At 44.7% G+C, this 144,179-nt stretch overlaps 2 protein-coding genes across 3 annotated transcripts in view; one reads left to right on the top strand and one right to left on the bottom strand.

Annotated features, from left to right (window-relative positions):
* Dscam (DS cell adhesion molecule) overlaps nt 1–1,593 on the top strand; it is a 625,088-nt gene extending 623,495 nt beyond the window's left edge. For both annotated transcript variants that reach the window (XM_036203115.1, XM_036203114.1), the window contains one exon: nt 610–1,593. In XM_036203115.1, the coding sequence (XP_036059008.1) occupies nt 610–965 (356 nt within the window). In that variant the 3' untranslated portion in view covers nt 966–1,593. The remainder of the gene's footprint in view (nt 1–609) is intronic.
* Nucleotides 1,594–79,800: 78,207 nt separating this feature from the next.
* On the bottom strand, nt 79,801–140,625 carry Pcp4 (Purkinje cell protein 4). The gene is made up of 3 exons (XM_036203832.1): nt 140,446–140,625; nt 111,577–111,628; nt 79,801–80,200 (listed from the first exon to the last, which is right to left on the bottom strand). Exons 1-3 carry the CDS (start codon nt 140,452–140,454, stop codon nt 80,073–80,075), a joined length of 189 nt encoding a protein of 62 aa, XP_036059725.1. The 5' UTR covers nt 140,455–140,625; the 3' UTR covers nt 79,801–80,072.
* Between the last annotated feature and the right edge of the window lie 3,554 nt (nt 140,626–144,179).

Genomic DNA, 144,179 nt, shown 5'->3' with positions numbered 1-144,179 from the left:
TTGAAGGAGAGGGGAAGGTTTGCTGTCATGGCATCACAGAAGCCAAAGGAAGTAGAGTCATACTATGGTCTAAGCTGTTGTGATCTCCACCCCAGCATGGCCAAGACAGAGTAAGAAGGTGGCCAGGATGGTGAGAAGGCTGGGCCCATGCTGTCTTCACCTCACTCCATCATGAACAGCTGTCCAAGGTCACGTAGTTCCATAGATTGTCAAGTGTAGAGAGAGTTGTCCCTTTCCTCAGTATCCCTGGCTCTGTCCTCCAGCCCCAGGCACCCCACACTTCCAATCATGTGGGGCTTGCTCTCACAGTTCATATCCAGCAGACATGTTGCCTCCCATATACATTGATCTTCTGATAAGGGTGTCTGGACTTGTTAGCTCCATGTCTCAGCCTCAGAACCAGAGTTAATGTTCTGTGGCCCATGGGAGAGAAGTGTGAAAACCATTCCACTTGCCTCTATGGAGTCCACTCCAATGAGCTATCTTAAGAAATGTCGCCTGATATAGTGAGAACTCTTTCTCTAGAGCAAAGTTCCCACTGTGGGTTGCCAAGGTGTTCTGCCCAGTTAAGAAAATGAGGAAACCAACTAACTCTGTGTTTGTCCCCAGGTGACCTCATACACCTGCCTCCATACCTTCGAATGGACTTCTTGTTAAACAGAGGGGCACCAGGCACCAGCAGGGACCTGAGTTTAGGACAAGCGTGCTTGGAACCCCAGAAAAGTCGGACCCTGAAGCGCCCCACGGTCCTTGAGCCCACCCCTATGGAGGCTTCCTCCTCCACCTCTTCCACGAGAGAAGGACAGCAGTCGTGGCAACAAGGGGCCGTGGCCACTTTACCTCAGCGAGAGGGTGCAGAGCTGGGACAGGCAGCTAAAATGAGCAGCTCCCAGGAGTCACTGCTGGACTCTCGGGGCCATTTAAAAGGAAACAATCCCTACGCAAAATCTTACACTCTGGTATAACACATGGCGTGGCTGGACAGCGGTTGTAAATACAATTTAAACGATCCAATCAAAGCTACCTTTTTTTTACGGAATTCCAATATTTATAATTAAAGAAAATTGCCAAAATATATAAAAAAAAAGAGAGAGAGAGAAAGAAAGAAAGAAAGGAAATACTGAAACCACAGACAGTGCAAAGACTTCTCTGCTTTTCTTCCGTCTGAGTGTGGGCTCCATCTGCCTGGGCATCTGATTTTTGGGGAAAGAAGTCCAATTTTATGATTTTCACAGGCTATAGCGTTTTTACTGATTTTCTACAAAGTGCATGGGGACTCATCAAACCTTCTGAACAGAAGTTCTAGCACACAAGAGTCAAGAAAGGAAATGGGGGGAAATTAGGCTATTTGTGAGTTGAAGAGGGACGTTGCTGTGGGGCAGGGGGCAGCCTCCCTCACCTTCACACACCTTTCCTTCCTACTAGGAACCAGGTCCTCAGTTTGATTTTCTGTTGTTAATTAGGATGAGTACTGTCAGTGAGGGGGTGGGGGGAACCCATTCAGTTTTCTTTTTTTGTTTACTTTTTAATTTGATAAGACACTCTTTGCATTTTGTCTAAGCGAAATAAAAGAGAAAAGGTGGTCTGCCTTTATTTGCATGTCTACTGATACCTCCTATCCATTGCTCGGGCCTCCTTCCTGCTCATATTGGCGTTTGTAAACAAAATGACTGGACCCAGTGCCCAATCTAGGAAAACAGATGCTAAGCTCTGAACAGAAGACACAGCGTCAACTCTGCGGCTGGAAAAAACAAACAAAAGGCAGCCTGGTCTCCATCCAGTATTCTAAGCCCCTCACAGGACTCAGGTCCTTGTCCACAGCAGGACCTGTTGTCAAACTCATCAGGGTCAGCAGACCTTTTCTAAATCCAGCGCACTGCTCTTTGTCAATAAAGTTTTATTGGAAGAAGTCCAAAGGCCCTATGCTCCATTTGCATTATCTGTGGTTGCTTTCGCGCTGTGATGTCAAGTTGAGTAATAGTACGGCACACAAAGCCCAGAGTATTCTCTGGCTCTTCACAAGAGATGCTTGCTCACCCCTTAAGTTCTTTGTTTTAGCCATGACTTATGTGAGAAAGGAAGTGATGATGTGTCCCACTTCCCTTTCCTGCCCTGTCTCCACTGTGACTGACAGATTTGCAGCAGACCATCTTCAGAAGTGTCATCTCTAGTCCTCTCCCTGGTACCCAAAGGAAAACCAGTCCATATACAGTGTTCCTCTGTTTTTCTTTACCTTTCTCTCTGTCTAAATGCCTATCATAGGGCTTACCCAAACAGAGAGCCTACTCACAAATGGGAGGTACCATATCCCACATCCCTTGACTCTTACCCAGTGTGCCTTAGAAAGAACCTGCCATTCTCTGAGGCAGCAAAACCCCATTCCAGATGCTTCCCCAACAGGCAAGGAGAACCAGGTCTTCACATTAGAGTTTTGGCATCGACTAGAAAAACTGACCCCATGTCCACAGCTCCCATCTTCCCAGTAATGCCATATGCCAGTACCTCTTTAGACCTCCTTTATGCACCCCCATGGAATCCATCAGCAAAAACTGGTGTGGTAATTTACTATCTGGAACTTGATTACAACACTCCCTTTCCACCTTCCTCCATTTCTTTTTCATCCTTCTGTCCTTCCATCTATCTCTAGGCAGACTTTGTGTCTCCTGAGTTTCAGACACACAGAGCACAGTCAGAGCAGGTACAAGACTCCATCACAGCTATGCCACAGCTGACAGGAGGGGCTCTGTGAATGTGAGGTATATGCTACTTGCCATGGTTTCAGAGCACAATTTATTCGTGATATCCTCATGGATGCGAAAGGATCAAGATGCTACTTTCTAGAGAAAGAAAGACAGACCCTAGCATCCATAAGTCTGAAAGTTGTAGAGTTCCCACCCTTGGAAGTGTATTAAGTTTTTTTTCTCCCAAGATGTACAAAAATAAAAGATTCGACATGTCTGCCTCTGCAATGGATTGCTTGCAAGATTCCTGCCTTGGAAACACTTGTTAAAATGAATTCCACATGCAAGCACTGTATTAAAAACTCCCCTCTGCCTCAAATAGGGGCCCAATACTGTCTCCAAAGGGGTGTAGAGCTGTGAATTAAAAGACCATTATGACAGCAATAACAGTGAGTTTTCCTCTGTATCCTCCTGTCTCTTTCTGGTTTGTTTGGGGGAGGTCATTGGATTATCCATGTCTTCACATGGGTCTATAGGAACTTAACTGGAGTTCCATAGTGGAAAGTTTTGTTTTCAGTTGCTAAGGAATATGACTCAAGGATTATTCCCAGCTCTCAGACTGACAGAATCCTTTCTTAAAATGGTCAACTCAGATAAATTCTTTAGCCTCTGCCTGACAGCTGTTGGGTGAATAGGGAAGAGCTATTGGTTCAATGGACTAGGTTTCCTTTAATCCATCCAAATGATGGAAAAATAGCCCCTCCATAAAGTAAGCAAGTGGAGGTATTTGTGAGCCACACAGCATTCTCCACTTAGACCATATCCACAGACCCTGGTGCTTCTGTTTAGTTTACACGTCTATGTGATGTTTTTTTGTTTTGTTTTCTTTTTTTTACACTGACATCCATGAGGCTAAGAGGCTAGAAAATCTGAACAGTGAGACAGCAGGAAGCTGCTCATGAGCTAGGCCAATTAAGTCCTGAGCCCATCCTCTTGGCATCCCTGTGGCAAGACCCCTGTACTATCCTAAGACAGAGGAAACAGATCACTGCTTAGACAGCTCTTAAAATAAGCAAATAATTTCTCTTTTTTTTTTTCCCAGAGCTGAGGACTGAACCCAGGGCCTTGAGCTTGCTAGGCAAGTGCTCTACCACTGAGCTAAATCCCCAATCCCACAATTTCTCAATGACCTGGTGCCATGATATATGAACGACCTGATTCCTTTCTTAAAACTACCAGGACATTCCAGAAAGATGCTATAAATCCATTTCCAGCAATGATGCATATCATCCTGGGATTAGGAAGCCAAGGACTAGTTTGTGATAGTCCAGCTTTAGATGTAGAAAAGTCTAAAGGAACTTAACAGTGTGTCCATGTTGTAAAGTCTTAGTTTAACCTTCTAAAGAATATGACCCAGAGATTACCTCAGCTCTTAGATAAACACATGAATACTCAGGACTCTGAAGACCCACATAGCTTCTCTTTTCAATCATTGGTCAAAAACAGGTGAGATGAGACAAAAGGAAAGGCTTTCCTTGTTTTTCTCATGCATCAAGTAATTGCAACCTTCAACAAGGGCTTTAAATCAAAAAGGAATACAAAAGACTACATTCATCTAAATTCTGAAGGAGAAGCCATGAGATCACCCAGCCCTAGTAAGGCAGGACCATTTCAGGATCAGATGGTAGCTATAGAGAGGATCCCACTGACTGAAGATAGGGTGGGCCTCAGCTAATGGGATCATCCCAGAGTCATCAAGCAATATCGAGGGAATATGTGCTGGGATACAATTCTCAGTGTCCCACCTGACAGGCAACCTACAATCAGGAATGTCTTCTCTGTCGGGGTGTTGATAAAACTTTTTGTTCAAGGAAGTTGGCATAAAAAATGACAGTCAGTATATTCCTGATGAATGAAGGTAGGCTTTTTTGTAAATAATGAAAACAACTTTTCCTTCTGAGGCAAATGCCTGGCAGGCTAGCCAGATGCTTTCTTCAGACTTTGGAACTACCCAGACAATAAACAGAGGAAATCTAAGTTCACACCATCACTGGTCCCTATGATCCAGGAGGTCAGGGAACATCCCCTCCCTTCCAAAGTCAGTCCCATCTTACCTCCTCCATGAAACCCATATGGATCCCTGTATCACACCACAGCCACCTCTCCCAGTACATCTACACTGGCTCTTTGTCCACATGCTTATTATCTTCTGACTCACTATATAACTTACTCCTTATGTTATTATCAGTTCTCTGTCCACTCCATCAGGAAAGAAGTCTGTCTTACTTGCATGTGTCCCCAGTTCCCAGAATAGAGCATAGTAAGCACCCTACATTCAGAAAGTCTCAGGTATGGCATGAGCTCTCTACACATACACCATCCCATGGACTGCTTGGCTTACCAACTGGCAGTGAACAGTCCCAGCTCCCTTCCTGCACTCTGTAGAGGCAAGATGCAGCTTAGACCTGCAAGGGATCCGTCCTTAGGTGTTTTGACTTTGGTGGGAATGTTGGTCAGGTTATTTTTTTTTACTGTTGCTCTTGTTCCCTTTTTCTTTTCGACCTCTCACTTTCAGACAAAGCAAATTATAATACTTGGAAAAGGTGACTTTGAGCACCTGGCAGGGTGCTTGCCTCATCTCCCCAAATAAAGCCTGTGAGCCTTTGTGTCCTGGAGACTTCAAACAAACTGTAAGAAGAAAGACCTGTTTATCAGCCCTAGCTGTCTTCCTAAAGAAGATAGAATTCTGTCTCAAGGAGATGGTCCTTCCATAGAGAAAAAGATGTATTGGGGAATACAATCATGTGTGTATCAGTGGCTGGGAAGTGCTTAGACGGGTCACTGGGCACAGCAGGGCCTGAATTCATCTGGCACCACAGCATCAAGACAAGCAGAGTCTCTAAGCACACTGTGAAGATACAGGGTTGTACTTCCAGAGTTAGTTCATGCTTAGGGTACCCTACAGCTGAACTCTGTAAGGGACCCATTCCTTAATACCACATTGAATACATCTTATGAAGTTCTGCTTCTCAGGTGGAATAGTGATAGAGCTACGCTGTGACCCGTGATTTAACACCGGACACATGGAAGTCAGGACCTTGCCTTGAGAGAGCATTGTTCATATAGCCACCAACAAGCCCAACCCAACAAAGCAGGCATGCCTTCCACTAATGCAGCTCTCCATCATCTTCCAGGGCAAGTTGTCAGTGTGTCTGAAGTCAGCACTGTGGCCATTCTGATAGGACAGCATCCCTTTCACTCTGGATCTAACTTCTCCAGTTGGTTCTCTGTGAAGCCCTGCCACGTGTCTCAGATCAGAGGGTGGCACTTCACCCATGTAGCAAGAGCTGATGATACTCAGCATCAAGATGCTGATATTCCCAGTGAGAAGAGCCAGAGCTTGGCACTGAACAGAGAATCAGGACAATGCTTCCACAGAGGCTTTCTCAGAGTCTATGAGGGAACATCCCCCACTGCTACATCACCAGCTGTCCCTCTATCAAAGACCTTCGAGGATTTTATCTGCCTTCCTGTCTCATTGTGTCCACTCTTCAGAACACAAATGTTGCTTGGAGACTAAGATTTTGCAAGCTACACAGTGTGACAGCAAAAACAAACAAACAAAAAAAAAATGCTCAGTGTACTTCTATACACCCAAGCTTGACACCAGTACCAACTGCTGCAATGACCCACCATGGGATTTCAAGCAAAGTTAACTGCTATAGAGTACTGGGTGAGACAGCGGGCTGGCCAGAAGACCTTTGAATTCCGATGACTCCCCAGGGAAATGGATCTTCTCAGACTCTTTCTCTCTGGTCAAATATGTGAAAGTCATCGTGCAGCAAAGGCTAGTTTTCGTTCGTTTTTGTTTTGTTTTTGGTTTTTGTTTTGTACTCCTAGCACTCTGCACAAGCAGGTAAATGTTTTCAAGTTCATTGTGAAGTGAGCACAGGGGCACAGGTGTATTGTGGGATATAAGACGATTTTAATCTTTTTCATAATAAACTGGTAAACTCAGCTTGTTGTTGTGTTCATTTTTGTTTGGACAGTGTAGACCAGGCTGGCCTCAAACTTGCAATAATCCTCCTGCCTCAGCCTCTGAATTATAGATGCGAGCCACCAAACTTGACTTCTGTGTTTCCTCTTTATTGGGGAAAGGACCAGAAGAAAAGGAAACAACAGCTTGATTGCTTGCTAGTTAAAGGCACTAGAGCCTTTACTGTGTGTTGCATAAAATCTCACAGGCTGGTGCTGGAGAGACCAGCCTTCCCCTCTTTAGGCAGGGATCTACTCAAATATCACCCTTAGCAGTTCTTGCTGGATCCTATATATAATCATCCCTAGAAGTGATTCAAGTTGTTGCTGACCTTGTAAAATGGCACGTGGCCTGTCCAGAATGATGGGGTCTCAGTCACTCCCTCAGACCACTGCCCCTGTTGATAGGACATCTCCCTTCTCCCTATTGGAAATGGGAACTAGAGGAACAGAGCTGAGCCAGTTCCTGTGAAACCAGCACATCCAAAGCCAAACTGGTTCTAAACAGATGAGGCACAGCTTTCAAGATAATTCCTAAATTCTCATTCCATTTCCTTTCTGCATCTGTTCCCTCTCTCCTTACACCCTTGCTGACCCTAACCCACTTGGGTTAAGAGAGTGTCCTCTAGTGTCTGCCAGAGTCTGAATGGTAACAGCTCCCAATTCCCTGGATCCTTACGGCTTCCTTGGCTTCCCAGAACTGCTCTGTCTCGTATCCTTCCTCACACAGATTCTTGCAGAACTTCCTGTCTAGGTCAAGGCAGCTTCAGGACAGTATCTTCTTCTCCATTCCAAGGCTAAACTGAATTCTTGAGGACTGTTGAGGTACTGCTTAATATTTTTCAATGATTGATTGTTCTCTAGTTTGTTTAGTCTACTGACACCTGCTCACACTTAATATTCCCCACAGTGGCCAACACTAGTATTTGCTTTCTTATTTGAAGGCTTTTCATACATTCACACATATTTTTGCAAGGGGATTTATTAGAGTGGCTTACAGGATGTGCTCTGGGTAGTTCAACAATGGCTGTCTCCTGACAGAAAGGCCACAAATCTAGTAGTTGTTGAGATCATGAGGCTGGATATCGAGGCAGGCCCAGTGCAGTGCTGGAGGATTCCTAGAGAGCTTCTGATGGTGCCTAGTCTATGGGGGAATCCTAAAGAAGTCCATTCTAATGCCAGTGAAGGAATGCCTCAGCAATAGGACAGGTGAACATGCCAGCAAGAGTGAGGGTAAACAGGCAAAGAGCTTCCTTCTTCGAGTCTTTATGTGGGCTACCACCAGAAGTTGTAAGCCAAATTTGTATTGGCATTTTTCATTTATTTTATATTCTGACCACAGTTCTCCTCCCTCCTCTCCTCCTGTCCCCTCCCCTCACCTCCCATCTACCCCCTCTCCATCCACTCCTCCTCTGTCTCCATTCAGAATGGGGCAGGCCTCCCATATGACCCAAATTTAAGGTGAGTTTTCCAACCCCAAATGATCCAATCACAAAAATTCTGTTGGGTTTTAGTGGATTCCACATGTAGTCAAGTTGACAACCAAGACTGGCCATCACTGTCCTTCATGTTCACTACCCAAATCCCTTAAGCCCATCTTACTCTTTCCAGCTTACCTGTATTTTTCCTGTGATAATAACACCTACAGTTTCCTCCAGGGGTTTGTGTGAGAGCTGTGGGGATCACGTGTCCTTGTATACACATTTCCAAAATGTCTAGGAGCTGACATATCCCCAGAAAGATCTCAGCCAACGACTAACAGGTGCAGGAACATAGAAGCCCATCCCCCTTGCCTCAAGATGGAACAAAATCCAGGGCTTCTTTTAGGAGTCACCTGAACTCATACATTTGTCATTTTTGTCAGACATTATGTCTTTCCTGAGAGCCTTTCCAACCTTCTTCACCGTCCAGCTTTCTGGTTTCTCCTTCAGTAATGTACATCTCAAGTTGTATATCTGGAGAATTCTGTATGAAGAAAATTCTTCATTTCGTTCTACTTTTTCAACCAACCTGGCACCTGGAATGTACCAGTCGTTCAATAAATATTGACAAGAAGTAAATAAGTAATGGGATGGATGAGTAAGAAAGAGCAGGTAGCCTTGAAAAGGTCAATATCACTTTTCTTCATCTCCCTGGTTGGGATTTATTCAGAGAGATATTTGTCTGTGCTTCTCAATGCATGGTTCAAATAAATCTTAGTTTAATGTAAAGAAGGGTCATTTCCTCTTGAAAAAATTCTCAGCTGTGTTTTTAAAAGGATTTGGAAGACTGCCCCACAACTGCCCACAATGCCGGGGGAATCAAACACTAGAGAGGCCCCTTGACTCTACAACCCAACAGTAAGATGAAGTATTGTCCTGTGTTCAGATCTCCCCTCATACAGAAAGAACTATCCTGTGCTGTCAGAGCAAGCACTCAGCAAAGGGTCTTTCATCTATATCGATGGGTTTGAGGGAAAGTGAGCCAGAAACAGCTTTGAAACCAACAAAGGGTGATCATTTGATTTCTTCAGCAAGACTGGAACCAGCCAGGAAGCATCTGTTTTTAGCACTGTCTTTGATGACAAAAATCCATTCAGGGCTTACAACCTAATGAGGATTCACACTTGGACTAGCAGAACGGGCTTTGAAAGACAGCTCGAGGTATTTATAGGCTGGAGCACACCTGCAGAACCTTTAATGCATCTCCAGAAACTCAAGTCTGACTTCTGTTTAAGGCTCCTTCTTGGTGTCTTTGTTGCTAGTCTGTGCTCCCAGCTTCCCGCTAAGCAGAGTCCACTTCTCTAACACCTTGGGCAAGAGCTTGTTGGTGAAAGCCAAGCAGCTGAGCACAGCATTTCCAAAGAGAGAGAAATGGGAGAAAAAGACATCTCACAAAAGCAAAGTGAGCTAGGCTTTGGCCCAAAGTAATAACCCTAAGAACACAGGCTTCTCTTCGTTCCTTCTTCTTTGTTATTCTTGGATGATTTTTGTTTTGTTAGCATTTATTAGTCACACATATTATCCATGATAATGAGTTTCACAGAAACATTCTCATGTATGTGTATAATGTACTTTGACCCTATTCACCCCATCACCCTCTCCTGTCCCCCACTGATCCTCTTCTTCCCAACCCTCTCCTCTTCCACTCTCCTGTCTTTTGTATAACCTAATGAGCTTGGGGACTAGGGCTGCTTGCAGGTGCAGTGGTGAAGTTATCTGCAGGAGCATGGGCAACTCACCCACCAGAGGTTATACCACTGAAGAAAATGCCTCTGCCTCCCCCAGCTCCTCAGAGAGGGATGGGTCTTTGGGAACCCTCCCTGCTCCAATTGTTAAGTGAGAATGGGTTTCCTTAGAACTCCCCACTCTTTAAGTAGAGAGCACTCTCATACGCCACAGCAGAGTCTTTCTACCTATGTAGCATGAACTGTTAGAAGGTCTTATTAATAAAAACAAACCTGGAGCCAGATATTGGGTTGAACACTAAAAGATCAGAGAAACAGAACAGACCACAGCTAACCTCACCTTGCCAACTTCTCAGCTGATCTTGTTTCCTCCAACTAGAAGCCTCTGAGTCCTCATCCAAATAGATCTCAGTTGAACTGCTGCTAAAAGCCTAAAAGCTTAACCAGCTCTAGTTTCTGGTCCTCATGCCTTATATATCTTTCTGCTTCCTGCCATCACTTCCTGGGATTAAAGGCATGAGTCACCAGGCCTGGCTGTTTCCAGTGTGGCTTTGAACTCACAGAGATCCAGATGGATCTCTGCCTCTGGAAGGCTAGGATCAAAGGTGTGTGTGCCACCATTTTCTGGCCTCTGTATCTAGTGGCTGTTCTTTTCTCTGACCCCAGAAATGTTTATTAGAGTGCACAATATCTTGGGGAACACAATATCACCACATACCTGTAGACTTAATAAAGCAGCCCAAACAGGGATTCTTGGCTTCTCTCTGATCACCCCAGACTCTCTTGCATTGACTTCCTGGTGTGCTGCAGCCCTTTGAGAAATTAAACACGCTGCCCTGTTGAGAACATAGGATCTATGGGCTAGGTTTAGATCTATAGACCAGGTCCAGACATAGTCTGTAGGAAAAGCACATGCTCTTGCATGAGTTGTCTCTCACGTTTCAATTTCCTCATCTATAAAGCCGAGGAAATGATTGTGTCCTAGTTCATTTTCCTGTTGTTTTATTAAATTGTCCTGATGAAAGAGACTTAAATGATAAAGGGTTTATTTTGGCTCACAGTTTGAGATTCCAGTCAGTCCATCATGGAGGGGAATGCATGACTATACAAGTTTGAAGCAGCTGGTCACATTGTATCCACAGTCAAGAAACAGAGAGATGAACGTGTATACTCAGCCCCCTTTGCCCTTTTACTAGAGTCCAGAATGCCAGCCTGAAGAACTAAAAACAGTGCCACCCACAGTGGGTGGGCATTCCCATCTCAATGAGACTAATCAAGATAATCCCTTACAGGCATACCCACACCCATCTCCAGTGTGATTTCAGATCTATATTGATAATTGAGATTAACATCACAAGTTGTGATTCCTTTGAGATTCTTTGTAATTATAGAATGAAATAATATACACCTAAAGGGCTTAGAATGATGCCTGGCACTAAACAAATATTTTTAAAATGTGAGCAGTTGCTATTTTAACCCACACATATTCAGTAGCACCTGCTGATGGAGAATGTCCCAACAAATATCCCACTCAGACACCCCAGCATTGTTTCAACATTTGGGCTGAAGAGGGTTATTTTTGTTATATTTGGGCATAGAAGCATAAGGCAAACACTCCCACAGGACTTCGGATTGGGCAAATGCCCATGGGAATCAAATTTAATTCCTAATGCAATGACTCATGTGTATGTTGAACCATGTGCTTCTGTGGTTTATCATACACTTCCATTCCCATCTGTGACATCATGTCTCTTGTTCTTTGGGGTAGTTCAAATCATAAAGTGAATGATATTGACATACCCTGAGGGAGAGAAGGAAGATGGTGGAGACAGAGGAGGAACCAAATTACAAAGAACTGGTACTGCAAGTGTATAAATGACAGTATTTGTAACTTAAACTTTCCAAAAAAAACTACTGCTTTCACCTAGAAAGCAACATGTTTAATGTTAAGTCATCATTAATGCTATGTGGCTGCATGTCTCATTTATTTCTTATTAGACTTAATAAGAGTATTTAAAACAAGTTCTTATTTATAAAATATTGTATCTGTTTTGAAATAAGCAAATTGCATTGCAAAACACTTTGTTAAATAAAGAAAGCATCCCATCTTGCCCCAGAGGGTCCCATATGACCACCATGCTCAGTTATAGCTTTCAGGATACCTGGTCTACCTTGATTCAGGACCCTGAGACTGCATTTGGATATCTCCAGCTTTACATTCCCCTCATCATGGGTGATCTGCACTCATCCCATCAGAGGAGACAGGCTGTCTCTACCCTATTTTGTGGGGTCCCCAAACCTCTCTGCTTAATTCTTGCCTCTATAGGGTGTGCACTCTGGAAGGGAACAGAATAAGGGTGGCTTATACTCTTCAGTGGCTAAGATCTGCCTCCTTAGTTCCCTCATGAGCACCTTGCTTCTTGAATTCTTATTTTCTTTTGTGAGCTCTTGGAAATCCACCCTTGAGTCACAGTCTGTGTCCTCTCTATCCTCCTCTCCTTATTTTATACTCTGCTCTGCTTTCTGCAGTAGCTCACAAATCCCTTTGTCTCTCAACAAACTCCAGTTCTTATCAGCCAAAAATCCTCTGGCTCTTAGCCTATCTTTACAAGTGGATTTCAAGAGCCTGTTTTGAAACTCAAAAGTTAAAGATCTGGCCTCTGTTCTAGACATTACATCTCTTCCTCTGAGAGCTCAGACATATATAGCTGCTGAAGCCAGTAGAAAGGCAGGAGATAGAGAAAAGGAAACAGCAAAATGATCCTTGTCATGGATGGTCATACATAACAGCTATGAGGCCCCACAAAAGACACACTGAAGTCCTAACTGCAGTGCCTAGGAATGTGACTTTAGGTGGATATAGGCTCTCTGAAGACTGTACTTAAGATGAGGTCATACTTCATCAGCAAGGGAGCTAACTCAATAAACTTAGTGTCTTTCTAAAAAAGGGGGAATGCTGCCATAGTCACATGGGGGAGGGTGACAATGTGGTGAAGGAGATGGAGGCAAGAGTGGTACATCTACAAGTTGAAGAAACCCAAGGACTGGTGGCCACACATAAGCTGGGAAAAGGCCAGTCCTTGCCCCATGGCCCTGCCCAGGCCTCTCTTTCAGACTTCTAGAACCAGTTGTGTTAAGCCACATAGATGGTATAATTTAGAGAGCTAAAATGAAGTTCCAGAGAGCACTTGGTGCTACCATGTGGTAGTGGTTACTCCCACCAGACTCCTAGATAATTAGTGATTTGTCTTTCAGAAGCAAATCTATGAACAACCAACTACTTGGGTTTAAGCAAGAGAAAAAAAAATCTGTGGTCTTAACCAAAAGTGTGAGAATAGATCCTCCTGGTCTCAGCAATACCTATAAGCATGGACTCCCAATCACTGCCACCCCAGGCCTTCCTTTTCCCTTATCTTGAACTTCATCTTTTGCAGGTAAATACTTACACATGTTCTACTGAGAATGTGTTTCTTGGGTTTCTGTTGCTATGATAAACACCATGACCTAAGGTAACTTGAAGAGAAAATGATTTATTTCAGCTTACAGGTTACAGGCATCATGCAGAGAAATCAGGGCAAGAACTCAATGCAGGAAGCTGGGGGCAGGAGTTGAAACAGAGGCCATGGAGGATGCTGTTTACTGCTTGTCCCTCCTGGCTTGCTCAACCTGCCTTTTTTCTGTGTGTGCCATCAAAGACTACTGCCAGTCATGGCACTGCCAACCATGGGCTGGGCACTCCCACAGCTATCATTAAACAAGAAAATAACCCCCACAGAGTTGCCTACAGGCCAATTTGGTGGAGGCATTTCTCAATTAATTTTCCATCTCCCCAGGTGATTGTAGCTTGTAGCATGCTGACAATAAATAAATAATCAGCACAGACTTCATACCTTCTCTGTGACAACTTCCGATCAATTTTCCTTCTCTTTCCTTGTTCAGTCAATCTTTATATCAACTGTTCAGTGTTTATCCTGAAAGCCCATTCTGCATGAAGCTGTGTTGCATGCACATTGATTAAAATACTGTCAAGCTGATCTCTCTGACAATTGCTATTCTGTGTTCTTGAAGAGTTGCTTAATCTCTCTCTGATTTGGTTGCCTCATTTATCAAGTAGGTATAATAAATAATGACCCCATAGTCTTTTGAGAATTACATGACTAGATAGTAAGTGCATACAATTCAATGAGTTAATAGGCATTGCATTAAGGTAATGATGCCTGGCACATTGTAAGCATCATATCCTTTCTCCCCATGTGTAGGTACAGTTAAACAAAGGATAACATTCCAGATGGGCCTTTTACAGAAATTCTGTCCCCCAAAAGTTACACAATTAAGCAAAGCAAAGCTCAGAGGATTTAGTATCTTCCCCCAAGGCCACTATTCTAGCAAGAAGGGTAACCAAGATTCTAAGAGGGACTTCCCTTCTCCAAACATTGAGCTTCTTTGCACATTGGGTTTCTCTATGACTTCCGCTCTTTCTCTTCTGCCAACCAAAATGCCAGGTCTTAGAAACATCCTTAGACTTGAGTACCCCTCCACATCCTAAAGTTTCCATCATGTCTCCTCTTTACTACCAGACACTGCCATGTGTCCATTGCTGACAGCTTTCTCCTATGCCCTGCCTTTGCCTTAACACCCAATGCAGCCTTGTATGCTTTCTGGCACTCTTTCCCAAATATCACAATGAATAATTACCAATAACAGTCACCACTAAACTTTCAAGGGTCACACCAAATGCCTTTTCCCAAGACCATAGACCATAACCTCTATGTCACTGTCCCTGTTGCACTGACTCAGTCTATGGGACCTTCTCACCTTGGGACCCTGCTCTTCTCTCCTTCAGCTGGAATACAGGTGGCTATGGGACACTTGTGCCCTCCCTTGCACTTCCCATGAGCCCCAGGGCGTCTCCAGGTGAAAGGCCAGTCTACCACTGCTTCCAGAGCAGTCACCAGGCCAACTGGACAGAGACAAGAAAGAGCTGCTACATCATGTTCTTGGGTGCTTTCTTCTTTTAAGATAAAGCCTGAAGGAAAGATGAAAACATCTTTACAGTCCTTACTTTTCCTTAGAAAAAATAAACTCAGCCGGGCGGTGGTGGCACACGCCTTTAATCCCAGCACTTGGGAGGCAGAGGCAGGTGGATCTCTGTGAGTTCAAGGCCAGCCTGGTCTACAGAGCAAGATCCAGGAAAGGTGCAAAGCTACACAGAGAAACCCTATCTCCAAAAAAAAAAAAAGGAAGAAATAGTAAACTCTAGGCCAAAGGAGGAAGTGAGTAGAGAGAACACATGTAAGGACACTCCTAGGGAACTAAAGAACTTTGAGCGCATTCTATGGTTGGCAAAGCATGGTGCGGGGGATGGGACACAAGAAAACCCATGGTAAAGTCATTCTCCATAACTTATGAGAGCTACAGTTTCTTACCTCCAGGAGCCCTAACACCAAATTGACTAGAAATAGACATCAGCTCTGGAGGCCAAAGGTACAAGTTCTGCTCACACTTGTGAGCAGTCCTTGACAGAGCATGGAGAATTCAGTGTCGGAGTTGGAGGGACCACGCCATTCAGGCAAAGTGGACGGCCCAGCTGGGAGCGCCAAGAGAACTGTGCTTGTTGCAGGGGGCCCATTGTCCACAGATGCAGGGGAAACTCAGTCTCTGCCTCGCTCAGATGCCACCTTGTTGGTCTCTTCCTGGCTCAGATGTTGCCATGCTGATTCCCAGAATGGAGGGTAGAGGAAAGGACACTGGTTTTGTTTGCGTTAGTGTGTTGACCATCACTGAGGAAACCATTATTGCTTCCCCTTGCAGGGGAGAGATCTTCAGATACAAAGTATCTCATGGGGTTGAGACACACTCCCATAGGTTTCCTCTTCACCTCCTGTCACCTGTTTACAGACCTTGTTAGTCTTTCAGCTTGTTTTTCAGAGTTGGAGTCTTTACAATTCAGGATTAGTTCTAATAAACAGAGCCAAAGGAATCATATATATCTAGCATCTGTGGTGAACATTTGCAAGACCTGACTGCATTGTGGGAGCTGGTAAACATGTCCTCAAGGCTGTGGTTTTTGTACCTGATCCTGGAGACAAAGATCTACAAGGGAGGTGGGGAGAGGAAGGATAGATTTGGTATTAGCAGAGGGCATCTGGAAGCCACAAGCAGGACGGGGGTCTATTTGGAGCACTTGTCCTCATGTCCTGGGTGAAAGAAGAAATCTCACCATATCAGTCACTTTTCTCATTGCTCCTGATTCTTCTCAGGTATGTGGCACTTGGGCAGGAAGGTTTATCCTGGCTTATACTTTGAGGGGACACATTCCATCCATCATAGAGGGGAGACTAAGGGATGGGGCAGGTCTGAGTACTCAGTTCTCCTAAGGCACCTCCTCCCTTGCCCTGAGAGCCTCCTCTCTATACACTGTTTAGCAAATGCCTAGGGCTTAGAGACTACAGAGCCAGTGATACAGGAGAAACTTGATGGCACCTGCCCTAACCTTTCTGAGCTTCAGTTCCCACATAAAAGAAATAAGGCTTGTAGAGTACTGAGCCCAGTGCCTAGCATCCAGGAAGCCCTAATCAATGTTGGAGTTGTTACTATTGCCCTTTCGTAATGCTATTCACTGGTGATAACAAAGCATAGCTACTGTGGAGGCTTCATGGGCCTCCTTTGTGGGTCAGCTTTGGGCTCCAAACCACTTCCCTATCTCGAACCCAGACACCACCATACCCCTACCACTCACAGTCCCATGGTGAACACAGCAGCATGTATCGTGCCTGCTGCAGACTCCACCCCATGAAGACATTGCTAGGAACTTGCTTTTACAAAATCCAGGAGCTCTGTTTTAGTTTTAGGGACCAGGAGGCCACCTTCAGAAATCAACACCTTCCAGTCTTACCTATTGGATATTCATTTCAGCATTGGGGAAAGCTATATAAAGTTGTAGGCAGGATTTTACAATCCCCTTTCCAATCTCACTACTTCTTATGGTTGAACTGTTTCCCCTTCTTCCAAATCCCCACAAGATGTCTTAACCAATCACCACTCGTAACTGACAAAGCACCCTTATTTGAAAGTGGGGTAGTCTCCTGTGTATATAAGGTGAGGTCATACCTGAGTACAGCAGCCTTCAATCCAGTGTGCCTGGTGTGTCCTTAGAAAAGAGGGAGATTTGGAGAAGACCATGAAGATGATGAGACATACCTGGGTGATGTAGATGAAAGCTGAAGGGGGTAAAGGTTGCCATGGGCTCCAGAAATGGGAGAGAAGCCTAAAATAGATTCTCCTGTGGTCTCAGAAAGAAAAAAAACCTGCAAACCCCTTGATCTCTGACTTCCAACTTCCTGAGCTGTGAAATGATAAACCCATTGTTTAACTATGACATCTTTAATCTTTTGCTTAAACATCCCTAGCAAAGGAATACCTTTACCAAAGCAAGGAGCCCACTGCGTCCATGATGAATGGATGAAAGAAAGTGGGGGTGACTACCCACTACAATAGACATCTTATTTGGAAAGGATAATAAGTGACAGAGAAAGACCTAGAAGAGAAGAGAAATGAAAGATGAGAAGGAAAGACATGCAGAATAGACCCTGAGAGACTCTGGTAGGAGAGGGAGGAGAGCTTGATGGGATTTTAATTCCTGGGCACTATGCAATGGGCATCCCTTCTTGTTTCTCCAAGAAGTAAGATGTTCATCTTCAGTACTGACATGAGAGTGCAGAGTGCATGTGTAAAAGAGGTGTGTGAGCTCAAATGTGTGTGTATGTGAGTGTGTGAGTTTGTATTAGTGTGTAAATGTGTGTGTGAGAGAGTATGTGTATGTATGAGTGTGTGTATGTGTGTGAAAGTGATATGTTAGTGTGTAATTCTGGGTGTGAGTGTGTGTGTGTGCGTGAGTGTGTGCATAAGTGTGTATTGCATGACTGCGTGTATGTGCGTGAGTGTTTGTGTGCGTGAGTGTGTGTGTGTGCATGAGTGTGTGTGTGAGTGTGTGTGTGTATGTATGTATGTATATAACACTACAGTTACTTGCCAAGAGCACAGCTACACAGGTGTCTCATGCCACCTCCACTACGCCTGTCTGCAGCTTCCTGAACACCTGGCTTTCGTTAGCTACAAGAGTTTCAAAAGCCAAGATTTTGTTTGAAATGCTGGTGAAGTGGAGAGTTTTAACAATATTCCAGAGGCAAATGAGAAGGCATTGGGCACTCGATCAAATGAGGGGCAAGGAGACAGGAAACATTCTCATGCTGCCTGAGATAGCCCTGTGACACACACTGACAGCAGGGGGAGAGAATCTGTGTTTGGAGCCTCAGGCATGAGTTCTCAGGTGCCTGAGAGGCCAGTGAGGCAGTTTCTGTGTGAGGCTCCACCACTCAGGACCTTGTCACCATTGACTTAGGTAGACAAGTTGCCTCTCAGGATCTCGTGTTTTTCTGACTTACAAGGTGCAGGACACTGTTTCACTTCTTACCAGTCCTGTGAGTTTCTTACACTGGGTTTTAGCTAAAGAGTTGCAGGAGTGACCTTGTAGGGGACTTTGGGAAGAGAGCCCCCATATTATCCAAAGCAAGCCACTGTTAGTATTGGTGACTGGCAGTATCAAAGGAGCTCAGGTTAGGAGCATACCCTCACCCACCCATCTCCAGGGATGTGAAGACCCAACATTGCCTGAAAAGCCTCAACTAGAGAGCTATCTTCACTTTGGGGCTCCAATTACAGGGTTCACCCTTTCCTTTTGTCTTGGCCACTCCCGTCAGCTTCAGAACTCAACTCCCTGATACCCAACTGAAGATGTCTCTTCAAAAGAGGCAAGTGGTTCATAGTGAGACACAGACGAGAGAAAGGCTGGGGTGTAGTTCAGTGACAAAGCTCCTGCCTAGCATGTGAGGACTCAGGTCCCAACCTCACAACAGCAAAGAATGATCACAAGGAAATAAGTAGATGGCAGAGACATGAGCAGGACTAGGAAACTGACATGAAATGAATAGGGAGCATGGGTGAGAAGGGACAGGCAGAAGAGGGGGGACATGGCCAGGTGGTCCAAGCCTCCCTGTGAATGTGAGGAGAGGGGCAGAGGTCTTTACATTGTTGCCCACTGTTGCAATATGAACCTGGAATGTCCCCCAAAGACTCAGTTTTTGGTTCCCCTGCTAGGAGCTGTCCAGGGAGGTTTATGACATGTGATCTAGGTGCTAGAAGAAATCTTTTCCCATGTTCTTGATGCCCACTTTCCCACAGCAGCTGACACAGAGTGATTGTTAGGCATAGAGCTGGAGGTGTTAGTTGCCTGCTTTGCAAACATGAGGAACTAACAGGTAAGTTCAAAAGTTACAACTAGTACATGTTGAAAGTTAAGGCTCAGCCCTAGCCTTTAGTGCCCAGACCCCAGCTTTCTGTCCAGGACAATCCTATCTGCATGTCTGCTCCCCAGGTGAGAATCTTGCCCAGCCCTGCCTTCAAGGGGTCACCTCATCACTGCCAACCACCGTTCCTTATGGTTTGTGGATCAGCTGGGAGAGAGGCTGCAAGAGGTCCCTATCATAGGCATCTTGAAAGGCAAGGGGCAAATACATCAGGCTGAGGCAGGAGCCAGTGGGAAGGAGCCATCAAGTAATGGAGAAGGACTCAAGAAGCAGTTTCCAGATGAAACCCCAACCAGATGGTATCTTAGGAGCACACTGACAGAGCAAGAGCCCATGTGCCGTCATTTGAACACCTCTGAACTACACTCCATCGTCAGAGCCTCCGTCTTATTTAGGGGCTCTGAGTTCTTTTTTTCTAGCTTGTCTCACCAGCTGTTCATTTAAATTTGTCTCTGTGTCTTGTCTAAAATCTGTGTTTCCCAAATGCAAACCATGCTGCATATTTAGAAATGTGATTATTTTTATAGCTTATGAATGTATTTATGAGAAGTTTTACAAGCATACAAAAAATAAACTATATATGTTTAACAAATTGACTTCATTTGGGGAAAAACAAAGAATGAAACCACAGGGATTCTGGAAAATCCCATGAGCGGGGTCCTCAGGTTTGGAGAGATTCCCTGAGTGCTTCTAGCAGGCAGAGAGAACTGGCCCAGCATTTACTGGCACTTACTGCCTTGGGGCTTCAGTTTCAAAGAGCAAAGGGATGGGACAGGAAAGGAGGAGAGAAGGGAGAGGGTGTGAGAGAGGGAAGGTAGGAAGGAAGGGGAGAGGTAGGGAGGAAAGAGGGAGGAGGGAGGGAGGGGAGAAAGGAGGGAGAAAAGGAGAGAGAGAAAGGAAGGGAGAGGGGAAGGAGGGAAAGAAAAAAGTGGAGGAGGAGTGTACAGAGGGGCAGTGGTGGTGTCTTCTGGCGAGCAGTGGCCCTGGCTTCTGACCCACCCAGACGCCGGTATTTCAGAGTTCCTCACCACATTTCACATTAGTTGCAGTATATGGCTTTGGGGTCACGCTAGCTGCTCAGGGTGCTTAGTGGGTAGTTTAGACAGTTTCCTAAGCCATGCTGCTGCCCGCCTTGTTCTCTCAGGTATCTTACTCAACAAACTTACTTAGGATCATTTAACAGCCAGAAGCAGGACAATCATCAATGGGAAATTGTCCCTTGACATCCTGGGCAGAATCGTGTTGAAACTTGTACAAAATCGCAGACAATTGCTGATCCCTCATTACAGAAGCTCGGTGTGACCATGGCCTAGCTGAAAACCACAGACAGGAGCAGCTAGGAACAATGTGGTATCTGCCTTAAATCTGAATCTGAACTTTAGAATGAACCCCTTGGACAGCCCGTGGACTGTGTCATCATACTTTAAGACAATGGTGGGGGCAATGACCTCACACCTGAGTCATGGCCCCCTCTCATAGAGTCTGTGACACAAATGCATTCTCCATTTTTGTTTATGTATAGAGTGTGCATATGACACACAGATGTGTTCTCTATCTATATATGTAGTGTGCATGTATATGCCATCAAGAACATGTGGAGGCCAAAGACAACCTGTGGAAGTCACTTCTCTCCTTTTACCGTGTGAGTACCAGGGACCAAACATGTTGTCAGCCTTGGTGGCAAGCTCCCTTACTCACTGAGCCATCTCACAAGCCCATGAATGTATTTTTAAATGTCTATTAAGTCAAGAAATGATGCAATAAATTATGTGCTCCATCAACTGACTCCTGTAGCATGCTTTTCTGTGTGTGTGCCTTTGTGTGTGTGTGTGTGTGTATGTGTGTGTGTGTGTGTGTGTGCATGTCTGCCTCTCTGTGTATATCTCTGTGTGTATGTCTCTATCTCTGTGTGTGTGTCTGTCTGTCTGTTTCTCATCTCTCTTTGTCTCTCTTGCTGTCTGTATCTCTCTGCCTCTCTCTCTGTCTGTGTGTCCCCTCTCCTGGCCTCCCCCTCTCTGGGCCTCTCTGTGTCTCCCTCTGTCTCCCTGTCTCTCTATGTCTCTCTGTATCTCTCTGTGTGTCTGTCTCTGTGCCTGTCTCCATGTCTGTTTGTCTATCACACACACACACACACACACACACACACACACACACACACACACACACACAGAGGTTTCCTGCATGATTAGAAACTGGGAAATCATGTAAAACAAAGTTGTTTAATATTAGGAACAAAGATACAGAAACTCTCTCTAAAACCATCTCTGGTATTAATGGTAACAGGTGGGTCCTCAAAGGCTCTGGTTAAAGATCTGGACCTAAGATAAGAAGTGAAGATATGTACATTTCCATGTCACTCCCAGTAACAGCAACTTGGGAATTTATGTTCAATATTGTAAACCCAATGGCATGTGGCCTGCATACAAATCATACTCACTAACTAAACACACATTTGTCGCCTGCCAGAGGTGGGCATAGAGAGGCAGCGGTGAGCAATGGCTGCAACCACAGCCAGATGTCACAGATACAGAAGATGTATGTAAGAAGCAGAATGTGGGGCTAGAGAGAAGGCTCAGCAGTTAAAAGTACTGCCTGCTCTTCAGATCACTCAGGTTCAGTTCCTAGCACTACATGGAGGCTCATAGCATCTGTAACTCCAGTCCCAGAGGGTCTGGTATCCTCTTCTGCTCTCTGAAGGCATAAGAGACCATTTTTTTACAGGAATTTGTATGGACTGGTCCCAACAAGATCTGAAGAAGCTGATGTACACACAGCTGGATTCTATGCTGGGACCATCTCCATGTTGGAGAATAGAAAATACATGTCAGACTAGGATAGTCAGCTTTCATCACACTCCTAGAGTCAGCCTTTTTCTTGTTAGGGTATTTAAATGCTTTCCAAGCTCAGGGGTTATGTTAATTTTCGCTAAGAGAGAATATTATCGCTTAAGTGAGAAATCAATAGAAATAGAGTTGAAAACGACATAGCCTAACATCTAATCATTCCTAGAAGGACAGTAAGGACCATGGTGCATAGTTAGAAAGGAAATTATTCTATGACTTATAAATGTATTTAGGAGATGTTTCATAAACAAACAAAAATGAGTCATGTATGCTCAACAAATTGACTTCTGTGTGAAAAAAACAAAATCAGATGAAACCACAGGGATTCTAGATTCCATGCGAGAATTCCAGCCGAAGCTTGGCTCTTGACTCTCAGTCTACCTGGTCTTATTTAACATCATGGCTCTTAGTTGGAAAGAAAACCGGAGAATTCCCACAGGACACCTTCAGAAAATGGCCATCTTCAGAAGGACTCAGGTGAGGCCATGAGAACTGGCCTGTTAACTCTGAGGGGGCAGCTGGTGGTCAGGCCAGCATGTAATTCTGATGAACTACCCAGCTTCCCCTCGCCTCCTCAATGTCCTCCTCCTTTGCTGAGGAAGAGTAGCCATGTGCCTCACTCAGCCTTCTTTTTTTTTTAAAATCTATATCCTTAACTGAGTCCAAAGCCAATTGTTTTGGTCAACCCCCAGTGCCCTCAACATGTACTGGGCCATCTGCTTGGCCTCAATCTCATGGAAGAAACATAGTCACATGTGTGTTAAGTATCCCACTCCTAATGCCCCATGCAAGTCCTCTATATTGGATTCCTTTATTATTAGCTGAAAAAAAGTACACAGCAAACAGGCTGCTTAACAGTTGGAAAAATGGGAAAGGCACTTGGGAGACATTTGGGCGCTGAGCAGATGTAGGGGGAGGGTGTCACCGGCTGGTACAAGCAAAGGAAAAAGATAGCTTTCTTTAATTTCCTCCTTGCGGATGGCAATTTGCTCCTTCTAGCCAAAAATCAACGTAAATTAGTTGCCCATAACAACGGCCAGCATTAGAATTAATCCTTGGTTACCACATACTTATTTCCTAAATGGGAAATACCTATTAGCATACATTTTCAAATAGCACCATAGGCCATTAAAACTCCATTTGTTCTACACACAGAGCACCGGATGCTTTTAGAACCAGCTTCTTTTAAGTGACAACAACAACAGAAACTTCCAGATCTTCAGAGTCAGTTTTGAGCGCAAAATAAGAAAGAGATTATATTCACTTGCTTGAGGGGTCACACTAGCCACAGAACAGGAGTCTAGTCTCTATTTCTCCTGGACTCCTAAGTAACACTCAGCTCCCAAACTATGTAATAAATTCCCATTTCATCATAGCAGTTGTTAGAGTTAGGAATCCATTTCCTGGGACTTAATGTGTGGTCACTGAGAGGTAGGCTGGGGCTGTTCAGGTGGTCCTTGAGCTCTGCCTAGAACTATAAAAATTTGTTTTATAGCTCAAAAAAAGAATTACCTCTGCTAGCAGAAGCTCTGTAGTGCAGTAATCTTAAAGGACATTTGTTGCCTGATGACAGGCTTGGGGGTGGGGGAGATTGAGCTGAGAATTTAAAGGGAAGGCCTATGAAGAAAGGACCCAGATTCCCCCAGTGAGCTGTTTGGGTAAACCTACTAATTGTTTTATTAATCTTTGACTAATGTGACCAGGCCACCTTATTCTAGGAGCAGTCTGCCAAGGAAATGTAGGGAGAAGAGAAAAAGAGGTGTGTGACACCTAGAGATAAGCATGACCAAATCATGGGGCCTTTATTCTTTGGGGATCCTCTGAGGAGGAGGTGATGGCCTCGAGGGGTGGTGTGGGAATTAATGACACAGACAGGACAGTGGACCTTCAGGCAGTTATGAAGGTGCTCATAGTCATGTCAGATTTTCAAAGGAACACCTCCCTGAAGTTGCCTTGTCCACTTCCTGGTGACCTTTTGGTGCTATGATAAAATATCCTGACCAGAAGCAACATATGGGGGGAGGAGGTTATCCAAACTTACAATCCCAGGTTACAGTCCGTCATCTGAGAAGTGAGGGCAGGAACTCAAGCAGCTAGTCACATCACATCAGTCAAGAGCAGAGAGAAAGGAGTGTACCAAGCTGCTTAGATTCAGCTAGGCCTCTCTTCTTACACAGCCCAGGACCCCCAGACCAGGGAGGTCTGTCTACATCAATTAACAATCTAGGCAGTCCCCCACCCCAGCCCAATCTGACCTAGATAATTCCCAGTTGAATTATCATCTCAGGTGGCTCTAGCTTGTGTCAAGTTGACTGTTAGAACTACCCACCATCCCTTTCACCTTCCTTGGTAGCACATAGCTACCAGGGGATCATCTCAAAAAGAAGGTTTCAAAGGAACTTGCCCAGTGGTCACAGAGCAGACTCTTGGGTAATGACTAGCATATCCAGGTTCTGCCAGAGCATGGAATGTGCTGTCTCCTCCTTTTTACTGTGTCACAGATGGAAGTCTCCACACTCAGTGCAGAAGGAACTGGAGCTGACAGAAAAGAAGTGACTTTACCAAGAAAACGACCCTTGTAAAGGAAGCGAGCTCAGAAGTCCACGTAAATACATTTACATCTATAAACACAAAAGCACTGAAACTTGAAGCATCAACAATGTTATTTTCAAATCAGCAACCACTGGTTCCCTGGCAATTTATTTTTACTTATGCTTTGCTGTTGGGAAGTTCTCCGCCAAGTTGCTCAAGGACTTTCTGTCTGCAGAGCAATGTCACCAACTTCTGTGAGGCAGCACCACCTCATTGACCATGAGTGACATGGACATTCATTAGACTTAGACTGTTTTCTTGAGGTGACAGGGGTGTCTCAGACCCTCCAGAGGTCCCCCCTCAGCTCTTTTCTAACCCAACACATTCCCCATATGAGGGAGGCAGTTGACTTTAAGGGCAAATGAACATTTCTACTGACTTCTTTTCAATAAATTACTCCTATAAAAATTAAGTAGGCAACTCCTTCATCCCAATTTCTAGAATACAGTTCTTGAGACTATGGAGAGGTGAGGATACCTATGCTTGTCTTCATGTAAGGGAGCCCAGTCATCCTTACCCTCTCAGTCTTTGGCTGTTCTTTTTGTTCATGGCATCCCTCCCCATTATGCTCCCATCACACTTGCCATCCTCTTCTTCTCTCGTCAGTTTGTGAGACTCCAATTCACCCTTTGCACAGCAGCCCCCAAATTCACTGTCAAAAAAACGCCCCATAATGCCTCACCAAAGGCCTCATATGGCTCCATGACCTCCTACTGCATACCTTTACTCATGGTCTTCCTCACAGCACACCCACAGGACACACCTACAGTAGTGACTCTCACCAACACCATGCTGAGTACACTGGAGCAAAAGGGAAGACGACCCAGCCTTCTTCCTGTATAAGAAGCAGCCAAGTCTCCATGGCTCCTGTTAATTCTGAAATGCCCTCAGCCCAACAACCTTGACATTCTCCTCACATCTCAGAACTCTAGGCTCGAGACTAGAGTCGCTAAATCGTCGACATTAAAATTCACCACTGTGGCCTAAATATATTAAGACCCTTCTACAACTTTGAACCCCCTATATAAATGTGAGTCAGCAGTCAGCAAAAAGTAAGAATTCTGTCAGTGGAAATTATCCTGGTGGAGAGCATGGAAACTGCATGGTAAAAGGGTGGTTGCTCTCTCAAGGATGGACTTTGCTGGCAGTTCCTTACATATGCCTTCTGCCCTGGTTAGCTTTAATTGTCAGTTTGACACAGCCTAGAGTCACCTAAGAGGAAAGCCTCCATTGAGGAACTCCCTAGATCAGACAGGCCTGTGGGCATGCTTGTGGGGGATTGTCTTATTAACTGATACAGGAGGACACAGATGACTGTGGGTGGCAGTACCATTCCCTAGGCAGTGTAAGAAAGCTAGCTAAGCTGGTGAGCAAGCTAACAGGCAGGGTTCTTCCATGGCTTCTGCTTCAAGATCCTGATTGAGCTCCTGCCCTAACTTCCTGCAATGATGGTCAGACCTGGCAGTAGAAGCCAGATCCACCCGCCCCTCCCCTGAGTTGCTTTTGTCCAGAGTGCTTCATCATGGCAACCAAAAGGAACTAGAACACCTTCCTAAGGGGCTTGTATGTATCGTATTCGTAGTCAGCTCCACACAAGGGGAAACTGAGACCTTGAGAAGGGAAATCTCTTAGTGGCAGAGTTAGCTCCCTTTAGACTTATCTGACCCACATCTACACATGGCAACACTGGACAGAGCTTCGTGAATCCCAGGCAAAGCTCAAGTGCCTATCATGCATCCACTTATTCCAGACAGCATCCTGGGAAGTGGATGCTATTATTATCCTTGCTTAGTGGGTAGGGAAAGTCAGATCGAGGTACAGAATCAACATACACCACTTAGTGAGTAGTTTGACCTTAACAAGATGGCCTGGAGCTGCTCTCATGAACAGCTATGGATTAAGCTTTTAATGAAGTTTTAAAAAAAAATTGTTGCTCTTGACTTTAGACAAAAATGGGGAAGGGAGAATGGAAAGTCCCCAACACAAGCTCCCTCTCTACTCTGCTCCTGCAGATAAAGCCCAGCTTAGCCCAGTAATCCCCCCTCTTCTGAGCCCAGGAACCATCTGTGGGTTGTTGAGGGCCCAAAACAGCAGGCTTTAAGTCCTGTTAGCCGTGGAATTACTGGATAAGCTACCAGCTACATCGTCTTTCAAGGACTGTGAGACACTACACTCAATGATCACCACAAAGCCTGCCCTAGAGCCCCTCTGTCATGAGTGGCCTTGTGGAGGAAGTGTCTTCCTCTCTATATACGCTGTGTGTGTGTGTGTGTACATGTGTGTGTGTGCGTGTGTGTGTGTGTGTGTGTGTGTGTGTGTGTGTGTGTGTGTGTGTGCGTGTGTGTGTGTATACGTGTGTGTGTGTGTGTGGTGTGTGTGCATGTGTGTGTGTATACGTGTGTGTGTGTGTGGTGTGTGTGCATGTGTGTGTATACATGTGTGTGTGCGTGTGTGTGTGTGTGCGTGTGTGTGTGTACATGTGTGTGTGTGTGTGTGTGTGTGCGTGTGTGTGTGTGCGTGTGTGTGTGCGTGTGTGTGCGTGTGTGCGCGTGTGTGTGCGTGTGTGCGTGTGTGTGTGTGCATGTGTGTGTGTGCGTGTGTGTATGTGCGTGTGTGTATGTGTGTGTACATGTGTGTGTGTGCGTGTGTGCGTGTGTGTGTGTGTGTACATGTGTGTGTGTATATGTGCGTGTGTGTGTGTGTGTGTGTGTGTGTGTGTGAGAGAGAGAGAGAGAGAGAGATGAGAGACAGACAAAGATCTTCAGTGCCCAGCATAGTGCTTTGGCCATCCTCATAGTCCAATGGGATGCATGTAAATAGGTGATCAATACACCAAGCAGAACCAGATGGTCTAGGTCAGTGAAGAAGCAAGGGCTCTGACCAGAAAAGACACAGAAACATAAAGCCTTGAGGTTTCCAAAGCTTCCTTAGTAACCACTCAGAGATGACAGATTTCACACAGGTGATGAGAACTGGGATCGCACCGTTACTTGAAAAACAAGGGCCCTGCCCTCATGGCTCTTTATTCAGGTGAGCTGTAAATGAGAAGACAGACACATGCCTTGAATTCAGGTCATGCTCCATCATTATGGCCTTCCGTTGAGCAAACTCAAGCTATAATTAAAGATGAGAGACTGGGAAACCCACCAGCTGGGCTGCCACCTCATTTGGAATTCAGAGTGTCATTATTTGACAATTAAGGAATTTCGATTTTTATTGCTATAGTCTACAATTTAACTGAAAGACACCTCAGTAGTTATTTGGGTGTGAAAGTACCCTGCCCCAAGGGTGTATTAGAAACTTAATTTTCCTGTAACAGTATGAGAGGCGAGACTGGAACAGAGACACTTAGGTCTTGAGGGATGCCCTGATGGTAGATTAGGGAGGACTGTGTCACAGTGCACAAGGACATTGCCAGATACAGGCCTTCTGTCTTGGACTTCTCGACCTCCAGAAACAATAAGCTTCTACTGTCCACATAGACAGGGCTGTGATATTCCATTGTATCAACACCAAGTGGACTAACAGAGAAGCACACCCATGCATGCACACGCGCGCAACGTGCACACACACACACACACACACACACACACACACACACACACCAAGTATATAAAGTATATAATTCAAAGATTTATTCTCAGGTCCTACCTTTTATATGCAAATACTAACAACTCCAGAGCTACACCACAGGCCACATCAAGCAGAGATTTCCATTGCTATGACAAAAACACTTGATAAAATCAATCAAAGGGTGAAAAGGTTGACTTATTTATGGTTTCTGAGGTTCCAGTCCACTGGGTACACAGTAGAGAAAGCCTAATCTCATAATAGCAAAGAAGCTATCAGGGACCTTCAAGTGCATACCCAAAAACCCTAACCTCTTCCCATCAAGTCCCATTTCTGGGAAGATCCACCACCTCTCAAGAGCACCACAGGTTGGTGACCAAGCTTTTAGCACATGGCTTTTGGGGGACATTTGCAATCAAAAACACCTACTTGAGGAGGGACCATGAAGTGGATTGATCACAGATTGTCTCCTGGAAGTCAAGTGATCACAGTGACGTGGCTCTTCTCTCTGCTCTCTACTGTATTCTGAGAGAAGAGTGGGTTGAACAGTGTATCCTCTAAAGATGTGTCAACCTGGAACTTGGAGTGTACCCATGTTTAGAAAAAAAAATGGAATTTTCAAACACAGGGTAAATAATTCAAGATACCATCACCCTAGACTATCCAAGTAGGATCTAAATTCAACCTCATCTGTCCTTAGAAGAGTGAGACAGAAGGAAATGTATGACACCAACACAGAAAACATCACATCAAAACTAAGATAAAGTGCCAGGGTCCCTAAAAACCAAAGCACACCTAAGTTGTCAGCTATAGCAGCTAAGAGAAAGGTAGGGTTGCCATGATCATGAACTTTGACCTCCAGAACTTCATAGAACAAAGGAATATGTTTCAGGACACCCAGGTGTGGTCCATGGTATGGAGGCCCCAGGACACTCACAATGGAGGAAAAAGAAAGCTTGACCCTACCCCCAACCCCATCCTCTCATCTGTATGAAGCCTGGGTACCAGCCAAGGTCCAGAATCCTTCTGAATCTTCAGCTGTTGATCTTCAGATATTGCATGTCAAAGTGCAGTATCTTTAACCATCAAAAAGCTTAGTGGGTATTCATTGTCCAAATGAGACAGCTTCCAAATATGAACCAATAGATACAAGGAGCCTTTTTAGGGACAGGTGGAGAGGTGCAGCATGAAGGCTGAGGTCAGGAATCCTGGGAAGGAAGTAGGAGGTAGCCACAAAGGCCCCACTGTGTATTTCCATGTCTCTCACACATGCTTAATAAAGCAAATTATTTTAAACTCAACACCATGCCTTCCATTTTCCCCAGGAGCTGAACGTGCCTTTATGACTGTTCCAGGATTCTGAATGACTCGCACAAGCTATGAATCTTTAATATGCAGCTGAAGTACTGAGCAGGGCTGTGGGCTCCCTGGGAGACATTTATGGAGGCTCTGTTAGGTTTGTCTAATTAACCGCTCCAAAATGCAGATCCCTCACTTAATGACAAGCTTCCTTTATGTGAAACTACCCCACAAATTCAACAGGCACTTTTGTTTATCCACAGACCATCAACAGAAGTTGGCTGAGATAATTTAAAGAGGTAGTTACGTGCTTCTGGCAAAAAGAAAAAAAAAGAAAGAAAGAAAAAGCACAAAATAATAAATAAATGAAACTGCATTTCATGGCTCTGAGCTGAGCCCAAACTACACTGTGTTGCTGAAATTTCCTTCAGTCTGAAGTTGACCATGCATGCTTTGAAGCAGTGGCAAGACCCAGAGCAGGCCTCCTGGGCAGAGGGACAAGATCTAGAGAATGTTATTGTACTTGGTGAGCCACTCCATTTAAGGAGAGAGCAAGTTTGAGGCAAAGCTGACCCTCTCTTGGGGAAGAATCTTTACGTGTCTGGAGTTTATTAAAAATGGCAACTCCAAGAAAGGAGCAGCCATGAGCATAGACCATTACAAGATCTGGGAGGCTTTGGCCAGACATGGGTTTACATGTATTCCTAAATGTTGAGAGAGTCCAGAGAAGCTAGACTTTCAAGACAGAGAGACCCCAAATTAAATGGAACATTCTAGAATTCCCCCACGAAGTTGTATGATCCACAGCATAAACACACATGACAAACAAAAATAAATGTTGAGGCTGGGAAGAAAACTCAGTCACTAAGGTGTCTGATTCCACATGAGAAGCTGGGCATTGTGGTCCACACTCGTAAGCCCAGTGCTGGGGACACAGACCGGTCCTGGGTTCAGTGAGCCTTGAGCCAATGAAAGACCCTGTCTCAAACTCTGGAAAGTGGACAGCTGCTTAGGAAGGACACTCAAGGTTAACTCCTGGCCTCCACAGGCATGAACACACATGTACATGGGCACACAAAAGTTAAATAAATAAAACTCAGTATTTGCATAGATGAGCAGAAAAGAAAATAAACATCAAAACAAACACTTAAAAGAAGCTCTTGTGCAAGACAAAGTGTACGCCCCAAGCTGCTGAGCACAGACAATTTGCAACACAGAGGGAGAGACAGGGGTGGGGGGTGGGGGGGTTCTAGAAGGCATGCCAAAGCCAGTTCAGGGTCAGAAACACCCAAGACCCGGGCTACCCAGAGGCCTTACTCTGACCACAGAGTAACAGCTTTCTCCCACCTACCCTGGCATTCCACAAAGACTCAATCGAGAATTCCCATGACCCCATCACCCAGCTGCACAGGAATACAATTATCCTTCTGCTTCTTTGTAAGGCTTTGCAATCTCAGAAGGGAGACATTTCCCCAGGGCAGAGGCCCTGACCCACAGGAAATTCATTTGTACAGCAAAACCACAAATGCTGAGCTGAAGGAACCAGACTCTTAGCTAACAAAGGTAAAGCCACTGCCCTTGCTGAAAAGAACGACACTGTGACATCCACTTCCTTAAATGAGGATTCTGTGACAAATGGCTTTGAACTTGACTCTCAGAGGAAGGAGCCCAGCCTCCCATCAGTTAAAGAGTTCTGCCACACTGTGGCAAGTGTCCCCCTCCAAAGGCCTCCTGGGCATTTCAAATAGTGTTGTCTGTACCACATAAAATCTGCTTTGGGCACAAGGCTGTAGTTTCTGTGATTTGTCTTTGAAAAGGGGCATGCTGGGACAGATGAGGAGTGGGGAATCTTTCAATGACCAGTACAAGGCATTGGTTTGGGGAAGCCCCTCTGACTGTCTCACTCAGCATAGTCAGCAGAAAGCTGCAATTGTGGTGGCAGCCAGTAAAGGTGACTTGGTTTTTCTCCTATCTTAACTACAATGTTAGTCACCAATTACGGTGGTCCTACTATGCTCTGTTCTTCTTAACAAGCCTCTGAAACATGTATTTACAAGTTTCATTCCCAAGAAACCTATGTGACCTAGAGATGTTCATCTGCCTACTCCAGCATTCACAAGCCTTGGTGTCAGCCTTCAGAACTCCTGCACACCCTGGAATGGGTCATGTGCTGAAACAGGGTTGAGCACAGATTCAGGTAGCCCAATCAGCCAGGCACTGAATATGAGCAAATAACAAAATAAAGCCTTAAAAGGAGTGATTATTTGGGCTCATAGGACTCAATGCAGGTAAAGGTTGTGGCTCCTTAGTGTGTCTCCCATTAGTTTTTTCCAACATCTGTGTGGATGCTGTATCACAAGCTAGCACTGGGACATATGGCTAGGGTAGGGATGACTAGTTGTTAGTACCTGGTAGGATCTGTGGTGTCCTTCAGAGAGAGCAGGGCTCAAGCCTCAGTGTCAAGCTCCCACGTTCCTAAGTGTTGAGCGGAGTTGAGATGAGGCTGGTGGCTATCTCAGACATGTGTGTGTATTAAATGCTTTGATGCCAAGGAAGTGATTCATTTATGGTGTTTATCCCAGTAACCACATACAAGAGTTGATTGAATGGATTTAGTTACTCCTATTGCAGCTGGCTCCTATAAAGACACAGCTCATCAACTTGCAGAATTTTTCTGTGAGTCTGTCCTATAGCAAGACTAGCTCTGCAGACTGGTATTTAAGCCCCTTCTTGGACCCAAACTTCTTCAGCAAGCATCAAGTGTGTGCCAGCAAAGGACCAGGCCTATTGGTACTCAACAGGAATAAACAACTCAAGAAAGGAAGTGGGTAATGGAGAGAAGATTGATCAAATAGGAAATGCAGGATCTCGGTAGTCACACTGCCCATGCAGTATCCCCACCACCATGTGAGATGCCACAGCTCACCACTGAAGCGCCCCTCAAAGGCCTAGTTCTTCATCCTTTGGCCTTGTTGGGAAGTGATGGAGCCTGTAAGACCTGGGACTGACATAGAAGTTAGGTCATTGGTGCTGTGTTATTCACAGGGATTTTTGAGAGCTCAGCCCCCTTTTCTCTATTTTTTTCCCAGATGCTATGTTGTGAGTGACTTGGACCAGCCCACACTCACCACAGCACCCCAAACAACAGGCCAACCAACCACAGACAAACTTCCAAGGTTATTAGTCAAAATAAACTTTCTTTAAGTTGACTCATGCCATACATTTTGTTACAGTAATCCAAAGCTGCAGGACTCTTGGTAAAAGACTCAGTAGTAGGGTCACTATCATGGCTACCATATGAATGTCTATGGCTTTCATTCAGCCAGTGAGACCTCATGCCCTAGCTGTTAAGTCATGGCAGAAGGAAATCTGTGCCCCAGGCTGCATGAATACTGGCATTAGGAAGCCAGACTGGCCAGTCTGTGGCTCCATCCCTAGTGCCTTGGTCATTGCCCTTTCTCAGAGCCAGCTTCTTCAGCCTTCCTTTTAGATCTAGAAGCTTCTGACAATGGTCCTCACTTACAAAAAGATTTCTAAGATCATGGATCAAATAACTTCTGGGCTAGTAATGTCAAGGGGTTTAAGGCACATGGGTGAGAATCCCCACAGAGGCTCATTGGCAATTTTATATTATATATATATATATATATATATATATATATATATATATATGTATCTGTATCATTGACACATGTACATCTATCCAAAAAATAAAAGTGGGAATCTTTTATGTTAGTCACTAAAGGTACATCCCATTTAACAAAGAAAGACAGCTTGGATTTCTGCAAGTCTTCATCAGCAATTTAAAGTTATACCATAAGAGAGTAAGGATGTTACTTTTCTTCCCCATGTCTGGTTTGTTTCACTCAACTTAATGTGAGTTTCACACATGCTGCTACAAATAACAGGATTTCATTCTTTTAACAGCTGAGTCATACTTGATAATTACGCCACGTTTTCTTTATCCATTCAACCACTGAAGGACAACTGGACCGGGTCCATATTTTGGTTAATGTGAATAGTTCTGGAGTGAAAATGGGGGTAAGAGTATCTTCTGGGGTATAAACACTTCATCTCCTTTGTGTGTATACCAGTAGTGGTACTGCTGAATCATGTGAAGATGCTATCATTGGGTCATGGCATTTTCTATTCCTTTTTGAGTGCTCTCATGCTTATTCTGTAGTGTCTTTGGTTTGTCATTGGAACCCTATGAGAAGAGGGAGTCATTACTTACTCCCCATGTTTCTCAAGGAGGAAATTCCCAAGTTGGGAAAATTCTAAGTTGTTTTGTTAGAATTCCAGGTATGAATTCAAGGAATGGAGCATAGCGGCTTAGATTCCTATCAGCAGTATATGAGCACTTCTGTATTTCAGCATCTAGAAGGACAGACACCATTGGTTCTTGCTCACATTTGGAGACCAGTAAGTCAACTTTATAGAGGTATAAAGTGGAATAGAAGTCACTAGAGATGGGCAAGGGGAAGTAAGGAGAGAGCAGGAAATTAAGATGGACTTTTAGAGACTAGGAAGGGTACTGGCATGGAGAGAGAAGTGGGATCCACATAACTAAGATGCATGCTCATAAAGACCTGCCACACTGTAACCTGTTAATTTACAAAGCTACTATGTATTAAAGTCAAATTATAAAAGCAAGTTGAACATATTCCTCAGAGTCAGCATCTTGTGCAATAAATGGGAAGTTCATTCAAAGGCACAAGGTGCCCCATGATAGTGCAGAAGCTGGGCCAGCATCCCATGCCTGAACTTCAAATGTCTTACTTTTCAAGACATTGTTTTAATAATTGACCTAAATGATACAATAGATGGTCTTGGGGTTTATAGTTAAAATGCAGGAAAGAGTTTTTAAACAGAAATGTGAAAATGATTGAACATGTGGCCTTAGAGATCATAAAAACACCCAGCCACCTTCCAGAACAGTGCCAACCAAAGATCACCAAGTAATTTCTGTTCTTATTTGAATAAATTAAAACACTTGCTAGTCCCGAACCTGTATGTATCCCCCAAATTGAATCCCCAATATCATCTACTGATGGGAAATGTGGGAAATGTTTAAGGTTAGATGAGGTCATCAGGACAAGACATTGCTAAGAACATTAGTGACTTCAAAGCAGGGCTGGATTGTATGTATTTGCTTTCTTGTCAGGTGACATCTTCCTCTGTACAGTAACATAATGATGTCATTACAGTGATGCCATTTTATTATGACATCATTATAGTAAGGAATCCCTTACCAGATGCCAGCACTTTTAATACTGGACTTCTCAGCCTCCTAGATTATGTAGAATAATTTTTTTCCCATAGTAAGTTACCCAGTCTAAGGTATTTTGTCTTAGTAGCAGAAAAAAGACTAAGACAAAATTCAAGGACAAGATACATTTTCCTCCCCAGGATGCTGTCACCCTTGAATTTTCACCTCATTGCAAAGAGAGGAGAAGAAAAACAGCTATCAGTGGAAGCTCTGAGCCACAATGCCTATCTAGACCTGGTTCTTGACTTCGGGCATGCACATGAGAGTGAGGCTGCATTTGGGTTACCTGGATTTGAAGATAGAGTCATTGCCAATGTAGAGACTTGAGCATCAAGATGGTGAATTCCACATCTTTAATCAGGAAAGTTATAAAGACCTCTGTCATAAATCATCATCTATTTACTCTGGAGTCCATAAATTTACAAGAATACCCAAATCTGTGTATAAAGTGTATATATCATGTTATAGAATTTTGCAGATATTAACCAGTAAAACAAAGTAAATTCTGAATGTTTTTATTTGCTTTTGAATTCATGTTATGAGATAAAATTGTCATTGCTATCATCTAGATATGTTTCAAGTGTTCCTGCAGCCTCTTATAAAAATCTGATCCTCATCAGGGGGTATTGTGATGTTGCAGACTCCATCCTACTGTGCTATTTAAAGATGGGACCTTTAGGAGATGGTTAGGGTTAGATGGAGTAATCAGGATGGAACCAATATGATTGAATTCTGGTGATTCATAGAGAACAGAACATGCACTCACACATGCACATATACACACACATACATACACATGTACACAGACATGCAGACACACAGAGGACTCCCTGCTTCTGTCCAAATAACACTTTGTAAAGATAAAGGCCACCAACAAGTGAAACTCCTAGATCTTGCATGCATGTCCAAAATGTCACCAAAGCAAAGCTATCTATACCTGATGCAGTCCATGCAGTTGTGTAATCACTAGCAGTGCAGAGGCCAGTAGGAAACATGTGAATTCAGCATGCATCTCAGGGATCTGTGAGAAGTCTGGCTCCCTTTCAACAGGGTCCAGCCAGTGACTGAGTTTAAGTACTATTTTGTTAAGAAGAAGACATAAGATAGAGCCAAAGATCTGGACAGCATCCTGGCTAGTCAGTTACTTCACTCTGCAGCATGAGTACTGCAAATTACAAGGTTTCCCAGAAGTGTACTGCATGTCACAAGTAATCCAAGCACTGCAGATGAAGATGTCCTTGGCTGTCTTAATTACACTCTACACGATGTGTGGGTGTGTGTACATTTTTAAAAGTAACACAAATCTAAAAGTGTACCATGAGTCTCCTAACCATGGGAGTCCATGCCTTCCCTATAGCAAAGCAAATGACCAATACCTAGTCTGTCCCCTGAGGACACATCAATTTGGATAAACTGGAATTGCTATTTTGTTTTTTTTGTTTTGTTTTTGTTTTGTTTTGTTTTCCTCCTTTTTTATTTATTATATTTGTGTTTTATTTTACACATCAGCCATGGGTTCCCCTGTCCTCCCCCCTCCAGCCCCCGCCCCCACCTTCCCCCCAGAACCTCCCCTCCATTCCCATCTCATCCAGGGCCAAGATTCCCCTGGGGATTCATTTAAACCTGGTGGATTCAGTCCAGGCAGGTCCATTCCTCTCCTTCCAGGCTGAGCAAAGTGTTCCTGTGTAAGCCCAAGGTTCCAAACTCATGCACTAAGGACTGGTAAGCTCATGCACTAAGGACTGGTCTGGGTCCCTCTGCCTGGGTGCCTGCCAAACAGTTCAAGCTATTCAATTGTCTCACTTATCCAGAGGACCTGATCCAGCTGGGGGCTCCACAGTCTTTGGTTCATAATTCATGTACTTCCATTCATTTGGCTATTTGTCCCTGTGCTTTTCCAATCATGGTCTCAACAATTCACATTCTTACACTCCCTCCTCTTTCTCAACAATTGGACTCCTGGAGCTCCACCTAGGGCCTGGCTGAGGATCTCTGCATCCACTTCCATCAGTTATTGGATGAGAGTTCCAGCATGATCATTAGGGAGTTTGGCCCTCTGATCACCAGACTAGGTCAGATCTGGCTTTCTCTCGACCATTGCCAGCAATCTAGAGAGAATGTATCATTGTGGATTTCTGGGGACCTCTCCAGCACTCTGCCTATTCCTGTTGTCATGTGGTCATCATTTATCATGGTCTGTTATTCCTTGTTCTCCCTTTCTGTTCTTGATCCAGCTGGGATCTCCTGCTCCCCTAAGCTCTCTTTCCCTCAAACCTTGCCCTTCATTACTCCACTGTCATCCAGATTGTTCATGTAGATCTCATCCATTTCTCTGTCATTGGGCAATCCCTGTGTCTTTCCTAGGGTCCTATTTTCTAGGTAGCCTCCCTGGAGTTGTGTAGCAGTCTAGTCATCTTTGTTTTACATCTAGTATCCTACTATGAGTGAGTACATACCATGTTCATCCTTCTGAGTCTGGTTTACCTCACTCAGGATGATTTTTTCTAGATCCATCCATTTGCCTACAAACCTCATGATGTCATTGATTTTCTCTGCTGAGTAGTACTCCATTGTGTATATGTACCATATTTTCTTTATCCATTCTTCAGTTAAAGGACATCTAGGTTGTTTCCAGGTTCTGGCTATTACAAACAATGCTGATATGAACATAACTGAGCAAATGCCCTTGTGGTATGGTTGAGCATTCCTTGGGTATATGCCCAAGAGTGCTACAGCTGGGTCTTGGGGGAGATGGATTCCCAATTTTCTAAGGAAGTGCCATATTGATTTCCAAAGTGGCTGTACAAGCTTGCATTCCCACCACCAGTGGAGGAGAGTTTCCCTTGCTCCACATCCTCTCCAGCATAAGCTGTCTTCTGTGTTTTTGATCTTAGCCATTCTGACAGGTGTAAGGTGGTATCTCAGAGTCATTTTGATTTGCATTTCCCAGATAATTAGGGATGTTGAGCAATTACTTAAATGTCTTTCAGACATTTGAACTTTCCTCTGCTGAGAATTCTCTGTTTAGTTCTACAGCCCATTTCTTAATTGGACTGTTGGGCATTTTGATGTCTAATTTCTTGAGTTCTTTATATATTCTGGATATCAGCCCTCTGTCAGATGTGGGGTCAGTGAAGACCTTTTCCCATTCTGTAGGCTGTCGCTTTGTCTTGTTGACTGTGTCCTTTGCTCTACAAAAGCTTCTCAGTTTCAACAGGTCCCATTGATTGATTGTTTCTCTCAGTGTCTGTGCTACTGGTGTTATATTTAGGAAGTGCTCTCCGGTGCCAATGCATTCAAGACTACTTCCTACTTTCTCTTCTATCAGGTTCAGAGTAACTGGATTTATGTTGAGGTCTTTGATCCACTTGGACTTAAGTTTTGTGCATGGTGACAGATATGGATCTATTTGCAGCCTTCTACACATTGACATCTAGTTATGCCAGCACCATTTGTTGAAGATGCTTTCTTTTTTCCATTGTATATTTTTGGCTTCTTTGTCAAAAATTATATGTTCATAGGTGTGCGGGTTAATGTCAGGGTCTTCAATTCAATTCCATTGGTCCACATGTCGGTTTTTATGCCAGTACCAAGCTGTTTTTATTACTGTAGCTCTATAGTAGAGCTTGAGGTCGGGGATCGTGATGCCTCCAGAGGTTGTTTTATTGTACAGGATTCTTTTGGCTATCCTGGTTTTTTTGTTTTTCCATATGAAGTTGAGTGTTATTCTTTCCAGGTCTGTGAAGAATTGTGTTGGTAATTTGATGGGGATTGTGTTGAATCTGTAGATTGCTTTTGTTAAGATCGCCATTTGTGTTAATCCTGCCTATCCATGAGCATGGGAGATCTTTCCATTTTCTGACATCTTCAATTCCATTTTTCAGGGACTTAAAGTTCTTGTCATATAGGTCCTTCACATGCTTAGTTAGAGTAACCCCAAGGTATTTTATATCATTTGTGGCTATTGTAAAGAGTGATGTATCTCTGATTTCCTTCTCAGCCTGTTTGTCCTATAGGAGGGCTACTGATTTTTTTGAGTTGATCTTGTATCCTGCTATGTTGCTGAAGGTGTTTATAAGCTGTATCAGTTCCTTGGTTGAATTTTTGGGGTCACTCATGTATACTATCATGTCTTCTGCAAATAGGGAAAGCTTGACTTCTTCCTTTCCAATTTTTATCCCCTTAATCTCCTTATGTTGTCTTATTGCTCTGGCTAGAATTTCAAGTACTATATTGAATAAGTATGGGGAGAGGGGACAGCCTTGCCTTGTTCCTGATTTTAGTGGTATTGCTTTGAGTTTCTCTCCATTTAATTTGATGTTGGCTTGCTGTAGATTGCCTTTATCATGTTTAGGTATGTTCCCTGTATTCCTGATTGCTCCAAGACCTTTATCATGAAGGGGTGTTGGATTCTGTCAAATGCCTTTTCTGCATCTAGTGAGATGATCATGTGGTTTTTTTCTTTGAGTTTGTTTATATGGTGTATTACATTGATGGACTTTCGTATGTTGAACTACCCTTACATCCCTGGGATGAAGCCTACTTGATCATGGTGGATAATTGTTTTGATGGTCTTGGAGTCTGTTTGACAGTATTTTATTGAGTATTTTTGCATCAATGTTCATGAGGGAGATCAGTCTGTAGTTCTCTTTCTTTGTTGCATCTTTGTTTGGTTTAGGAATCAGGGTAATTGTAGCCTCATAGAAGGAGTTTGGTAATATTCCTTCTGTTTCTAATGTGTGGAACAATTTAAAGAGTATTGGTGTTAGCTCCTCTTTGAAGGTCCGGTAGAATTCTGTGCTAAAGCCATCTGGCCCTGGGCTTTTTTTGTTGGGAGATTTTTAATGACTGTTTCTATTTCCTTAGGGGTTATTGGACTATCTAAATGGTTTATCTGGTCTTGATTTAACTTAGGTATGTGGTACCTATCCAGAAAGTTATCCATTTCTTTTAGATTTTCCAGTTTTGTGGAGTAGAAGTTTTTGAAGTATGACCTGATGATTCTCTGGATTTCCTCATTGTCTGTTATGTCCCCCTTTTCATTTCTGATTTTGTTTATTTGGATGCTTTCTCTCTGTCTTTTGGTTAGTTTGGATAAGGGCTTGTCTATCTTGTTGATCTTCTCAAAGAACCAACTCTTTGTTTCATTAACCCTTTGTATTGTTCTCTTTATTTCTATTTTATTGATTTCAGCTCTCAATTTGATAATTTCCTGGTGTCTGTTCCTCCTAGGAGACTTTGCTTCTTCCTGTTCAAGAGCTTTCAGGTGTGCTGTCAAGTCACTAGTGTGAGATTTCTCCAACTTCTATATGTGGGCATTTAGTACTATGAATTTTCCTCTTAGCACTGCTTTCATACTGTCCTTAAGTTTGGGTATGTGGTGTATTCATTTTCATTGATCTCTAGGAAGTCTTTAATTTCTTTCTTTATTTCTTCCTTAACCCATTGGTGATTCAGTTGAGCATTATTCAGTTTCCATGAGATTGTAGGATTTCTGTAGTTGTTTGTTGTTGTTGTTGTTGAAATCTAACTTTAAACCATGGTGGTCTGATAAAACACAGGAGGTTATTCCAATTGTTTTGTATCTGTTGAGATTTGCTTTGTGGCCAAGTATGTGGTTGATTTTAGAGAAGTTTCTATGGGGTGCTGAGAAGAAGGTATATTCTTTTTTGTTCGGGTGGAATGTTCTGTAGATATCGATTTAAGTCCATTTGAGTCATAACATCAGTTAAGTCAATTATTTCTTTGTTAAGTTTCAATTTGGCCGATCTGTCCAGATGTCAAAGTGGGGTGTTGAAATCTCCCACTATTAATGTGTGGGGTTTTATATGTGATTTAAGCTTTAGGAATGTTTCTTTTACATATGTGGGTGCCCTTGTTTTGGGGGTGTAAATGTTCAGAATTGAAACTTCATCCTGGTGGATCTTCCCATTTTTTGTTTGTCTGTTCCTCCACTTTATTTTTTATTTCTTCTGTATAAGGCTCTAGCCTCTTCATGATGTTACTTATAAGGCTGTATTCTTCTGCTTCTTCCATTCTGTGATGTTCAGGTCTAGTTGTTGGAGAAGGGCTAGGTTCTGGTGACGCTGTATTGCTCTTTATTTTGTTGTATGTACTTCTGCTTTGACATCTGCCCATCTCCTTGTGGATTCGTTCTTGGTCTTATCAGTGCACTTGGTCCAGACAGAGCTGACAGATTTAGGGAGCCTCTCTCTGGTCCAGATGGAAGCTCTGGGCCGGATGGGAGCTCTGGTCCAGATGAGAGTGCTGGCCAGATGGGAGCTGGGTGCTGCACTCTGAGTCTCAGGAAGTCCCTAGGGTCTCCTTATCTTGTCCAGATGGGAGTTCTGGGGCAGGATGGAAGCTCTGGTCCAGATGGGAGTTACAGGGCGGATGGTAGCTGGGGGCTCTGCTCCAGATGGCAGTTCCGGGGCAGGATGGAAGCTGGGGGCTGGTTTCTAAGTCTCTGGAGGTGACTGGGGTCTCTCTGGTCCAGATGGGAGTTCGGGAGTGGATAGGAGCTGGGGGCTGGTCTCTGAGTCTCAGGAAGTGGCTGGGGTCTATGGCAGATGGGTGTGTGGGCAGGATGTGTCTGCAGTCTTGGTAAGTTGGGCAGGTATTCCCAGGATGGCTGGTGCCCAGGGGTGGGATCTGGAGGTGGGTGCCTCTCTGAGTATAACCCAAGGCACTCACCTCTGGTCCAGATGAGAGTTCCGGGGTGGATGGGAGCTGGGGGCTGGTCTCTGAGTCTGGAATTGCTATTTTGGAAGAGATAATCCATTAGCTTTGAGGCTGCAAAGGAAGATGAGTTCCCAACAGCTGGTGGGGGCGGAGCAGGTAGAACAGGGAATCTATTATCTCTTCCTCTGCAAAGGGCTTGATGACTTTCTTACGTGGGATGTTGACTCTGGCTCACAGCCTAGGGCAGTGAGCATGTCATCACCACCAAGGGGCGAGGGGATAACTCTATTACACTGGGCACAAAGTCAATCAACAACATATCAAAATCAAAACACTGCTCCTAAATGTCATTTAGCTCCCTGATGACAGGCTTGTGTTGGAACACAGAGAGGCTATTTAAAATGCTGGACAGGTTGCTAGCTCATACACGGGGTGGGAGAGACAGTCATTTAAAACAGTGGAAACCCTGAAGAGCTCCATCACTGAAGACTCTTCAATGGAAGGAGGTTGATTGCTCTTTTCTACAAACTCCAGAATTCTCTGCCTGCAGAACAGTAACAGGGTCAACTTTACCTGGTGTCTAAACACACTTTCCAACAATGTGTAAGGAATGGGTGCATAGTTCAGTGGGCAGAGTGCTTCCCTAGCATGCAGAAGGCCCTGGGTCCTATCCCCGGCATCACACAGAGTAAGTATAGTTGTTCCTATCTGTAATCATAGCATTTGTGAAGTTCAAGCAGAGGGATCAGAAGTTCAAGATCACCTAACTTCAATGCCAGCCGGGGCTACATGTGACCTTGTCTTTAAAAACAAAAGTATGAAGAAGAGGTAACAAAATTGATAGAATTCACTAGTGACAATATGCCTGCCCCTCTCATTGTCACCTTGAGATTCCAGGCACTAAAGCATATAACGCCATTCTGATCCTTTATAAACTAACCAAGAAATAAAATACAGGCTGAGTATCTGTTTAATAGCTGCCTTTACCAGCACAGACAGGTTGGGCCCCACCCCTTTGCTCTCTGGTCTTAACTTAAATGGTTTTAGACCATTTCAAAGATCCAAACCTAACACCAACAAGCAGTAATTAGCTAACAGGAGAAACACATACCTGTCTTTAGAAGAATTTTTATTTACTCCTATAAGCCTGCTACCCAGATCCTCATAGTTATAAAATTAATGGCTACCCTCTAAACTCTTGCATAATGCTTTGTACTTTAAGTATGACTGGTTAGTAACATGTTTGGCTCTTTTTATTCCTTCTTGTAAACTATTACAATCCATTACTGCTGTTATAACAAAATGTCAAAAGCTGGTTAATTTACAAAGAACAGAAATATTTCTCATAACTCGAGAAACTGAGAAGTCTAAGATCAAGGTGTCACCCTTGGTGGGGTCTCACTGCTACGTCATCACATGACAGAAGGCATCACATTGAAGAGGGGCAAAGACAGTGCCCTGAACTTTTTGCTTCCTGAAATATGCACTTATTTATTAGCTGTCTTCATATTCTCTAACACTGCTTCTATTGTGTTTGGATTTCTCTTAAACTTAGTTACCATTGTCTGTCTCAGCCTCAGCTCTTGTAATTAAGTCATCCATTTGATTACTTATCAACTTAATTTGTTTGACAAAAATGTGGCATTGTTTGTATACTTTATGATACCTTCATCCAGAGAAATATCAGTTTAGTTAAGGTCTTTGTGTAATGTTTGGCTTATCTGAGTATACGTCTATTGGATATTTTTTGGTTTTGTTTTTGTTTTTCTCATCCCCATTGGTCATGTGGTCTTCATTCTTAACGTCTTAGGGTTTCTATTAGGGATTATATTTCTGTGAAGAGACAACATGACCACAGTAACTCTTTTAAAGGAAAAACATTTAATTGGGGTGGCTACATTTTCAGATATTTAGTCCATTATTATCATGGTGAGACATGGTGTTATACAGGCAGACATGGTGCTGGAGAGGTAGCTGAGAGTCCTTACATTTTTTATTCATACATGATAGGAAGTGGTCTGAGACAATGGGTGTGACTTGAGCATGTATGAGACCTCAAAGCCCATCTCCACAGTGACACATTTCTTCCAACAGGATCACACCTACTCCAACAAGGCCACACCTCCTAATACTGACATTCCCTTTGGGGGCCATTTTCTTTCAAACTAAAACATTCCATTCCCTGGCCTCCCAATGCTTGAAGCCATATCATAATGCAAAAAATGAATTCAGTGCAACTTCAAAAGTCCCCATAGTCTAAAACAGTCTCAAACTTCTTTCAAAGTCAAAAGTCCAAAGTTTCTCCTGAGATGCATGGGAATCTCTTAACTGTGATCAACTATAAAAATTAAAATCAAAAAGCAGACCACATATTTCAAACATACAATGGCACAGAATATACATTACCATCCCAAAACATAGGGAAAGGAGCACAGTGAGGAAATATTGGACCAAAGCAAGACCAAAAACCAGCTGGGAAAACTCCAAACTCTGCATCTCCATGCCAGATGTCAAAATGCTCTTCAGACCTCCAATTCAGTTCGGATTTGTTGACTGCAACATACTTCTCTCTCTTGGGCTGGTTCTACTTCCTGTGAGCAGCTCTCCTTGGCAGGGCAAGTATTCCACACTTCTCGCATCTCCAAGGCAATCCAGGCTTCAACTTCATATCTTCATGCAATGGCCTCTCTGGGCCTCTAAGTCAGGCCCACCCCTGACACATGCCTGGCCTCAGCAGATTTCCTCAGTCATGGAGGAAGATTCCATAGCTCCTTTCTTCTATCCTGAGCTCCAGAACCACATGGCTAAAGCTGCCAAGTGCTGCTGCTTACTGGGGCTGGAACATGGCCCCCTTGCTCAATTGCATCTTCACTAACTTTGTTTTTGATGCTTTCCTTCACTGCCTAAGCTTGGCTGTCCTAAAACTGGATCTGTAGACCAGGCTACCCTTGAATTGAGAGATCCACCAACCTCAGGAATTTCAAGTGGAAACTATGGAGGATAGTGGCTTGCTGATTTGCTTACAGGTTCATACTCAGCTGGCTTTCTTATATTGCCTAGGACCACTGCTCAATGAATGGTACTACCCACAGTGGGATGGACTCTTCTGCATCAATTAGCAAGACAACCCCCCAGAAACATGCCCACAGGCCAGTCTCATCTAGATGGTCCCTCCATTGAGATTCCCCAGGTGATGGTGGGCTGTGTCACGTTGATAGTTAAAGATATCCAGGACAAGAGGACAATGGAAATAGTTCCTATGAAATGGAATACATAAGCATTTCAAGTCACGGTGGTCTTCCCCTGTCTATAAAAGCCCTTAATTGCTTCCACAGCCCCTGACTCTTTAAAAATGCAGTGCCTTGTATCCATCTTCCCATGATCGACACAATAGCACCTTGGAGTCACTGCTGCCTCCTGCTCCTCTCTGCCCTCTTCTTGCTTATGGAGAATGTCTCCACTTTGTGCCTTTGTGAGACCTCAGAGGTCTAGCTCACCCTTCTCTCATGTGGTCCTTCCTGTTACTCTTTTTCAGCGTTCAGACCTCACTGTGCATCTGCTCTCCCAAACCCAGTTCCTCCAAATGACCTCCTGTTTCCGTATGGACCGACTTTGCCCCTCATCTTCTATTCTTGCCCCTTCATGCTGTGACTTCTGCAAACCTTCAGAAGGCCCTCAAGGGACCGCATGAGAAAAATCCAGACAGTTCTTAAGTTCAAACACCAGCTTCTCTTACTGTCAAATGTACTCTTCTTTGACCTTGTCTTGGGCATTTCTATGAAGCAGTACATGTTTGGCAGATCCTTTGCCATTAGCTGTTGGGTATTCTCCATTCTGTTTATGAAAACTCAAGCCTTGAACTTGGGTCTCTCAGTCAAAAGGATGGAGATGTGATAACAAATAGGCAGTGACATTCATGGTGGCTGCAGCTCAATCTCCAGCTCTTACAGCATCCATGTTAGTCATCTGGTAACCTCTCTCCAAATCTGTTTCTATTTGGATGACCCCAGTTTCCATCTGTTCTGTTACCCTTCCCTTGGATGACTGACAGATTCAAAGGACCCATCGGACATTTCCACCTGATTGGCTCCTTGATACTCTGAACACAGTATTTTGACTTGAAATTTTTTATCATAACCTGTATTCATTTGCCTGATCTAGTGGTCTGGCAATTCGTGGCTGTATTGTTAAATAACCCTCAAAGAAACCTGCCCCCACCCCCATACAAAGACATCTTGAAAAATAACATCATTTGGGGGATTAATTCATATCTTTTCACAGTGAAGAGGATCTTTATTCCAGTGTGCTGCTGCTGGTATGTTTTCACTGTGGTTTGAACACTGTCCCATTCTAAAACTCATGTTGAAATCCAAAGGTTCTGAAACAGTATCAAGAGGTAGCGCCTTTAAGAGGTGTGGACATCTTTATGATCCTCTTTTCTTTGCACAGTGTTTTAACTCCAGTAGAGCCAAGAGGGTCCTGCCCTCAGGAACCCAGCAATTCTATTATTATGAAAGTAAGCTTGTTACGAAAGTCTGAGTTTGTGTTCTTTCTCTCTCCCTCCCTCATCCCTCCATCTCTATCCCTCTCCTCTCTTCACTCCCTCCCTCTTCTCCTTCTCATCTTTTCCTTCTCTCCCCTCATTACCCACTTCTGACCATAAGTGACACATGGGAAGCCCACAGATGTGTAGCATGCATACACTTGGGGGTCACATAAAGGGAAACAGAGAAGGGAAATTGGTCAGAGGTAATATCCACAGAGATAATGACTAAGAATTTGGTTAGATGTTAAAGTGGATGTAAGCCACCTTATCTTCTGGATTGTTACAAGGAGAGATGAAGAATAGGGGATGTGGAGAATTCTGATATGCTGGTGCGAGGTACAGGAAAAGAGAGGCATAGTCGTGTCTTAGTGAAGTGAGACACAGGTAACTGTGTTAGCTACTTTCATATTACTATGATCAAATACTCAAGAGAAGCACCATGAAGGAGAATTTGTTATGACTTGCAATTGGAGGGTACAGTTCATCATGAAGGAGAGGGCCTGGTGGAGAGAAAGGCTCTCAACTGCGGCTGCTTGCTCAAACTTAAGACAGTAGGAAAGCAGAGATATTAATTCCCACATCCCACTTACCGTTTTTTGTTCTGTCTGGTACCCCATACTCAAGACAGATCTTACCACCTTGATTCCCCAGTCCAGAAAATCCCTCACAGACGTGCCCAGAAGTATGTCTCCCACATATTTCTAAATCAAGTTGAAGCTGAAGACTAACCATTGCAGTGAGTTTCAGAGAGTGCGATGGAATAAGGAAGTGAGTTGGAAACCTGAAGAAAATAGGGAAGAGGTACATTAGTTGTTGCCAGAAAGCAACTCACTAAGGAATTGGCTTAAATAGTTTTTATTTTTGTTTTTTGTTTTTTGTTTTTTTGTTTTGTTTTGTTTTTTAATGCTGAGAAAGGATGCCTGAGATTATATAGAATACTTTCATAGGGAGAGCATGGACACCATGAAGTACATTTCTCTAGTTACATCTTTGGGCTCAACAAGACTAGAATAAAAATACATGTACACACACGTACACATACGCACACGCACGAGAGAGAGAGAGAGAGAGAGAGAGAGAGAGAGAGAGACTCAGAAGGAGGCAGCCAGTGTTGGGCTATGAAGAAATTCCAGTCGACATTGAATCTTAGAAGGCCAACAAAAGGGCAGTTGGAATGATGGTCATGCAGGCTAAGTGGGGACAACTGTAGAACACCAAAGACTAGGAACGGCAGAGACACGATAGCAGTTTTGATGAGAAGAATCCATAGTAGTGAGGGGTAGTTGGGACCAAAGACTGCCACTGTGGTAGGGAATTTGCCAGACCAAGTAATAACAAGCCAAGTAACTCTGATTGTGAGATGTGGAAAGGGCCAACAATCACAGTGGAACTGAAGGCTATGGTGACTTCAGAAAAGATTACAAATTACTACACCAACAGCTGCCACACACACCTGGGTCTGAGGAGCCCCAGGCAGACCCATCCTCTTCCTCTGTGTAACCTTTCATCTTTGCAAGCTATCCTAAGCAAAAGGACAACATATTATGGGAGTTTTCTGGTTAAGTCCTAACTTTTAAGAAAGCTTTTCCTTGCTCATGGGCAACAACAATCTTCTAAGACTTTGATTCAAGCTGTTAAAAATAAAAATATAGATATAACATTTTCTGAAAAGTCGCTTTAGAAATGTCTGCCCATTTTCTTTTTGAGTCTCAGCTAAAAAGAACATGCAAACTTTTAAAAGAAAAATTCCACCTGGCTCTTGAAATTTGAAGTGGAAAACATCAGGTCAGCATGTTTTTAAGGAAGAGGCAAGGAAGAATATCCAATTCAACATGCTTCTCAGCTCATCTATAAAACATTAATATTTATGGAAGTACATTCTCATGGAAAGCTCAGAGAGAGCATGACCAAGAAAATGCAGCAAGGACAATTGAGTGATGCCAGTGACCCCTTGTATACCATGTGTATATAGAGGCCAGAAGTTGGAATTGGGTGTCTTCTTCGATCATTCTCTACCTTATTTTTTGAGACAGGGTCTCTGTCTGATGCTGGAGCTCCCAATTTGGCTAGACTGGCTGGCCAGCAAGGCCCAGGGATGCTCCTGTATCTGACTCCAAAGCACTGGGGTTATAGTGATCACCACTAAGCCCGTCTTTGTACACCTATGCTGAGGATCCAAACTCAGTTCCTTATGTTTGCCTATGAAACATTTTACCAACTGAGCCATCCCAAATCCCTTATCATCTTAGTCAGGGATGCTATTGCTGTGATGAAACACCATGACCAAAGCAACTCAAGGAGGAAATGGTTTTTGGCTTACACTTTTACATCACTGTTCATCATCAAAAGAAGTCAGGACAGGAACACAGCAGGGAAGAAACCTGTAGCCAGTATCTGATGCAGAAGCCAGGGTGGGATGCTGCTTACTGGCTTGTTCATCATGGCTTGCTAGGTCTGCTTTGACCCCACCCACAATGGACTGGGCTCTCCTACATCAATCATCAACTAAGAAAATGCTCTACAGGCTTGCCTACAGCCCAATCTTGTGAAGGCATTTTCTCAATTGGGATTGCCTCCTCTCAGATGACTCCAGTCTATATCAAGTTGACATAAAATTAGCCAGCACAATTGATCCTTTTTCAACTTGATACATGATACTTTTTAAGCAATAACTTTTCCCTTTTTGGGGGTGTGGGTTCATCCCCAAGATCTCAGATTAATAAATACCACAAATATAAAACATATTACAAACCTAAAAGTCCCACAGTCTTTACCAATTCAAATACTTCAAAAGTTCAGTCTCTGTAAAAATCCAAAGTCTCTTTCAAAATACAAAATCTCTTTTAAAAATTCAATCTGTCACTGGGCAGTGGTGATGCATGCCTTTAATCCCAGCACTCGGGAGGCAGAGCCAGGTGGATCTCTGTGAGTTTGAGGCCAGCCTGGTCTCCAAAGCGAGTTCCAGGAAAGGCACAAAGCTACAGGGAGAAACCCTGTCTCAGAAAAAAAAAAGAAAGAAAGAAAAAATTCAATCTCTCAACTGTGGGATCCTATGAAATCAAATATAAGCTAAAATGTTTCTTACTTTAAAGAGGGAAGAACCAGGGCATAGTCACAATCTTAACAAAGCAAAACCACACCCTAAAAATGTAAATAATTCAATGTCCAATATCTGGCATTCACTCACAGTTTTCTGGGCTCCTCCAAGGGGCACAGGTCACTTCTCCAGCTCTGCCCTCTGCCGCACACACAGCTTGTCTTCCAGGCTCCGGCTGACTCCACTCCACTCCACTGCTGCTGCTGTTCTTGGTGGTCCTCCCATGGTACTGGCATCTCCAGAATGCTAGGGTCTTCTGCTGAAATTTGGCTGACTTTCACCAATAGCCTCTCCTGGGCTCTCTTCATGATGCCACACTTCAACTTCTCTCCATGATCCCTTCAATCCCGGGCCTTCAACTGCCACCAAGGCTGCACCTTCACCAATGGCCTCTCCTGGCCTCTCACAGTGTCAAGCCTCAGCTGCTCTCCATGAACTCTTTATTTCTTCAAAGCCAGTACCACCTGGGTGACTCTTAAATTACCGAGTTTGGCTCACTGCCAAGTGAGCTGACAGAACACCTCACTGAGCTCTTAACACTCAATGGCTTTTCTCACCCAAAGATTCAAAGTCCTTCCACAGTCCTCCCCAAACTACATGGTCAGGTCTGTCACAGCAACACCCCACTATATGGTACCAACTTGTCTTAGTTAGGGTTACTGTAACTATTACTAATATGCAACACCATAACCAAAACAACTTGGGGAGAAAGGTTTTTTTGGCTTACACTTCTACTTACTGTTCATCATCAAAGGAAGTCAGGACAAGGACTCAAATCAGGAGCTGATGCAGAGGCCATGGAGGGGTTCTCCTTACTGGCTTATTCCCCAGTAGAACTCAGCCTGCTTTCTTATAGAACCCAAGACCACCAGCCCAGGGGTGGCACCACCCACATGCATGGGGCCTCCCCTGTCAATCACTCATTAAGAAGATGCTTTACAGGCTTGCCTACAGCCCAATCATGGAGACATGTTCTCAGTCGGGGTTCCCTCCTCTTAGATGACTCTCTAGCCTGTGAAAGTTGACATGAAATTAGCCAGCACACTTACATCATTCAGAATGCCATGTCTTTTCACGATAGCTAGCCTTTTCACATTTGGGTTTCAGAGCCTGGAAGATGGCATCCACAGTCCAAGCCAAGAGTTAGCAGGCTCATATGACTTTCTCAAATACTATTTCTGTTCTACCAGGAGTTACAATTTCCCAAGGTCAGAAGAAGAAAAGAAAAGAAAGACAGAAAGAAGAAAAGAAGGAAGGAAGGAGGGAGGGATGGAGGGGGGGAAGCACTTTGCCTTGTAGTGTTTCCAGAAAGTGATAAAACTAAAAAGAAACTAATTTTTCCTAAGCTTAATCTCACTTGCATGACATTAGCTAGAGCCTCTACATAGTAGAGACACCTGTATGCTTCTTGAACTAGTCCCTTAGAACAGTAGCTAAGAGGTCAGGTCTCCTCAGCGGGAAGTCTGACCATCCTTGACCTCGCTGTTTAGTTGGGCAGGTTGGGATTTTTTTTTCTTCTTTATAAGGTTGAGTTGGTGGTTACAATAAAAATAAGTTCATTTTATAAATGTCAATCTTGTTTTAGGACCGAGTAATAAAAGTGGTAACAGATCCAACTGAATACTGAGGGAACCAACACCAAGTTTTTCCCAGTTTTGCACCAAAGCTCTTGAAAATAAAGATGTTTAGTGTTTACAGTCATTATCTGCACATGACAGATGTTTTCTAGATTCTTCTGTTTCAGATTCAGAGGCTTTGGTGGCTTAACTTTGGGAGGATTTCCTAGAGAGACTCTCTCGGGTGCTGGGCATGTCATTCAGTTAAGAGAATACTTGCCTAGCATGCACACAGCCATGGGTTCTATCACATCACTCAAACTGGACATGATGTCCAGTAACCCCAGCACCCGGAGGAGGATGTGGGAGGATCAGAAATTGAAAGTCATCCTCAGCTACACAGCAAGATTGCCTGGGTTATATGAAACCCTCTCTCTCGGGGATAGGGGGTCACAAAATGACACTCTCTTGTCTAACTCTGCAAAGTCTACAAACAAGTCAGATGATAAACCCTATAATCCATCTTCTGGTTATTGACAGCAAAGCCTCACTTATGCTAACCTCCCTAAACCAAAGGCACACTATGCCTGCATGTTAAACTCCCACAGCGTCTTAGCTTACTATCAATTCTGCTTGTGGGGAAAGGCTGAGCCCACTGCATCTTGACAGGTTGCTTCTATTTTTAGCAAGAAGATCATTAGGATTTCTCTAAGATGGTCCTCCACAGCCAGCTCTAGAGGCAGCACCAAGAGCTAAATATGGCATCTCACGTCTTTTACGTTTTAAAAGGACTACATGAGGACTCTTTAAAAACCAATGTTTCAACACAGTTCTTTACAACTATTCTCCGAGTGTGAGAACCTGTTCCCCTAAGGAACCTAGTGGTAAAGGATGAGCAATAAAGGCACAGAAAACATGGCCTACAGCCCCAAAGATCTGGTGTGAAACCCACAATATAATTTCTGAAGAATGGAACACACTGGCTCTGGACAGACAAACACACACTGAAAGAGGGAAAGAGAGAAATAAAGTGATCTTCTGAGATAAGAGATGTGTTAACTTGACTATGACCTGCATATGTGTATTAAAGTGTAATGTTGTATACCTTACACGTACATAGTAAACAATTTAAAAGGAAAAATGTTTACAATCTCTGAATACAGTAAAGGTTTATATCAGACACAGAGGCATTTTTCTTTAAAAAAGAAAAAAGAAGAAGAAGAAAATATGTAATAGATCACATCATTTTTTTTAGAGAGAATTTACTATGTAGACCTAGTTAACCTGGAACTCCCTCTGTAGGCCAGGCTAGCCTTAAACTCACAGAAAGCCACCTCCTTCTACCTCCTGAGCCCTAGGATTAACCACCATCCCTGGATTACACACCATATTTTCCAAACAGGGGGTGAGTATAAGAGCCTGGAGGAGGTCATTCACACAGCAGTAGATTCAGAGAATCTTTTTTCTTTTTTAAAGAAAAATGCCTCTGTGTCTGATTAAAGAAATCCACAACGATACATCCACAGGAGACTACTGGCAATGGTCGAGAACCTGATCGGACCTAGTCTGGTGATCAGATGGCCAAACACCCTAGCATTCAAGCTGGAACTCTCATCCAATAACTGATGGAAGTGGATGCAGGCCAGGCCCCAGGTGGAGCTCCAGGAGTCCAATTGTTGAGAAAGAGCATGAATTGTTGAGACCAAGATTGGAAAAGCACAGGGACAAATAGCCAAACAAATGGAAGCACATGAATTATGAACCAAAGGCTGTGGAGCCCCCAGCTGGATCAGGCCCTCTGGATAAGTGAGACAATTGAATAGCTTGAACTGTTTGGGAGGCACCCAGGCTGTGGGACCAGGACCTGTCCTTGGTGTATGAGCTGGCTGTTTGGAACCCCGGGCTTACACAGGGACACTTTGCCCAGCCTGGAAGGAGGGGACTGGACCTGCCTGGACTGAATCCACCAGGTTGAATTGACTCCTCAGGGAAGTCTTGGCCCTGGAGGAGATGGGAATGGAGGGGAGGGGCTGAGGGGAAGGCAGGGTCGGGGATGGGAGGGGGGAGGACAGGGGAACCCATGCCTGATATGTGAAATTAAAACACAAATATAATAAGAAAAAAAGAAAAAGAATCAACAAAGGAGTGGGAGTCGGATGCCTCCAACCACAGCCAGAACAGCCAGAAGCGATGGAGAAAACAATGTGTTAGGCAGCCCCCAAACCTACCCATACCTGGCTGTCCCCCCGATGCCAGCCAAGGCCTGGCAGGGGTGTTACTGTTTCTGGACCTTTCTATAAGCATATTGCCGGTCCTTTCAAGTGTTTTGGGTGTGGCCAGTCTTTTCTGCTGGATGCTGCTTCCTTGTGCTGAGGACCTCTATGAAGGGGCTTGCCATCATCTGACTCTGGAGCTGAGGGACTGTCCCAGCCATGACCATGGCCAGGCCTCTCCAGGATTCTCCCAGTGGTCTCGTTTTGGACCCAGAGTACAAACGCTCCAGAACGTTTTAATGTGTTACCCACAATAGTCAGGCAGCCATAGCTAGCAAAACAAAGCAACACATTTGTTATTAATAGATTGTTCTGTTCATGTCACCTGCTGCTTCGTGACCTTCTGTAGATTACCCTCCACACTTTAACAAACCAGACTAGCTGTGCCCTGGTAGCTTGGTGGCTTCCAGCTGTCCTCTCCGGAAGGCATTTCCGGGACTCAGTCAGTCAACGGCCTAGTCTTTGTGGAGACGATGGATTTTCAGTGTCTCAGGTCTAGAGCAGCCATGGTTAGTGTCACCACAGGCCTTTGCCGTGGCAGCGGTAACAGATTAACCTGGTAGCTACAAACAACAGAGAGTGGGAGTCTAAGGAAACAGAAAATCAAGGGGTCACATGACTTTGCACTTTCTGAAGGTCTTAATGGAGATTCCATCCCTTGCCTCTTCTAGTTGATGGTGGTTCCAAGTATTTCTTAGCCTGGGACCACATCCTTCCATCCCATGTCTCTCTGGTTGCCTAGCTACCTCCTCCTTGTCTGGTCTGTGAGATTGCCCTAATAAGGTTTAAATAGGTAATGCCCCCATAGTTTTACACTTTGAAAGCTTGGTCTGTTGTACTTAAAAGTGGCAGGCTGTGCTCTTGGCAAGTTGGAGCCAAGGGGCCACATGGCAGGTGAGAGAGAGAGAGAGAGAGAGAGAGAGAGAGAGAGAGAGAGAGAGAGAGAGAGAGAGAGAGAGAGAGCATGCGGACAGCATTCGCGTAGAGGATTTTGTTCGGGGAAGGGGAGAAGGGATGCAGAATGCTCCTCTGGAGATAAAGTCGAGGAGAGAGGAGGAATGAGAGAGGAAGAGAAGAAATGGGGAAGGGAAGGGGGTGCAGATGGGAAGGGGTGTAAATGCAGCCTCCTGGGAAGAGAGAGGAAGAGAAAGGGAGAAAGATGGGTAAAGCTGCCTTAGCTCATCCACAAATGGGCTATGTAGGATGACATTGTCAGGACCCTGAGCAGGCCAAGGTACTGCCTGCTTACTGACTAGGTCCCCGAGGGACCTTCCAGGTAATGTCTAAATGCTAACATGGTTGTGGAGGCCCACAGAGGTTTCCTGGTGAGATCTGAGCTTGCTTTACCCAGCAGGGCCACTTTAGAGGATTGCTTGACCATGTGTGTGGTTACCAGGTGGTTGGAAGGGTCTGCACTTGTCTATGCTAGGCAAATGTATTTCGCTCCACCCCTTGGCATTCCTACGAAAGGCCTACTCCACCCATATTCAGCGGAGCCTGCATGGGACCGAACTAGGCCCTCTGAATGTGGGTGAAAGTGGTATGGCTAGATGTGTTTGTGGGTCCCCTGGCAATGAGACCAGGACTTACCCAGGGTACACGAACTAGCTTTTTAGAGCCCATTTCCTATGGTGTGATGCCTTACTCAGCCTTGATGCAGGGGGGAGGGGCTAGGTCCATCCCCAATAAGGTATAACAGCCTGTGTTGACTACCCAAGGGGGGCCTTACCCTCTATGAGGAGGGAATGGAGGTGGGATGGGGGTAGGTGGGGAGTAGTGGGAGAAGAAGAGGGAGGAGGAACAGGGGTTGGTATGTGAAAGGAAAGAAAAAATTTTTAAAATAAATATATATTTTAAAAAAAGATACAGGGTGGGGGTCAGTGGGTAATGATCCAGGACCTCCCAAAGCTATCTGTGTTTCTGTTTCTCTCCCCTATATCCTTCTATCTAAATATTTCTTCCTCCTCCCTCCTCTGGAGTACCCTGGGGAAAAAGTGGGAATGGGCCTCCCACAGACAAATGGGTAGGTCCCCCACACATGGTCCCCAGTTGACAGAACTATTTAGGGGGTGTGGAAACTTTAAGACATGTAGCCTTGCTGGGGAAAGCAGGTCCGTAGGGTAGTTCTTGGGGATATTTTACTCCTGAGCCCCAGCTTGTTGTGCTCTATACCTCCTGTCTGTTAAGAAGGAAAGAACACCCTCTGCCACACTCTCTTGCAACCAAGATGTTCTTCTGTTCAAGTGCTTGGGGCCAAGCAACCATGGACAGGGCCCTCTGAAGCTGTGAGCCAAGCATAGGCCCTTCCTCCCTCAAGTTGTTGCAGCCAGATTATTTGATCATAGCAAAAAGAGTCACCAGAACACACCTTCTATCTCCTGCTGGAAAAAGATAACCTGCCATTGGACATGCAGCCCACCCAGAGGAAGGTAGTCCCAACTCACAATTCTTATGGTAATTCTCTCTACCAAGACCTTTATTCTAAATATGATCACACTTCCAACAACAGGGGATTAGAAGTGAGCAAAGTGAGTGGCAAATTATCCTAGGTTTTTGCAGAATGGAGGAGTTTGGTAGGACATGGGGCTTTTTTGTTTTGAGCTGAGGATTGAACCCCAGGCCTTGCACTTGCTAGGCATGCGCTCTACCACTGAGCTAAATTCCCAACCCCAACATGGGGCTTTTATAACCAATATGGAGACTGAATGGTTACCCTAGACCTCAGAAGCAAATTGCAACATGCTGTTAACAGGCCGAGTCAGGCAGCGATTTTCCAACTCTGGACCCTGGACCATCAGCAGCAGCACCAGGCAGAAATCTATTAGAAAAGTAAATCCTTAGGTCCTGCCTGGGTCTTTATGCGGGATACCAAAGGCAGCTTCCAAAATCTATCATCATGTAACTTTCAACATGCACTGAAATTACAGAGCCACCAGGAGTTGGATTTGAAATTGGGCCAAAAGAGGACAAAAGAGCAATGAATAAATTCCCAACTGTAATGGTGGCCCTCAGGTCTGTCAACCCATCAGAACCACATGAAAGGCTTTGTGAAAATTCTGATGTCCAAGACCCATAATCAGGCTGGGAAGAGCATAAGCAAGCTGCTTTCACAATGCTCCCCAGGAGATTACACTGTGAGCCAAAACCCGGGAGGACTTGAGCCATGGGACTTCAGCCAGGGGCCGCATAATGAGTAGGTGAGCCCTGTGGTTCTGCAGAGGTGGGCCTGCCCCCCATGCTCTGAAAGGTGGACCAAACAAATGGCTTTTGTTTTGAATTTACAAAGAATACAAGATTACAAAACAGACCTCAGAATGTAATTTCAGGGTGCTTTGGGAAACAGAAGTATGTGAATAGCTCAGAGGTATAAAAAAGTTCCAAATTGGTAAAAAGTGAGGTATGGGTTTAATATGGAAGAAAGGAGAGGGGTCAAATCCTTCTGTTGAGCTGACAGGCAATTTCCTGGTGTGAGCTCAGGAGCTGCCACAGGTTGACAGGATGCTGACTGGCCACAGAAGCAACATTTTAGCTTCTATCTCTGTCTTCCACTGCGTCAGCTGTACCCAGGATTTGATTTGTAGAGGTGACTGAGAGAGGGCACAAAGACAAGGTGTAATTACTAACCCTTCCCAAGAGAGAGGAAAACACCACGCCAGGTGGACCACAGGAGGAGGAGGGCAAAGCTGACACCTATTGTGACTTCCATGGAAAAGGGTGAAGAGCCAGAGAAGATCAGTTTGAGCAGCTTAAGACTGGATGGTTTACATTGCTTTGTGCTAGCTCACAGGGTGACTTCAGGTGCTAGGCCCTGGGGTGATTTAGGGTAGAGAAACTGGGTTGTGTGTGTTAGATAAAGAAGAGATTGGGAATTAAGGACTCAGGCTGGTTGGCTTGGTGAAGCTGTTGACTGTCTTCAAGAATTAGCTAGTCTCGGGAAGGGCGTTCTCCCCAGGCACCTGGACATAAAAGCAATGTAAAATAGAGAAAATATAGATGTGCTTACTACACATGTGTGGCCTAAATCAAAAAGTCGTTTCTGTGCTGAGCCAACAGTTCTGGGGTAAAGCATTTGCCTTATAAGCATAAGGATCTAGGTTTATCTCCAAGAACCTACATGAAAAAGGCAGGCATGGCTATACATGCGTACAATCCTACTGCTAAGGAAACAGAAAGAGGTAGATTCCTGTAGTTTGATGGCCAAGTAGCCCATTTGGGGCCAATGTGAGACCTTGTCTTAAAAAACATGGTGAACGGTATCTTAGTTAGGGTTTCTATCTCTGTGAAGAGACACCATGGCCATGGCAACGCTTATAAATGAAAACATTTAACTGGGGCTGGCTTACAGTTTCAGAAGTTTAGTCCATTATCGTCATGGCAGCACATGGCAGCATGAACGCAGACATGGTGCTGGAGGAGCAGAGAGTTCTACATCTTGATCTGCAGGCAGCAGAAGTCTGTCCCACTGAGTGTGGCTTGAGCATATATGAGACTTCAAAGCCCATGCCCACAGTGACACACTTCCTCCAACAAGGCCACACCTACTCCAACAAGACCACACCTCCTAATAGTGCCACTCCCTATGGCCAAGCATTCACACACAGGAGACGATGCTGGGGAAATAACCTATTCAAACCACCTCAAACAGCATCTAAGTAACAACAGCTAAGATTGTCTCCAGCCTCCATGTGCATACATGACTATACAACACACACACACACACACACACACACACACACACGGTTGGGAGAAGATTTTCTGTGTCTTATATTAAACCAGGAAACTGGAGATGAAGATGTAAAAGCCAACTGAACACAGTTGATGGGTACCTTAAAGGTTATCCTAGCCAGAAGAAATGGCATAAAGTAATTTTCCCCACTTTTAGTGAGTAAGGATATAAGCAAGAGACAATGAGTCGGAGAGAAGAAATCAGGGATGAGAGGGTGGAGAACCACAGCTGTGTCTGAGAGGAAAGGGTCTGCCACATCATCAATATGGAAGATAGAAATGGAAATCCATAATGGCTGGGTGGGTAAGTGCTGGTAAGAAACACAGATGACTGGGAATGTGGAATGTGGTGGTGCACATTTTCATTCCCACTACCCAGAAGGCAGAGGCAGGTGGATCTCTGTGAATTCAAGACCAGTGTATGTTGTGGAATATTTGTTAACTGGACAAAGCTGTGTTACATTTGTTCATGTTGAATTTGTTATCTGTAAAGATGCACTTCATTTTTGCTAATTAAACAAAATTAACCTGGGTACATGTAGGGTTAGCAACTGGTTGACAAGAAGTAGAAGGGAGGCGCTTAGCTTGGCTTGTTTTTTTTTGTTTGTTTGTTTTTTGTTTTGTTTTGTTTTGTTTTTGTGTGAGTGCGTGCGTGCGTGCGTGCGTGCGTGCGTGTGTGTGTGTGTGTGTGTGTGTGTGTTTAAATCAGGGTGGTGTGGAAGGGTGTGGCTTCCAGGGATGCCAGCAATGAGAGAAAGTTGCTACTGTAACTCTCTGAGCTCACCAGTTATTACCCTAGCCTTTGAATCTTTAGTTTTATTAGAATGATAGAAATTTAGTTAGAACTGCCCTTAACAGCAGCAACAGCTATTGTCAGGGGGAAGAGAACTCCCCCCAGGCTACTGGCAACTAGTCGTTAAAGAACAGCCTATGTAATGAAGGTAAAATAGCATTTTGGCACCAAATGTAACAGGCTTTTTTGTGGGGGCCACGACCAGCTTCCAAATCATGATACGGAGACTTATTAGTTATGAATGTTCCGCCTTATTTTGGCTTGTCCCACTAGCTCTTCTATAATCCATTTCTCTTCATCTACATTTTGCCTTGGGACTTTTTACCTTTCTTTCCTTCTGTATATCTTACTTTTCTGCTGTCTCCCTGTCTCCCTGGCTGGCTGGCTGGCTGGTGGCTGCCTGGCTTCTGGCCCAAGGCATGTCCCTCTCTTTCTCCTTCTTCTTTGCCTAGATTTCTCCTCCTTATTCTCTCTGCCCACCAGGCCCACCTATCTCTCTGGTGTCTACCTATTGGCTTTTCAGCTTTTTATTAGGCAAATCAGGTGCCTTAGTTAGGCAAGGTGAAACAAATGTAACACATCTTTACATAACTAAACAAATGCAGAACAAACAAATGTAACACATCTTTAGATCATTAACAAAGACAGCAGAAACAAATAGAACACATAGTTAAAAGTAACGTTCTGCAGCATAAACAAATGTAATATATTTTACATAGTTAAAATAATATTCTACAACAAGTGTGGTTTACATATTGCATTCCAGGCCAGCCAGGGCTGCAAACAGCGATGACTCAGATAGACAGATGTCTAAGACAACACCAAGATCATAAGACAACTTTGGTTTTGAAGACAGAGTGTATCTAGCCCTGTTGGTACAGAGAAGAGTAAGGTTATAATAAGAAAGAAACTCAATATTCAAGAAAAAAATGGGTGAAATTGTAAAGTATCATCCTTGAGGAGACCAGAAGGAGTGTGATCCAACCTGTGGACAATGGTACACCCTAACAAGGGGACAAATACGTTTTTTATACACAGCAGTAGCAAGTTAAAAGGGGGGTGGGATGAGGGAACAGAGAGATCAATGCCACGATCTAAAAGGTAACTTGGAGGAGAATTTATGATTAATAATAAATATTCTCACTTACAGTTTGGTGGTCTAGCCTGTTTTGGTGTGGAAGGCATGAGGGAGCTTTCAGATGTGACTGCAGAAAGCTGAGGCTGCTTGCTCACTTTTGAGTGGATCAGAAAGCAATGAAAAGAAATATTGGTGTTCAGCTATCTTTTCCTCATTCCCTTTTTATTTAGCCTGGGATACCCAACAATAAGACGGTGCCACCCACATCCAGTGTGAGTTTCCCATTCAGATAATCCTCTATATAAAATCCCTCACAGAAACACCCTTATGTGTGCCTCATTGGTGGCCTAGGAGTCTATTGATCCCTCAACAATGACCCTAAAATTAACCATCACAAATAGCTTCAGTTTTCTCAGTAAAACAGGAGGTGAAATCAACCATGGGCTAAGTCATCAGGGTACATATGGAAGTAGGGAAGACATGTAAAGAGGATTTGATGAGCCTGTAGCAGCCACTAGGGTAACAGGTGAAGTCAACTCTGAAATAAAGTATAAGTTGTGAAGTATGGGCTGGGGAGGAAATGCTGAGATATCAAGTGTCACCATACACAGGAACATGACTGAATGGCTATGTGAGTGCTGATATATGCAGAGTTATCCAGTTCCACCTCACCATGCACTAATGATCACTACTTCTCCTGTGATCAAGAGAATTCAATACAAGTTTGCACACTAAGCGGTGAGCCCCTTTCCCCTCTATTTAGAGCATGTCAGGTGCCAGAATTGTAAATTGTATTCCCTTATCATACACTCTCATTTAGGGGAGTCTGAGGATCTCATGCGAGCTGGGCAATGTCTGTACATAGTAGTGGAAATACTCAGCCAAGCCTCCCTACCGTGAAGCCATTCACCTGCCAGGCAGTTTGAATGCATTGTTCTCTGAGTATGAACTGGCAGACAGGAACCAGCAGCTCTTGGACAGAAGTAAGGGCAGCACTGGGATGCCCAGACCCTGTGCTACTGACATGTTGAGTTGACAACTCCATGATATAAAGGACTGGCCTGTGTATTGTAAAATGCTTAGTAATATCTCTGGCCTCACCCACTAGATGTTAGCATTCCACCCTGGTTGTGAACCTAGACTATCTCTAAATATCACCAAACATCAGTTGACAGGTAAGTATCTGAGCACACCCCTACTCGGCTGAGAATTACTTGTCTAGAATAAAAAGAAAGATGATTTCTAAAACAAAGAAATAGGGGGGAAAAGGTGGAGTGAAAGAATAAGAACAGATCTTTAGAGAAAACCTGTAATTAATATGCTGATAGATATGAGTAGATAATGTCTTAATAAAAAAAGAAAAATTAAAAAAAAAAAATCTTCTAGCTAGTGAGACAAATTGGTAGAGAAATGAAAAATGGGAAGGACAAATTACAAAGTGAAAGATTGTTCCAGGAAGCTGACATCCAAATAATAGATGTTCTAGAAAGTGAACTCTGAAAAAAAAGAGAAGAGAAGAAATTAGCAGACAAGTAATTTAGGGGAATTTCCATCAGCAGAAGCCATGAGACTACAGTGGAGAGCCCCTTTTAATACCCAGCACAGGTGGTCAGAAAAGACTGACTTGGGTACAATCATTATAAAGTTTTTGAAAATTAGAAGAGATGAATCTTGATTTTTCCACAACAAAACCAAGCCACAAAGGATTGGGGATCAAAATGATATCGAGTTTCTCTTCAGAAAATAAGGGAGGCTGTGACATAATACTTCCAAAGGTCTTGAGGGACAAAAACAAGCATCTCCAATGATGTGGTCCTCCTGGCTATCCCATGCACTGTGGGCATGATGCAAAATGGAATGGGTGCTTTGGAAAATGTTCTTCATAATTTTCCATCAGTTGAGGAGACACATTGCAATTTCTCTATAATAGGAGCTACTCTACCATGAAGGAATGAAAGACTGGTAACTAAATCAATGTGGATTTCAAAGACACACATGAACATCTACATGCTACATGACTTCATTAGTACAAAATTCTGGAAAAGTCAAGACTCTAGTGAGACAAAGGCAGTCATTGACTGAGATTTTATTTTGGGTAAACAAGAGGAAATTCTTTAAGATGTATAATAGAACCATCTACACCTTGGTTTTATGGATCATGGCACAAATGAATATAGTTACCAAGGTCATAAAATGATGTCCATTTATTTATTAGACAGGGCCTCACTATATAGCTCTGATTGACTTGGAACTCACAGATATCCATCTGTCTGTGCCTCTCAAGTACTGGGATTAAAAGTATGCATCGCTAGACCTGGGCAAGATATGTATGATTTTAAATGAGTGAACATTATCATCAGTATATTACGCATCAATAAAGCTGGGAAGCAGGGAACAGGGTATAGTTTTTTTCAGTGTTCATGGGATAGAATTTTATACCTAGCCAAACCATCATTTCTTTATAAGTATTAACCCAAATGATCTTTAAAAAATGCAAACATTCAATGCTTTCTAGATAGCTTTTCTTAGTAAGATCTTAAAGATCTATTCCATCAATGTGAGGAAATTCACCAAGAAAAGGAAATGTGTGGCAATAAGAGGCCAAATCTCTGACCAGAAGGAACATCAAGCATGTCTGAGGGATAAAGAACATGCATTCCATGATGAAAGATATACTGCACTTGTGTTAACAGAAAGGAGAGGGACTATCCCAGAAAATTAAAAATCATAGACATGCCTTGGTAGAAATTCAAGCACTGAAATAATTGAAAGTTCATGGAAAGTATCTATTCAGTAAAGGAAAAGTTAGAAAGTTGATACCTCTAGAGAAGAAAATACAGTGTCTGCACTGAATGACTTGTTTATGTGTTATATTAAAGTTGGCATAATAATGAAAAAAGCAAAACATATGTTTTATTGGGAGAACTGGGTGAAGGGATGATGGGCAGTAGAAGTCACCTTGGAAGCCATCACACAGTTCCCATAGCCAAAAATTTTAGGGAAAGTCATATAAGCATATCTGAGAAATAAGGAGAGATATGGAAATGCTCAAAGAAACAGTTGAAAGATTTGCTTTGGGGAAACAGGACATGAAAGGGGAAGGTTGGGGCAGAGTGTGAATGTTTTTGTTATAAATCCTATTGAATAATGTGACCTTTAAAGTTAGCAACAAAACCCAGCAATGCATCATGCAGGGAAGGGAACCTGTGTTCTCTGGTAAAATTAGGCTGAGTTAGGAGTGGATGTCCAAAAAAGGAGGAGTAAATGGGGCATTTGGGAAGGATGAATACAGGGTCACATGGGTTAGGTCATGGCTAATGAGCTCTGCCAGTAAATGGCATCACTGCAGAGTCAGAAAGGGGATTTAATGGAGTCCAAAGGGGTGTAGGGCTGGAACCCAGCACTCAGATCGTCATACTGGGAGCACCATCCCCATCAATTTTTTGTCACTCTGTAGGTCAGGTCTTCAAGCACCAATTTAGTTTCTCAAATAGAATGTTCCCTTTGTTCTATTCAAAATTATGTTCTTGGTGGAGTGAACATTGTGATAATACACAGTTATGGAGGCTATCATAAAGCGGTACATGGCGTTGTACTTTGCTAGACTCCTACTTTATCAGTGTCTCTTCTTGGTTTTACTCAACTCTGGACTATTCTTCAAATTAGCCTTCTCATCATTCCACTCGGGGCATTAGGGCTGACCAGAGCCCATCTTGGACACTCTAACACCCAAGAGAAAGATTCCCTGACAATTGGCAAAATAGAAACTTCTAGTCTTTCTACATGGATGTACGACTTTGAGTGGTGATAACTGCTGCAATGGATAACCCCCAGTGGGTCTCAGTGGAGTGAGATTCTGAACCAGAAGTTGCTGTGGATATTGCTCTGTATAAATAAAACACTGATTGGCCAGTAGCCAGGCAGGAAGTATAGGCGGGACAAGAGAGAAGAGAATTCTGGGAGGTGGAAGACTGGGTCAGAGATAGCTGCCAGCTGCCACCATGACAAGAGAGATGTAAGGTACAGGTAAGCCACAAGCCACGTGGCAAGTTATAGATTAATAGAAATGGGTTAATTTAAGATAGAAGAAGTAGATAACAAGAAGCCTGCCATGGCCATACAGTTTGTAAGCAATGTAAGTTTCTGTGTGTTTACTTGGTTGGGTCTGAGAGTCTATGGGCTTGGCAGGTAAGAGAGATTTGTCCTGACTGTGGGCCAGGCAGGAAAACTCTAGCTACAAGAAGTGCCTAAGCACAGCTGCCCTCTGTATGATCATTGGAAGTTCAGCTTCCTCCCATTTGGGGATTCTGTCCCTGTCTTGGTCTCCTCACAGCACGACAGAATTATCTTCCTGTGAGCTCAAAAGTGGCTTACATGCACCTGCCCTGTGGTTTCATTGGCCACAGCTCCTAACTTTATCTCGCTGCCAGGAAAGTCACCTGGCTGTCTCCAAGATGAGGAGAGCACAAGCTATTAAACTGTTGACCAGTTCTGCCCCACATTCCATCTGCAACTTGACGTGACCTAACCTTCAGGCTTGGATTCACCCACCTCCCGTCCAGGTCCTACTCAACGCTCTTCTCACACTGGAAGAGCTAGTGGTCCTTAGTATAACTTTTCTCTTTCCCTTTCCCAGAATCAGCCCTGCCTGCAATGTCCTGTTCCCCATCTTCAAAGACCTCAACCTCTCTATCAAATATTACTTTCATTAAAATTAATCTATCCCTTTCCCATTCTTCATCTGTCTGTCTGTCTGTCTGTCTGTCTATCTATCTATCTATCTATCTGCCTCCCTACCTACCTACCTACCTACCTACCATCCATCTCTCAAAGAACTTCCATTTTGCCTTCACCTATAGGCATGTCCATCACATCCATTAGGGAGCAAACTCTGCAGATAGTCCTGTCTTAACAGAGTGGGTGTGGTGCCGAAGCTCTCTCCCAGGTGTGTGTACCTGTGCCGCTCATTGTTCCTATGAAAATCTGGCACAATGACTCATATATTGGAGGTACACACACAACTGGTGCCAAGTTCACACTTTCACATGCTCCTGACCCACAGTGGACTGGCCACAGCTGTACAGCTCCCAGAGCAAAGGAAGCTTCCTCCTCTGAAGGGAGTGGTGGGTTGATGGGGACATTGGCAGACATGGTTCCCCTCCACTGGGCACTAATTAGCAGCATGGCAAGAAGCAGGTCATCTTACCTCAGCACCAAGCCAGAGGGCTTTTTTCTTTCCCACTTCTGGCTCCTTTGTCCCTGCATCCCTCTCCGCCCCTCTCCCGCCCCTCTCCAGCCCCTCTCCCGCCCCTCTCCCGCCCCTCTCCCTGTCCTTGATGCTTCTCTTCCTTCTCTTCTTCTCCCTCCTCTTAGTCATTGTTTCTTTTTTAAAATTACTGTTTTGTTGACTATGTGTACAATAAAGACATGAATCAATAATCGGTAGCAAAGTACAAAATTAACAAGCTTCGTTTTTTTTCCCTCTTTGGTCTTCTGCAAGGCAGCAGAAAAATTTCCAGAACAGAAGGGGGCAGCTGGGGGAGGAAAATTAACCCTGGTCCCTTCCTCCCCGCACACTGTGAAGCCAAGGCTTCTTGCTACAAATGCTCTGTGTGGTTCTGTTTGGACAAGGTAGTTTGGATCCACTTCAAACAAGCTGCCAATTGATGTCTTACTGCTGGATGGAGATTGTGCTAGAGCTGCTGAGCTGCAGTTCTGGGAGCAGCCAAGACGGAAATGAGTTTGCAGTCTCTGTGCCTCAAAAGTCAATAGCTGGGTTTAAGCTGACCCTGCCAGGCTCCACCCTGCCAGCTCCTCTCCTCTGGCAGATGAACTTATCGACATTTATTTCCATCAACTTAAGGTATCTGCACTGTCACTCCTGTCAATCTGTGTCACCACTTTTTAATTAGAAGGTAAGAACGTGGCCCTTCGTCTCAAGGTCATGGTGAAGAAGGGAAAGGTGAGACATTTTCCACGGTGAGAGAAAGAATATTCTACAGGAAAGTCAGCATTCAGCAAGCTCCTGGCTGCAGCCAGCTCAGCCCCAAGATAAGAAAAGGAAGATCTGGGTATAGGCTCACGGACTTATGGTGATGTTGACAGCTGTGTCCTACAAGGACAAATGATCAGGAGTTGGTGCAGTGAGAGGAAGCAGTGAGAGGTGAAAGAAGAGAGTGGAGTTCTGTGTCTCCAAGCTGAGAAGTGGTGAGGATTGTCAGGAGCCAGTAGAAGCTTCCTAGAAAGCAAGGAGAAAATTCTTCCTCGAGATTCCAGAAGGTACAAGCTCTACCAGCCTCTTGGTGAGGATAGAGAGGCCTCCAGAAGTGTGACTCAGTCCCCTCAGTGAAGAGAGGCCTCCTGTGACACAATCCCCTCAGTGAGGAGAGGCCTTCAGAAGTGTAACACAGTCCCCTCAGTGAAGAGAGGCTTCCAGAAGTGTGACGCAGTCCCCTCATTGAGGAGAAGCCTTCAGAAGTGTGACACAGTCCCCTCAGTGAAGAGAGGCCTCCAGAAGTGAGACACAGTCCCCACAGTGAAGAGAGGCCTCCAGAAGTGTGACACAGTCCCCTCAGTGAAGAGAGGCCTCCAGAAGTGTGACACAGTCCCCTCAGTGAAAAGAGGCCTCCAGAAGTGTAACACAGTCCCCTCAGTGAAGAGAGGCCTCCAGAAGTGTAACACAGTCCCCTCAGTGAAGAGAGGCCTCCAGAAGTGTGGCACAGTCCCTCTGTTAAGAGCTGGGGAGATAGTCCAGAGAGGGCTGCATAAGCAAGAGGATCCAAGTTTATCCCCAGAATCCATACAAAAATCCAGATGCAATGGCTCGAACTTATATGCCAAGCACTGGGGAGGTGGAGGGAGGCAGACCCTTGAGGCTCCCTGGCTAGCTTGACCAGCCTGAGCCATGAGACCTAGGTTCAGTGAGGGAGTATCTTAAAACTTAAGGTAGAGAGACTAAGTAAGACCTCTACACATATGTACATGTGCACGCTTGCCTGTACCCACATGCTCCCATACATACTCACACCTGCACACACACACACACACACACACACACACACACACACACACACACACACACACACACACACACACACACACACACACAGTCTGTTGTTTAAGCCACCAGTGGACGGCCATGTGTACTACCATTGTAAACTGTCTATTCCCATGAAAACAGAGGAGTAGGTTCCATACTTGCCAGTGCCTTGGGAAATCTGTCCCATGTCTTTGTGCCCCTGATTATCTGTCTGAAAGTCAATAATTAAGCATGCCTACCTACTTGCCACAAGGATGAAAATGAGACAATTTTGAAAACCCCACAACAGGGAATCAGATCAATGGGAAGCACTCCCTAGCCTCAGCTTCTGGAACAGAACTGGCCAGATACTGCCCATTCCATGCCTTCTCTGAGGCACACAGAGAGACTGGTTTCCTCTGCTTCCTCACAACCAGGGCTGAGCTGTGTGCTTGCCCTAACCTGGCAAACTGAATGTGAGTGGACACATGTGCCACTTTCAGACCTAACAATGAAACTAACCTGTGTGGTGTTTTGAACAGCGGCTCCCTAAAGGCACACTGTGACCCCTGGAATCTGGGGGGGGGGGTGTGGAGCAAAGGGCTCTTACAGATGTAAGTAGGTCAGAAATCAGATGATGTTATCCAGGGCTTAGAGGGAGCCTTAGAGCCAGATGGCAGGTGTCTGTGTAAGAGACATAAAGTGAAACAAGGAGCCCCTACAACTGTGACATGGCATGTGAAGATGAAGGCAGAGAAGGGACCTGTGTACCAGCAAGTCGGGGAGTGCCAGGAGCTGCTGGCCTGCAGGAGTCAGGAGAGAGGCGAGGAGTGCATCCTCCATTGGAATCTGCAGAAGATATCAACCCTGCTAGTGTCTGAGAGAAGACGTTTAGATTCCAGAACTATCTGTTGTTCCAGCATGGCATTGTGTGAGGATAGCCCCAGGAAATGAGTACACCACAGGACTATCCAAGCTCCTTTTCTCCAAAGCCAGTGGCCCAAAAGATGTAGAGTCCCCAGGGGATGGAGCCTGGTCTACCAAGACAGTTCTAGGTAAAGTGTAAGATCTCCTTCCTCAATTAGATAGGAATGAGACACATACTTCCTTTGCATTAACCCTATAGAGGTGAGACATGTACTTCCTGTGCATTAACCTATAGGAATAAGACACACACTTCCTGTGCATTAACCTATAGGAATAAGACACACACTTTCTGTGCATTAACCTGATAGGACTAAGACATACTTCCTGTACTAGAAGTAAGACACACTCTTCCTCTGCCTTAAACCACTGAAATGTGGCATCACCTAGTGTTGCCCCCACACCAATGCTCCCAAGCATCACAGCTGTGACACTGGGAGAGCTGCAGTGGGAATCTGGAGATGACAGAGAGAAGAGAAGCAGAACAGCAGGAAAGGTGAGAAGTACACAGGTCACATCCTCACCTCCAGGGATGTGTCAAGTTCTGGTCGTTTTTAGTAAATGTGGGTTCAGCATAGCATGACTCATATACATCTTCTAGTCCCACACTACCCCTACCTACTACTGGGATCACTGTAGCTCAGACACTAAGAGGATTTCCCATTGTAAGACATGGTAGTAGGGACCGTGAAACCTTTATGATGGACATTGAGAAGAAATAAAGTTCTGAGCCAGAAGAAGCCATGATGCACACCCCAGGCACTAGTCTAGATCAGGCCCTCACTTTATAGCAACATAAGAGGATGTCTGTCAAACAGGAGTGGATTGGGGGGGGGGTAGGGAATGGGAGGAGAAGAGGGAGTAAAAGCTATGGTTGGGGTGTAATACACACACACACACACACACACACACACACATATACACATATACACATATACACATACATGTATGTATGTATGTATTACTATGTATACATAAAAGAGGATGTCTGTCCTAGTCAGCTTTGTGTTGCTTGATAAACACCATGATCAAAAGCAACTTACACTTCTAGGCCACAGTCCATCTTGTAGTGAAGTCAGGCAGGAATGCAAGGCAGGAGCTTGGAGAGAGAACCATGGAGGGACAGTTTGCTGGTTCGCTTCCTTGCTTATGTACAGCCAGCTTATTAATACAGCCCTGGACCATATGGCCACAGACGATACTGCCCACAACAGAATGGGCCCTTCCACATTAATTAGAATCGAGAACATACCCCACAGGCATGCCTTTGTGTCAGTTTGATCTAGAAGGTTCTTTAACTGAGGTTCCCCACACTGAACTGATTTCAAAGTTGACTAGCTTTCCATGGTCTCAGGAAGCTGCAGGGGCAGGACAGCAGCTCAGAGGTCTGTGGGCAGTAAAGTCTGGCTTCTCTCAGCCAGGAGCATGGAGGGCTTCTAGTAAATTTGTGCTCAGGAAAGCATGATCCCCACACATCCTCTAGTCCCATATTAGCCCTGCAGTCTACTGGATATTGTGTGATTAGGGACTGATCTGAGTCACCATTGCAGGACATAGTGGTAGAGTGTACAGGGCAATGTGCCTAAAGCATAAGGAGAAATTTCCCTGAGGGGTGAGAGCCTTGAGGAGAGTGAGAATACACACAGACACACACACACACACACACACACACACACACACACACACGCACAGGTATATGGGTAGATGGACAGATGGATAGGGGAAGGAAGGAAGGTTCTGAGAATGATTTGAGGGTAAAGGTAACAGGGACTCCAATGAAAAATAAATAAAACAGTTAAGTGAATTCTTAGAAGAAGCAGAGCGCACAAGTCTCACAGTGACACGTCATGGGGCTCTTTCCTGCTCTCTTAGTCGCCTTCTTCATAGATTCACACCTTCAGCTTCTCACTGGAAAATGCATTCTGGGAAAGTAGAAACCCTGTGTCTCCATTTCCCCAGGACTTGGATCTGGCAAGGTAGATCAGCCACGCCATCCTACCCCACCCTCCTTTGCCCTTGCAGGGCTGCCTGCTCTTCAAAGTAGAGAAACAACTTTCGGTTGACTGAAAACTAAGTGTCCATTCCAATCTTAAGAGATTGCTTTCTTCCAAGTTGTAAAAAACATGATGTAAACACAACATATGCTCTGAAGGCTCAAGAATTCTTGGAACCTCCGAGTGTTGGCTCAAAATGCCCACACATCTCCCTCACCATATGTCTTGGGTTAGTGTCTCCCAGAAGCAAACCTTGAAGCAAGGGTTTGAACGCAAGCCATTTGCTTGGAAGACTGAAGGGGCATCTGGGGTGGGCAAAGTGTGGACTCGAGTCAGGGAAAGAACAAGGTTGGAGAAGACTGTATCTCTGAGCAGAGGATTGCATATAATGAGGGACTGCCCCCATTGATGACCTCTGGAGTCTCAGAGAGGCTGAAGATCAAGAGAGTGTGGTATTCTTCTTCTGAATCCCATCAGCATCAACCTGATGGGATGCCTGTGCTAGGAACCATGCTAGGCAGCAGTCACTTCCAGCTGCCCTGTGTGGGAGCCAGGGGGAGCTTTGATATAACTGGGTGATCGTGATCCCGAGAGATGTGGGCAACTATGAGAACATCTGCAGGAAATGTCACGGTACCAATGGGAAGGAAAGGAATCCACTCTCTGGGGAGTTCACACCACAATTGCCCATCTGTAAAGTTGGCAGAGACTAAACCATGTCCTTCCACTTTAGCCTTGCATGTCCTATCCTGAAGCTGGATCTGGACACAGCAGCAGTCCATCTGGACACAAGAGGAAAGGTGAGGCCCTAAAGATAGCTGAAGTTCTGCCTCTGACCCACAAAGCTGCTGTAACAGGCATCCTTGGAGGGTGTTGAAGCGAAGGATCCTTCTTGGTGATGCCCTGGTTACTCTGGGTGCTGCTGAACATGCTGAGCTTACATCTTAACCACCCATCCTTCCACACATGCATCTACGATGTGCACTGCAATAGTGATGGGGTGATCATTTCTTCTGATTGTTCCTCTATTTCTCTTGCCAGAAAATTTAAGCAAATGTTTTCAGGACCCCCTAGGAGCATGCCTAGAGTCTCTGATAGAAGGTTGTAGATAGGTAGCATCATCCTGGCAGGTGGGTGAGGCCTCAACAGAAGATGTGCTGACCCTATAAGATGCCACACTAAGGCTTAGCCTCAGTCGTGGGTGAGCCACTGTATTTGATCGATGTCTTTATAAAGTGCAGGGGTTAATGAGGCCCTGGGGGTCATTTTAGTTCTAAAAGCCCTTGGTCTAGAAACATAAACCATAGAAGAAACTCAGTGAGGAGGGTGAGGTGGAAGAGGGAAGGAGAGCTGGGCTGAGTGCTAATCTTTCAGAAGGGAGCTTCCCACTGCCTCTGCTCATCTTGACAGTCACAGAAGCTGAGCCCAGCAACCCTGAAAACAGCTGCACAGAGTTGCCTCACCATCCCATGCTCACCTGGGGTTATGAATCAATAACCCCCCTCCCTTGAATCTTCTTCATTACGGTACTACTATCCATTAACCCCAGGAGCATGGAGAGGGCTGCATCGCCTTCTCTAGGAGCTGGACTGCCCTGGAGAGACAGACGCTGTAGGAGCAGTAGCGGCATTTTAGGCAGAAACACACCCTGCATTTATTCTTCCCTCAGCTCTCAGCTCTCAGCTCTGCAGTGGCAAAGCCATCCTCACCACAGTCCTGCTTATCAGCTTGACTCAGCACCCTGGTCTTGCAGGGGCTGTTGACTGACTTCATGGCAGGCAAGTCAGACAAAATAGGTTGAGCTCCATCAGGCAGGAGAAAATCAGTGATGACAGCAAGGCTGGCTGCAGGCCATCTCTGAAGCTCTTTGCTGCTATCTGGTCAAGTAGCTGTAGATGCCTATGGCTTATTGTAGCCATCAGCACCTCCTAAGGGGCTCCCAGCAGACTGTGGGGAGGTAATGTGGTTACAAGTCCCCTCCTCAGAGATGAGGGCTGAGAACAAAAGATCTACGGTCACACTACTGTGGCCAATTTTAATGCCCAGCAGATAAGTAACACCACCCCCACCACTCCATCTGCACCATTTTGTTGATCTGAATAACTTGTCTTCTCCCCTCTCAGGGAATTCGCTCTAGCTGAGCTGTAGCAGGATTAGTGCTCATGTTAAGAGTAATCATTGCATCAAGACACCAAGTGTTCAGATGCAAAGGACAGGACACAAAGACACTGTGTTGGTTTCCTATTGTGGCTGTAAGGCACTACCATCCACCTAGTAGCTTCAAACCACACAAATTTATGGCTGCTATTCTAGGGGTTTAACTCTTAGTCTATAATGCAAAGTCCAAGTTCAAGCAGGGGTGGTTCCTCCTGGGGTCCCTAAGAGGATCTGCCTTCTTGTCTTTCCCAGATTCTAGACACCACCTGCCATCCTTGGCTCATAGCTCTTTCTCCAACCTCAAAACACATCCCATTAACCTCACTTCTACTTTCCCAGCTTCTTTCTCAGCACACAACCTCCTGACTCCCTCATATAAAGACCCTATGATGCTACAGAGTCTTCCCGCCTCAAAATCATGACTTGAGTCCCATCTACAAAGCACTCCAACAGAGACAGGAACACAATCACCCACCCTGGGGATACTTTCAGAGGCTCTGATTCGATTAACCACTACCATTGAGATTCAGAGGCTGCAAGTCTCCAAATGATGCATCATGGGGTCACTAAAGACAGCAGGATCCAAACAGTATTCTATGTGAACAGAAACCATAGTGTGTTGCAATCCACACCCATGCTGGATGCCTCATACAGCATCAAGGGGGGTTCAAAGACTTTAGGCTGAGAAATCAAACCCATGAAGGAATCAGTCTCATTCCTCAAGCTTGGTGATCCTGTTTCCGTCCCATCCTCTCTGAGCCTCTGTTTCCTTATCTATAAAAAGGGGGTGGGGAACACATCTTATATTACATGAGATGATCAACAATCAACACATGTCAACCTGACATACAGAAACTATTCCATCCAGATTACCCTTTTAATTTTTGCCTCTGGTGGGGTGGGGGGTCATATCATGTCCATTTTATACACACACACACACACACACTCAGAGAGACAGAGACAGAGACAGAGACAGACAGACAGACAGACAGACAGAGACAGAGAGAGATTGAGGCCAGATGAAATTGACAACAGTAATGGCTGAAACCTGGCTCAGCTGTTCTCATGTTCCAGTCTGTCCACAATGAGGCTGATGAATGGGAAACCTTGTTTTCATGAAAAGAATACATGCAGAAGGCAGTGTGAAAGACCTCAGGGTTGGAGCATGGGGATCCCTGCGGTTGTGGCCACAGCTTCAGGACATGCTTGGTCTTCAGGGGAAACACAGGGAAACCTAGGCATGTCCCTGAGCTCTGGTGCCTGTCTGTCCTGAATGTCTATGTCTATCCATTGCAAAGTGAATGTCAAGAAAATGTGCACCATGGGGGATTTGCATGACCTTCCATAGACAGAAGACAGAAGGATACAGGCTGCTGTGACCTCTGATGGGCAGGGTTTTCCATGGCTGATTCCTGAAGGAAAGCATAGGACAGTTCCCTATCAGATGCTTCTGCCCTCAGATATGGTGGGGAGTATGGTGTCAGCACACATCATGCTACCCTTACTCATTCATTCTTGTTTGCAGTGCTAGAAACATAACCTAAAAATTATGCAGTGCAGGCAAGCATACTACAACTGAGCTACATCCACAGCCTTCTTCATTCTTTCTTGCTCCAAGTGTTTAAAGGGCATCTAAACCAATAAAATGGATGTCCCTGGCCTCATGTGGCTGAGTAGAAGGGACAAGAATGAATCAAAGTATCACATCAGTGCTTGTGAACTTGTGTTATAATAAATGCCATTGAGAGGAGCACCCTATGGATGGAGTCTGCACAAGAGGAGTGGGAGACAGACGTGTGGGATGGGGTGAATGAAACCCTTTCCTCTGCCCCAGGTGCATGCAGACAGATTACATCTCCCAGTTGTTCTTTTAAGCAGAAGAGACCATCCATTGACTATTAGAATCAATGTATGTTGTTGCAGATCTGACCCTTCACAAAACTTGCACTTGGAGAAAAGAGTTGAACCAAGGTCCTAGCATCTACTGCTTCTTCAAACAAACCATAAACTTCTCCCATGAACAGGTACCCAGAGCCAGAAGCTTATCTTTTCCAGAAGTCAGTTTTACTTCATCCACCTCAGGAAGAAGTATATCAGGTCTGAACCAGAGAATGCTGAGGACTCCCCAGATGCCAAGACCAGCCCATGAGTCTAACATCTAGACAAGGGATAGGGAGTTACATGGAAAGAACAAAGGGACCATCCAAAGAGCGAAGTGGCCCCCAACAGGTCTTCAAAAGCCATAGGAAAGATACTGGCTCCATCCAAAGCTCTGAGTGTAGCTAATGAGAGACTGAGTCTGGGGGACAAGCCAACATGGAAAGGGTGGCACAGCCAGGCTCATTGCTGGATGCCAAAGGAGAATTGCTAGGAGAGAAGTGGGCATGGCATGGTGAAGTCAGAGGGATGGCTTCCAGAACAGCGACACCTTTTACACATTACCTTCATGGAGGCCTGTGGACTAGTTACTAAGTCAGACACAGGCTCCACGTCAGACCAATCCTCCATTGGTTCCAAACACAATGATGGGTAGAAAACCTTGAGATATAGTGGCCAGGGCTACACCAGGGAGCAAGGCACCAGGATGATACATGTGGCATGGTTAAGTCTCACGTGAGAACACAGCAGGGAGCATAGGCTCCTCCCTGGTCAACAGAAGCTGTGGTTTCCCAGGAGTCCAGGTGATTCATGGCAGGACTTCATCTGGCTAAGGCAAAAGTAGAGGCTGGCCTTGAACAAGAACTGATATACAGTAACTGCTGTGGGTCGTCAGATCTTAGGCAGTCTGGGGAAGTGATCATGCAGTCAAGGCCCACAAGAAGGTCCCAAATGAAAGCCTTGGAAGCACTCACAGAGAAGTGCTTCCTAGCCCTTTCAACTCTCAGGTACAGAGGACCTGCAGTGTTGAAATAATAAGCGTGGCAGCCTTTGATGCTGCAAGATCCTCATATTCAAATTGGCTTTACAGTTCTGAGGGAAAAGAGTGCATAGTTTTGCTTTTAACAGTCCTAGGTGTTACCCAAAGAACATCACAGGGTCCTACTTCTGATGTGTGTGTGTGTGTGTGTGTGTGTGTGTGTGTGTGTGTGTGTGTCCCCTGCCCAACCCATCACTATCCAGCTCTGCAGACCTCTAACTCCTGGAAAGGTGACATACACCAGAGCAGTCTGCTTTCTCCCAATTCTTATTCAATTATGCTCCCTTTAACAAAAGAACAAAGAACTTCTAAAGGGCAATGCTGCAGAAAGCAGAGGAGCTTGTCACAGCTGTGAGGAAACCTGAGCAGAGGCAACATTGGAAGTGGACAGAGGCAGCCAGTGAGCATAAGGCCAGTGGAGAATCAGCTGAGCAGTAAACAAAGAACAATCACTCTCTGGCCTGATCCCATTATGTAACACGGAGCCCTAAAGTGAGCCAGATGGCACAAGCCAGCCATGGGCTTCCAGCCCTAAACTGATACGGTGAAGCCCTAACCCCCAATATTAGGACATTAGGAGGTGGAGAATTGGCAGGTGACTAAGCTTAGACAACACCATGAAGCTGGGACTCCTCTGATGAGATTAGTGTCCTACAGGAATAGCAAAGGGGTCTGGCACAGTGGCACATCCACTCAGTCCTTGAGAGGTTGAGACAAGGGGAGGGTGAGTTCAAGCTTAGGTTCAAAAATAAAGAAGAAAGAACATTATCTTCTCTGTCTGTCTCTGTCTCACTCTGTGTCTCTCTGTTTCTCTGTGTGTTTACCTCTGTCTATCTCCTTTTTCCTCCCTTTATCTTTCCTTCTTTCTCTTCAGTGAAATAAATAGCAATAAAGCAGCCAGCTGACAGCCAGGAACCAAGTCTGTCAGCATCTTGACCTGGGACTTCCAGCCTCCAGAAATGTGAAGACAAATTCCAACACTTTAAGTCAGAAAAATCCATGATGTTTTCTCACAGCATCCCTAGCTGACTAAGACACTGAGCATTATAGAGCAGAGTCCAGGCACAGTGTCCTGGTCATCTGTGGCATAGGTTGCAATCTCCTAAACCCAATATTAGAATGATTCTTCCCCTCAAACACGAACCCTAGAAAATCTCACACTAAGCCTTCCCTCCCTCTCCAGTCTCTTGTTATAATCATGCTAAATTATCTAGGTTACTTGTCAATAAAATATATACATCCAATAATACTTTAAGGTTTGTAAGAATTAAAAGATGACTATCTGAATTCAAAAACCACTCAGCCTCAAAGGTATGACCCATGTATAGAGCTTTCTTGGAAGACAGTGCAACACCATCACCCTGACACTGAAATGACGCCAAACCTTCTGCAAGACATGGGGATGGAGTATAATGAAGAGAAGAGAGGAGAAGCAAAGGAGTTAAAAGTCATAGGAAAGAAGAGACAGTGTTATCGTTTGCAGCTGATAGGACTGTCTCCCTGCAAAGCTACAGGAAGTTACTAAACATCACACGGCTCACTCAGATGAATAATCATGGAGCAAACTGTTCAGAAATCCATCTTTCTCTTGGACATCAGCAAAGGCAGCTGCAGAACGCTTTGTTTAAAGTTCCCAAGTAGAAGGACAACAAAGACTGGGCAATGTCCACAAACAGAACAAAAGGAAATGTTCACAATATATTTAAAGAAAACTGTAAAACTTTACTGAAAGTCGTAAAATGCTGCAAAGACGATGATGTAGAAGATGTCACTTTTTTCCCACTGTGCCCCAGGTTATTTATAAATCTCATGAAATTCTGCCTGCCTGTGGTGTTCTTTTTTTTTCCTTGGATGTCTTGAATGTTCTATTTTTGGACTCTCTCTCTCTCTCTCTCTCTCTCTCTCTCTCTCTCTCTCTCTCTACTGTGAGTGGGTTCCTGTTCATAGCAATCAAATGACTAACTCAGCCTGGGCTGCCCCTCTATCTCTCATGGGCTTGCGTATCCTGAGTCTTGATTCTGTATGCTACTGAACCTCCTTCCAAAAGGCCTTTTACAGATTCTTGCAAATAATAATAATTTCGTTAGCAATAATAATTTTTTAAAAACTTGAATTTTTTTCCAGCTTTAACTTATTACACTACCTCTTTGAGCCTCAAATCAACATTGTATATTTAAGCCTCAAGTTGTATATGATCATGGGCTCAAGTTCTCAGGAGAAAGAATTTGATTGGTTGATCCTATCTTGGGTGAGGATCTATTGGTCCAAATAGATGTGGCCATAAACAGCAGAGACCCATGGTTTGAACTGAGACAGGATAAAGAGTATTAATAAGGATGTCATGGCTTTGCCAGTAGACACATGTGTATTTTAGCTATTTCAGTTTGAGTTGTTAACATTTTCCAGCCACATCATTGTGGTGATTTGAATGAAAATGGCCACCATAGGTTCATAGAGAATGACACTATTAGGAGGTGTGGCCTTGGCCTTGTTGGAAGAAGTATGTCAGTGGGGGTGGGCTTTGAGGTTTCAAATATTCAAGCCAGGCCCAGTGTCTGTCTCTCTCTCTCTCTCTCTCTCTCTCTCTCTCTCTCTCTCTCTCTTCCTGCTTGCATACCAATCCAGATGTAGAACTCTCAACTCCTTCTCCAGCATCATGTCTGCCTGCATGCTGCCATGTTTCCTGCCATGATGATAATGGACTAAACCTCAGAACTTATAAGCCAGCCCAAATTAAAAGTTTTCCTTTTATAAGAGTTGCCATGGCCATGGTGTCTCTTCACAGCAATAGAAATACTACTAAGACAACCACAAAGCAAGATTTTTTTATCAGTATATTTATGTTAAGGAACTACCATATTATGTATGGCAGATTAAGTTCTCCATAGAGGCCTAGCCAACTTACAAATCAAAGACGGGCCCATTTTCAACACTTGGGTGCTTGAAGTCCTACCTGATTTTCTGGTGATCATACCATACCCACTATGGTCCTAGAGCAGAGTATCTTTTTTGCCTAGCTCCTCTGTGCCACCTGCCAGCATTGCAGTGGGGCTGCATCCCTGGGGACGGTGCATGTGGGTCTCCCCGTCACTGTTTAGCTGCCACTCACTGTTCCCTGTTCTACCTGTCTCCATCCTCCACATCTATGATTCTCTACCCTTCCTGCACCAGCCTGCCTGCAAGCACCCTGTCCTGCCTTGCAATGACAACACCAAGAGCTTGCTCATAATAGTTCAGTGGATGGACCATAATTGAATCAGCATTCATTGCTCCAACCTGCAGATACCTTGTGGCAACACCCTGAGGGGCTCCTTTTTTTGAAGTAAATACTGCATCCCACAAGTAGGGTAAGTCCTCTTTGGCCTGGGGCTACAAGCTGCTTCCTCTGTCCTGCAACACCTAGACCTCAGACTCCACACACCCAACCCATGCTTTTGGTGGGAAGCAAATGTCTCACCACCACCCCTACAGCTGGAGCTTTACAGCCATGAGAGTCTACCTAGGAAGTGAAAAATTAAACTTGTCCCTAGGGCACAACGGGAAGCAGTTATGCCCTTGCCCTACAGCTGCAATGGAAGACACACATCAGAATCTCTGAGGGACCTCTCCAAACGTCATAGTTCCTTTATTTCCCTTTATTTCTCCCTCCAGGCTGAGGGAGAACTCCCAGATTTTTGGAGTCATCAGAAGAACCAATCCATTAGCCTACAATGCTTTACACAGAGTCCCCCAGGAGGCAATATCTTCCTTAGAACTAGGGTGGCCTCTAGTTGTCAGGGTCAGACCATCCCCCATAAGACTAGAACACACCTTCCTTTAGATCAAAAAGTCAGAGAATAGGGGAAGTGGTGGCTCTGGGCACAAAGGTACAGATAACTATAGTAATTATATGTGCAAGCATTTGGGTCCCAGCTTTCTTTACATTAGCAGCTTTGGGGAGCCCTGAGGATGACATCTTAAGCCATCGAATTTCTGTGACATTCATACCCCGCCCCGACTATCTCAGCTGCTCTTTCTGGGGTGTCTTTTTAACCTACTGTCTTCTTCTCAATGGGGACCAGCCCACTAGGAGTCCTGCTTAGCCATCATTGATTGTCACTGTAGAAATGTTCCTGTGTAGTGTTCACTAACTGAAGTCATCAGGAGAGTTCAAGCATAGCCTCCCACCCCAGCAGCCACAAAAAAGACCTAGCAGGAGGGATGTCCTTACACAAGACAACAAGTACATTTTAGCTGGACTTGTGTGACAGGACATCCCCCATGGGTTCCAGTCTTTCTCAGCCTGTGCTCTTAACACCAGCAGAAGCGTTTTGTGACAGAACAGTATACCCTCCACCTCCAGCTGTTACCTCACTCCCGCATCATTCCCCCATAGGTCAGCATGCAGGTGTGCACACTCAGATACTCTGCCCCCTCCTCCCACAAGTGTTTATGGCATACCCGGAGCCACACAGCCAAGACCACAGCAGAGGACAGAGCATTCTCAGGTGCTGGCCAAAATGTCACTTGTGTTTTGGGTTCTCTCACAGCAATACTCAAATGAGCAGCCACAAGCAACACAGGCATTTGATGCTCCTGGTGCTTGCTTCCCAAGCCATCTCACAGCCACACCCTACCAACCTGCAAGTGACTCTTGACACTGTGGAGCCATGCTTCCCATGAAATGGACCTTTTTGCTATCCATAGGAGCTCCCTGAGGCATATGAAGCCATATGCCTGCAAGATTTGCACTGGAGAAAAGCCAGGCATCTTCTCCAAGCTACAGATTTTGACGTAGGAGCCCGGAAGGAGCTTGGAGCATGTGCTTGCTGCTTGGAGCTACACAGATGCAAAGATGGCCCTTGGGGGGTGGGGTAACCCTTTATAGATCTGAAATGTACTTCCTGGATACACCTGGGTGACATTCCAACCACAGATGCATGGCCCTCCCATACCTTGTGTTCTTCTGGATAGGTTATAAATTCTGAATCTGGGGCAGTCAAAGGTACAGACTACACTCCCACACTGAGGAAATACAGCCACCACCTGTTGACAGTTAGCACTCTATAAATGAGACAGGCACTGCTAGTTTGAGGATGAATAGCTCCACCCTAACAGGTCACTCTGTTATACCTCTAAGCTTTAAGAAGAATACAAGAGACACCTGGCTTGCAATTGCCTTTAACCTTAGGAACATTTTCCTGGCCTCATCTAATGGGAGAAATAAAAGCAGACACTGGAATCACTCATCTTACCTCCTTTTTATTACAACATCAAGGAAAATAGTTGCAGAGGAATTGTAATGGAGATAATCAGATTAAGCAACTCACAACTTCATTGTGTACACCTTACTAGAGGGGCATAAATACCATGGGTTTCTGTACATGCATTTCAGGTTTGCAGCAGGGTGTATACTGTGTGGATGACTTCTCTCTAGGGTATTATTCTTTTCTTCTCTTGATGGATGGTGGTTGAACATGGTGTCTTCAGATGGAATAGGAAGCAGCTTCCCCACTAAGACTGTGATCCGGCCTTTTTCTTCTGAAATTTTCTGAACTGAGACTGAATGGCCACAGCCGCACGCTCTGTCTCTGGTGCATCCATGTCAATGTCAAATTCTTCTTGGACTTTCTTCTGCCCATCTGTATCAAAAAACAAGAAACAGACATATAGGGTGACCACCTCACTGAAAACAGAAGAGCAGAGTAGGCAGCAGTCTAGAAACACGAGGCTGGGTGCCCACCATGGTGTGCCATCAGGTATTCACTCACCCATCCCAAGACAAGGCCCTGTTTGTAAAGTAAAATCCAGGGAAGCATGGTGGAAAGTTCCAGACATTCAGAATCTACAGCACTCTATCTGAACTCTACCCATAAGCAGGATGATGAAAGTCACTGACACAGTCTTGACACTTTCTGTAATGCTAGCTGATGGTCACTGCGTTCAGAGCTGACAGAGGGATATTGTGGATCTTTGCGTTGCTAATGAATTAGCTCATTGTTTTCTAGGCTCCAGTCATGGCCATTTTCATAACCAAATGTCACTATTTGATCATCTCCATAAGATTGCACTTCCATAAATCATACATTGTGATTCTGCAAGGCAAACTGAGTGGTGTGTCTACTAAGAAGCCAGTTGGTTCACACTGACATGGTTGCTGAGGACAGGATACAAGCCAGTACCAAGTGATGACTTGAGGTGATCACCTTTTTTTATGTCCTGGGCACTTCCTAAGCAGCGACCAAAAGTAAAAAATAAGTAAGCAAAATCCTCCTGCAAGAGAAGGGAGAGGGGACATCTTTTTACATCCTCCAACCCAGTGCAGTCTGGACACCAGCCTCATCAAAAGAATCATTTCTTTGTTGTTTTTGAATGCAGACACTAGGGCCCCAGCCCAGACTTGGCATGACTTATGTAGTTGAATGGAAGGTGCCCAGAGGTCAAGCCTGCTCTTTGTTAAGCCTAGAAAGAGGCCAGGTTGTTACTCCTTTTTAAAAGGAAGTTGAGTTGAGACCCAAACTCCTATCCACAGAGGAACTAAGGATTAATGCAAAAGGAACTAAGATTAATGCAAGCCAGAGCTGGAACCAGCAGCAGTTCTCACCTTCCCTGGACCTGTGCAAACGCCTCACTGCCACCCTGGAGTTGCATATGGAGCATAGAGGCTATCTAGATAAAACAAAGAGTGGGAGGGGGGGAGGTAATAGAAATGATAGATGATAAGTATAGATACTATAGAGAGAGATAGAAGATAGATAAGATAGATTATTGATAGAAAAATGACAGCTAGATAAGTAGATGGAAAATAGATAATAGATTGATAGATGATAGATAGATAGATAGATAGATAGATAGACAGACAGACAGTAGGTGGTAAATAGATGATAGGTGACAGACATGCAGGAATACCCACACTTTTTTCAGATGCCTCTAGCACAGCATTTCCACTGCAAATCCTTAAGCAGGCTCCTCTCAATTTTCTTAGAGACTAGCAGGTTCTGCCAGGAGCACTCCGGGCACTCTTCCATCTGGGAGCCAGTGACCTGCTCCTGGCCTTTGAGCCTTGTTAGTGTGATGGGTTTGTGACCTGAATCAATGAACTTTTCTTTTTAACTCACTACCATGACTGCAGGAGCTGAGAATGTTGAGGAACATCCTTCATGATCCATGGGGCTCAACAGACAGAGAGGATGGTGGAATGCTTCTGCTACATTCCTCCAGGTGAAGAAGTAGTCCTTGGCATATTGATCCACACTGCAGTGAATGCAGTGGGCAGTACCACAGGAAATGATAGGAGTTGTCTGCAACCCAAGCAGATGCTGAGAAAGATGAAAGCCAAGAATGACAGATATGCAGTGGCCCTAGCTCTGGGCTATCATCAACACTGTCTGGCTCTGTAGCTCTGTGAGTTATTTATCACAAGAGTTTTGTACTTCTGATCCTTCCCTCCCAGAGAAGACCCAACATCCACTGCAAAGTGATGGCAATGGAGGAAATTAATTGCAATTCAAAGGAGGTTGGGAGAGGTTTTTTCAGATTTAAAAATGTTGCTGTAGCCCACAGTTTTTGAAGGGCCTGATCCATCTTCTCCCTTTTGTAATAATGGGAAAAAACAATAATTTTATGTTTTGACAAATGATAAATGAAGATGCAGAAAATTATGTATATTTAGGGGATCTAAGATGCAGTAGTAAGGACAGGTCATAAAAATCAATTTTACAATTACATCTTAAACTAATATCTTCCACCAAAAGTGATTTATTGATCCCACACACATCTGAGAAATATTACAGTGCTTTACAGAGCAACTTCTAATGTTTAAAGATTTGTGACTTTGTGTTTACTTCAGAGTCTTGCCTTCCTTGAAGGCAAGTCTGCATTGTCACAGGAGAAGCAATGCACTCCATGTACCAAAGGGGCCAGGGACCAAAGTGGTGGAAAGAAGATGACGACCACAGACAGACAGCTCATCGGATCTGATGGCAAAGAGTTGGTGCCAGTAAAGGGCTTGCAAAGGTTCCACAGGGTCTTGGCAGCCAGGGCATGCCAGCTCTGAGCATCCAATTAACAGCAGCAAAGAATAGCCACAGAAGTTTAGAAGTGTCACATCTGGGTTCCCATATCCAGAGCCTCTTCCATCTTTGGAACCTCCCAAGATACCCTTTAGTGTCCCTAGTGATGATGACAGCTCAGATGCAAAGTAACTCTGAGGAGTGCCTCTCTTCTCCTTCACTCCAGAGCAGAGCTTAGAGCTCAGTCTGTCTTGCTTTGTTTTGTTTTTTGCTGTTGATATCATAAAGCTCTCAGCATTGTAGACAGGAAGGCCAAAGCCCCTAGGGTGTGTTTCCCTGCATATATGGTATTTATTGAAAACACACTATGCATGTGCATGTGTACACACACACACCAAGCCTGCATTGTGATTCACTGTAGCCTTCATTATCCGTTACTTTGCATCTAATTCTTTCTTTGCATCCCTGGTTTGTCCTCACTGTCACTTCCCTTTCCAGGCTGTGAGCCTGGGAAGGAAGGGGCTATGTTTGCCATGTTCCAGCAGCTCTCCTAGGGCCTGACACTGAATGGGTGTTCAATTAGCAGCTGCTGGTTGTGAACAACTCTGTCAAGTGAGCAAACACTTCTAGCCTGAGGTCTAAGACACTGGCATGCCCTGCAGTAATTTATATTGGCCAATGGGTCCTTGTTCTCACCACCTCCACCTCTATCATGGATTCACAACAGGTCTGTAATGAAGTGTGGCTGGGAAGTGAGTAGTCAAAGCCACTGTGGGGACAGAGGTGCATGGTTCACAGATGATGGAAAATGTGAAGATAGGGATGTGACCACAGGATAATGGCACAGGGAGCATTGATTGTTAAAGGGGTGGGCCTCAGAGAAGAGGTAGAGAAAACAGGGTACAGGCATCCAGACACAGATACCCAGAGAAGGACCAGCAAGGCACAGGTATAACCTCATATCACTGACCCTAAGGCCAGGGACCTGGAAGAGGGTAAGGAAACAGCAGAGAAGGCCAGGATGATGATAAAGTAGGCCAAGGATTCCCCAACTGACAATGGGGAACTGTGCAGGTTTCTCAACCCTACCTAGACACTGATTGCCACTCTCATCTGGCCAGGGAATAAGCAAAACATGTACATCATGTTCCAGCAGTGCCCTTAGCCTCTTTGGAGTGTGGTCCTGGCTCCTCCTGCCTGCCAGACCCTCCTCGGAAGCACTAGAGGTGTGGAGCCCAGCTAGAGTCAGATTTGGGGATTGCTTTGGCTACTGTGACCCCAGGGAAGGTTCTTAACTGCTTTGGTTCTTGGTTTTCCTTTTTTAAAATATAGAAATAAAATAATTTCTTTCTCTAGCCATCAGTGTCATGGACAGACTAATGTGGAGTATAGTGCTGAGCAGCTAATCCCTCCAAACTGAAAGATTCCCTCCAGGAAGGAGGAGGGAGGCTCAGAAGACTCAGAAGTTCATGCAAAGCACAACATTGACTAGGTCCTTCCCCAAAGTTATAAAGGCAGTAAACAGTTTCTAGGGCAGGAAGGCTATTCAATAGAGCTGTCTGCCAGAGATATGGTTTTCATGAGTTGTCATTCATGCTGAGTGGGCTTTTTGATAATGCAGCTGCCTCTGAGTATACCCATACTTCTATATGTAACCCCTCACTCAGGTCTCTGTAGCAAACTCAGTAAATGCTCTGGTTGACAAAGCTAGACTTGGGTGAACATGTTTTCTCTGATCTGTTCTTGTCGTCCCAGGGTTGGACAGATGTTTGTTTGTGTCTTTCCATGTAAAACTACCACACAACAGAAGTCTGGGTAAGAGTGACATTAAGGATTGTCTCTCACCACCATGACCCCAGGGAAGGTTTATAGCTGACACAGTTCTGGGCTTCCTTTTTTAACTGGGAAGTCAAATCACTTCCTTCCCTAGCCCCCAGTTGTGCAGATCAACACCTTATTACAAATTAAACTTTAACATAAACAGTATCAGGCTCGATGTGGCCAGGGCTGCAGAGGCAGGTTAGAAGGGGTATGGGCGAGCATGAGGGACATAAGCCCTGGGGTCTCTGCACCTGCTTATTGGTGTGATTCACAGGTTACCTTTGCCCTGACTCAGAGAAAAATGGACACATGCCATCATGGATGCTTCATGGTCAGCCGAGGCAGCTAAGTGTATCTGGCTTGTTACAGATATGGTCCCAGTTGTGTGATTCAAACTACAGAAAACACACTCAAGACACAGTCAGTAAGACAGTCACCCTTGCCACCCACACTGGGCACTGATCTCAAGTCAGAGGATACAGAGAGACTGGACACTGCAGAAGGGCCCACCACAGTCACCATAGCTAGGAACACAGCAGGGGCCTCTCTGCACAGCTGCTCTATCCATGAGAGAGTGATGTGTCTATATGAGCAGCAGGTAAAAAGTCTTTGTCCTTCCCACCTGGCAGCTCAACCCTTTTCTTTCACCTCTATTGACTACCTCATAAAGATGTTTGTATCTGGACTGGGTGGGCTCTACCTCACACTTTTATTTAGGATTCCACTGCCAGAATTGGAAAAACCTACATCAGCCACCTCCAATGATGAGTTTTTATCACTCTGAACAAGCAGTATTTTTTCATAACACCGCAGCCTAGGATTGCACAGACATTATTTGGAGTTCTGAAAGAAAGTCATTTCCTTCTGCATGGGCAATAAAATGCTGAATCTGATCATGGGGTGGTCAAGAGTAGGGGCATGCCCACACTACTCAGCAGGCTCTGTGTAAAAGTTGGCAGCCCCATTAGAGAATAAAGACAACCCTGACTTCATTTGCTCAAGAAAACAAAGGCTCCTATAACCACAATGTCTCTTGTGAACAATGGACCACAATCCCCCACCAACCCCACAGATTTCTACTCTTGAGTTTATCACTTGGAAGACCTTGTCTTACAGGAAGTAAAAATCAAAATTTACCAGGTTGGGCAACTGACATTAACTACTACATCATCTACCTGAACATTATCTATCTTCCTATGATCTATCTATCTATCTACCTACCTACCTACCACTATCTGTCTACTTATTTATCTGTTTTGATTGTCTGTCCATGTGTTCATTAATCCAGCCATCTGTTCATCATTCCATCCATTCATCTATCATTTCATCTATCCATCCACCCACCCACCCATCTACCATCCCATTTCATTTATCTATCCATCTATTCATCCATATATCTGTCTTTCCATCCTTCTAGAAATCATTTTACTTTGCATTTATCCATCATATATCTATCTACCTATCACTATGAATGTCCTCTCTTCTTCTCTCTCTTATACATGGGGACCATGGAGACATGTACACACACACACACACACACACACACACACACACACAGGAACACAAAACTTGAAAAATGACCCTGGCCAATTAACCCTTCCCCCCTAAACAAAGACTTTATCAAACTAGTAGGACATGTCACAGAAATCTGCAAATGCCACAAGCATAATGAAGAAACTACTCTCCCTGAGTGCCAGGATATCTTGTGCTTCTAATCTCTCCTCCTAAGGTTTGGTTAGACAGCAACGGTCCTAGTCAGGTTTTTACTCCACTGCAGATGTTTCTGATGCTGCTTTCCTGAAATGCAGCTTCACCTTGCAGAAATCCTGGCAGGTAGTGGCCTCTGGCAGTATGTCTGACCAGTCTTGTTTATTGAGCATGAACTAGATCTTCCCTCACATGCTTCCTTGGGTTTTCCTGTACAGATCATTTGATGGGCAAAGGTAAGAAACGTAATCTTATTTACAAAGTTTCAGAACTGCTAACAACGGAAGAAAATCCCGAAAGAGTATCTCAAGCCTCTGGTAGTGTTATGACAACTCACAGCTCGGCTTGCACACTTGGATTCTAACAGACACCAAGTCTGAGTGCAAGTCCTCAGGTCTGCCCACCCACCATCAACAGGACTGGATGAACACCATCTGTCAGGTGAGGTCACTGTGGCAGAACACCACAGCTTAGACGTGTTTCCTCTCATCTGAAAGAATCTGAAACAGAGGAGTCATCAAGGCCAGTTTCTCCTGAGTCTTCTCTTTCAGTCTTCAGACAGCTGCCTTCACACTATGTCCCTGTATGGTGAAGAATATCCCTGTGACTGCATACTTAAGAGTCCCCCTTCCTAACAGGGCCCAGCCCTGCTGGATTACCATTCACCCAAATGGCCTCAGTGAGTGCTAGTCACCTCCTTAAAGGTAGATGCTGTCCCCCAATGTAGTCACATTTTGAGGTGCAAGAGGTCAGTGTTTCAAAGAGAGTTGTGGGAGAGAGTCACAACCCAGCCTATCATGACCCCTCACCTAACTCTAGGCTTTATGGGTTTTCAACTCACTTTGCTGGTTGGTTTCTGCATCTGCATATGCTACTATGGGGAATGTTTGTCATCCCCATCTTACAAAGGTCAGAGATAGCTGTGTCTCACCCATGATCACCTGGTAAGTCCACTCTAGGCCCAGGTTTCCCTCTCCATTCTGTGGGTCTGTTGTAATGCTGCACAATTTCTGTTCCATGGGTGTAGGCCAAGATGATGGACTCCTGCACACAGCAATTAGCACACCCCTAGGAGAAACCATGGCCTCAGAGCTCCCACTCAGAACACAGGATTCAATCAATCAGCTTGCAAAAGTCCACCAGGCTGACCAGGTGCAGTTTGCCAGGGTTTGTTATCTCTTAGCATTGGGTCTACAATGAGTTGTCATTCTCTGGGGACTGGAGTATAGCAGAGAACATACTCAATCTCTTGATTCCCAGGGAAAAGCAGAAAATAGATAAATATGCTCATTAAGAAGTAGAATTTTACAGAGTCCCAAATCAGAGAAATGTGCCAAACCAATCAGAGAAGTGTGGTGTGTATGTGTATGTGTGTGTGTGTGTGTGTGTGTGTGTGTGTGTGTGTGTGTGTTCATGGTGTGTGTGTATGGTGTGTGGTGTGTTTGTGGTGTGTATGTGGTATATGTGTGTGGTGTGTTTGTGGTGTGTGTGTATGTGTGTGTGTGTTCATGGTGTGTGTGTATGGTGTGTGGTGTGTTTGTGGTGTGTATGTGGTATATGTGTGTGGTGTGTTTGTGGTGTGTGTAGATTATAGGTGTGTGATGTGTGTGCTTGTGGTATTTGTATATGGTGTGTGGTGTGTGTGTATGTATATATGTTTGTGGTATGTGTGGTATATGTGTGGGTTTATGGTGTTTGTGATGTGTGCATATGGTGTGTGGTATATGTGTTTGTGGTATTTGTATATGATGTGCTGTGTGTGTATGGTATATTTGTGTGTGTTTGTAGTACACGTATATGGTGTGTGGTAAGTATTGTGATGTATGGTGTGTGTATATCGTGTGTGTGTGTGTGTGTGTGTGTGTGTGTGTGTGTGTGTGAGAGAGAGAGGGGGGGGGGAGCTTATCAGGTAAGCCACCAGGAAGAGGTCAGTGTGGAAGGGACAGTCCAACCTCCTCCCAAGGAAGAGAAGCACCAAGTTCTCCGTGGCATAGAAATGACAATTTAGTGAGCTGTTGCCATCCTGCAGTCACAATCTCAGTAGCAGACTTCAAATAGCTAACATTAATTCCTCAGAAATTAACAGCCATGAAAAGTCACCCAGAGCATGACAGAGCTATTCGGAGATCCCACCCCAGCTCAAGAAAGGAGGAAGAATTTGAAATGCAGCAGAATTCAAAAGTATATTCTGAGATGGGGTGTATGTAGCACAGTAGGAGAGCAAGTCTTAGTATGCACAAGACCCTAGGTTTGATCCCCAGCACTAAATGCATGCGAGCGAGCATGCACGCACACACACACACACACACACACACACACACACACACACACACACACACACCATATTTACCTGGACCTTCAGAAAGGAACTCTTGAATACATTGTTTCCAGGTTTATGATAACATGACATCACTGTCTCATGGTGATAACAGTAAGTGATGAACACACAGTTTTCACTTTTAACACACCACAGAAACACACCCATGTATCTGCACACACACACACACACACACACACACACACACGCACGCGCGCACACACACACACACACACACACACACACGCAAAGGCTTCCAAAGATTTACATAATCACAGCTCTCCACAGTTTGAGCTTTATTTGACAGAGACTAATTACCTCCTAAGGCCTAATCCTGTAGATCAGAAATCGGTACATAAGCAGTAAATTGGGATATAATTGTCCTGAGTAGGAGTTTCCCTTCGTTAGGAGTCGAAGCACATAGCGTACTATAAAAGGATTAAAATCTTAGCACTCCATAAGGAAATAACAGGAATTTAACTTAAGCACACCCTGCAAGTAGGGTTTGTGAAAGCTGAGGTTCACAGGATGTCCTGCCATTCTCTCAAAGTATGATATTACCTCTAAAAGAATTAGTCTATGGCTTGTGTTGCCCTTGATACAATTAAGCTAGTCCACACAGAGCAGTTGGGGGACTTGAGCTGAAGCCACACCTCTCTCTTATCAAAGCCATAGGGAACCAGTGTGGGCTCTTTCTGAGGACCCAAACCTTGCCCTTGGGATGGTGAAAGTCAAAATGACAAGTGACAGGAATTGGGAGTTTTAACTCCTTAAGCCTCAAAATGGATGAAGACATATTCAGACAGTAAGGCAGCCAGTTTGGAGAAGATTCTTCTTCAAAATTAAAATTAATAATAAAAAGAAATTTATGCACATAAGTGGATTACATTGCTGACATTGAACATTGAACACTGTATTTTATGAAGTACCCATTTTAAAAAAAAGACCAAGTGTTCTTAAAAGCATAGGGCATGCAGAGGTCCTAAGTGTCCCCTCAGTGAGACATTGAGAAAGGGCCATTCTGTCGCTGAGCAGGAGGCATGATCACAAGCCACGGAGCCCCTGCTGACTCCTGCAGCTGCCCCTGCCTCTGTGTTTATTGCACAGGGGCAGCTGGTGTGAACAACTGCAATTTTCCAGGTCTCTGCAAAGAGCAGAGATAAATGTGCAAGCTCAAGCACTAGCCACGACAGGCAAGTGGACTTCCTGTGCTGTGATTTTCCTTAAATCACACAAAAACATGGTCTCCATTCCTTCAAACTTCTCACTTACCAGGCTAGCCCCTTTTTGGTACACACAGCTTTCACCAAGGGAGAGTAATTCTTTGTCCTAAAATAGAGGTACCCTGAGACCTGCTGTCCAGTGCTAAGTAGCTTAGCTTTTGGAGGATGGGAAACCTAATTTGGTCATCTGAAAAGGACAGTTTACTCTGGGCTTCCCGTGACCACCATCCCATTTCCATTTCTGTGCAGCTGTGTCTAGCATATGTAAACCACCACACACACATACACATACACACACACACATACACACACACACATACACACACACACACACACACACACACATACACAACCTTATGCTCTTATCTAGTCAAATGTGTGCAAATCTAGAGGCATTGATGGAAAAGAAAGCCATCATGGGATTGAATGTCCCTTAAGTCCATCCCTGTAAAATACAATCTACCCATCACTCAAAAATAACTTCTCACTGGGAAGGCAAAACTCATTTCTAATCATGCTCATTTTCCAGATCTGTCATGACAAAATAATGCCCAATAGAGTGGCGGCTTGAGAATCATACATTGATTGTCCCACATCCACACCACCCTTGGGGCTTGAAGCCTAGATCAAGGTTCAAACGAAGTGGGTTTTCCTTGATGCTGTCTTCCCAGCTTGTAGATGCCCTGAACCCTTCCTGTGTCCTCAGAGGGCCAGGCCACTGGATGTACCTTGTGTCCTGATCTCCTCTTAAAAGTATATATCCTACCTGAGTTTGTCCTAATTACCACTTTTAAAGAGCCTGTCACTAGACAGCCAGGCTCTGAAGGGACAGAGGTTAAGTCTCCTGCCTTTATATATAGGGCACAGTACTAGTCAAAACCCTTCCTTTGTTGAGAAGAAAGCAAAGACTACAGTCACACACACAGAGAAGCAGCTTGACCAGGAAGAGCCAGAGTCTGTATGTCCTCTGAGGTTTTGCTGTGGTCCCTTCATGCCCCTCCCTGTATTGGAAAATGACACGAACGGGAATCTAGGCTGGGTTCATATAGGGACAAGGACTGAGTGCACACTGCTCTAACCAGGGGGCTGGGTTACTACTATTAGGGACGACAGCTGGCTGGCTGGCTTACCCAGTGCCCCCTCCTTTGGGTTCCTCACTGCACTGAGGAGGTTGAGTTAGGAGAAGTAATTCCCGAGTGGGTTTATGCGAGTGGAACTCCACTGACTGAGTCAGCTTCTGCCAATGTGTGCACTGCCGGCATCCAAGAAGGAAGGAGAGAACCCCAGACAGAGACTGAAAACATGAGGACCCCACTCCAGCCAGCACTAGGACCCTGAGGTGGGAGGGGTTCCCTGAAGCAGCACAGAGGCCCTGCCTGTTGCTCTTTGTCCGGTGCCCTGGGTTAGGATGCATTAGGAGCCATGCAGGCTCCTGCTAAAATGAGCCATCACTTGACAATCTTCCTTGTACATCCGGCCTAGCTCTGCCCTGCCCAGGCTGCTTCTCTTTTTCCCAGAAGTCCTGAGAGATGTGTGCATGCCCTGGAATAAAGCACTTCCTGTGGTGACTTGCAATGCTGACACCTCTGGTCTGGCCTTAACCTCCTGCATCGGGCACAGGGGAGGACAGGAGAATTGTTACATAAAGACCTTATACTTTGACTGCAGAGACTGCAGGGTCTCCCTCCCTCAGCATGAATGATAGATATCATAGACCTTAGCAAAGAAGGGCTTGAAGGAAAGACTGTGCCAGAACCTTTAGAGGTGGCAAGGATTGCATCCTAAAAGCCTCCCTCCCCTCTGAGTATACAGAATGAACTGAAGTACCTTCTCTACAGTAGTACACCAGTGAGATGGAGAACCACAGCAGAAGAGTGTCTCCCTCCCCTCCTTCACCCTCCATCAGCACCCCACCCTGCACAGCCTTCCCCATGAGGGGCAGCCAGGACAAGAGTGCTCAAGAAGACCCAAGGGGCAGGTGCTCATTGTGACATCTGTGTGTGGCCTCTGTCCATCCTCCTTTCTTAGACATAAAAGCCCTGATTGGGGACTGGACATGCTTATCCAGAAGAGAATTTCTAGCATTCCTACTGCTGGGATGGATGTACAACCAAGTTCTGGCTGATACCATAGGAGCAGGAAAATCTCTCCTCGAGTCCTTTTCCCCACTGCCCCTTCTTTATGCTGGCTGAACTATGGATGCAGTGGCCAGTGCTTAGGCTGTCACGCTGGACCACAGGAAGGAGAGTTCTTAACCTGAGGAAGGAAGAATAGTTATAGGGACTCTTTGTGCTCCCTGGAAGATACTGACCTCCAGACTCCTTTTGATGAGAGAAGAGTCATCTTGCTTATTATTTAAGCTGTTGTTACTTGGGCTTCTAGCTTCCATTGGTGACCCTTATCTAGTCACACATATGTCACAGCCAATGTACAACACACCAGGACACACAGGATTTAAGATAACAATGGACATCCAAAGGCATACCACAGTGGGTTGCTTTTTTTCCACCTTGACTTTTCTTCTGCTGTGTGTATCTGTTCACTTTCTCATGTATGTAGCCATTTCTTCACAAGGTCACATCTCTAAGAACCTCAGTTTGGGGCAGGCCTGCAGGTGTAGGACTACGATCCCAGCTACACTGGAGGCTGGGGCAGGAGGATCAGTTCAAGGCCACCCTAAGCACCTTGGCTATAAGATCTTGTCTCAAACAAAAAGCTGTTTTTAAAGGAGCCATGACTATATCTTAGGGGCAGCATCCTTGTCTGCCATGTGTCAGGATCTGGGTTCCACCTCAAGTACTAGAACATCTCCCATAATGTTTCACAACAACGTTTCCTTTATATCCAGACCCTGTACCAGCCATGAGCTTCAGGCAAGCCCTGCTTTGTGTGATCTTTTCCCCCTGCAGAATGTAGCAATACACTTCTCACTTAATAATTCATTTTAACCTGTTGAAAGGCAATGGCACTTCCAGGACTTGACTAGAGAGAATGGGCAGGGCAGATGCAGCAACTAAGTAGAGGCTTTTCCTACACGGTCTGGCTCCTTTCTCTCTGCTTTGGGTCCTGTTTTAAATTCTTTCCACAGCTTTCAAACCATCAGTCTTTTTCCTGTCTATGACCCTGCCTAGGTCTCCCAGGCATCAAGCATTCTTTGTCATACAAACCTCACCTATGCCTTGAGCTTCCAAACTTCCAGATGCAAGTCTCAGAGGAGCAAGGCATCTCCCTTGTGAACAGTCAGACACAATCAGAGCTGCAGGACACCTTAGGCCTGAAAAGAGCATCCTCTAGCCTCACTAATGCACACACTGGAGTCCACCAAGTGTATGTAACTCTCCCCATCTCTAGTCCACAGAGCAGTTGCCATGAAAGAGGAAAAGGAGAAACCGGGCAAATAGGATGCACGCTCCAGGGCTCAGAAGGAAAAGAGGCTCATCGAGATGTTAGAGTCAAACCTTAGCACGACAGTTAGCACCCACCATGAAGTACCATCGTTTCCCCTCCCCACTCCCTTCCCTTCACAGCTTCCTGATTAAAAGGCTTTCCTAGCAGTGTGTGCTGCCCCAAGGCATCCTCAGCTGATAATGCCTTGTTCTGTGTGGCCCTCACTGTTGAAAAGCTGGGCTCTATCTCACAGGACACCTTTTCCTGGCTTTCCAGTTCTGTGCCTTTAATCCAGGCAGACAGCTGTTTTCCTTTGCATACTGTCAGAGATTATAGTACTGACTTTTTTGGATGCAAACAGATGAGCCCATTGTGTATGGAATTGGACTTCGGGTGCAAATCTCTAAATGGAATTCTGAAAGAGGAACTGCAAAGTGGGCCGAGGAAAGCCCATCAGGGTTGAGCAGAGCTGAGCAGAGATGCACTTTACTGGACCTTCACTGGCCTCAAATCTCATGTGCTTGGCTTTTGTATGCATGGATGAAGCAGAGGGCAGAAATCAACATCACAGTGTAAACATCTGCCCTCTCTGTATATTTTTAAAACAATAAACATCGTTTAATAGTTGTGTAATGATACAGAAAGGATAATGATCGGAGTTGGATCAATAATACGTTTCTACCCATGCAGAGATGCTTTGACTACCAGAAATTGTCCTTGGCAACTGAGCGTCGAGTTGGACTCTGGTCTCCAGGCCCACATCTGCAGCCCTCCACTGCCCTGCATCTGAAATGAAGATATCTGACTGCTGCCTGCTCGTGTGGAAGGCTGACTCCTGAGCCCAGACAAACACTGGCTGATGGGCTGGAAATCACTCTTTAGAGATGGGTCACCTGGAGCTTAAGCCTCGTTCTAGTTACCAGGCCCAGATCGTATAAAACAATGGAGTAGATGTGAAACCTGGACTGGGGGACAGCCCAGTACATGAGGAGCTCACCCTACAAGCACAGAGACCTGTGCTGGATCCCCTGAACACACCCTGGAAACGAGTCAGACAGAATGGTGTGCGCCTGTAATCTTGGCACCAGAGAGGAAGAAACAGGCAGATCCCTGAGACCCACTGGCCAGCCAGCCTAGTTTACATGTTGCATGAGGAGGTCTCAGTCAGTGAAAGAGGCCCTGTCTCCAAATAAATTTAAAAAAATAAAATAAAATGAACAGTACCACAGAGTCTGAGGAATAATACTTCAGGTCATCTTTTGGCCTCCATACATGCTCATGCACAGGTGCACGCACCACAGGTACACATACATATATACATTCACACTCACACACAAAAATAAATAAAATAAAATAAAACTCAAGAAGAAATGCTACTCTAGGCAAGGTGGTACCCTGGGCTCAGGAAGCCTGACTGTGCAGTTTTAGAGTTGGCTTTAAGCTGCGCATAACAACATTCTGACCACCAATTCCTGGAAGCTAAGCACTAGTGATTTCCCAGGGCTGGTGAGCTCCAGGCTTCCTTCACGTGGGGACAGGTGGATGAACAGGAGAACCAGCGGCTTTTGCCATCATGCAATGTGACCTGCAGGCAGACACTCTTCCTGGGAGTGCCATTGCAATAAACCTGTCCATCTGAAGCACTCCTACAGACCGAAACAGAAAAGTCACTTTGAGTCCTTTCAAGAATTCTAGAAAGAGACATTTCCATCATCAGCTGCTCGTTAGGTTTTAACTTCAACTTGACAAAACCTGGAGTCACATAGGACAAGGGAAACTCTCAGGGATTGCCCCTATCAGACTGGCCTGTGTCAGGGAGAGATTGTCTTGATTGATGTTGATGTGGGAGGTCCAAGCTTACTGTTTGTGGCACCATACCTAGGCTCATGAGTTGTATAACAAAACCAGCTGAGCACAAGTCAGTGAGTGAGCCAGAAGCAGCATTCCTCCAGGGTTCTTTTTTGAGTTCAGGCTTCAGTGGGTGACTTCTGTCAATGATGGATTGTGTCTGAAGGTGGTCACCTCAAATTAACCCTTTCCTTCCCAGAAAATAAACTAACATATCAGGCAATGTGGTCCAATCTGTATTTAGGGGTTGGAGAGATGGCTCAGAGGTTAAGAGCACTGATTATTCTTCCTGAGGACCTGGGTTCAATTCCCAGCGCCCAAATGGTGGCTAGCAATCATTTATTACTCAGTTCTAAGGGATCTAATGCCCTTTTCTGGCCTACATAAATAATGCATGCATGTGGTACACAGACACATGTGCAGGCAAAATACTGACATGCATACAATAAAAAATAATTTTAAAAAATTTAAATACATATTTTTCAACAGACTGTTAAAACGCCATCCCTTAAAGCATTACAATTATATCAACAGAGGTAACAGGAGGCTTTCTGTCTAGATCAAAAGTGTAAGCAGTGACAGAGTACACATTTGGACTGCAGGTGCCCAGGGGACAGCAACTGGAACTGGCAAGGGTTGCAATTTAGACAGATACTTTTAAAAGCATCTGACATCAGTGTGTTATAGAAAGGAAACATCTCCCAAGAGCAGTTACAGCCCACCTTTTGTAAGAGTCATTTTAAGCTGAACCTAGAAAGGCACAGTGGGGAATTACATTTCACCCACTGTGAATGACCAGGGTGACCTAATGGGCTATTTCAAGCCCAGAAATGTAATTGGCAGGATTTTATGGGTTTGTTCAACTATGAGATGTGTGAACAGAAAAAGACTGGAGTTTGTATGTGTATGTGGCTCACAATGTCTTCTGAGACCCTAGCTCACTCTCCCACAAGCATATCTAGCTGCTAACTTCACAATTACACACTGCTCTTTCATATAGAACCATAATTTGTCAATAAAAGACACAAATGATAATCTTTCAACAAGTAATTCTCACTTGAGACTGTTGACCAGAACTGACTGGGGAGGCAGAGTGTGGATCCTTCAAGCACATGCTCAAAAAGGCTTGGAGCCAAGTGGCATTGCCTTGGCTGACAGATAAAACAATTACAAAATTACAAAAGATGATGAGAATATTCCGGCTGGAAAACAGCAATAATTTAACTGTAGCTGTCCATACCACTGCCATGGGAGGAGCCCCCTCTATCTGTGATGTGTGGGACATTGCTATCTACACCTGAGCTCATCTGAAAGATGGTCACAGATCCGGCAGCCACCCTGAAAATCTTCATGCATACCACAGGAATGGCCAGGAAGAGACGCCCTTTTCACATTCAGCAGTCAGATGGTTGGAAATGCAATTTTTGCAGATAAAATATTGAGCTCTTATGCATGCTGTCATAGTCTCTGTGAGTTCATATGTGCATCGGCCCTGTTGTGTATAAAAGGCACTGTTCCCTTGGAGTCATTCATCACTTCTGACTCTTACAATCTTTCTGTCTCTTCTTCCACATGGAACCCTGATCCCTAACAGAAGCGGTTTGATAAAGACATCCCATTAGTACCTGAGTGCTCCAAACTTTCTCACTGTCTGCACACAGTCTATGTGCGGGGCTCCGTATTAACCATCTACTGCAAACAGCTTGTCTGACGAGAGTTGAGTGATGCAGTGACCTATGGATGTAGCAGAATGTCACTGGGAGTTGTTTTATGGCAAGTTTGAGTCAGACAAAACTCCCAGCACAGAGAAGGGGAAAACAGCACAAAGTCCTACCCAAGAAGCTGTTTTTGATTGATAGCTGCTAGGGGCAGGAAACCAGTTTTCTTCAGTGGCATGTCATGGGTAGATGACTCCAGGGCAGGCCCCATGCTCAGGATAGCTGGCCAACACAAAACAGATTTCATCATAGTGACTGTGTGTGTGTGTGTGTGTGTGTGTGTGTGTGTGTGTGTGTGTGTGTGTGTGTGTGTGTGTTGTGATGTGTGTGTGTGTGCAAGAGCACGTGCATGTGTGTGTACATGTGTGTGTATATGTGGTGTGGTATGGTGTGGGTGATGGGAAAAGAATATAATTAAAATACATTGCATGCAATTCTAAAAAAAAGCTAACAATTTTTTCTTTTTTAAAAAAATTAGACCAAATTCTCCTATTTCCTGCTTTGTTGAAAAACTTAGAAAATGACTATTTGTTAATGTGTGTTCACTGACAGCTCCAGCTTAGCATTCCCTCTCTCCCCCCACTCCCACACCCCCCACTTTCCCCTCCACTGCCTCTGCCACATCTCTTCTTTGGGCTCATATCTAACATTCCCTTGATGCATGAAAAAGAAAAATCACGAGAATTTAGGAGCTGAGAGATGGCTCAGCAGCTGAAGTCCTTGCCACGCTCGCAGGAGAACCAGAATTAAGATCCCTAGAACCCAGATAAAATGCCTTGTGGGTGCTGAGGTTCACCTATAATTGCAGCCTTGGAAGTTAGAATCAGGACCCCCTAAGTAAGTTGGCTAGCTAGACCAACCTTAGCACTGAGATCTGAGCTTGATTGGCAGATCCTGCAAGGTAGAGGGGAACTGAGGAAGATTTCTGGCATCAATCTGAAGCCTGCACATGCACATACACGTGCACGCATGCACATACGTGTGTCACAACACAAAGTAATATAGAAACACAAATGCATGCATATAACACACACACACACACACACACACACACACACACAAAGAAGGAAAATTAAAATAATCTAGAGTGTTCTGGGGAAGAAGAGAGCCAGCTACAAAGTCATAAAGTATCACAATGAGAAAAAAAGACAACATGGTCCCACTGTGAAGACAGTGAAGACTGAAGGGACACAGTGGTATCAGGGGACTCCAGAACGAGTTACCACAGCATGGAAAGACAAGGACAAAGTAGGTTCTGAATCCTGATGCATGATTCCTGTGGCTACAAATCAAGATGCAGTGGCAAGGCCTCAGAGCAAGCAGGTTCAGCCTGCTACAGTCAGGGTAATAACCAAAGAAGGACAGAGGGACTCGAGAGCCATCTGCTGAAATGCCCCTGCACTGGTGAGGAGGGACAGTGTGGTGACAGCCAACCCAGAGAGAGACTAGAAGAGCTCTGTGCCGAACATTTGTCTCTGAGCAGTTGGGGCTCTGTCAGTGACCAGCAGGTGCCAGACAATGAACAGAGATGACTTTAGAAGCCACTTCCGGTGTCCCAGCCCATTGTCAAAGCTCACTATAAAAATCCGTTCTGTTATATGAACCGGTGGGGAAACCGCACTTTGCTGAGCACTTATCAATTCAAGCTGCCAAAGGGTTTATGTCTGCCCTGAAACATGGCAACCCTGAGTCCAAGAAATCGCCAGATAATTGTGGTCCAAACACTTTGCAATGCTGTGTGGTGGGAGTGGGGGCTCTGTTGAATCATATAGAGCCCTCCTGGAGACACTTGGCTCTATAAGCTGGCTGCAGTGGAAAGGGCTGAGACAAAAATCACTTGGCTCCCATCAGCATTAGCTACAAAGACACCTCTGAGGAGACTGCTTCCTAAATGAGTGCCAGAGCACGTCTCAATTTTCAGGGATCGCAGGGTCTGCAGTGGTAGAATGGGAAGGAGGGAAGAATGTACTTAGAAATATTGAAGAGGGCAGTCACCACACACAGAACCAGCAATGGGCACACATGCAACACATCCACAGATGGTTAGGAGTGTTTTCTAAACCCGCGTGAACTGATGTCTCTGTGTGCTGATCTGAATCCATTCCCAGCAATCCGTAGGCCAGCTAACCCATTGTCCACACAGATCTCAACAAGAAAGGGGAAAGGTTCACCTAATAGGAAAATCATGTCCAAAGTCCAAAGAAACTTCAAGAGTTGCCAGGGAACAGCTCATATTCAGTTACTGGAAGAAAGGTAAGTTCCAAGGGAAACATGATCATGTGTGTGCTCATGTGTACAGGTATATGTGTGGATGCATGTACACACATGTGAAGACCAGTGGGTTGGTAGCCATTCCTCAGGTCATATCTACATTGTTTCTTTGAGGTGGGGGTCTCTCTTTGGCTCAGGATTTATAGAGTAGGATAAGCCAGCTCACCAGTGACTCTCCAAAATCCTCCTGTCTCCACTGCTCAGTGCTAAGATAAAAGTGAGTCACCAAGCCTGGCTTTTTTCCTTTTTTACGTGGGTTCAGGGAACGGAAGTCAGGTCTTCATGCTTGCAAGGCAAGCATTTTACTGACTGGGCTATGGCTTTGGTAACATAATTTCTTAAACCTCATTAGATGGAATCTAGCAATATTCAAATAATGAGCTTTCTTGTTCATGGTGACAATGCCCAAAAAGATGTGACAGAAAAAAGGTCACCCCAAACAGTGCACTGTGAGCAGAGGGCTGCGTGAGGTTGGAGAGATCTGAAAGGCTACCTGCAAAGGAAGAAATAGTGAAAGACAGCTTATCAACCCACCACTTCTGAACTACAACGATATTAATAAACACCTTCAAAGTAATGCCTGGAAAGTCAAGTTTACAAATTGTTCACTCTCAGTACCTCTGTTACCCTTCCTTTTTGAACCTTCCAGACATCATTTGTAATAAACAAGGTCCTATTCCTTCTTTTCTCACTGTGGTCTAGGGAAAAACAGTTCCCAGCTATGTGGTGAGGAGGAAGGGACAAGATTAAAAGAAGATACACTTGATTGACAGAGAGAAGTGGTCATTTATCGTGCCTTTAAGCTGCAGATTTTTCAGTTTAATTAGAAGTATAATCAAAATTCCAAAGCTGAGGCAGCCAAGAAGGACCCAAAGGAGGGCAGATGGCTCCTCCATCCTCTCCAGCAAGGTCAAGGCCAACGTTAACATCTCTTCCCTGAACAGCAGACTGGAAGAGATCAGTGCTGAACACCCCCTAGCTCAGCCTTTCGCACCCTAGGCTATACACATGAGGCATGGCAGTGGTCACGGTAGCAGCCAATGGTGCCCTCCCCCACTCCCTGGTGGCCCATCACAGATTTTCCACAGACCCCTTCAGCAGGAGCAGGCCTCAAGCCCTCTCTCAGCCCACAGGAAAGCAGCTTCCCTAGAAGCCTGAAGTAGGCTGGTTGTGGGCTCCTGTTACAGCCTCTGAGCTCTCCAAGCATGCATAGGGTTTGGTCCCTGTGGTCCTCAGCCACAGATTATCTGCCCTTCTCCATTTCCCAGTTGCCTGGGATCCACTGGGGTCTGGGGTTCATCGGCCTGCCTTGCTCCCCAGTCACCTCCCTCTTAACCCTTCAGTGGGGATGAGAGCTCAAAGTGAATGCTAAACATGAGCCTTCACCTGCACAGGGACTGACTAATGCTCTGGGAACATCAAGATGTCACCTTTTAAAACAAACCTAATAGTGCCTTCCTTTAAGTGTGTCAAGCCAGCCAGTAGTGTCATATAGTTCAAACAGAAGAATATCACCCCTGGACTGGTTTTATGTGCTTTTTTGCTTATTTGTATAGGAAGGTAATTATCCCTGTTTTATATGTGTATGTGTGTATGTATGTATATATATATATATATATATATATATATATATATATATGTATATGTGTGTGTGTGTGTGTGTGTATACATATGTATGTGTATGTATATGTATGTATGTAGTTCTTATATAAAATAGTCACTTTATTGTAATAAATTCACTAATTAAAATATTTCATGAAGCACACATGGTGCACATTCATATACTCAGGTACACACACATACACATAATAAATAAATAATGTTATAAACATCCTATAGCTAGATTAATGTAGCCTCTAAACAAACACTTGCCCATTCCCAACCCCACACACCTCAACAAACTTCTTACAGTTCAAAAAGCCATTCAGAAACCATGGAGCCTCACCAGGATTTCACATTTTCACTATCAAGTATATATGTATATGCACTTATCTGAGAGAGAGAGAGAGAGAGAGAGAGAGAGAGAGAGAGAGAGAGAGAGAGCTAGAACTAAAACAATTAGCTTTATATCCTCTTCAGGACTTGTGCATCCTTTGCCTGCATTCAGCCTCGCTCATCACCTGATATTACCTTTCTCCGTCTTTCTAAATGTTATACTGGAACCACACCTACAGCTGTGTACATATATGTACGCATGCATTATAGGTTGGGATCCACATATAAGGAAGAAAGTGGGCTTTTTCTTTCTGAGGTTGGGTGACATCACCATGCCTTCTTTGTCTCTGTGAAGATGCACACATAAGTACAAATGGTTCCATTATTTAATTAGAGTGACCTAGTCCAACACTGAAAGAGAGAAGTGCATCGTGGCAAACTAAACCTGGACCCTGGGCCCACACAACCGCTCCTGTGTCCTCTCTTCTCTGGCTCTCCAACCCTCTCTCTCCCTCCTGAGGGAGGCTCTGTGGTGTTGGTTTGGGGTTTCCCAGTGGGTGGCCCTAGCTGTGGGAAGAAACCTGATTATTCACTCACTTCCCTCTAAGCTGGGGCTGCCAAACACAATCCAGAATGTCTAGTGAAATTGTAATTTCAGATGTAAAAGGATTTTGGTAGAACTATATCCTCAACACTGCAAGAGGTATGTTCCCAAACCGTCTTTTTAAGCTTATCTGAAATTGAAATTTGAGGGAACACACTGTACTCTGATCCCCACACATCTCTATATTGTGCCGCTGTTGTGCCCCTGAACCCAATCCTAATAACCGCCCTGACACCTCTCAGGACTCTGGATTCTCCCTGAAAAATCCCATGGCAAGTCTCAGATGGCACACTCTCTCCTCTCTGTTTCCCTCAGCTCTGCCATACACCTTTGCAGATAGTCCCTTCATAGCAGAAGGACTTCAGAGTATCCACTCAGAGCATTCCTAGTGTTTTCCTGGGACCACAGCAGGTACATCTGCCATTACAGATCACTCATGCACACACACACACACACACACACACACACACACACACACACACACACACGGCTCTCTTACAATATTTCATCACCAGCTCTGATTAGATTGTAGTACACAGTAGATAAGAGAATATTGAATGAATAAGTGAATTAGTGAAGGAAGAAAGGAAGGAAGGAAGGAAGGAAGGAAGGAAGGAAGGAAGGAAGGAAGGAAGGGAGTAAAAGACAAGATATAAGGAGGGAGAGGAGGGAGAAATTCAAAATGAGAAAGGGGAGGAGAAAGAAGAGAAAGGTAGGACAGAAGAAATGGAAGAGAAGGGAGAGGGGAGAAGATAGGGGGAGCCAAGCAGGCTGTCTGAAGTACTCTTCACCATGGCTCTTCATCCATGGCTGGGGTAGCCATGAACAGATGGCTTTCATACATGAGACTACTCCATATCACTAGCCTGGGCCTCCTCAAAGCCTGGAGGTCCAGGGTAGCTGCGTTTCTTACAGGACAACTGGCTTTTCCCATGGATGATTCACAAGCAGGGAAACAGAAGCTGCCGATCCTGAGGCTGGGCCCAGAAACTGACGTGCATCCTCTTTGGGGCTTCTCAGGGTCTCAGGAGCTACAGAACCCATCCACATGCAAACTCTGCCAGGTGTCAAATAATTAGTGGCCATCTTTAATCTACCACAAGGTGTGATCCAAGCAAGAAATCAGATAAAGCCCCATCCAGCACCTACAGGGATCCAGGAGTCTCAGCCAAGCTCATTAAAATAAAAATAGCAGACAGGCTTTCTGCACCTCATTTGGGAAATTAATGAGAACCCAATTAATATTCCCTTCCATCTTCCTTGATTTGGCTTTCCCTCTGTTGAATGCATTCCTCCTGTTCTGAGAGTTTTTCAGTTTCTTTTAGGAAAGCTCTTGTTGTAGGAGCATTCAATGCCACTTGTACCTCTTCAAGGAGAGTCCCCTCCGTGTGACAGGGAGTGCTCATGTAGGGATCAACTTGACCCTGAGCTCTATAAGCACCAGGGTGTATTGTGAGTGTCTTGTCTACCTCTGTGTGATCAAATAGCCAAAGAATCAGCATCCAAACGTGAAGTCCAGTGTTGTTCTCTGCTTCCTTTAACTCAATGGCAACCCTCTGAACTCTCTCCGTTTCCCAGTCAAGCCTGGGTGTGCCTACCAATTCCACCACTGCAACATGAGTATGTGAAAGTGTGTGAGTGCGTGTGTGCGTGTGTGTGTGCGTGTGCGTGTGTGTGTGTGTGTGCGTGTGTGTGTGTGCGCGCGCGTGTGTATGACACATGTGTATCCTCACAAATGTGTAGAAGGTGTACATGCATGTGTGCACACATGTATATGGAGGTCAGAGGTCAATGTCTGCTATCTTCCTTGGTTACTCTCCACCTTATTTTTTGAGATAGAGTGTCTCAATGAATCTGGAGCTCACCAATTTGGCCATGCCAGCAAACCCCAGGGATCTCCACGTCTCTGCCTCAGGGCCAGAGTTACAGGCACATGCTGCAACGCCCAGCTTTTACATGGATACTCGGGATCCAAACTCAGGTCTTTATGCATGTATAAGTAAGCATCTTACTGACTGGTCCATCTCCCCAGCCTCTTGGTTGTTTTTATTTTTGTTTGTTGAGACAGAGTCCCATGCAGATTCACAGGTATCCAAAGGGAACCCCAGGGTTTGGATTTATTGAGCTGCACACTTTGGTGCAGTGTTCTGAGTGAAGAACAAACCATTTTCACCATCCATTTCAAGTCCTTGAGTTAATTGTCAATGCCAAGAAATTTCTAGTTATCTCTATGTTGAACCAAGATAGCAACTTAGCAGTGAGACAATGAAAATAGATTCTGAAATGAGTATTGTATGGTTAATTGGATTTTTAAAAATAAAATTTGGATATGATGCCCATCATGAGTTGGCCTCATAAGCAGATAGCAGGGTTGTGAAAAGCACCTCCACCCAGATGATGTATGTGATTTGATGCTCTGATTATTTTTAAACAAGGGATGCTCGGGTTGTTCCTTCCAGAATTGGAGCCCAGGTAGACTTGTGGAACTCTCAAGAAAAGCCTGTTGTATATTTATCATGGTCTCTGCAATCCAGATGCCCATAAGAGGTGTATGGACAACTGCACACCCCTGCCACCTACAAGACAAAGCCATAGTGCTGGAAGCTAGTCTACTGGGCTTGATTTTAGCATAGGGTCAAAGACTCCACCATCTCATTTTTAAGTAATCCTTAAAAACATGATTGACAGACAACTTGGTTCTCAGCCTGACTAAAGCTAATGAAAATTGGTCACTTTCTGAATCAGAGAGACTCCCTTTTAGGGGAGAATAAGATTGTAGAAGATTGAAATACACCATTTCTTGATTGGATAGAACAAAAATATTGAGCCCAGTCTTCATGATTAATTAATATTGATCAGAAACTGACTTGTTATTCATTGTGAATGCTATAGAAACCAGTCACTTAGTTGAGAGAAATTTACATAAGCTCCCAACAGTCCCCAAGGGCTTTCCCCAAAGGTGTATTTAGAGAGTGTTCTCTTATAATTTCTGAACCTTCCTTCCTGGAGCCTGAAACTAGAATGGACCAGCTTCTATTCACCCCCAGAGACACTGTGGTGGCCAGGCTTCCATCCATTCCTGCATAGTTAGCTGGGGACACAGGTCCAGCCCATGAGGGAGACCCACTCTCTAAGGACATCAGACACTGCAACCTGCTGAGAGCTGACATTGCAGAGGTGCCCCAGCATTCCCACATGTCTGCTGCTCCCTGCCAAACTTCCCTAGTGTGAAACCTACTCATCTGAACCACCTTATCACATAGCCCAGGCTGCAGCACAAACTGCTTCTCACCTCTGGGAAACTGCTGCCTGCAAAAATCAATCCTCTAAATAAGATTAGGACTGCTTCACCTACCAGGAAAAAAAAAAAATGAGAGATTTGCAAGCACAAAGGAAACACCATTTCCATACAAATTGTAGGATCAGACACAGAGGAGGCACTGGTCTGGATAGGGTGCCTGCTCTAGCCCAGCATGCCACCATCCACATTACAAACAAAGCTAAGACATCGTCTGACTTCAGATGAGAAGAAAGAAAATGGTCAAATCCCCCATCAGGCCAGTTTGGGGTACAGAGTTGGGGGAGAGGTCCCCTCTGTTCTGACCCCGTATGGGACAATGAAATTTAAAGCAACCAAGTCACCATCTGTTCTGCTTTCAATAAATAGTCCTTCTGTTTACAAAACTGGCCAGCTCATTTAAAAGCATGTGCTGTTTCATAGACAGAGGTGGTGCCCAGCCCTAGAGCTGTAGAAGACTAAATTAAGATGTCTAAATTATTGTATTTTTCTCATTTGACCAAACAATTGACAAGTGGAACGTGAAGCTGCTCTATCTCCTGTTTGGGAAAGAGCTCCAAAGGGCAGAGGTCAATATCTTCCCAGGTCATGATATTTTTGTGGGCTTAGAAAGATCTCCAACAGCATTCTTGAGCATGATTTATCACTTTGGATTCTCGTTAACACATATGATGTGAAATGTGGTTTGATATGCAGCTGGCCTGGTTCTCTTACACAATGCTCAGTGTCAAAAGGCAAAAGATGGGAAGAAAGGAAAGGAAACAAGGAAGGAAGTTGGTGAGGGAGGGAAGGAAGAAAGGAAGGGAGGAAACCAGGAACAAAGATGGCAGAGGAGGAAGGATAGAGGATGAGAGGCCAGCACATCCCTCCACATGGTTAACAACATGTCGAATCATTCCAAAGAAGAGAAGCATCGAGTTTCTCCAGCACCAAAGTCACTACATTCCTCAACCCAAAGGGCAAAACAGCTTTTCAGAAGTCATTCTGCTAACTCAGATTGATGGCAATAAACCTGGTCAGTACTAATCCCTGAGACAACCTTCACACAGAATCAGCCACTCATTCAACAATACGACACTTGAAGCAGGCTTGCTTGCAGATGCTGATAGCTTGAAGGCCTGGCTTAATAAGCAATTCCAATTTCCTTCTTTCCCCATCTGGATCAATATTAGAAGCAACCTTGGACATCCATCCCCTCCTCCTGGAATACAGATTTTGTAGAGGCCTTGGAGGCAACAGCACAAAGGACTAATCTCTGAGTTTCAGAAATTCTCAGTGTGTGTGTGTGTGTGTGTGTGTGTGTGTGTGTGTGTGTGTGTGTGCATGTGTGCATGTAAACTGATTGTTTCAAATAAAAAAAAAAAAAAAGAAGAAGGAAATGCAACAGGAGAGCCTAGATGGAGACCAGCGTGTTTTGATTTCCACCTCAAATGCTTGCTGTGTTTGCGGTATGCACAGCTGCACTCCCAAGTCCTCCTGCAGGGGCTCCTGGCTTCTGCAGCACAGGGCAGAGACAGAAAAGGCTCAATGGCCTGAGTAGAAATTGGTGACCTCGTGGAGGGGAGTTTTCTGTAGCCAGGTGCAGTCTGCATTATAAAGCAACATCTTTCTGGAGTGTGCTTGAGGTTGTCTCTGTCCCTTTCTAAAAGAGCATATGGAGTCCACTCCCTGGTGAGAGCTAGGAGTCCAGTCTCTACCCACCTTCCAAATGCACTGACATGCTCCCCCCACCCTCCTCGACTCCTAACACCAAAACTGCATCCCAGGCAGCTTGTGTCTTCCTGTCTCTGTGCCTTATGTAAAGTTGAGAACAGACACATGACTCATAGAAGCATCCAGGGTCACAGACACTCAAGAGCCTTTCCAGAAATCACATCTCTTCCTCGTGCCTTCCATGCCAGCCATTCTAGACATAAATGGAACATCACCTCGGCAGCACCTTCCAACAACAGTCTTCTCTCCTGAACGTGGGAATAAGCCCTCTGTCACCTCTTGCCCACCCTTGCTGGTGAGACCTCACACCCCATGCTTGTACGAATCAAATAGTGAGGGGTTAAACAGATCCTAGGCACAATCGGCCCACATCAGTATGTGGGTCTTGATAACCTGTCATGCACCAAGAACAAAGAAAAGACTGTTGGTGGCTAGTGGGCGACATCACAACTCAGGGCCAAGTGCAGGCAGCATGCGTGTTTGAGTTCCATTTCCTACGTGTGCTCTCACACTCAGTTTAATGGTAATGTACACGTCTATGTGTGCATTAAGGTGGGTCCTCAATCACTCGCCCCACCTACTTGATAACAGAAAAATAAGAGAAGTATTCTCTTGAGTACCAGTGGTGGATTCTCTCAAAAGTAAAGATAAAGTAAGCTTGAATTCCTATGATTTAGATTGTATTCAAAATAGGAAGAGGACAGACCTGATATAACAGAGCGAGCACTTCCTTCACTGTCAGTGACCACACAATCAGGGAAAATCTCACCTTCTCCCTGCTTAGCCTCACAGATACTAGAAACTTCACAATGACAGCATCACCTCCAAAGAAAAGACTCACCTCTGGGTGACAAGCCTGAGGTTTGGTTGCACTGTTCACTCTCATTAAAGAAACCCCAACTCTAGGATGACCCCCAAGGAGTGACATGACACTGCCCCTCAGAGCAGGAAGCTGCTCTTTTCTCGAATCATGTGGGTTTATTTGCCTAGTCTTTAGAAACAATTCATCATAGCTCAGTAAGTCAGGAGAATTCTGTCCTAGTTTTAGAAACTCAATTTAGCTTGGGCGAGCAGCAGAGCCTTTCTGAAGGGTTATTACTCATAAATCTCTCCTTCGATGGGAAGTCCCCCTGCAGCTGCTCTCTTCTCTCCCTGTCTCTCCTCTTCCATTCGTGAGTACAGAAACTTAACCCAAGTCTGTCTGAGAGACCCACATCAGGTTCCACATCAAACACCCAGGAAAGAGACAGTATTTTGCAAGAATAAATAGGTGATCCATAATGAGTTGTGTGCATTCAGACAGCATCTGTGCTTATAAATATGTTTGGATTTAATTTTGCTGTCTAGACTACAGAGATTTGTCACTGGGGCCATAAACTCTCATTTCACTAAAGTGGAAAGTTACATCAGGAGCAGTGATTCCCAGGGCCTGATTCAGCAGATAGCCTGGGAGCTCTGTCCATAGAGCCACGGAAATCTCTAGGTCACCCATATTCCAGTGCCCAGGCTGAAGAGATGACTCCACTGGTAAAAGTCCTTGTTGAACACGTGTGAAAGACACAGTTCAATCCCCAGGACTCATGTTAGTTTTCGAGGCTTGGTGGTAGTGATGTATACAAAGTTCTGAGGAGATGGAAACAGATGGATCCCCTGGACTCACTGGTCAGCCAGCCTGGCAAAATCAGTGAGCTCCAGCCTGTGAAAGATTCTGTCAAAGAAAAAAAAAAAAGGTGGAGGAAGATGCCCTCCACACACATGCACTTGCACACACAAGAGCATATATACTCACCAAAGAAATTATAATACTAATATTAACAACAAACCTGCCAACCATGGGCTGGTGAGGTGGTGAGGTGGTTAGGAGAACTTACTGTTCTTCCAGATGACCTGAGTTATATTCCTAGAACCCCCATCAGGCGGCTCACAAACACCTGTAACTCTAGCTCCAGGGAGATCTATTGCCTCTGCACATACTTGCAGTCATGTGCACAACTCCCAACACACACACAAATAATTAAAAACAATAAAAATAAACATCTTTAAATTAAAATTGTAAATTTACCACCATACATCAAATGACTGTACAAAGTCTTGAAACACGGGGGACATTGGGCTTCAGTGGGCCGATGTCTCAGGAGAGTGGGGAAGACTTTGGGGGTGTCCAGGACAGTAAAAAAAATGGATAGGTGTCATAATCTGTGTCAGTAGATGTTATGATGATAGCTACAACAAGAATTGCTGGAAACCTATCCCTAGCCAAGGGCCCTCTAGGGATATCCTTAAGTACATAGTGTCAGTGGAGCCCAGAAGGCAATCCCCTTCTGAAGCTTTGAGACAGCCATGTTTTCTGATGCAAACCATTCCAAGACCCACAGGTCACTCCCAATGTTGTCACAGCCTTATCTTTCAAACAAAGGCCTCAACTAAATCCATATTTAGAACAATAGCATGTTGGCTTGTAGATGCTAATAGAACTGGGAAATCCTGCTTTTGACATTAAGGACTGCTGTGCCATGTGGCTCTCAGAGTCTTTCAGTATTTCATGCTGCATGTGTCTGTTCTCATGGGTCCTTGCTCCTTTAACACGTGTAGGCAGCTTCATTTGATATTAACAGGAAACATACATTACCATAATAGATCTCCCTTGATAATTGCTCTGACAATTTCCAGAAGTAATTTGAATTTTAATATGATTTAATATTAAGCTAAAACAGAAATTCCAAGATCCAGGAATTTGAGAATAAGAAGTTGAGTAACTTGGATTCTTTGGGGAAATTTGTTCTACTCTCCTTCTGGAACATTTTAGCGCAGTCTTTGGACTATTGCTAGCCTTTATTGTCTTTGCTCATTTTTAGAGATAAAAGCCTCCAAAAAGCTTACTAATATAATAATGTATCATATACAAATATATGTAAGAACTGCTCTTCCTCAAAGTAAGGTATATTTTGTTTATAATAATATGGATTTATACAGTGCCATTATCCTACAATTATCAAATAATCTCTAATTCCTTTTTGCCACTTAGAAGCAAATCTCCTCTAATATCTAGGTTTCTGTAATGAAAGGCCTTATTCACAGCATCTTGACTTTTTCCATTTGATTAATTTTTATGCCTCCAAGAGAGGCTCGCTCCATGTCTACTGATGAGAACCAACTTTTAACTCAAAAATTTAAATAATTATTAAATAATAAAAATGTATTTTTAAAGCTGGCAGAAATTCCATCTTTTGAATGACAGAAAGGTGCATCCTTCATAAAAGCCAATCCTGCCTGTGGGTACAAAAGCCAGGCATGCAGACATGCCTCAAAGGACCAGTGGCATGGCAGGAAAAAGCCAGTATACAGTAGCATGGGTCATAGGAGAGCTTGGTGCCAACTCAGCCATCACCATGCCTCACCATCAGGCTCCAAGCTACTCAGGTATCCAGGGCTCATATTGGAACAGGAACAGGCTCAAAGTATGGGCCAGGAATAATCTCATGAAAGATATTATAAAAGATGCAGTTGGATCATAAAAGGTTTTATTTCCTTCTTAAAATTGTGTTCTCTCCCAGGTACATGGTGGAATTTTCCAGAAGCTACACATCATAAGGCATTGCAACAGGCACACGTAAGCAGGTAGAGAAGCTCAGCTGGCCTCTGTTAGCCACACATTTGCAAGAGATATAAAACCCCCACTGCTCTTTGCACTAGATATGTTTGAGCTTTGAAAATAGGAGCTTTTCATAAATAAGAATTCCTTGTGTTAACAGGTAGAGTGTTTATTCCTATTTAGTGGTAAACAAACTTTTAAAACTTGCTCTACTCTCATTTCCAGAAGAGAAACCATCACCAGTTAAGCCAAGATGCACTAAAGGTCTGTGAGATCTTCTGGTACTCTTAAGGTTACAGTGAAGTTATAGTAACAAGTTAGTGACCCTGAGGAGTACTTGGATGGTAAAACTGTAGTCCTGATGCTGTGAGAGTCTATGGATACAAACCTCAGTTGACAGGTGGATATAACTGTGTGACCAGGAAAATCAGTGAGAGCCTCAATTAGGGATAGTTCTGTGTGACAGACAGATGCCCTTTCCTCATTTAAACCAATAGCTCCAACCTTCCTCCTCCCTTTTAAACTCTTTCCTGCTCTCTCCTCAGCTTTCTGATCTCCTTGCCAGTGTCCCACATGCTCCCTCAGTCCTGCACAGGAGACAGAAATTTTCTGGATGTAAAATGAGGCACCTTTGGGTTTGGGAAGACCCACCATCCTTCCTTCTCACCCCCCATTCTGAGAAGGTCACTGTCACCTCCACAGCCCTGGTCCTGACCAGGACAAGACAGCAGGATGTTCTCCGCTTGGGTCTCATCTGTGATCCACACTTTGGTGGACACCAGCATCTCTACCACTCAGTGGGAGCAGCAGGGGTTTTCCACAAAAGGAGACCACATTTTGTAATTCATAAAATTTAAGAACATCCAGAATCTAGTGTCCTCAAAGTAACACTGTAGTGTCCCCAGGTATTGTGGATAAAGGGGCTCACTATTATGCAGTGTCCTCTGTCCCAAATCTAGCTCTTCCAAACCAGTCTTTCATTTCCATAAAAATACGAAGCTCATTCCCACAACTAAAGATTGTTCCCAGTGAAGCCTGGAGAGAAGGGAGGCGCATGTTCCCAGCACCCTATGGTTTTATTTGTGGGTGACTCTCTGCAGTAAAAGCAAGACTCCTGCCTCAGCTCCACCTCTGAGCGCAGCACTGGGTTCCGAGCACTGGGAAGGGCAGAAGCCAGTTCCCACCTTCCTTCTAGGAGTTGAACACTTCACAGTTTGCAAAGCACTTATCTCATTTGATCTCATTTTAGCCTCGCAACAACTCGGGTGGATTCTCACCAACCCTAATGAAGAAAGCAGAGAACTATATTTGCATTGTAATTAACATGTCGCCCAAAATGGGAGTCCTCTTCTGAGAGAGAGACTGCTCTGAGCATCACATTTAGCTTGCTCGGCTTTTCTTTGTAAAGCTGGACCACAGGGCTCACTGTGAGTTGCTAAAAGCCACTCGAAACTGAAGCACAGGCGTAAATAGCAAGCTGCTTTGGGTGGAAGGCATGGTTTAGAGTTATGCATGCCCAGGGAGATGCAGATGGGGGGTGGACAGGCAGCAGGACCTTTCCTGCCATCTTACCATTATCTCCTGATGTCTTATCTTTTCCATTGGTCGCTCCAGCACTTTGTCTCTAAAAAAAAAAAAAGAAAGAAAGAAAGAAAGAAAAAAAATTTAAGAGAATAGAAAAAATGATCAGATGTATTTAGAACTATTTTTTTGTCTTTTCTGTTAATTCAAATATCTCTTTTATCACCTTAAGTTCAGAGTTACTGTAACTTGAGAGTTAAAGCACAGTGCTCTTGAGACCATGAAACAGTGACTCCAAACCAGGACCTACTGAAGCTGCCTACCGCCTCCCTGGTCAGTGCCCACTGCTGGCTGTACACAACTCAGAAGCTGCATGAAAAGCCAGACGGTAAGGGCCGTTGATTGAGCGCAACCTCATCCAAATAGGAGAAAAGTAGCCAAGGCCATGTACCAACCCCAGAGCGGCCGAGGCTGGTCTCACACTACTCTGTTCTTATATCAGGCATGAGGGACTCTTATGTTAATTGTAGGGACTCTTATGTTGATTGTTCCTCACACTACTGATCCACTTTATCTATCATTGACTATGTCTGTCCTGGGTATTTCCATTTGTCCAGTTTGGCAAGAAGTATGAAAAACATTATGAGCTACTTTTAATATCTTCTTTTATTCTTTGACATATTTGTTCAGGTATATAGTGAATTTTAGTCATCCCTAATTAAACTCAGTCTAAAGAAATAACTGTTAAGGTTAGATTTGCATCAGTCTGGGAGATTCCTTGAGCGAGCGTTCTCAAGATATATGAGGAACATAACACACATATAAGCAAAAAGCATGTCTCTTCAACATTCATTATGGTCTGTGCAGTTATTCTGACCCATGGAGAAAGATGCATCTTGTCAGTCCAAGTGTTTGACCATTGTCAGGAAGCATCAACTTGAGAAGACAGGAAGAGGTTGCAATGACTCTAATTTCCAGAAGAAGGAAATGGGGCCAGTAGGAAGCATGGAGCCAATGGTGTCCTGTAGAAATTACCACTGTGACATAACCACAGTAAAGGGGTCTTAGAAAGACAGACAGCCACCAGAAAGGACAAGCCACCATAAGTGATCCCAAGAAGTAATGATGACTTTGGAGTTCACACATGGGTCCAAGACCAACCTACCAACAATCTCCTAGGAGGGGAATCAGTGTGCTTCAGTGCTCAATGTTGTCATAAGGAATTTTTGGGTCATTAGTCAATGATGACTCAGAAACATGGATCATCCAGGTTCTAATCGGTGTGAACAAATAGAGTCAATGATAAATACGAATGTCAGTACAGCTGAATGTCCAGCGAATGCTTACTGCTCTGAGGAGATGATTACTCAAGACAGCACACCAAAGGGCAACCCCCAGTATGTTACCAACACCCTCAGCCCACAACCTTGCTAAGCTGAAAGCAAACATCCACCTAACTAGAGATGCTGTGCTCCACCCAGTGAGACAAGCCCCTCTCTGCAAGGAACAGGGAGGGAGGACGAGGAGATGGGGAAATTCACAGAAAGCTAGTCCCTTCTTCATATTGAATTTGGAACCTTTGAGTTCCCACAGTGATAGACTTGCCAGTGTTCAACCTCCAGCCAGACATCAATTGTTCCTGCCATGCATTCATCCCCTACCTGGCAGAGGCTGTAACATAGCCAGCTCAATTTAAACCAGATAGTACTTTCCTTGCCTGGAGCAGATGTATGGGTATCAACAGCCATTTCTTTTGTCTGTCCTTAATTGGCGGCACCTCTTGTCCTCTATCATACAAAGCTGGTAAATGCATGGTTCCTGGTGGAAACTGAACCACCCAAATCAGGGACGCAGCTGCCACTCTGGGCACAAGCAAGCCCACTATCCAAGACCTCCCTTAATAATTCAGAGATGAATGGAGATAAAAGAGTAATTGGGCAGAATGAAAGGTGAGATTTTCAGGGCAGAATAAAGACAAATTAAATGGGATACAAGTGCAAAGAGGGTGCAGGCCCAGCCCCATCAGCTTTAAATGCCTTAAATACCAATACCTTTCAGATGCCACAAATGCCACCCAACTCCATAAAAGATCACATTTTAGAAACCAGAGGAAGACTGAATGAAATGTGCACAGGGAAGAAAAAGAGTCATTCTTTCAGGATTTCTAAGATGGGGTTTTTATGTCTGTTCTTGGATAATGGAAATAAAATGGAGGTGATAGATGTCATGGGAGATGCCATCTCAGATCAGAAAATGATCCTGACAGAAAAAAGTACATCATTGAAATCATCTTGTTTCAAAGACCCGGTGACATTTTCAAAGGAAGACTGAGTGCAGTGGAGGGTGTCCAGAAGCTTCCAGATCCCCAGAGTCTGGTCCCCACACATGTTTACTTTACTGTCCCACTACATGGGCTGACAAGTGTCCCTGGACTAAGGAGCAGACAGTCCAGAACAGGCCCTGGGCTGGCAGACACAGCCAACTCTGTGAATTCAGACAGTGTCCTTAATGAGGTATGTATTCTCATCAGCTTTATCAGCCTCATCTCATCCGATGTATCCTAAGACACAGAGCAGAAGTTTGTGCTAGGTCACAAAACTGCAAAATGCTAAGCCAGGATTATAACCCATAAGCCAGGCACACAGGCCCTGCCCTTAGCCACTATACAGGAGTGTCTCTTTATACTATGTGTCACATGTCTCCTGAGCCACCACCACAGTTAAAGAAAACAAAGAAGGGAATTCATGTCTTAAAGCTCATGTGACCTCATTGGCACCCATGGGTTTGGCATATCTAGAACACTTGGATTATAGGAAGAAGTGGTCAGAACAATAACAAAAGGCTGAAATGCAGGATGGTTGTGAGATTTTTTAAGTTTATATATAGTACAAGTACCAGAGTTAAACTATGCTGAAACAAATGACTATGTAGCTGGAAGAACGGATTGATGGATCAATGGATAAATGGCTGAATCAATAAATGGATAGATTAATGAAGGTGTTGGTGGATGGATAAGTGGATGGGTTGATGGATGGATGGATCATTTAATAGGTAGATCAATGGATGGGTGGGTGATGGCAATAGGTGAATCGGTGGATGGATGAATAGATGGATGGATCAATGGATGAGTCAATGGATGGATGGATGAGTGGGTGGATAGGTTAATGGATCATTGATAGATGGACAGATATTGGTGGATGAATGATAGATAAGTGGATAGGCAGGGTGAGTGAGTGGATGAACAGACAAAGGTCATTCTCTAAAGGAGAATTGCCATGGGATGTTCTGGATGTCAAATGTGCTGCTCTGATTGGTTAATAAATAAAATACTGATTGGCCATTAGCCAGGCAAGAAGTATAGGTGGGACAAGCAGAATTCGGGGAAGTGGAAGGCTGGGGAGACACTGCCAGCCACCGCCATGACAAGGGAGATGTGAGGTACCGGTAAGCCATGAGCCACATGGCAAAGCATGGATTAATAGAAATGGGTTAATCTAAGATAGAAGAAGTAGACATTGAGAAGCCTGAGCCATTAGGCCAAACAGTTTAAATAATATAAGCGTCTGTGTGTTTATTTTATAAGTGGGCTACCAGACTGCCGGGGCTTAGTGGAACCTGGAGAAAAGCTCTCCAGCTACAGAGAATGGGGGAAATTTTTGTTTTTAATGAAGTATTAGAAGCCCCTGCCCTTGGGAAAGAGGCCTCCTTTTCATTCCACCCCGACTCTTACCCCAAGACAAGAGAAGAGCTGGCTCTTCTCTCCATCCTCCGCAGCTCCAACTATGACATCATCATCCTGATACTACATTGCCCACTGAACAAAACATTAAGGATGTAATCTATTATAATTGCCTAAAGTGCTAAAGGAAACAAACACAGTGAACAGGCAAACCCTGGCAGATTCAGGAATTCTGTCCCTTTTCTAGGAAATCAGAAAAGATTCAATGGTATCATGAATGCCAATACTGCTGCCATCCAGCTCAGAAGTCCAGATAACATAATATCAGCACATGAAGACAGCAGAGACAGGTCACTCTGTGTAAATATACCTAGTTTCAATTTACCACTCCAATTGCCAAATCACCGCAGTGGAAGTCAGGTATTGAAAAGGTAGTTTCAGAATAATCCAGAGAAGCAAACACTAGTGGATCTGAGTTTTGAGGGCATGTCCTCTCACAACCTTTGTTAGCACAAACCTGACTGGGTGTTTTCAGGTGGCTCTTGGGCATCTTGAGTTAGACAAAGGCTGTGGACGCCAAGCACAAGAGAGGCTGCTGTGCGTGAAGAGTTCTTATTGCCTTTTCTGGAGGCAGGGGTGTTGCTGTGGAGGCCAAAACTCAGCCTCCACCTCAGCCACAGCAAAACCTATGTCCTGGGACCTCTTGGCATTTACTCCCAGGAGAATCTACTTTGTCAAAGGTACTGGACCAGGTGTTCTCATTTGGGTCCTCTTCTGCTCACCTCCTGCTCCATCCCATCCTAACAAGATCACTTTCATCAAACACTCATGTTTGGGATCCCCTAGAGCTCTCTGTCCCCCACAGACATGGCATCCTGTTCCATAGGATGAGTGACTGGGAGACTGGTAGCCTCTTCCTCCTTCACCATCTGACGTCAGCATCCCTGCTACAGCAGCCAGCTCCATGTCTGCCCTCATTCAGTGCACAGCTCCCTCTTGAAGCATGTGCAAGCCATGTCCCCATTGTCATCTGAAGAGACCTCTTCTAGAATCAGAGGACCCTCTGTGGTACAAGACACTGCACTCAGCTTTGCTGTTGCCATGATAAATGGCCAGGCTTTCAGGCTCATCATGTAGTCCTCAAAGTCTCCAATTTTAATATGGACTTTAAGTTACAATTAGGTGTGCTAAATACCCATGTGACTTCAAAACAACAACAAATGAAATGAAATCCCTTTTTGCTCAGCCCCACATTGGTAGTAGGATATATCTAAGAAGTTTCATGAAGGGATAGAAGGACAGAGAGGCCTAGACAGAACCACTGATCTAGGTTAACTATCTGTAGATGACTCCCATGAAACTCAGACATGAAGTTTTCCTTCCTCACCAAGGCTCACTAATAAAAATAAAACATATAAGAATTTAATGAAGCCTCAATTAAAAGGAGCTAAAACAACTGATAGTATCAACCAGGCTTGTGCCTTTAAATGTTCCTTTTGATAATATATTCCAAGTATCCATTAAAAAGCAAGAGAAGTAGTCTAAGACACAACTTCTGAAAGTAATTTTCCCTGACAGGCTCATTGCACCAAGACCTTCAGGAGATGTGCATATGCATGTGTGCATGTGTGTGAGTGTGCATGTGTGTCTATGTCTGTGTGTGTGCATGAAATGTGTATGTATGTGGTATGTGTGTGTGTAGTGTGTGTGCATGCACGTGAATGTGTGTGGTGTGTGTGTATGTGGTGTGGGTGATGTGTGTGTGTGTGTGTTGTGCATGTGGAGGGGTGTATGTGTGTTGTGTGTGTGTGTGTGTGTGTGTGTGTGTGTGTGTTTCCCAGAAAGCAGAGCCTGAGGCAAACATTGTTCATGCTATAACTTTTAGCCAGGGTGATGTCTGAGTGAAGGAAAGGGTAAGAGGCAGTAGACAGAGACATCCACTATTAGAATGCTTCCTCAAGCTGACCATGGTTAGGTGTAGGTCGCCTTCCAGATCTGTGCAGGCCGTGAGTGGGGATGAGGGGCAGAGGAAGCACAGGAGTTACTACCCAGCACCTCTGTCCCTCACTGATCCAAGATGCCCCACAGAGCACTGATCCCCAATGCCTTTGGACTGTGCAATTTCCAAATTGCACATGGCATGAGCATGGGCTGATGGGGAAGCCCCAGGGGATAGGGAGGTAGAGATGGAGGTGTTTGTAGTGGGCAGGAGATGATGAGTTGCAACTGTGCACATGCTCAAGCCCACACAGAGCTGTTGGCCATGGAGTTCCTCACAGGTAAGGTCTGCAGTGCACACAGGAGGCTAATGACTCAGCACACAAGCTTAATGGGTGAACTGTTTCCAGTTACATTCCAGCTGTGAATGATTGCTTCTTAGTAGATGCCCACTGGACAGATCACATCAATTTCTAGGAAATAGTTGGCACTGGGTTTGTTTATCCATGTACTTTAAGCTAATAATGAATATTGATATAGGTCTGACCACTTCTAAGCCACGGTCGGGAGCACACATATTGATAGCATGACATCATATTGAGTAGAAAAGTGCCTGAAATGTCATTAACACACTGAGCAACATCCTGATGACATCTTGAAAAACCCTGATTATGTTTCCTTTGAGAATAATGGACTTAACAACATCTTGGTCCCCCTGTTCTTCTCTGAGAACTCTTCCACAAAACCACCATGCTTATAGAACAACTATCCCAGTGCAAGATGAAGAGCCTGGACTTTGCCTTGGAGACAAAATGCACAGGCACACTAAGAAATTCAGTAATCAAGATACATACCTGAACACAATGTCTAAGCTGGCACAAGCAAAGACCAATAATTTTAAGGCCAGAGCTGAGATTATGTCCTTCTGCCCCTCTGCCTCAGGTTCCCATGCTGCCAGGACAACACAAGTCCCTGTGCTTCCCCAAGGAAAGTATAAGGTTCAGGAGAGGCATTTATAACAGCAATTTAAAAAGATATCCCAATGCAGAGCAGTTGTGAAAGCCATCATTGCACCGTGAACCATAACTACAGGTTAAGAATGGACATCATTGCCTCCTGAGTTCTGTTCCATGATTTCTAGGCTCCTGAAGTCACAGGACCACCTGCCACTTTACCGTCCATGCCTGTGACATTAGTATGCCATTGGTATTACACACAAGAGGCCAAATTAGCAAAAGCAGTGTCATTATTCATGCTAATTTCCAACTTGAGACACAGGCTCACTCGGAAACCCATCTGTCTGAGTGTACACAGATCCACCTCTAAAATGAGAAGCACATCCTCAGGAAATGACATTTTTAATAGTTGATGTTTGAGGAGTATGAAACATAATGTGAATTCTCACTGGTCAAATTTTGGGCACAGCCCAAAATTTTGGGTACACTCTCCTACAAAGCAAGTACGTGGTAGACTGAGGCAGGAGGATTACAAATCCAAGGCTAGCCTGGTCTACATAGTAAGTTATAGTCCATCTTGAATTGCATGAGATCTTATCTCCAAAAGAAAAACCACTGGGAGGTGTAAGGGCGTGTTAGCAGGTAAAGGGCACCTACCAGGACTGATGATTTGACTTTGACCCAGAACCCATATGATGACAGGAGGGGAGCAACTCCTGGAGGCTGACCTCCGACCTATACAAGTACACCATTGCACATACACTTGGAGCAAGGTAGGGGAGAAGGAGGAGGAGGAGGAGAGGAAGTGGAGGAGGAGGAGGAAAAAGAAACTTTTAAGAAAAAAAAAAAAAGTGGGGATGCAAATTGTAGCCCTGGGACAGTCTCTGAACACGGGTCTATAGCATTTGTGGGTAAATCTGAATTCATTGTTTTGTTATCTAATTTTGTAAGATACCATTTGCCTAGAAAGTCATCCCTATCAACAGCCACTTTGATAAGAAACAAGGAGCCTCATGGAGAGCTAAATGCACAGGCCATCCCTAACCCCCTCCAGGCTGCACACACCCAGGTCTCCTGACTTCTCCTCAGCCACCAAACACTGGAAGAGGATTTTATCTGAGTTTGACTTTGGCAACTTTGGCAAAAGACAAATGACCCTCATACAGGGTCTGGGTTTATAGGAGACAAGGAACATGTAACACAATGCCCTCACTCATAGAAATAAATGTGTCCTCAGCCATGTTGCCAAGTTCTTTGTGGGTGGAAGGAAATGTTCCTTGTGGACCGGTTGTCAGCTTTCCATAGCTGATTAATTAGGGAAGTCCCCAGTTAGAGGACCTTAGTGTCATCCTGGCTCAGAAATAAAAGGATCATTTTAAAGGTAAGCTATCAGGAGGTTGGAGAGATGACTCATCAGTTAAGAGTGAATACAGCTCTTGCAGAGGACCCAGCTTTCCTTCCCAGCACCCATATCAGGTGACTCACAAGTGCCTGTAATTCCTGTTTTTAACACTCTCTTCTGCCTTCTACAGGTACCTGCACACACACATACACACACACACACACACACACACACACACACACACACACACACACACGGCATACACTGACAAAGACATACACATAATTTTTTTAAGAAAGCAAGCAAACAGATCATAACAATCAAGTACATTCACTGGTGTGCAAAGCTGAAGTCAGTCAGTAGCCGAGAGCCCACCCTGGACGGTGGTTGCTTTTTCCTTCACTGAGCCAGGCCTGGGCTGGGTCCTAGAGATTCCCCCACTTTGGTTGGCTCACAATCTGGAGGATTCAAAGAGAGAAAAGCACTAACATGTGAGAAGAGTTCTGAGCCCAGAATACCTAAGGTCAAAGGTCTGGGCAGAGGCTCCTCATTCATAGTTCCTGTCTATAACAGACTATAAGCAGAGGACTACCCACCAGCTAGGCATTTCAGTCTTGGTTCCCACCCTCCAGGGATGAAAGATATTCATAGCTTGCCCCTGCTGGACACATGTCAGGGACCTGGACCTTTTGTCCTGCCCTCCTCCTGTCATCTGTGATGGTACCTCTCCCAGAGCCATAATCCAGGTCCATCTAGTAGATGGCTTCCCCATGTAAACAGAGTGTGAGTCTTGGCTGCAAGGCATTCTTTAGCATTTCACTTCCCTTTCTGGTCTCTGGCCTCTGTTGGCTCCTGTCTGCCAAGCAGTTTCAGGGAGTCCACAAAGGGAAAAAACATTCCTGCCATTGTCCCAGTGGCTTGGAAGCCCATGCCAGCCACACTGCTTTGTAGCCCTGTACCATCCAGCCCTGCCCCCGCCCCCAGCCATGATGCACTTTCTCTTGTTATTTTCCTCTGTGGGGCTGTCTTCCTTCACATTACAGAGTCTTAACAGTCACATTCTGACAGCTTTAGGGTCCCCAGCTCCCCTCAATAGCAGCATCTTCACAAACCATCCCTCTGATGAGTCATAAATACAGCGAGAAGCTCAAATCTGCATGCCATTATAGCACGCTGCACTCTAAGGCAGTGAAAGTTCCGATATTGCAGCCTCTCTGCAGAATCAAAATCCCACACAGGAGAAAAATCAAATGAGAAGCCTCCCCAATTATCACAGCAAGCCCTTCTAAGAGTTCTACCCTGCTTGCTTTTGATCCCCGTGTTTATAAGGAAACAAAAAGGCGTGTTTCTGTGGTATTACACTTAATGTTTTATTGATGAAGGACCAGGAGCCTCTCAGATGTTCAGAGTCTAAATGAGCAGGGGAGCAAAGCCTGTAGCAGCTGAAATGAGAAGCAGGCGACAGCTGGGTCGGCCAGCAGGTTGCTGATGAGCGCTTGGGGCCGCAGCAATCATTAAGCAAGTGGCTTCTCCAAACTTCAAAAGCTTGTCATTAAAGGCACCTTTCCTATCAAAGTCCCTGAGTTTGCCTGAAGAGCAGAAGAGATTTTTATGCCCACATTTTATGACGAGAAGAGAATAGCTTTAATTTCTTGCCGCTGATATTTTTAAGTCATAATTCCTCTAGTAACATTCCAAAATTTGAGCATTAAAAGCTCTGCTAATTTAATCCCTAAAGGAATAGAAATTAATGTCAAAAGAAAACTTCAGCTGGAAAGGTTAAAAAAATGGTTTAAAAAAAAAAATGAAGAGGTTTTCAAAGGAAAGCACGTTCACCTTTGCAATTCTTTCTCTGTGCCCTGGTTTTCAACTCCAGGATGCTCAGAGGCTGATATTTGCCTGGAACACTATTCCAAGCACCTGCACCAGACCTTTGTGTAAGGGAATTAAATGTCACACCTGTAATTCCAGCAAAACCTTCAAAGAGACCCTTATACACAGGTGCTCCAGAGTTACCACAATGAAATTCACTGTGTGCTCTATTTCACAGTCGTGTATTTTTTAATTAGTACTTTCAGAGATATACACACTTTAAAAAAAAAAAAAAACTAGTACTTTCACCAAAACAAACAACAAAAAAAACTCACCTTCATTCATTTTTCAGAGTTTTCTATTTGTAAAAGTGGGAATGGTTGTCTAGAACTTCCTGGTTTTTATGTACAAGGAAGAAAACAAAAATCTCATGTATAAGCCAACTAACCATGACCATGGTGAAGTCATGTGGACATCTCAGTCTCTTTTTTTTTGTGTCTTTTGTTTGTGAACACATGCAGTCTGTTTTATGAAAGTGGCTGCATGCCATCTAAGTATAATTTTTGTCACAGGTGTACATCACAGTGTAAAAGAGCAGATATGAGTCAATGGTCAGTGTGGAACTATCCAATTGCAAAGATCTGACCATGTAAAGAGTCTGGACCATGTTGTCCAGCTCATTTGGAGTGCATAGCCCTAAACTGTCATGCCCATGTACCTTTTATGTGCCAATAAAACCACTTGGCTGTGTTTACTCAGCTCAGCTTGAAAAAGATTCACAGTGATGAGCACAATGCTGCCGTCCTTCCTGGAAAGAGATGACGTAGAAGGTTCTGGATGTTCCTTTAATTTGCGTGAAGTTCATCGTAACTTTTGCAGCATTGTGTGTTCAGTGCTGTATACCTCAGAATGTAAGCTGTCTGGTGCGAAGCCCTTCACAAGGTACTTGAGCTAAGATGGGGCTATTCTTGAGCCCTAATCCAGTGTGATTGTGTCTTTCTGAGAAGGGACAATTTGACCACAGACACAGTTACAGAGAGAGGACATCATCCACATAGAGCCAAGACCAGTGCTAGTCCCAAGGCTCAGTCCCTGTCTGCTCTAAGATGTCTGGTGCTTCTCTAGATGTCCCCAAAATGTAGTTACACAGACCTCTGGAGCAGGGCAGGTCAAGGGGTTTAATATGGAAGGAAGGAGACAGGCATGGTGGCATGCCCCTGTGATCCCACTCTTGGAGAGGCTGAGGCAGGAAGATGAGAGCATGACTAGAAGTGAAAACCATAAATAAGGATCCATAAATAAGGAGCCTGCTCTGTATGATGTGGTGATATACTGTGTACCCTAATAAACTTTGACAGAACAAGTCACTAGATTAAACATAAAGGCCAGGCAGTGGTGGCACACACCTTTAATCCTAGCATTTGGGAGGCACAGATCTGTCTGGATCTCTGTGAGTTCAAAGCCACCCTGGACTACATGAGATTGACTCAGTCTAGGAGAGAAACAGTCAAGCAGTGGTGGCACACACCTTTAATCCCAGGATTTGAGATCTCATGCCTTTGCTTGGGAAGCACACACACATTTAATCCCAGGAAGTGATGGCAGAGAAAGGTAGATAAGGTGTGAGGAGACAGGAACGAAAGGCTTTTTGGCAGAAGTGCCCCTTCCAGCTAGAGACCCTTTGGGTGGAGCTCTTTCAGGCTAAAGAGTTAGTGAGGTCAGAGGTGGTGGCTGTGGCTTGCTCTGCTTCTCTGATCTTTCAGCTTTTACCCCGGTATCTGGTACCGAGTTTTTTATTAAAAGACCTTTTAGAAATTTGAGCAACAGTATGTGATGCTGGTTCACAGTGAGCCTGCTCATGGCCTTGTCATTCATTACATTTCCAATACTTCCACTATTCACTTTGACGGGGGAAGGTCTCGGGCAGGGTCTTATGTAGCCCAGGTTTGGCCTGAACCTTCCTTTGTAGTCAAGGCTGTCCTTGAACTTCTCATCCACATGTCTCTACTTCCTGAGTACTGGGATTGCAGGTGTGTGGCACTGTGCCTGGCTTGACTCTCACTGGTCCTTATAAAGTACCGTTTAAAAAGCACTGCAGCACAGTCCCCACCATCAACAGAGGTCTGAAAATATTAGTGTGGTCCAATGATAAAGACAAAGAAAGGCACACGGAGAGACACAGAGACAGAGACATACACACAGAGAGAGGAGCAGAGAGACACAGAGACAAGGAGAGAGATTAGAGAGAGAGATACAAAGTCAGAGAGAGACACACAGAGACACAGAGATAGAGGCAGAGAGAGATGGATGGATATGGAGAGAGAGGCACACACAGAGAGTGGTAGAGGAAGACAGACACAGAGACAGAGACATAGAGACAGGGAGGTATAGAGAGGAGCCGAAAGAGACACAGAAACAGAGAGCACACATTCACCCAACTTTGATTACAATATATTAATATAATTGCTCTTTTCCATTATTCAGATGTCTCTTAACTGTGCCCAATTTACAAATTCATACAAAGTATGAATATATAGAAAACATGTCATGTCTGGGGTTCAAGACACCAGGAGTTTAGGAACCTAAGCATAGGAGAAAACAGCTGTGTAAGGTTTAATCATTCCAAGCCCCCGAGGTCATCTTTTCTGTGAAATTATAGGCACTGTGGGCTTCTTTGGGTACCACACTAGAGCCTGCTTCATCAGGTGGAACTAGTGAAGGAGGCAGGTACTAGGCCTAAGGGGCAAGAGAAGGAAGAAGAAGTGACCCTAAGAACACAAAGGGACTTTTAGGGAGGATGCAACAGTCGATCCCTCTATGATAAGACCACAGACATGCCAAAGCACACACAAGGGAAAGAAGTGAATGCCACTACATATACTTCTATATTATATTATACCTTTGAAGCTCTGCCTGTACTGAATCCACCAGGTTTGGATGGGTCCCCAGGGGAGTCTTGGCCCTGGAGGAGATGGGAATGGAGGGGAGGGGCTGGGGGGAGGGTGGGGGCGGGGACGGGAGGGGGGAGAATGGGGGAACCCATGGCTGATGTGTAAAATTAAAGCACAAATATGATAAATAACAAAAAAATACAAACAACAGATACACAAAACTTAAAACAACAAGATCATAGACAACCCAGGGTATCCCAACCCAGCCACTCTAAGAGTTGTGACCCTGCAAAGGACAATGAACTCCACAGTCTGCTCATCTACAAAATGAAAACAGGAAGGCATCACCTCCAGGGTGCTGTGAGAACTGACTGCTCACACTGCAGGAATCACTTCCTAAAAAGACTAGCACACAGAGCATAAGAATGGAAAATACGGGCTTTTAAAGAAGTGGGACCATTTCTTTTCATATATAAATAATATATAATATTATATATAGGTATATATTTACAGTGGCTACTTTGTAAAAAAAAAAAATGGCTACATTTAATTCAGCTACTGGGAGACTAAGAGTGACCAATCCATCCCATACATGGCTGAACGATGGTAAGTGTGTGCCTCAGCACCATGGTTCCTTTTTCTAGTCAACTTCTTCAAGGAAAATTAAAAAGCATGAAATTCAGCATGTTCCTACAACTACTATGAGATTCCAAAGACAGAACACTGTTTTTAAGCTGCAGCCTCTCTCTGGGTCAGTCATTCAGTTGTTGATCCCAGTAAAGGTTCCCTATACCCCTGATTCTGCCACAGATATGCTTTTTGATTTTGGTACAAATTATAGATTGTATTTTTTTCTAGAAAGGGACAACACGGGAGGGAGATGTGCTGATGGCCAGAACACAGTTGAGGGTGGAAAACTGGAAGAATTTAATGGTTCCATCGCATGTGTACACTGGACTCAATCACTTCAAGTCAAAGGTTGGATGAAGGCCATGTGAACTGTCGGATTAATGCACCCTTGCCTTCCTTGAGAACCTCAAGATTGTGGAATATCACACTTTCTTCATCCTAAGAAACCCTACTCCTCCCACATACCCACCTCCCCTATTGACTGCCTGCTTTTGAGTCATTTCCTTAGATTACCCTCATGGTGAAGGTCACTGAGGTAAAGGCCATCAACAGGCTTGTCACAGTTTCTGTGCTTGACAAAGAAGACAGAGGCGTGGATATCCAGAAGTTTACGAATGTATTGTCACAGAACATGCAGAAAAAGTCACCTGACACCCATAGAGAGGAGCAGAACAGTAGATATTTGCTTCTCTCACTGCTTGAGAAGTAATGGATGACCAGCCAGAGAGCAGAAGTAAGAAAGAGCATGGACAACTGTCGATGCAAAGACAAATGCAGCCACATGAACATGGCTCACCTACAGCAGCTCATTTGAGGATGTTTACCTGTGAAGATGATAAGAAGGGGAAAAGCCAACAGGCAGAGCCAGTTTTCAAGGCCTGAATGAAAGCCAGGCTGTAAGGCAGTTAAGACAAGCACAGAGTCTGCCTGTCCCTCTTGTAAGGTGTGATTTCCTTCAGTTCTTTTACATTCCAAAGGCTAGAGCAGCAGAATGCTCGCTCATATGGGATGAACTGAGGTATCAGAAATAGGCCACAGACAGAGATGCATCTTTTCACTGCTGTCAACAGTAACAAGATCATTCCCTTCTTCCATCATCCATCCCATCATAGATATTCCCTGTAAAGTTCTGGGCTGGGTGTGCTCAAAGAAGAACAAAAACAACTGGAGAGCGCTGCCTTAGTTACCTTTCCTGTTGCTAACTTGACAAAAGCAATGGGCAGAAGGAAGGAAGGGTTTATTTTGGCTTACAGTTTGAGGGCTCATAGTGTGAGGGTACAGTCCATCACAGTGGCAGAGGCATGGTGGCAGGGGTGTGAGGCAGCTGGTCACACTGTAGCCACAGTCAAGAAGCACAAAATGGCTGGGCGGTGGTGGCGCACACCTTTAATCCCAACACTCAGGGAGGCAGAGCCAGGCGGATCTCTATGAGTTCTAGGCCAGCCTGGTCTACAGAGTGAGATCCAGGACCAACCAAGCTGCAGAGAAACCCTGTCATAAAAAAAAAAAAAGACAAAAACAAAAACAAAAAACAAAAATAGAAAAGGGAGGAGGAGGAAAAGGAGGAGGAGGAGATGTAGAAGTAGTAGAAGAAAATGATGAACACTGGTGCTCAGCTCACTATCCCCTTTTTATTCAGAGACCCCAGCCTGTGGGAGGGTGTCACTAACATTGACTGTGAGTCTTCCCACCTTAGTTGACCCAGAAATACCCTCCCAGATGTGTCCAGAGTTCTGTTTCCATAGTGATTCTAAGTCATCAAGTTGAGAACCAAAATCAACCATCATAATTTCTGAATGAAATCACACAACTGGGAGAATCTTTCTCTGCTGGCCCCTGCATGCCCACCTATCCAGGTTGCTGAGATCTCCACATCTGGCTATATCAACCCTCTTGTTGCTGAGCCAATAAAGACCAACTGCTATGCTCAACTTCTTCATCAAGCAAACAAGCAGGAATACGAGGAAAGAAAAGACACAAATCCATTGCTACCCAGGAGAACCCCATAGTAAGGCTGAGTGAATGGATGATACCTCAAGTCTGGCAAATGCAATTTCATTTCTTCTATCAGTTTAAGGCTCTGTCTTCAAATGCAAATGACTATGTGTTCCCCTTTGCAGGAGCATCAACTCGGCACTGTTAGGGAAATGGCCCTGTGGAAGGTATAACACCAAGGTCCCAGCTAACAGATGCAAAGCTTGAGGTGGGAAGAGGTTTGGAAGTACACCCAAGCATGTTACTACCAAGTGAGATGATGGAACTAAACAGACCAGTTTAGAAGTCCTGCACTTGACTCTTGCCTTGCCTCATTACAGGGGAAAGCCTTGACTTAGAAGACAGAGGGAACTGACTGTGAGGTGCCTTCTGCCGCTGGTGTACAGATAACTCAGTCCATCTACATGCAGACTGGGGTCCTCTTTGCCCCTCCTTATTTTAAGAACAAAGCAACTGCATGGAGACAGATGACGTCACACACAGTTATATTTTAGGAAACAAATTAGCTTGTCTTAGAACCTGATGGTGAAAACACCTGTGGGCAGAGTCAGTGCAGTGCCAGATTCGCAGGCCTGTGTCATGCACCTGTGAGAACAGGGTTCTGGGAGCGGGGAGAGCCCTTGGTGACTCCTGACCTATAGGTCACATGGTTGTGAACTTCCTAACTCCCACATGAACGCCATTCCTACAGAGCCAAAGCCTCCTGATCTGCTGAACGAAGATGCTTATTTAGCACTATGTGGTGCTAAATGTGTTCCTCTCAGAAGGGGATGCCAAGCTTCCAACGTGGGAGACTTTCCTTTTTGGAATTAAAGAAACTGCCAGATTTTTTTCCCCTCTTAAATGAAAATAACTTCACAAAATGGTAGAAGGCTGAGGTTGCATACTTTGGGAAGGAAGATGTTTTGTCCTAAATTAGCTATCATAGCTCAATACTTAAAAATTACGACAGATTAGAGGACAGGCCAAAGGCTAGGAAAACGGCTCAGGTGGCAAGATGCTTGCAATGTAAGCATGAGGCTATGAGTTCAGATCCCTGGGACCCTCGTGGAAAAGCCAGGTGTGATGATATATTTGTAATCCCGGTGCTGGGGAGGTAGAGAAAGGAGGATTTCTAACTGATGGACTTCAGGTTCAGTGAGAGACCCTGTCTCAAAGGAAGTGGACAACAGCATTGCTAAGGATGCACTCAGGGTTGTCTTCTAGCCTCCACATGCAAATGTATGCATGCTCAGTTATATACGTGCATGCACGTGTGCATGCACACACACACAGTATTAATCTATTTCATAACCTTACTGCTCAAACAATTCTCAGGGTTGGCCAACTGACTGCTGAACAAACAAATTTCTCATTTGAGCATCACACACTAGGTTCCTCAGAGTCAGCCCAGAAGCCTCTCCAGACTGGGGAGAAAGACCCAGTCTATCTGCTTCTAGGGTCAGACATGGGCCATCTCAGTCTCCAGTTCACATGGAAATAATAGACTGCATGTCTAAAGCCCCTTACCCATCAGGGTGACAGAATTACATTTCCTTTTTCATTTCTGTCATTTCCTTTTAAGTTATGTTTGTTTTCATCAAAGAGCTACCAAGGCTTGTATGTCTACACAGGGCTGTCCACAGGGTAAAGTGACTTAGGTAACTGTGCCATATAACACCCTAAAAAAGAAGCTGGTAAGAGCTCATGGACTCTGGCCTGTCAGCTGGGGAACTTACATGGGACAAAACTAGGCCCTTTGAATGTGGGTGACAGTTTTGTGGCTAGGTCTGTTTGGGGAGCCTCTGGCAGTGGAACCAGGACTTATCCCAGGTGCATGAAATGGCTTTTTGGAACACATTCCCTAGAGTGGGATACCTTGCTCAGCATTGACAGAGGCAGGAGGGGCTTGGTCCTGCCTAAACTTAGTATGCTGGACTTTGTTGACTCCCCAAGGGAGGAGGCCTTACCCTCTCTGAGAAGTGAATGGGGGGGGATGGGGGGAGGTGGGAGGGGGGCAAGAGAAGGGGAGGGAGGGGGACCTGGGATTGGTATGTAAAATGGAAAGAAACTTTTTTTTTAAATAAATAAATGTCAGGGGCGGGGAAGGACCTCAGATTGGGTCTAATGTTCTGTTGTCACACCTTAACATTCTTAAGAATGTTTAACAAGGGAAGTTCTAATTTTTTTTTTCACAAATTGTCACCAGTCAGATCCCAGTCCTCTTAGATGTCCCAACCTTGAGCTAAAACACCTCAAAAAAGCCATGAGAAAGAAATAAGAAGAAAGAGTGGGCTTAACAGTTGATGTTTTTAAATCTCTCCCTTTCTGCTAGATCTGCTGGCCCTTTCCCATGTCTCACTTCTGCTTTGTGATTCTGAAGGGACCCAGCAAGCCAGAACAGCGATCCCCTGAGACCACTTCTCACAGTTCTACAATCACTTTAGGCTGCTTTTTTTTTTCCTGTGTGAAAATTCAAAGTCTTCATCCAGAATTCAACTGCAGGGAAATGCTCACATGAGTCTCTCCCAGAACTGACTCTCAGCAAGAACTCAGCAGAGAAATGATGACATGAGAATATATATATATATATATAAGGTGGCCCCTAGAATGAAGCAGGCTGGTGTGGAAGACAAGAGAGATTAAATCTCAGCGGAGTGGGGAACCAGCTATGAACCTGAAGGAGGTATTCGATGGAGGTGTTTGACAAATTGCTACAGCTATTTTAAGAAATATTCTTCAAAAAGAGGCAAAATAGCCTACATTCCTAATGTGGAGAACACTGACAGAAAAAAAAATGTTTTTGAGAGATAGTCCTGTATTAGCTAGAGATTTTCACAGGGCTAATGCAGATGTGGGAACTGGGTTATAAATAGAAGCTGAGTCCATCCGAGGGCAAAGTCTAAAAAGAAGAGAATAATAATGATGGTCAGGAAGCCACCTGGGGCCCTAAGGCTCAAAGAATGCAACCATATGCCATCATGAATCAGCACTAGCACTCCTGGAAGATCAGTTGCAGACAGGTCTAAATTCACCAGCTTTCTCAGAATTAGAATGTGTAAACCTTACAAAATAAAGCAAGGTGTAAAATCCCAAGAAAAATATTGTTGACTGCACTTTTGTGACCTATCACCAATGTATCACAGGAAACTTTTTCCTCTTCATGTTTTTTAAGCAATGTGGAAATCCATGAAGCCTCTCTATTATTAGTAAGAATGGGAATGTGTTCTGTATATTTTAGGATATTCTTGACATTGAGGCTTGTGATAGCTAGTGTCAACCTGATCAAAGTCTAGAATCTCCTGGACAGAGTCTCTGTATGTGCCTATGGAAGGTCATTTGATTATGTTAGTTCCTGCGGGAAGACCCATCTTCAACATGGACACGGACCCTTCCCTAGGAGGGGAGTCCCAGATTACATAAAAGGAGACAATCTCGTTTGCTTTCCTCCCTTCCTGTGTCTTGTTGGTGGGTGTGGTGTCACCAGTCCCCTTGAGTTTCTGCTGTCATGATGGACTTCATCATCATGAAGGACTGTACTTGGAGATAAATCCTTTTTCCCTTAAGTTGCTACCATCAGAGCTCTGTATCACAGCAATAGGGAGAGACTCCAAGACATGAAGCTTAAAATTAAGCATAGCTCACACAACGTGACTATGGATAACCTCTCAGTTGACTCTAAAATGTTAATCCTTTAAGATCTACTAACTGTTATGTGAACCTCATCAGTAACCGAGTCCTCCCTCCTTGGGTAGCTGAACCTCACCTTTCTTCTTCTTCTCAGCCCTGCACAAATCACCTAATATTTCCCTGATACTTGTACCTCATGTAGAAGACATAGTAGAATCAATCTCGTGTGGCTCTGTCTCTCCACTCTAAAAGGTCAGGACTGTGTGTTTCCATCCCCTCAGCAGTGTGTGACAGGTAACCAGAAGTCCACCAGAGGAAGTTCAATACTGTGGGCTAGGGATTAAAAGGTGTGGAAGACACAGCCACTTATAATGTCACACTCGTAGAGGACAGGAAGCAATATGACCTATCAAATGTGTGCTTGTCAATGATATATGCAACAGCTTTGATCAGAACAAGGGCCAGCATTCTCTGGGACATAGAATATTCTTTCTTACTCAGAGCCCTGGGAGGTGAGTGGGGCATGGAAGTGGTTGGTCTTAAGTGATAGTCAAGAAAATTCTACAAGACCAAAGTAAACTTTGCCCACAGCATCTCCACAAACTATTCTATGGGCATAGTAATGATAACATGTGATTGGGATGTGGGGGCAAAGAAATCCGAACAGAAAATGAAGCACTGGGAAACCAGGAAGAGTCTGGGAGGGAAAACTGGCTTTGTCTAGACTTGCATGGGGCTCTTTTTGCTAGAGACTAAGAAAAATAACCAGGACTATGTTGTTTCCAATTATTTCTTGCAGAGACTTAAGTGGAAGTGAGACCGGTACAAAAGGTAGTGGGTAGCTTCCAGAATATGACAGAAAATGAGAAATTTAATAGGATGAGAAATGTGGGAGAGAAAACAAGAGCAGCTTTTCTGCAAGAGCTCTGAGATTTTCAACAAGATTAATTTCAGGTCACTCAGTCCCCTAATGAAAAATGAATGCTTTCAAGCCAGTGAAAAGTGCCAATGAGTCCCAGGTACTGGAAAGGCTGCAACAGGAGGGTCATTTGTCCCCAGGAGGCTAGACTGAGGGATGCTGAAAGGACCTGCCTTGAAGACTGATGGATAGATGGATAGAAGACAAGTGGACAGACAGACAGACAGATATATACATACATAGATGACTGATAGATAATAAATAATAGAAGATAGATAGATGATAGATGGTTGATAGATGATAGATGATTGATAGATGATAGATAGATGATAGATGAAAGATAGAGAGAGAGAGAGAGAGAGAGAGAAATAGTAGATAGATGATAGGTAGGTAGGTAGGTAGGTAGGTAGGTGGATGGTAACAAATGAAAAATGAAAATGACCACTTTGAATGATGTGACTAACAGTCTCCTTCAAGTCTTTGACTTCTATGCATAGCCATAGTCTTTCCTTGTATCAATAGTTCTTAAACAAGTGACACCAGGCCAGTAGGAGCAGAACCACCATGTTCAGCTGCACATGTACACAGCACAGCTCTGGGGGATCATTGACAGGATCATTGTATGAATACCTCTGAGGTTATAAGGTGAGTCACTGTCAGAATCACACAGAGTGAAGAGAACTGAGGGTTTATGTGTGCATCTACTTATGGTGATAGCCTTTAAAGATTGAGTTTCACAAATAGCTAATAACTGGACTGATAGGATTTTCCCTTTCTCTGGGGGTGTCATGAGACTCTCATAGCTGGAAATTGCCCTTGATACCCTCCTTAATGGTATGCCTTGACAGTATTACTATGCCACGTCAGATGCCTCATGCTCCATGCAGAGTACTCAGATCACACCATCTGTCTTTAACTAATTGCACCTCCCTATGGCATGTAACACACCATGCTACAGGCACAGCTAAACCATATTAGCACATAAGCATAATTTTAAAAGAAACAAAACTGAGTATGCATATATGTACAAAAATTGTCAATGATGGGGTTTAACCACACAGAATATCAGAGACCTCAAGGTCCTTTGGGGACATTATTCTACTGTCCTGTCAATATCTATGAGAGGCATGAGCAATCCAAACAGTGATGTGTTGATGACAGCATCATTGTTAGGGCAATGATGCTAAGCAGAAAGTCAGAGGTGGGAGGGGAAAGATTGGTGATGGCAACAGAGGAGTCCTCAGACACAGGGACAGAATAGCAGCAAACCACTGGCTATCACAACTTAGGTGTGCTGTTCCACCTGGAACTCTTTGAAAAGGAAGTCTCCAAGCTCTTGTTCCAGGCGGGTGTACACAGGTTTCTGTGTCTGCTACAGTATTTCAGACACTCACCCCCATACCAGTACAGATGCCAGCCCTGAGCAGAGGGTGACCATTTCATAGACTCAGGAATGTCTTTGTGTGTACAACTAGAACAAAAAAAAAAAAAAAAAAAAACCAAGGTACAATTGCCTATCTTCTAGGCTCAAGAAAATAACCCCAAATGAAATACTATTATCAAATAAGAACATTATACATGTAGGAAATTTCCATGTTAGAGTAGATAAAATGTTTTAATGTTTTGTTTGCTGGCCTCAAACTTGCTATATAAGCAAAGATGACCTTCAACGTGTGATCCACATGCCTCCATCTGTCTACCCCAAGGCTGGCAGTACAGACATGCACTACCATGTCCCATTTATGTGTTATGACCCACAGCTTGGTCAAGCACTCTACAAACTCAGCTACCTGTCAACTCCAATTCACTTTTTTGTATTGGAATCTAGTCACATGACAGACTTCTGTCCCAGCCTCTGAAAAAGATCTTAGGAAAATGGAGGGTACATTTCCTTATTGTATTACCCTTACTTGATTTAGATAAATATTCACATGCATTGTCATTTCCAACAATTATGTAAAAAAAAAAAAATGTAGCTAGTCACTTTGCTAAGCATTTTACCCCAGTCAGGTGTGGTGCTCTGGGGTCATATGACTGTTTCTTTGGTCACACCTCACTAAAACAAGTTTGGATTTTAGTATCAGGAGGAATGTTCTCTCAAGTCAGCCCAGATCCCAGCCCAGTCAGAAAAAGATCAGTGACTGGATGATAGAGGTATGTCTGACATCTGAGTCTTGTAGCTAAGACTGTCTACCAAAAGAGGGCAGAAACCATGTAGAGAGAGGTACTTCCCTGCACCTGGTCTCACACTGCTTTACACTGAAAATGGCTTCCTTTGTGTGATAAGAACAATCCACTCTGAACCCCAACCAGATGCTCGGTGCAGAGATCCTATCGTGTGTGGAGGCTTGCTTTCATGCCCTACACTTCTCATTTGTCTCTGTTTTACCTAGAAGGTGGCAGGGTAAGAACAAATAGAAAACACAGGAGGTTAGTAGGTGATTGATATCTCCATTGACAAAGCCGTAAATCTGGGCAAGTGCTTTCTCTCTCAGAAACTGAAAGACAAGTCACACCATGAGATCCTGATGCAGAGATTTGGAACTATTCGTGAGGCACAAACAATAATAGGCAGATTAATTCCCAATGTGTGTAACTTAGGCTGAATTGGTCACAGAAAGCAGCCCTGGAAACAGGTGTTAGATTTATGGGTTTGGGCCACCAAGGGATGTGGCAGCCTAGTTTTGTTGGTTGTACCCATGAACTTTTCATGTTTCTACTCAATTGAAGAGAAGTGTGTACCTCACTTCAGTTTAAAGACTGGAAATAGCATAGCCAAAGTGCAAGGCTGAGGCCAGCAGGGCAGGGGTCTATCACAGGGCTGTGGGTGTAGAAGGGACTCCTCCACCTTGGACCACCCCAAGAACATGCTTTTGGGTTGGTTGCCTTCTGTGTACAGTCCTGTTTAAGATATTTAAACATCTAAACATATTTTGGGACCTAAAGTAGCCAAATGTGGGGCTGGGAAAATGACTCTGTCAGCAAAATATTTGCAAACAAGCATGGGAATGCAAATCCCAAGCACTCACATAAAAAGCCAGGCATGGCAGTGGGTACCTTTAATCCCAACACTAGGAGGTGGAGACAGGCAGACCCCTGAGTTTACTAGCCAGCCAGCACAGCCAACTTGTAAGCTCCAAACCTTTCTCAAAAGAAAGCTGAACAGCTGAAGAGCACCACTAGAGACTGTCCTCTGTCCTCCACCATGTGCACATACAAGTACATGTACCCCCACACATATGAGCACACAAAAATAACATTAATAATAAGAAAATAATGAACCAGTCAAATGTTTTAATTAAAATACCTGTTTTCATTGCTGTAACAATTTGATGATTATTGATAGCTAATTTTAACTGTTGATTAAAATATTTACATCTACAACCTGCTTTCCGTCTGTTTAGACATATTTTTCCTCCAACAATATGCTGTGATTTACATGCCTGTCTCCATGCCAGAAGCCCTACTATGAAAGACCTGCCTAGACTTTTCTCTTCTCACACAGCCAAACTATTCTGTGTCAATACAGTAGAGCCAATTTCCAGCCGCCCCAGGCTCTGTCTGTCTGTCCTTTTGGTTTAGAGTCCATTCAACTCTTCTGAAGTGAGTCCGCCTCAGAGGAGACTGACAGAGATGTGCTCTGTCTGAGCTGACCCCTTCTCAGCTCTTGTACTTTTCCTGGCATTTCCCAAATGCCGAGTGTTCTTTCTCTTGGGGTTTCCCCATCTTCTCTCCTTTTCTTTTGCTTTTATGAAAGCATGTGTTCTTCGTGTATGGCCACACCTCCATCTCCCACTAAAAAAAATCTGAGTGGCACACTTGGGTTTCAAACCGGGAGCAAGGAACAAAGTGCAGGCTCTGTCCCCTGCTGACACATCCTCCATCAGTATGAATGCCTGGAGAAAGAGCCCTGGAGCATCAGTCACAGAAGCTGGTAATCCACCCTGGAAATCCACTAATTCATTCAGTTGCTGGACAGAAGCCCAGCTCTGCCCCTGGAGCCCCCCTCTCCCATCGTCAGGTCCACAGGCCAGGAAGGATGCTTCCAGTCCATACAGTGCACCTGCAGGGCCTTAAGAGCATGCTGGCTCGAGCTGGGTTGAGGAAGCCAGAGACAAAGAGAATACAAATCTATACACCTGCAGCCTTTAAACGCTTCACAGAAATGAGTACGAAACCCTGAGCCTGGAGCTGGTGGGTCTACGTTTGTGTTTAAATGATTCCTACACCCTGCAGACTGAGAACTGAGGAAGCACAAACAATTTCACTGGAATAAGACCTCTCGGTCTAAGGGAAGAAATTACAGTCTAAATGCTGGTGCAGGGGCTGTGTCCACCATGGACTCAAGAGGCTTGCCTGGGTCCTCTTCTCGATTGATCACACCACCTCCACCAAACCTTTAATAAAATCAATTGTGAGTCATGTATTCAGCTTTCTCTCTGGAAAAAATAATAATAATGCACCTTGCCTTCATTCATTCTTAGAATTCAAAAGAGAAAACACTGGGTGCTTGAATCTTGAGCTTAGTTAACAAGATGCATTTTGAGCAAGCAAGTTTTATGGCAATCCACTGCAATCACCAGCCCTGAAAACATGCTTTTGTGCCTAACCTTGGAACCTACACTGTAGTCACTATCCAGCAAGACTTAATATCCCCCATTTAAGGGGGAAAATAATGTTTACCATTGTGTGGTTTAACATGAGCTAAGTCCACATTTGAAAATAACAATGTGAAATCCACTAATCTGTACAAATAATGTATGGTAATAAAAATTTACTAAGTGGATCTCACTAGATCTTTCCATATACCTACTTCGTGTGTTCTTCTAAATGAGGCCAGACTTACAAAAGAAATCAAGTTGCCATTCAACCTTCCATTGAAAACACCATATTTGTCTCAGAATCCATGCTTAACCACTGGTCTAAGCTACACAGCCTTTCCCCAAACCCAGTCACCCACACAAAGTATTGGCTCCAATTCGCTATGGCAGTGAAGTCCGGAGAGTCTAGACTGCAGCTCTAATCCTCACCTTGGGCCCTTTCATCTCCTCATCTGTCTCTCTACTGCGTTCCCGTGAGAGCACACTGTGTGAGGCCCCAAGCCAATGTTGCATGTTTTTAACCAGTATCTACTTCTAATTCCATCTTCTGTGCCTTCTCCCGGTATTCCCATGCAGGGAGACTCCTGAGGTGCGGTCAGCCCCTGCTTTCTTCTTTCCTTCCAGATCACTGTTTTCAGTAAGAGGCAACGAACGGGTCCATTTCAGTGCTTGGGGAACATATATGTGTGTGCACACATATGCCCTTGAATGTCTGTGATCTTGTCTCAAGCACATCTTCACCAGGCATAGCCCTTTCACTGTGGCCAGTGTCTACATGGGCCAAAGATCCTCAGCCCTGACTCTGGGCTAACCCATCCCACCTAAGCCAAAACAGGCAGAGAGCCCAGGATAGAGCTCCAGGGAGGCTTATGGTCTCATGTCCAACTAACAGCTGTTGTCTGATATACAATGGGATTGTCTCGCCAAATACCTTCCAAACAGGGTGATAGGGCATGTCATGTTCTAAATCCATTCTCCATTAAAATCTCACTCCAGGGCCAGGCGGTGGTGGCGCACACCTTTAATTCCAGCACTTGGGAGGCAGATGCAGGTGGATCTTTGTGAGTTCGAGGCCAGCCTGATCTCCAAAGCGAGTTCCAAGAAAGGCACAAAGCTACACAGAGAAACCCTATCTTGAAGCACACACCCCCCCAAAAAAAATCACACTCCAGGCTGTCCTAAATTAGTTTTGTTTGTTTGTTTGTTTGTTTGCTTGCTTGCTTGCTTGTTTGCTTGCTTGGTTGGTTTGGTTTGGTTTGAAAAGCCACTTAAAAGCAAACCCCCCAGTGAGGACCTAGGACACTATATTTGCTCCCAGGAATTCTTTTTAGCAAAGGGAGGCTCTTCCTTCTTGTACATGCTACTTTGTAATCTTGGGCCTTGCTGAGAAGATTTCAAATGTGGTTACTAGATTTAAGCCTACATTTCGATCCCTACAAAATTGTTTCCCAATGCATCTCCTAGATGGCCCCAAGCACATCTGACATACTTTAATACTGATGAAAAGCAGATGCCCCAAACCACGTCCACTCTGACACTGCCCTGAATTTGGATTTATTTCCTTTCTATACTTATTTTTTGTTCTGCTTTTTAAATAAATTTATTTTTATTTATTTATTTTACACCCAGGCTGCAGTCTCCCCTCCTTCCTCTCCTCCCAGCCCCTGTTCCCTGACCCCACCCCACCCCGTCCCCACCCCACAGCCTCCTCCATTTCTGTTTAGTATAGGGCAGGTCTCCCATGAGTGTCATATCAAGTCCCTTTCTACACTTCAGCTGTTCTCCTTGACAAATGTCAACCCCCCGGCGGTGAAACACTAAATAACGGTTCTGAGGTATGAAACACACACTGTGTTAAGTGGTCCGGTTTAGAGCCAGCTTCAGAACCAGTTTACTGCTGTCCCTTCCTCCCCTTCAAGGCCAGAGGTCCCAGGAGGACAGAGCTGACCCCAGGGAGCCTTTGGTTTTTCGGGGTCTTTTCTGTCCAGCCCAGGTTTATAATTACTGAATAGTGAGAAATCTCTGGAGTTTCTGCAGCTACAATGAACCCTGAGGGCTGCAGAAGGAGACTTACAACACGCACACACACACACACACACACTCACGCTCCAGCCCCCAAATAAGCCTGAGGGCAGAGGGACATCAATACCTCTGCTTTGACTGACAACTAGTCATATAATAAGCACATAATGATCATGTGCCTCCAGTCCTGCCTGGGAATTATTAATACTAGAAGCCATGTGTGTAGTTCATCCAACTGAAGAGAACCTTCGGGACTTGTGCCCTTTCCCAGTTCCTCAGCTGTTTGTCCCCTTTATTAAATTTTTAAGTTTTAGTCAAAGGATAAAATTCCTCTTTTCCCAGGAACACCATCAGCCAGGGACTTGGAGACTGGCCAGCAGGGGGAGCTCGGGAGCAGTGGTGTGGATGAGAAGCCGGGATGGGAGCAAGGGAATGCTGGGATGTTGAAGGACAGGGGACACAGATGCAAGAGTCTGCATTTTAGGGACTTTTACCCACAGGGTTTAAAGGAATGAACACTCAGGCTATGACTCTATCTTATGGATAGCTGGGACAGGGTGGGGTGTGTGAGACTGCCCTAAATACAGATTCAGCAGAAAGGAGGTTGTGATCCTAATTGTGGGTCACACTCTGGGACAGAGCTCCTCCCTGGAGATGCACATGGTCAAGAGATCTGCTGAATGACCAAGGAGGCTCTGGAGGACCTCCCTCGCATCATGAGCCTCAACAGGAAGTAAGTGGAGGAGCTCTGTCCCAGTTACTAACTGAGCATAGGAGCAGGGCCCCTGCTGCAAACTAGTCTGCTCTCTAGGCCCCTCCTTGGTGAGACTCTGCTGAGTTATGTATGGGAAGACCTGACCCTTCTTACTGCAAACAAGGTTTCTCTACGCCTTGTGCTTCTGAAGTCTCAGTGAAGCCTAGAAGAAAACCTGCCCTCCACATAGAAAGGAAAAGAGACCTTGTCCTCAAAGCCCTTGCTCATCAGAGCCTAGGCTTGCTTTCCCCTGATACTAGCCTCCTTCTGCTCCTCCCTGCCCCAGCTGTTCAAAGAGCCTCATGAGCATTTAGACACCATCAGGAACCTGGTATCAACGACTTCAGTGTGAGCAGGCCAGTCCTCAATCTCCTGATTGGTGGCTGGTGGCCTGGAATCAGTTAGTCCACTGCTCTGTGGCTCGGTTTCCTCATCCATCACAGACTGCCCTGAGTATTGAGAGGCTCACAGAAGGGGACACATGTAGGAGTGCTTGGCACACTGCTCTCAGCATTTACACCATGAGGTAACCAATGGCTGTCACTGTGGCTCCTGTTCCCAGGGTTGCCTGGAGACTCCCATCTCCCGGCCCAGATCCACCCCCCTCCCCCAAGCTCTTGGCTCTACCCCAGGTCCTGTGCCTCAGTGCAGCACCGCCTCGCCCTTCTTCCTGTTAATGCCCAAAGCCTCCCGTCAAAGAGAAGAGAGCCTTGAGGAGGCATTCGATTTCTGAAGTTGTTAATTCTACTCTAGACTTCCAAAAAAAGATCACCCATCTGTCAAACAATTTTTTAAATAAAATACAAAGATGATAACCGATCTCTCAAAGTAATTAAGTATCAACCAAGGAGAAATGAAAACGGACTTGCCCAGGCTTCTAGTCAAAAGAGGATAGCATTGTATAACCCCAAATCTTTATGTGGGAGAGATTACAATCTCTTCTTAAGAGAAAAATATGCAAGCCACCAGTTTCCCCCAGCATAACATGTTCTGTATACACATAATCATAATCATAGAAGGGTCTTCAGTTTGAAATGTGCTCTTCTGCCAACACCCCCTGGTGCCTCAGAGGTAGCAGTCTGTCTGTCTGTCTGTCTGTCTCTGTCTCTCTCTCTGTCTCTCTCTCTGTCTCTCTCTCTGTCTCTCTCTGTCTGTCTGTCTCTCTCTCTCTCTCTGTGTCTCTGTCTCTGTCTCTGTCTCTGTCTCTCTCTCTCTCTCTCTCTCTCTCACACACACACACACACACACACACACACACACACACAGGCTTGGACTTTGCATGTTTCCTGGGGCTCTGATTAGCAGATTAATGGCAAGCCCTCCCTGTCACAGGCAATGCTGCAGGATCTGCCACCCAACACAAATCCTCACCCCCTTCCCCACCTCTCTTCTGAGGCCAGGTGGCTGGCTCTATCTGCTAACAATCAGATTGCGTCCCAAGGAGACACATGAGGACACACTCCCTGGAAGGAGCACAAACCCTCATGAAAGAACCAAACAACTAGCCTTCTCTTCGGAGGTACAAAGCCCAAAGTCACAGCTCAGAAACAATATACCTACCCCTCTTTCTTTGTACGGCTAATTTCAAAAGTTGTAAACTTAACCAATTTCTACACTGCCATTCAAACCGAGCTATCAGGAGACTCTATCCTCAAAGCAAATAATGACAGGGTTCATTTGCCCCTCAGCCCCTCTGGGCACCCTTCCTGTCCCAGAGGTGCAGACCCTTCTCACTCCCCGGTTTCCTTGTGCTAAGTGCAAGCGTTGCTCACCTCACTCATGTTGGCCTGACTCCGCAGCTAGGTCCCACAGAACAGCACAGAAGGCAATGCTCAGGGGTGGCTGTTTCTCTGGTCCTGGCTTTTCTCTTAAAAAGAGCTGCTGGGTGGCATCATGCCTCCCACCAGCCAATGAGATGCATTCACCTGTCTGAAAGCCTGCAGACATCCGAGAGTGCAAAGAGCCACCTAGTGGAATACAGTGAAATTGCATGGAAGGTCTCTGCTCCGCTTCCATCCAGGAACCAAGTAATTTGCTGAACGCCAGCGCATCCACCCTAAAAGATCTGACACCCTACCACAGAGATATTTGCTCATCCATGTTCGTGGCTGCTCTGGCCACAATAGCAAGGAAAGAGAATCATCCTGGTTTCCCATCAGCAGATGAATGGATAATAAAAATGCGGTACAGTTGGTTTTATTCAGCAATAGAAGAAAAGAAATCGTGACATTCGCAGTGAAATGGATGGAAATGGGAAATACTTATAGTAAGTGAGGTAAGCCAGACTCAAAAAGACAAATGTTCCTGCTCATATGGAGATCCTGACTTCAACTTTTTACATGTGTTTATTTGAATGAGGGTGGGTTCAAGGGACGGGTGGGGAGGGTAAAATAATACCTGTGACATGGAAGTGGACAAGGAATTCTGGGGGTAGAGGATATAAATGAGGAAGAAGGGCAAGGAAACGGGGGAGAAGAGGGCCTGGGTACAGCCAACCAAAACTAAGGATTATGAAAGGCCATAAGGAAACCTGTTGCTTTGAAAGGCTTTTTTTTTTTTAATTTAAAGGAGAGATAAATATAACAATCACAGGCATGCCACTGATCACAGGACTGCCACTGTTGATGTATTGGGAGGTATGAGATTTACACTCTCAGGGAATATATCTCACATGTCTGTAATTGACAGGTTTGGTTTCCCAGGGAGGAACAATGGGGAACTAGTGGGAAGTGGCTCTTGTCCCTCTTGAGCTTCCAACCACTGTCTCCTCCCTCCCTTTGGGGGCACCAGTCTCAGACTTTAGAGTGTACCAGTTCTGTCCCCTGTCCCTCACCCCTATTTGTCTGTCTGCTCGGACCCTAGGGTGGAAGGACATGAACAGATGTATGTTGTGACAGGGTCAAACAGTCCTGAGTCCCAATCGTCAGTGATGGGGAGCAGCTTTTTTCCCTTAGGGTTCTCACAGCCCCACCTATTGAAAAGGATGCCAGGGAAGGTCTCTGCACCCTGGGCTCCTCACCCTGGTCCTGTCTAGCCTTGTGGGTTAGAAGCTCTTTTTCCCCCTTCAGTCCTGACCTTGGGAGCCTTGATATCCACAATGTAGTGTCTGCCAGATGAGCAGCGTTTACAGCCTATGTTTTATCTGATCCCAGTGAGCATCACCATGACTAGAAAGACCAGGTCAAGTGCCTCAAAACCTTTCCTAGTGTCCCCAATGCCTATCCTAGCACCTCCCTGCACCCAGGCGGGCCTGCATTACACCCTGTCTACTGGTTTCCTCTTCTCTGCTGTGTCCTCCCCAAGCTGTCAACTTTATGTTCCCCATGCCAGCAGCACAGCCATCTTTCTATGTGTCTCCAAATGCAAAGGAGCAAAGCAAGGCACTCTGCTAAGAGCTCTAGTCCATGCACATGGGTGTAGCATAGAGAGCAGCAAGCCAGAACCTCACCTACAACTCCTACAGGTGCCCTACCTAACTCAGAGCCATTGTCATGGGCATCATATCTCCCAAGTGTGTGAGCACTGGATGCTCACCAGGGTACATATTTCACAGAGTGAAAGATGTGGGTAGTATGGTATACAGTATATGCACACATATATGCTACTGTGTATATTATATACAAATTAGTTATGCATCCTAACCATATAAACTAGTAAGGATACTGCCCTCTTCATCCTCTCTGTGCTCCCAACTCACCCTTATGAAGGCTCAATATCATGATATCCTTAGGCTCAATATCATGATATCCCCAGGCTCTGGAAGTAGACCCAGGACCATAGTGCTATCTGCTCTGCAAACAACCAAGATAAAGGGAAGCTCACTATCCTCAGAGGAGACCATATAGCTTCTGAAATGCAACCACTCCATCCCTCCCAGGAGATGCTTGAACCCAGGGTGCCATATGGTGAAGACACAACCCTTCAATAACAAACTTCACAGAGTTCCACATGTGTTTTACAGCCTGGGTTGCTGCAAAGAGGAAAAGCAAAGAAGTCACTGAGAGCCAGCCCTTACCTGCTCACCAAATGCTGCAGCAGACCCTGAGTTTTCTACACACACACACACACACACACACACACACACACACACACACACACAAGCTTGCATACTTGCAGCATGCTGGGTCTTGGGAAAGAAGAAACAGATGCTAGGATTCCAAGAGAAAAAGCTTAGACTGGACATGCCTGGCAGAGCTGCAGCATTAGTGAGTTGAATGCACAATTGTTAGGGATTAATATGGAAGAGGAGGTGAAAGCTATCATGGCCTGAATTGGGTACCACTTTCCAATTCACTAATCCCCAGTAGCTTGAACCATGGCTGATTGAGCACAGAGCATTCACGGAGCTAACAAACATTAAGATGGGCTGTTAGAATAGCCTAGTGTGAAACTCCTGGTATCCTCATGAGATCAGGGTGAAAGCACACAGAGAGAACAACCTTGAGAGGCACAGAGAAGTCACCATCTACAAACCAAGGAAGGACCACAGAGAAAGCCTTCACTGAAATGTCTTGATCCCTAACATCAATTTTCTGTGTCTGTGGTGTAAACCCGGTCATGTATGTGTGGAGTTGCACCTGTTGTCTTTGAGACATGCACATGCAAACATACACACAAGCAAAATCAGACATGCCCACAAAGGCACAGTCACACTCACCTGTGAAAGTGGGGGACATATGCTTGTGAGTAAATAGGCACCAAGCATGTAGCTATCATCTCCTAAGGTGGCCAGTGACTCCTTCAGGGCTGTAGAGTCCCTGGAGAACCAGCCCTCAGCCTGAGAACTAAAAGAACTCCATAACCAACATCTCAGAATCTCTGAGCCTGGGGCTGAGGACAGCAAATGTTCTCTCACCTTTCTGAGTGGTCCTGATAAGCAGTCAAATTTGAGAACCACTCAAAACAGTGATAAGGGACAAACATACATGTGCACACACATATATACACACATATATACATGCATGTAGACATACATATGTATACATATATATGCAAACACACACAAATGCTTGCACACATATACATATACATACATAGACACACAAACACACATATCACTCACTCATTCCATATAAACCTTCTAGACTTTCTTCTCCTACTCTTGCCTAGCCCCTTCCCTCTTTTTAGGGCCAACTTGGTTATTGTTTGATTTTATATACTGACATCCTTCAGTATCTGAGGGGAGCCATTCCAGGATCCCCCACAGATGTCAAAATCTACAGATGCTCAAATTCCTTGTTGAAAATGGTGCAGTCTTGGCAGAGGACTCTCTCTGTCCTTTCTGCCATCCCTGGGTCAGTTGTATACTATGATAGTTGTACAGAATTGCTCAGAAAATAATAAGGAAAAAAAGCCTCCCTCAGGTGAAATTCTTCTTCAGACAACCCTACCTGACTCTGCAGATGGGGATCCCATGGATATTAAACAGCAGCTCCCCACAGATCACACAACACTACATCACACAGTAGGTGTCACATGGACCAGGAACTTGGGACCTGAGCTTGTA

This window comes from Onychomys torridus, chromosome 12, assembly GCF_903995425.1.
Source record: "Onychomys torridus chromosome 12, mOncTor1.1, whole genome shotgun sequence".
Taxonomy (NCBI): domain Eukaryota; kingdom Metazoa; phylum Chordata; class Mammalia; order Rodentia; family Cricetidae; genus Onychomys; species Onychomys torridus.
The sequence above is the reverse complement of the archived record's forward strand: the minus strand, read 5'-3'. Positions and strand labels throughout refer to the sequence as shown.

Coding starts and splice junctions, on each gene's coding strand:
- Pcp4 (XM_036203832.1), bottom strand. Junction 80,201..111,576: donor TAAGACATCAGGAGATAATG/GTAAGATGGCAG, acceptor TTTTTGATACAG/ATGGGCAGAAGAAAGTCCAA.